Genomic DNA, 144,179 nt, shown 5'->3' on the forward strand with positions numbered 1-144,179 from the left:
TTTCAGTGACACCTGGAAGTGCACCAAGACCGCAGGTTATCCCTAAAGATCCAGTTTTCCTTAGGGAGCTTTACTTCTAACATCACTCAAATGATGAAGAACTGTGCTAACTTTGAATTTGGAATGAACTAAAGAGACGTTAAATAATATCTACAAGATTTTTAATCAGTTTTCAATGGGCAGGTTTTCCTGTGTTGAGCACTTGGGGTCAACTCCAAGTTTTGGAAAGGACTTGGATGGAATGTTGTCCATGGGTCCACCTCCCCCTTGTTACTATCACAACTGCCCATTAGCTTGCCCTCTCCTGTGGGCTCAGTCCATTCAGCTGATTGGGGATGCTAGAGTAGGGACCCCATTGCTGACTCCTGGAGCCTCTGCTGCAACATGAACCCTAGAAGGTGCCCAACAAGCCAAACACCTGATGCTGGCCTTGTAAATATTCCTAATTACTCTATGGATGCCATTCTTAAGTACTTTGTTCCTGTGTAGAAAAATGCATTAGTCGTCAAGTATTCTGCAGGGAATTTTTAAATGTGTTCTGGGAATGAACCAAAATTTTCTGTTTTGGATGCCAAACCAGCTGCATTGATCATCTTAATAAACAAGTGCTATTTTCTTCCCTCTTAAATTTTCTTACAGACTCGTACTGTCCCTCCAAACACAACAGGAAGGGAGTCAGACATCTTTTGGCTTTTTGCTGCTCATCCAGATTGCATTAGGTTTTCACAATTTTTCCATAAGAACTTCCTTCTGGAGGGGGGCAGTATTTTCCTCTCCTGTTTCTTAGAATCAACAACATGCTTGTTACCTGGAAAACAGTTTGGAAGGGCTTAAACAAGACCACAATTGTAATCATATGGTCAACCAGTGGCCTTTTAAAGAGTTCCACTGCACACCTATTTTTCTCTTTCACCAAAACTGAGTGTGGGCATTCACCAGTAAATGGCCTCTAGTTGTTGTGCCAGTGGCAACAACCGTTTTCTGCTTGATTATGCTAAATTGATGTGTTGTGAAATATTATATGTATAAATGCATGCACCATGCATAGCTGCCAAGTTTTCCCTTTTCTCGCGAGGAAGCCTATTCAGCATAAGGGAAAATCCCTTTAAAAAATGGATAACTTGGCAGCTATGGCACCATGATGAATCGGGAGCAGCAAAACCAACTCCTTTATCTGCCCCTGCTGCAATAAAACATATCTCTCCCATATTGGTTTTTACAGCCACAGCATGTGCTGTATCTCTCCAATGGTTTACTTTACCCCCAAAGGTGCACTATTTCATGGTTTCTCAAGACAGATGGATGCTAACCATTATAAATGCACTCTACATCATAAATTCACAGATTTGTTTTGAAGTGATCAAGAGCTTCTGTGATTGAAATTTAGAGTGAGGAGTGCAGGACATTGAATGACCACAGAGTTGTTTGAATGTAGGGTGCCGGCATGTAGACCATAGCTGCCAAGTTATCCCTTTTTTTAAGGGAAATTCCCTTATGCTGAATAGGCTTCCTCATGAGAAAAGGGAAAACTTGGCAGCTATGATGTAGACCCATGCTCCCTGCTATTGAGCTGACAGGCTAATTTCAGGCAAGCAACTCTATACAATCTATCACACAGAGTTGAAGAGATAAGTGATGCATTAATTTTTTGTACGCTAAAAAATTCCTCATTAGGAGTTTGGGGGCAGCAGTGGCAGATCTTAGCATCTCAGATTTCAGTGGCACCCTATGTGATGCCAAAATTTGTCTATCCATCTCTGTCCACCCACTGCCTTCCATTCAACACCATAGTTGGGGCGTCCCCTGTGGCACCCCCAAGGCTCCATGCCCAGTGTGACTGAACAGGTTGTGCTCCCTTAAATCTGCCTCTGCATACAGTTCCATAATATCTGAATCAGGAGAGGTTGAGCGTGATTTTTATACTATTGTTTGGATGCAGTGGTGGACTGAATGAGGGCCAATAAACTGAGCTTGAAGCCTGGGAAGACAGAGGCACTGTCAGTGGGTCATGTCTGTATTGAGGAGATTGGCCAGTTTGTGGTTGATTTGAAATAGCACTTGCTCCAATTTCTTTGTTCAGAAATCACTACGCCCAGCTGAGAAAGCATAACCTTGCCTCTGCAATATCTGTTTCTATTTTTTCTGAAATCTGTATATGAAAGAATAGTCTTGTGTAGGTTGAAATCTTGCAGTCAATATTTAAAGATTTGTTAGTTTACTAAAAGGTTTAATCTCATTTGTCCAATATAGGGGATTTTTTCTTTTCTTTAAAAAAAAGATTCTCACTAAATGGGATTTTCTATATTAACTGAACAGTGTCTATGGATTTATTCTACTTTTATATTGATCACAAAACATAAAGAGCAGATCCCATGATCAGGTGGGTGTTTTGCTATATTTCTCCTTCAGTACACAAAAACAAGTAGGCGGATTGCAATTAGCATCTTCCTAGCCTGACATTGCATTAATAAGTGCTGATGCAAAGTCATCATCGCATATTGATGCAATCAAATGGAAAGGAGATACAAGGACATGAAATGGAGATGGAAATAAAAGCCTCAATGCAACAGCACAAAATCAACCTCACCAGGTGCCTTATCAGCTTCTTAGGAAGCTGTTGTTGTTTAGTCGTGTCTGACTCTTCATGATCCCATGGACCAGAGTACGCCAGGCACTCCTGTCTTCCACTGCCTCCCGCAGTTTGGTCAAACTCATGTTCGTAGCTTCAAGAACACTGTCCAACCATCTCGTCCTCTGTCATCCCCTTCTCCTTGTGCCCTCAATCTTTCCCAACATCAGGTTTTTTTCCAGGGAGTCTTCTCTTCTCATGAGGTGCCGCCATACTCTCGACTGTTTCCTCTGCAGTATCTCTTTCACTCCAACCTTGCAGGGGCCAAAGGATACAAAATACAATGAGGGCCATTTAACCCACAAACCAACTCCTCCTGGGAGGTGAAGCTTATTGCATTTCAGGCCATGTCAGCCTACATAAGGCTGCAGTTGGATCCAGTCCCCTGAAGAGATAACCTCCCTTGTATGTGACTTTGCATGGACCATTGGAGTTGGCCAAGGTCCTGTAAGCTCTGTTTGACTCAGCCTCGTGTTCCAGCCTCGTGTTCCAGCTGTCTGTGTCCCATGTGAGCCTCAAGAGTCCACAGAACTAGAGAGCAGCACTCCAGCATGTGCTTTGCCATTTGCCCTTCAAAGCTTCCCCTCAAAGACATGAAGCCTTTTCCATGCATTGCTGACTGTCCTCAGTAGTGACAGATGCAGCCAGAAGATACTCTGTGCAGGCCAAACCTTCATTGGTTTCTATCAGTACCCAATGTGGCATGCAGAGCAGGAAAGGGGACATTATAGGAATACAAAGAGGACTGAAAACTCAAGTTGAAAAAACGAATTGGACACCACAGTTCATTCACTGTCAGACTTTGGGGCATCGATTGAGTGCTGGTTCTACATCTAAATTGTTTTAGTCATTAACAAACTAAGCAGGGCGATCACTTGAGGTGTGATTGTACAGTATCAGACAGTCTGAAGTAATCCCAGACCCTTCAATCAAAACCAGCTGCTCTGCCATGCTGCTGCTGTCCAGCTTCTGTTGCAATCACTAACCACTCTTATTGACTCAAGCAATGAGGAAGCAGCAATTTGAAAGCCCCGCTTAAGAAATCCTGGTTATAACTTGGGAACTTTGACACATGTAGCAGGAAAGAAATGATTAAGAAATGGTGGTGGGTTGTTTTAAGGATTTCCAAAGTGAAGAAAGAAATTAAGTCACCACCGGGAAAAGGAAAAACAGTCACGACCACCTAGTGCTGATGAAGGCCCAGACACCTGCCTTTAATTGAGTGCTTGCAGAAAAACAGTAAAAGCCTGGTCTTTAATTCGTAATGAGGTTTGACTCGCCTTGACATAAGCTGTGAGAATGGCTGTGGGGGCCATTTGTCAAAAAGGAACAAGGATGTTCTGTTCTGCAGTTTTATGCTGAAATCTGGTGTGTGGAACTAAAGGAAGGACTAACATGGCCCAGGATTTGATTTTTGACATCCTATGTCACAAACTCACAGCCATGTTGCCTCCAATGCCGCAAAGAGAACTGTACTAGCACAACCCCCAGCATACTCAGATTGGTGTTTTATAGGAAGAGTCGTCACAGATATGAATGCTACAACTAAATGATGAAGCCACAATAGCATCTCCCCCACCTGTCATTTCCAGCAAATGGTATTCAGAAGAGTTGCTGCCTCCAACTGTGAACGCAAAGTATAGGTTTGAAGGTACTGGAGTGTTTGAGTTTTTGATTATTGATGGTTTTGGGCATGATTCTGGCTCTGTTCCCCTGAATCAGAGGTTCCAGCTTCTAGTCCCCACCCAAAGACAGTTAAAACATGTTACATCATTTTAGATTTTTTTTAAAAAGGGGTTAGCCTATTTCATTTCAGGTTACTATATATTTCCATAAGGCAGTTACCCTTTTCCTATTGTTTTATTTTTCAAAAGCCACTGTTCCTCAATTTGTTTTTCAAGTTGTCGGTGCATTAAAAGCTCAAACGGGTCTTTCATCACACTTCCTATTATTCAAAATTAATCTTTATACCATGCTTCCATTGACATTATTAATATTAATGATTAAAAGCTCAGTATAAAGAGAGGTGCCTTCAAACAAGCGCCAGTGAAGCGTACAAATGAAATCTGTTTTGAAGGGCTCTTCAGAATCCTTTCATTTCATTTATCTATTTATTTGTGCAATAGTGCATGACAATTCCTGTTTTACCTTAAGTGCAATGAGGGGAGGGAAGCCTCGGAAGGAAGACAACTAGTCTCTGCCATCAGGTTGACAAAGATTGTTCATCTTGACGTATCGGGTGTGAGTTTTCAGGTTCTCTTATACCAACTATTTTTGTAGAGGCCTATTCAAAAGCTTTCAAACATTTTTTTTTTGAAATGGCGAGTGGCTTGATTCTGTTTACTTGTTCTTTTACAGCGTGGGGGGAAGTATGGTACAAAATGGGTTGGGGGTTATTTTTCTGGAGTTTTGAATGACACGTTGCGACGAAATCCTTTTCTTTCGTCTTTTTCACTTCAACCTCTATATTACTTAAAGAGCTACTAGGGAATCCTGAGGTAAAATTAACCTCCCTCTCTACCTTTCGCCTTGCTGTAAACCCTTCTACTCCCGTGGGCTTGATAGTAATGAGGTTTTTCTTCCAGCACACGCGGTCTGGTATCATTTGCACCTTTTGGACTGTTTATGAGACTTTCCCTTTTGTCCACAGTAAAGGGGTTCACTCTCCCTGAACTTCCCCCACTGCAAAAGATTACCTCTCCACTGAGGCAACACTGTGACACTTTAGGTTTGTGCTCCTATTCAGCCCCCTCAGTGAGACTCAAAGACACAAACTATCCATTCTTCTCTTGTAGGAAGTTTTGTCCTTTGCGGTGTCTCCACTTAAACAAGTGCTGATACCTTGCTGGAAAATAATACAGATGACTCTTTACTTGGCACTTAAATGATGAATATTTATTTGCTTCTGGTCATAACAAATACTTTATAGTTTCAGGCATACAAGCTTGGTTTTTGTTATTTCCCCTTTGTCAAACATTCAATGTATATACAGTGGTACCTCGGTTTATGAACACAATTGGTTCCGGAAGTCTGTTCATAAACTGAAGCGAACTTTCCCATTGAAAGTAATGGAAAGTGGATTAATCCGTTCCAGACGGGTCCGTGGCGTACTCAACCTGAAGCGTACTTAACCTGAAGCATGGGTGTAATTGGTTCCGGAAGTCTGTTCATAAACTGAAGCATTCATAAACTGAAGCGAACTTTCCCATTGAAAGTAATGGAAAGTGAATTAATCCGTTCTAGAAGGGTCCACGGCGTTTGTAAACCAAAAATTCGTAAACCGTGGTGTTCATAAACCGAGGTTCCACTGTATCTTTCCCAACCTTTACCTAAACCTATCCTAACTATAAGACCTTCTTCTTTTTCTATTAACCACACACGCTCCCATTCCCCAAAACCCTCTACTAACTGACAAACGTCTGCTCCTCCCTTTTAAACACGAGCATTCCTCCCCTACCGGTAATAGAATGTTCAGTCAGCCAGCCTTGAGTGTGGGTTAACCCTTGACAGGTCAGGTAAAACAAAAAACAACAACATCACAAATAGTGCTAACCCGTTAAACACGTCCTAGAACATTTATATACTGGATCTAGGAAGCGGCCTGCCTTGTGACATTTTGTAAACCCCTTCTGAAGTATTTTACAATCGAGTGTATAAATTTTGTGAAATAAATCACATGTCTCATGCTGTATCTGGGGCTCTAGGCATCATGGAGGACAGATTCCAAAAAAAAACAAACCCACTGCAACAAGATAAATCCATGGCCAAATAAACCATAGGTGAGTGAGAGGGACAAACAGGTATATTCATCAGCACCAGTGCCAGGGAATTTGTCTTTCAGCACCAGAGAGTGCTGGGTGTTGATGCCAGTCCTGCCTTCAGTGGCAAAAGGCATGGCATCTGGCCAGTCCTGGGTCTGAGCCATTTTGTGATGGTCCATATAGTGAACAAAGTCTCCTTCTCTGGAGAATGATTGCAAGACTGTTCACACTGCTAGACTGTTGGGATGATTAGGAGAGTTACACTTAAAATATCTGCAAAGAGGGATAAACACGTTAACAGAAATGTAAGTTTATTTGATTGAAATGTACGTAGGTTTATATTCATCCAGAGTTGAGGTCCAATTACCAAACACCACTACTCCTATTGTACGTCTAATTATCACTTTCAGCAATAAAAAGTATCGTCCTGCCCAACATGAACACCTAAAAATTATACCACGAGTTAAGGCGAAGGGAGGTTTATGACTATTGTGCCACTAGAAGAAGACAAAAGGGTTCATAAGGGTTATTTATTTAACATGAGTTTTTGCACAGATGGTGACTTCTGTCTGTATTATGTTGGATCAACTCTACAGTTATTTTTATAGAGGATTTTTTTATTACTCTCTGTTTCACCATTCAGGTCTCTTAATGAGTGTTTCCTTTTTAACTGCAAATAAAGCCCCTCTCTTTTCAGAGATTAGATTAGCATTCAGTGACCTTCCTTTGTTAGCACCATAGCACCATCTGTCGAAGAAGAAGAAGAAGAAGAAGAAGAAGAAGAAGAAGAAGAAGAAGAAGAAGAAGAAGAAGAAGAAGAAGAAGAAGAAGAAGAAGAAGAAGATGATTCTGGTAGCTTGGGCTATAAACCAAGGGAGTCACTCGGACCTTCTGACTAACCATTTACAATTGTCATTAAGCTAAGCAGCCTTTAAATCATTTTGGCATTACAGCCAGCAATTTTGGTCTTTTCTCCCCATCCAAAGGGCATTAAGCCAGGATCTGATCAAAGAACAGTTTCCAAAGCTTAAAAGACTTGAAATGAACTTCCCTTGTTACAAAACTGCCAGCAAGTAGAGAATCCCTTTATTAACAAATAAACATCAAAGGGCCGCTGAATCCATGTTGCAGCAAACAATTGATGGTAAAGCAAACTAAATATGAATTAATTGCAAGAGATTTGGGTTATACTAGCCTTTATACCACAGTCATTGCTTTCCCCAATGAATTCCCAGCACCCTTAACCAACTAAAATTCCCATGATTCTTTGGGTGCAGCTGTGCACATTAAATGTATGGTCTGGGTGTGACTGTAAAAACCAGAGAAAGGCTAAGTCTGCAATTTTATATATACCTCCTAGTGACAACTCCATTGAACTCACTGGGGCTTACTTCTGAATAGACTTGCATACAATTGCACAATTAAGCAACGATTCACTTTTCTTTTTATCGTAGCTTTCCTACTCTGAAGCACAGAAAAAAACTGTTAAAACCAACATTGAAATTATTGTGAGATAGAATCACAACAGCAAATATTCTTCATGTGGACTGTGGATACAGTTGGTGTGTGGAGGGAGATCAGAGTTGCCGCAAATCCTTTGTTGATCACATCTTGTTTGCATGTGCAAATGGATGCATGCATATAAATGTCTGTACATGATTAAAATCATTTATATCTTGCTTTTCCTCCCTAAGGAGATCAGAATAGTATGCAATGTATAATAAAAATTATAATCTGTCAGTCAAGAGATTTGCCATTGTGTGTCTGAATGTTCTTCAAATGCAACCCCATTTGGAAATATTACAGTAAGTAAAATGTTGGTGTAACTTAGGCATGACAACATCTCAATTCTCAGAAGCAGGCACAGTAGGTGCATATACTTAACCTTGACAAAAGCATTCCTGGACACAACTACTAGCTAGGAATCCAGGAACAAGGCAGAATTCAGCAACTGCCCATCTGGTTTTTCAAGGGGAATGCAACCCTGTCCAAAACACTGAGCTGGCCCAGTGTTGTGTCCACTTTGTGGCATGCATGGATCACAGCCCTTAACAGTCTCCATGTTGGAAGGTGTTGGGCTATAATACAGTATGTGTTGCAGGTGAGTTTGTGGTCTGTTGGACCACAAGCTACCAGCTAATATGCAGTGACATATATGGAGATGGAGATAATAAAGATAAAATATGATCTCCCCACTAGCAGCTCCATTTGCATTTGCAGAGGTTGTTAAGGACATGCTAGGATGTTGCTGACAAAAAGCAAACAGTTGATGATGCTTAGCTTTATCTCCACTCCTTTAAGAAATAACAGGCGAAACACAGCTCATCTGGCTTTAAAAATGAACGGCCAGCCAAATGCTCTGACATATTTCAAAATATTTTTGTTGTGCACAAAAGGCAGGAACATGGAACATCACAGTGACCAAACGTGCCAGGGAATTGTTCAGTAATTCACACACTCCTACATGATTGCATAATTCACAATTGTGTGGCTGATCCAGATGCTCTGGATGTTTAATTCTCCAAGCTCAAAAAGCAAAAACTTGTGGGGGTAGGTGGGAATCTTGGAAGCAATAAGTCTATATAGCCTTGTCCTATGAAGCCAGTAAACATTGCTGGGTCAATGACTACTTTCCATTAGCTACAGAGGGCTGCAATTACATGGAAGATCTTTTGGATGAAGTAATTCCATTTTAGGAGGTAGGGGAAATATAACATGGTTCAAAGAGCAGAATAAATGGATCATTAAAACATGACATGGGATGCCATTTTAGCACTGGCCCAAGGCATTTTGCCACCTGAGGCACAGGACTAATAATAATAATAATAAATAATAATAATAATAATAATAATAATAATAATAATTTATTTATACCCCGCCCATCTGGCCGGGTTCCCCCAGCCACTCTGGGCGGCATCCAACAAAATATTAAAATACAGAAATCCATCAAACATTAAAAGCTTCCCTAAAAAGGGCTGCCTTGAGATGCCTTCTAAAGGTCTGGTAGTTGTTGTTCTCTTTGACCTCTGGTGGGAGGGCATTCCACAGGGTGGGTGCCACTACCGAGAAGGCCCTCTGCCTGGTTCCCTGTAACTTGGCTTCTCATAGCGAGGGAACTGCCAGAGGGCCCTCGGAGCTGGACCTCAGTGTCCGGGCAGAACGATGGGGGAGGGTGCCCTAAGCCATATTCCATGTACAGCAGCTGACCAGGCAGGCAGTTGAATCATACTTAACACTGATGATAGGATTCTGCGCTGAAGCTGAAGGTATCTGGCTAGCCTGGGCAATGAAAGACAGGCCACTTCGCACACTCAGTTCTGTCTTCCAGCAGAAGAGACCAGTCACTGGTTTGTGCTGCCGGTAGTGATCAGTGATGTGATATTTCTCACCTGGTTTCCCTGCACGGAGTATAGCTGCTGATTGTCAAGAGGGATAGGGGTGAGAGGAAGAGGGGTTTGGGGGGGAGGAGCCTCAATGTTGTGCAGCCATAGTGGTGGGAGCATTCAATGGGCTCCCCTGTCACATCCACACCATGCTGAGCTCCCTGCCAGTTTGCCCCTCCCCTCTTGACAAACAGCAGCAACATTCAGCATTAGGAAGCCAGATGAGCCAAACCTCCCATCCACACTGCCCCACTGACCTCTACTGGCTGCCACCATTACCTTCCATACCTTCTTGGAATAGAACATTTGGAACAGAAGTGAGTGAAATTGGGGGGGCAATACTTCTCAAGTAGCTTGTCTTCATATTACTGGGCAATAAGCAAGACATTTTTTACTTGACTAGAAAAGGTTAACCATTCCTGCTTTATAGGGGTCAGAAGTGGTAGCTGGTGCACATTGAGGCTGGTAGGGCAGAAGACAGGAAGACTGAAATTAGGTGGTGCAAGAGCCAATGGCAGGCAGAACCAACTAATTCTAACCAACTAGTTTCTTTTGTCTTCCTGTCTTCCTTTCTGCTGAATTCTATAACGTTGACACTGAAACCAAGGAGGAGGTAGCAGGCAGCCAGAGCTACCTTCTGGAGAGGAGGGCTTGGGGGAATCAAGACTGAAGATGATGAGGGCAATACCATATTTGCCCTAATGGACTAGCCTCCACTGGGGCTCAGAGTAACACCTGCCTCATTCAAACCTATGGGAGTGAAGGGGCTGTGCTAGCTGAAAAGTGAACATTTGGCTTGAAATTCAAGTGCTCAACTTGAATTAATTAATCTACACCACTGAATTTGCATATAGTGACAGTAGGTTGAGTGGATCCATGTAGAGTTCAGTGTATGTAAAACACATGGGTGACTGGTTCCTCATGCCCCCTGCTCACAGTTCAGCCTACATTTATCACTCCATTGCTAAGCTGCTAGAAGTGAATTGGGCTATGAAACAGTAAATGTAGGTTAAGCTGAGTGAGGCATTCTGTGGTCACAGGATCATTTCCCTCAAATTATGCACAAATGCCCTAATATAGGCAGCTCGGTCTTGGCAGGTGTTGAAGCTACTGATCAGTTTCTTCCATTCCATCACCAGGATTGGGAGTACTAAATAGCATTTAGGATGAATCCTTAAAGCTTAATTCTGAAACACGATCCAGATTACTGAGTGGGGATGTTGCATAATTTCCATCTCTTCCCCTTGGAAATGTGGATATACCCACCAGATTGCAGAAGGGAGTCTTAAGGTCATAACAGAAATAAAAATAAGTTCTAACAAAGGGATATAAAAGGAATAGCACGTGTTACCTAGATTATTTCAAACACAGACATCTCAGTCCCTAGACCACGAAGCAAATGTCTCTTTTTAGATACGGATTTGAAGAGTCTGAAAATAAAGCCTTTGTTTCTTTGAGAAGAAAAGCATTCCACTGAAACTCTGTCAAACGTCTTACATTTCTGGCAGCATGTTTTGGAAAAGACAGGTGAAAAGTGAAGTGCAGTTTTTTCCATTGCACCAGAACGTTTTTACTTGATCCAATGCCCTGTGAAAAGTTTTATGAAGTTTTATCTAAGGCAAAATGACTGTTCAATTTAACACAAAAGCAATACAATATTTGATGTTCATATGCTGACTTAGTAGTTTTTGTTTTATTTGCATAGTATTAAACTGGAAAAAACACACACAAAAAACAGTTATAGCAAACTGCACAATAAAAACTGTCTGAGAGGGTGGCCTGTGCCACCACTCAAGCAGTGTTTTTGCCACTGTGGCCACCACTCTGTCCTTCCCCATACTGGTCCCAGCAAGTGCCAGCACCATGGCAGCCAGGAGGGCAGAGTAGAGCCTCACTTCACATGCTGAGACTGGTTGTCACATGCTGTGCATCTCCCAATCAACATGCAGAGATGGGAGTTTGTGGGTGGAGGCTTCTCCAGTGTGGCAGCTAAAAGCTCTATTACTGTCACTTTTCCACTGACAGTGATCGTCAGCTGGTGAGCTTAAAAACAGAGTATGTTGGGGGGGGCATGCCTAGTGGATGCATTGGATCTGCAGGATCTTGTTTTATTTTGTGGAATCAGTTTCTTTTTTTCTTTTTTTGAGGCTTGAGAATGTGTACCAGATGCTTACAGATGTGTGGCCCACAAAATGCTCTCTCAACCCTTGCCCATCATGACTTAGGTGGGCATTCAGATGCGGTGATCACTGCATTAGTTTTCCAGATTATAGAGCTAACACTTCTGTCCCTGTTTCTAAACTTCCTTTCACACTGCCCTACCTGTTCTGTTATAGAACTGTGGCTTTTTGATCAACACACTCTGCTAAATTTTAAACGATGGGAAAGAAAGGTAAGCCCCAAATTTCGCCACTTGAAATTATAATGCAAAACACCTGTGATTTTCTGATTTAAGGAGGTTGCAAATAACCAACACATCATGGACAGTGCTGTTGGGAGGGGCCCCTGCCTGAGCAAGCAGAGATGCAGCCAATCGAAGCCACCCACTCCAGCAGGTATCGCACATGTACATATGTTGGTCGGTTCATGTGGCATGTGCTTGCACCACCACTGTTGTATTGAAGTATTTGTTTGAGTGGCAAAATGGGCCAAGCAAAGCAATGAGCAAGCAGCAATGGAACAGCAGGAGGCTGAGCCATGTCTTCACTCCCTGAGCTGCCCTGCCACTCACAAATGTTATCCCCTTTCTAGTGTTGAAGTAAGGTCATTAGCCTCCATATGTGGAATGCCATAGCCTTGTCCTTCTCAGGCAGTAAAATGTCTTCGGCTGGCCTTGACTTTGGTGTGACTGTAAAAATCATGTGACCAAAGAACAGCAAAAATAGCTAAGGCAGATTTGTATTGCCATCTATTTAGTACAGAAGCAAATGCCTCATTTTATGACTGGCTGGCTGCTCCAGAATTTAGAGGGTTCACTAGAGTTCACTGAGAATCATCTCAAGCCAATGCAGGTAACCTTCTGCCATAAAGAGAATTGCTGAGCGGATCTTATATAAGATACTCCTGCTCACTCCAAAAGTCATTCCACCTGCTATCTGGCAGAGCAAATATGAGTATAATTAAAAGCAGACGTTTCAAAGAATGCTTGTACCCAGCAGGCTCTTGAATTCTGTGAGTTATAAGGGCTCCACCTCATCTAAGCAGAATACTCCTCCCTTTGGGGGCTCTGGAGAAATTAAGCAGCAACATTTGGCTAATAGTGACACTCTCTGCAAAGCAAAAGAGTATCATGAATGTCTTGTCCTGCCAGGAATATGTTATTTTAAACACACCTCCCCTCAAAAATCCTCTCTGTGCCAGCCCCATTCATTTCCAAAGGACTCACACTGCCTCAGGCACTTAAGGACCGGAATGCAAGTTAATTAAAACATTGAGGAACTTCCCAGCTTCAATCTTCTTATGCCCCAACTTCCTCTGAAGGATAATAAACTATAGTGGGAGTGTGAACATATATTACATTAACGGGAGTAACAAGTTGTGCAAGTTAGTTTGGAGAACTGGGTGCACCTCCATAAATTCATTCCAGAGATTAACTACTTGGAAGTATGACCTCAGACTAGAAACAAAGATTTATATATTCAAATATTTTCCACAGAGAGAAAAAATATGTGATGGTCTCATTTAATGTTTTTTATTCGTTATCTCTTGTATTCTCCACCCGTGTTAACATGTAAAATAAAGAACCAGACAATTGAAACAAACTTTGGATGGGGCACGTTTTGGGATTCTCAGGGTAAAATGTGAACTCTGAGGACTTTTTTAAAAAACCCATTTGTATCTTTAATGAAAAAAATTGCTGTACGTTAAATTATACCTAGATACATTCATTATTGGGGCCCATATATGGGGACCCAGGTGGCGCTGTGGGTTAATCCACAGAGTCTAGGGCTTGCTGATCAGAAGGTTGGCGGTTCGAATCCCTGCAACGGGGTGAGCTCCCGTTGTTCGGTCCCAGCTCCTGCCCACCTAGCAGTTCGAAAGCACATCAAAGTGCAAGTAGATAAATAGGGACCGCTCCGGCAGGAAGGTAAATGGCGTTTCCGTGCGCTGCTCTGGTTCACCAGAAGCAGCTTTGTCATGCTGGCCACATGACCCGCAAGCTGTCTGAGGACAAACGCCGGCTCCCTCGGCCTATAGAGTGAGATGAGCGCCGCAACCCCAGAGTCGGACACGACTGGACCTGATGGTCAGGGGCCCCTTTACCTTTACCTTTACCTTCATTATATATAATTGCATACCTGCCTGTCCTTCAAATATTAATTCTTAATCCTTAAAAATCATATTTTAAAATGTTAGTCAAAATTTTATTTTATTTTTAAAAAACAAACTGACTCTATTTAGATGTATCTGACCCATGCAACTATAAACTCTTATGAGTGAAGTTCTTTCTCCAACCCCACAACCCCAGCTATAAATAAATTGGTGAACACTTCACTTAGGGTGATATCCAACTAAGCAATCACACTAGTTCAAGAACTTTTAGTTGCACAATGAAATTTCCCCACCCACTCCTCTCCCTGCCCCCCCAACCCCTAAATCTATTCCAGAGGGTTGGGGGAACCTAATTACAGATTTATGGGCTGCTCAGAAGAACACGGAGAGAAGAGGGGGCAGGAAGAAACTGCCCAATTAAAAGTCCTTGTTGAAAGCAGAGCTGTTTAGTTGGAATAAACTCCCTTAGAAATTGATTCTTCTTTACAATAACCATATTTCCACTAATTTTTAATTTATTCAGTCTATATCAAAGCAGCAAAAGGATGTTTCAAGAAATTAATGGTCAAACCTATCTGTGAAAATCTGGCCCAACTTTCTAAAAGCCCTCATGATGTATTATAGGGTTTTTCCATATTTATTTTATCTATCTAGACTTTTATTCCACCCAACCCAAAGTCTCAGTGCAGTTCATGTCACAGAGCAGCAGTAGAACCCTGGTTTTCCTGGGTCACACATTGGTAGTATTTACACATCACAATAAACTATAGTTAATAGTTTGTCATAAACACACAGATGATTCCTGCTTTGCTCCTTTCCTGGTCCAGACTATCCCCAAGAAAGGAGTCACATGTGAACAAAATGGCACCAACTTTGCTCCTCCCTTTACTAGAGTGGAAGCAACCAGCCATCATCATCAGTACGTTTCCAAGCACAGTTCAAACTGTTGGTGCTGACCTTTAAAGCCCTAAATGGCCTTGGTCCAGTATACCTGAAGGAGCGTCTCCGCCCCCACCGTTCTGCCCGGACACTGAGATCCAGCACCGAGGGCCTTCTGGTGGTTCCCTCGTTGCGAGAAGCCAAGTTGCAGGGAACCAGGCAGAGGGCCTTCTCGGTAGTGGCGCCCGCCCTGTGGAACGCCCTCCCATCAGATGTCAAAGAGGAAAAAACTACCAGACTTTTAGAAGACATCTGAAGGCAGCTCTGTTTAGGGAGGCTTTTAATGTTTAATAGATTGTTTTATTTCATTTTTCTGTTGGAAGCCGCCCAGAGTGGCTGGGGAAACCCAGCCAGATGGGCGGGGTATAAATAAATTATTATTATTATTATTATTATTATTATTATTATTATTATTATTATTATCATCCCTGGCTGAGCACTATATCTGAACCAGGAATCATGATTTGCTTTGTGCCAGACAAATCAAGATGAACAGCCCAAGTTTATTCTTGTTTTCCCAATCATGGTCTGTCTGAGGAAAACAAATCATGACCACTGGTTCAAATGTAGTTTGTTGCTCCCAGTCCGATTAAGGGATTCATGAAATGGGAGCCATTATTTTCACCATGCAGTTCCTTTCTAGGGGACATGCTGGGCTACAATCTTTGTCTCTGACTTTCTACTTTTGCATGCATGCTCTAAAGCAGGCATCCCCAAACTTTGGCCCTCCAGATGTTTTGGACTACAACCCCCATCATCCCTGACCATTGGTCCTGTTAGCTAGGGATCATGGGAGTTGTAGGCCAAACATCTGGAGGGCCGCAGTTTGGGGATGCCTGCTCTAAAGTATATTTCCAGGAACACTTCACCGCAACAAAGATTTCTCTGCATGTGTTAGGCTCTTAGCCATCTAGGTATCTGGTAAATATTTGTCACTTAGAGACAAGGCATATAATCTATAATATACATTTAGCAAAAATTATATTTTGATTCTTTGCACTTTTTGCCTTCCTGCTTGAGAGGAAAGTGGTGGGTGGGAAGGTGGCACATGCATCTCTGGTGAAATGGCAGAAGCCAAGAAACTTCCATTTTCTTTGAAATTGTAAGCCACACGTACCAAAATGACATGTTTAGTTCTGCATGCATGAAAAAGCTAATGAAGGGAAGCTGACAGCCTTTCATCTACTACCATCAAGCTGATTTCTTTTGGAAAATATTATTTGGAAGAATTTTTAACCAGCCTCCTTGGTTTTGACTTGGCCAAGTCACCCCATGCTGATACCTAAGTAGAAGAACGGAAGCACTAATCACACTTCAGGTTTTAGCAGAAACCTGAATCCCCCTAGAAACACACATTTTGAAAACAAAATGTATTTTCTCTCAAAGCAAAGGAGCTATTTGATCTATAACCACCCACACTTTGCAACATACATGGTGTGTTGTGTGTGAGAGAGTGATGCTTGGCTCATGGACTTTTGATGTCAAAAAGAGATAGGCCATTGACTTCACCATGCCCTGGATCTAGCCCAAACACTGAATTTGTACCTTCTATGCCCTTTTAAAATGTGGCTTTCCTGGGGGGGGGAGGTGCAGTTATTCGGTTGTTGTTTTTATTTTGATTATATATATTGTGGTTTTTATGTTGATCTTTCTGTGATCTGCCCTGAGACCTCCGGGTATAGGGTGGTATATAAATTCAATAAATAATAATAATAATAATAATAATAATTTAATCAAGGATAGAATGGAATGAACATCAGGAGTAGGAAATTCCCTGGGTTGGAGGCTGTGTCTAGCATTTATATAAAATGCTTGGTGTAGCATTTTAGCCTGACCCATCACTGTGAAGATAGGTTGGTCATGGGTCCTAATTTATAGAGAAATCCACTATTTGAATGATAGAGAATAGCCCTCTGTTTGAAGGGCTGCCCTGTTTAAAGATAAACAATTATGAGAGCAGGGCTTTGAAGTTGCTCATCAACAGCTATACATATAAATAGCACGTGCAATTAATTTTTTTTTTTTTTTGCAAATCAATGTCTTCTTTTGTCCCCTGTTTTGTTGATTCATTTGCTTTCCCCCCATTAATGCACACATGACCACCCTATGTGAGAAAATGTAAAGTTTGAAGTTCGTGGCTTGCCAAGAGCCACTCTGTAACTAAATATGTGCCTATTTGAACCAGTTTCCTAAACCGAATCTGTTACTTCCCACAGCCAAGACAACATTGACTTATCTCATGTTTCCCATTGTCCATAGCTGAACAGCTGCAATAAATCACCTCTCCTGTGAATAAGACTTATCTTCTAAAAATTGAATGTGCACAATTTTTTGTGATCAATAGCATTTTTAACAGGACAATATGTGTCTACTCAGAAGAAAGTTCCATTGTGCTTGATTAGACTTGCATCCATGTAAATTATCTAATTCAGTTTAAACATTTTAGACAAATATTTGCTCAACTAACATGAGTGAAGGAAACATTACTCATGTTAAGTTTGCTAGAATGATAAAAATAAAATTGTGTCACGGAAAATGGACACATTGTGAGCACATCCTTAATTGCCACCTTTACATAGTTCTACACCTGCGGCTTCATATTTGTTTTATATTATGAAAGAAACCCAACTTTATCTTTAAAAAAGCATGCTTACATTTTAATAAAATGTCAGTAAGAGAAGCATAGCTTTAAACGGAAGTATTAAAATATTTTGACTCTCATTAAGGTTGCCCTTCCTTTCAATATTTGTTTTCTACCTGCAGATTCCAGGGGAAGAAACTGTTTCATGCAGCTCCACTTCCTGCTTGCACGCTGTTGTTAACCATGGGTGGAATCTCCAAACAACCCTTTTAAAAAAATCTGGTTCCTGAAACTTTCCATTATTATGCTGTTTTATTCTGATGCATTATTTGTTTGGTCTTAAGATTTATTACGCCATGGAACTTCTATAACAAAATGTAAGCTTCCCTTGAATATAGGCACAGGATATATACAACGTGAGAGGCAGCCTCTGTTATATGTGTTTTCTAAATTCTTCTGGATGTTTATCTCTACCAATATGTCTCCTTTGTAGCTCTCTGAACTCTCACCTGGCACTGAATTATTCAAACAAAATTGGGAGACTTAACCTTCGAACAAGAAGATAGCTCTTCCTTTACGACACAATAAATCCTACCACATATACAGCCAGCCAACTTTAGTTTGGATTATTCCCCGCCAATAGCAGAGCTGAGCAGGGAAACAGCTGAAGCCCTTGGTACATATGGTCTATAGCAGGCATTTCCAACAGGTAGATCGTGATATACCGGTAGATCACTGGACGTCTGCAGTAGATCACTGGTAGATCATTGGTTCCCCCCAAAGAAGCTGAACAACTGTGGCTCCCCTAAAAAAAGCTCAACATTTTACCTCCTCCCTGAAAAAACTCAACAACTTTGACCCAAACCCCCAAAAAGGGGGTAGATCACTGCCAGTTTTTAACTCTGTGAGTAGATCGCAGTCTCTTGGGCGTTGGCCACCCCTGGTCTATAGGGATGCCTTCCTATTTGGAGTGAGGTGCCATCAGCAATACTCAGCTCTCTCTTTCCATTCCAACTGAATCAGGAGATGCCATTGAAGTTCTGGACAAGTGCCTGGAGGTGGCAATGGGTGAGATGAAGGCCAAAAAGAAAAGAAAAGAAAAGAAAAGAAAAGAAAAGAAGAAACTGAATCTACACAGAATGAAAGTATGATGTGTTCTGGGTTTATGAGTCCAGGAAGTGACAATACAGCCTGTCTTAGATGGGATTGTACTCCTGTGTAAAAAGCAGGTCCATTCTTTGTGGATGCTCCTTAATCCAGTATTGTCCCTTGAGGCTCAGGTGGCCTCTATGGGTTAGAGTGACCACTTCTAGCTTCAGCTACATGCCTTCTTCCTGGAAAGAGATGACCTGGAGACAGTGATCTATTCTGACTGTGTTACTGAAATTCACACTATGTGGGGTTTCCCTTAGACACATTTCAGAAGCTGCAAGTAGTGCAAAAATGCAACAATTACTGTTGATCAGCACAGTCAGTAGGCCTCATAGTTCACCTGTGAGAATTGAATTGGTTTTCTCCAGACCCTAGTCAAAATTTTGGCTTTGATGTATCCATACCCGGATGGATGGATGGATGGATGGATGGATGGATGGATGGATAGTAAAAACACAAACTAAGCATGTGCCAGAGAGATCATTTCATTTTATGATTATTTCTTCTGAAGCTAGGTTGTGTCCCCCACCCCCGAAGCACTATTAAAAAATTCTGCTGGTGTACAGAAAGATTCATGTAAAACCAGAAATAGAAGGGAAATTCACATAAATAGGGAGGTGACTGACCACACTATCTCAGCCTTCAAAAAACTGGACAGTAAAATACCAGCGGATCAGAGTAAAAGAAATGGCATTACATAGACACCAACTTATTACTGATATTTTATGAAAGCTGAATGTTTGGAAACAAGAAAGCACAAAAATTCTGAGGGAAGAAGAAGAAGAAGAAGAAGAAGAAGAAGAAGAAGAAGAAGAAGAAGAAGAAGAAGAAGAAGAAGAAGAAGAAGAAGAAGAAGAGAGGAGGAAGAGGAGGAGGAGGAGGAGGAGGAGGAGGAGGAGGAGGAGGAGTTGTGGTGGTAGTAGTATAGCAGGAGGAAAACAATATACCAAAATACTGTTTTTGTTGTTGAATGTGGGGATGTGTTAATCCTAGCCTCCAAAGCAGCATTTTCTGAGTTGCTTCAGATGTGGCTAGATTTGGAAATTTATTTTGAAAACCACCATTTTGGAATTTCCCAAGTCAGTGGGATGGATCCAAAAGACCTCTATTTGAAAGAGTGCCAATGCAGCAGCTTGAGTTTCTTTCCGAAAGCAGAGTTCTGGTAAATGTTTATAACTCCAACTGCTGTATGCATCCTGTGGTCTATCGTTTCCTCCTGATTACTCTGCAATCCCACAAAGCTCAGACACCCACGGCTGGCAAGCAAAAGAGATTTCAGCCATTTGAGCTGAACAAAAACCCCATAGTCCCACCAAATGGGGCTTGCACACAATGCAATTTTACCTGCAGTAAGAGAAACACATTTCAAGAACAATGACAGGCCTCATTGGGTTTTATCAGAGCAAACACATGGTAGGTGCTCACACTACTTCCATATGTAATACCATTAGACTGCCAACTTTCTGTGGCTTTTACTACCCCAGCGGTGCCTATTTAAATTTGTTCTGGAATCTTGCCTGTGTCCCAATATAAGTCACATTTTGGGAGAAATATTGATACAGAGTATTTCAAAGATGAGTTTTAGAGCAGATATATCTTAAGCAATGCATTTATTTCCTTTCTGCAAACAGACTCGAATATCTACAGATAATGTACTAGGAGGATGGGTCCTTGTCTGCTTTACATATAACTGATTATCTTATTAAAAAGCTATGTATAACCGAGTCACCAGAGTATGTGCGACACAAAGGATGTTGAGCATGCAGATGCTGTTGGACTCCAACTCCCGATAGCTGCAAGCCAACATGGGTCAAGGGTTGATGAGAGTTGTAGCTATAGTCCAAGAATACCTGGAGGGTCACAGGCTCCCCACTGCTGCATTGCACAAGAACAAACACATAAGGGCTGATTCTGCCCAAGCACATCTGTCACCAACAAGTGCAACTACTGGCATAAGGCATGGGGGTGGGGGTGGATAAGGAATCAATGTGCAGAACGAATCTGTAAGGATTCACCACACTGTGGCAAATGGTGCAACATAGCAGTGCCCTTATGGGGACTGGGGGAAAGGGTGGCATGAAGTAGTTCTTTTTTGAAGGGGTGAAGCTACGTATGTGCTGTACTGCTACACATAGAAAGCAAGATGTCAAGGCTAGATAGAGTAGAAACTTTGTCTCTGGCACTGAAGATTCTTCGGCTTATTTTGTCTGAAGGATCATCTAATAATCTGAGCTTCACCTCCCTCCCAAGAGAAACTCTGAAGTGATATGGTTCAAGAAGTGATTTACCACCTCAGTGAGAAAACTTATACTTTGGTTTGTCTATGCTTATTCTCCCATACTCTGCCTGACTTTAAAAACAAAGGATGGGGGAGAAATTTGATTCAGATCATATGTAAAGGCAAATCTGCACAATTCATACTTTCTGAAACAACACACAAACCAAAACATAGCCATCCTTAAAAATTGCACTTCTTCAAATTTTGCAATGGAGTTCTCCAATCAAGCAGCATGTACAAAAAATGCATATACAAATGCATAAAAATGTGGGTTTTACTGCAAATAACATATAAATGTGTTATATTAGGGAGCTTTGCTGGAGTGTGTCCAATTAGAGGAGAACATTTGCTTGTACGTTCTTATCCTTTTCTGAAAAACAGAAAGCTTACCGTACATATTGATCCTTTGAAAATTGAATTCTGCATTTTAACATGTTTTGCAAGGGAAAAGCCCCAAATTGCTTTGGTATACCAATACACAATAATGGTAAAATATAAAGTCCTCCCTAGTTTTGCACTTTCACTTATATTGATTAATATAGGAAAAGTACTCTGATGATTAAAACTGGTTAGTTGTTCAGCATTTGTATATATAAAGGGATTCTCAAAACAACTGGCTTGGGAAGAGGACTTCATCAGAGATTGTAAAAGCACTCTGGGAATTGCAACTCTGTGAGTGGGATAGGGGCCTCCTAACAATTCTCAGCACCCTTAAAAAAAAAACCCGACGACACTCCCCAATATTCTTTGGTAGAAGCCATGACTCTTTGAATTGTTGTGTTACTGTTTTAAATGTATTTGTATAACATTGTTCTTGTTTATAAAACCCAGTAAAAAAATGTACAATGCAGATGGCGCCCTTTTCACAGCTGACTGTGGCCCACTACAGAAGGGTGGCAAGATCAGCACCACAGGGCACAGTATGGCATGGTTGTAACCTAGGCTTGGCAAAGCATATATTTCATCCACCCATCAACTTATTAATTGTACCATTGACGTGTCCAGGGAATAGGTCCAGATGGAATGTACCAAATATAGAGGTTGTGTCTAGACAGCAGAGGAGAGGAGATCACATGGAGTATGAAATATTAACATTAGGAGGATGGGGGAGCTGAAGGGAGCACGGAACAAATGTTGGAACTGGGTGAGTTGACAGTTAGAAGAGGGAACAGTGTAGTGGGTAGAGGAGATTATCTGGGTGGGAATGGGTTACCATTGAATAATTGTCAGTAAAGCACATGCTTGAAGGTTTGCACATGTGATGCCAATACTTACTCCCACGCAGTGCTGTTAGCACAGCAAAGCTGACTCAGAAATAGGAGTTCACATTGCATGTCGAAAGCTGTAAGACCTTCCATAATATGCTGAGTATGAACTAGCTGCCTTTCTGTTGCTGATGGTGGCCTGGTTCTTAATGAAATCTATGTCAATTATGCCTGCAATCCATTTGCAAATCACTTGCTGTCATTAATTTCTTCAGAACTGTCACAATTAGCATTACATGAAAATATGGCCTTTTAGTAGAGGAATATTATACCCCAATTGTTTCTCCCTTATTCATAAAAAAATGCTTTAAAGACTAGTTTGAGGAAGCAATCTTTGGATCTAACCTCAAGACTGTGCTGCTTGGAAATATATTGAGTAGTATTCAAATACCGGTAGGTTTTACGCAGAGAAGTTAATGGACCTAACTTAGTCATGTTTATTAATTTCAGTAGGTTGCCTCTGAGTACAACTTTGTTGAGTACCTTCCCCATTCTTACACAGTGCAATATGTTAGCATGTCTTATAGAAGTTTCGCCAGTGCTAGGTCATCAAGGGCAGGCCAGTGAAATAGATCTTTGTGTGCTAGAAAGTGCTTGGTTCACCACTTATTATTTACTGGCTGTAACTGAACAGAATTGCTATCTTCCTGCAGGAAACTGCAAAACAATTTAAGGTTCCTTCGTCCATCTTAAATGTCTTACACAGTAATGTCCTTTGAGAGTAAGTGCTGTTATTGTCTTATGTTACTTTTCAATGATAATTTATCAGGAGCAGAAGGATACAATTTCTCTCTCTCTTTCTCTCTCTCTCTTTAAGACAGGGCTTTCAGGTTAGATGAGAAAATGAGCTGCACAGGACAATAGAGGAAATGAACTGGAAGAAGTGCATGAATACACAAGGTTTCCTCTGTTCCAGCCATTCATATGGAGACACAGAATGGAATATTAGGCACAGTGCAACACCTGATCCTAAGGGAAGCTAGCGAGAATCTCAAGTTATATCAGTCTGGAGACTCCTATAAAGGATGCATTGAAAACGTCACCGCAGGATAGAAGCATCCATGTTTTGTTCCCCCCAGGTTAAAATTGCTTGGCAGGCTTAAAATAATAATAAAAGATTGAATATCCCTTCTTTTTATACTATTATTTTAGGCAAATATTAAGGATAATGCAAACTTTGCTCAGTGGCCAGCTGCTGTAATAATGTATAATCATTAGGCTGCTTGCCTTGGATGGGGTTGCTTTCCAAAATGAATATTACAGCTGTGAGGATATATGGATGTAGAACTCTAGTATTTGAAAGCCATGTCTAACACTTGTACCCTTCAAAAGTTCAAAGCACAATTATCAGGGAACCTTCTATTCTGTTCTATTGGAACAGTATCCTCCATATCTAGTAGATGAAACTACTATCAAGAGACACTTGGAGAGTGAAGAGAAATTGCAGTAGACTCTGTTTTTCACAAAAGGTATTGTATATTTGTGTAGGGTGAATTGGAGGAACCATGAATACTGATATTATTGCCATTAGGAGATAGATAGCTCATAAATATTCTTTGCAGGCAGAATATCCTGCTTAACCTCTAAAAAAATCCTTCCAGTAGCACCTTAGAGACCAACTAAGTTTGTCATAGGTATGAGCTTTTGTGTGCATGCACACGAAAGCTCATACCTATGACAAACTTAGTTGGTCTCTAAGGTGCTACTGGAAGGATTTTTTTTATTTTGTTTTGACTGCATCAGACCAACACGGCTACCTACCTGTAACTACTGCTTAACCTCTGACATCTTGAATTAAATGGATCTCAAGAGGGGCTGGAAAATGCCTCCACCTGAGTCCATGCCAGTCCGAGTAGACAAATATTGGGCTAGATCATTGGTGGTCTATTCCAGGATATCTCAGCAGCTTCACATGGACATTGCCATTGTGGGAGAAGTAGAAGATTGGAGTCAACAGGCTATGTGGAACAGAAAAGCTAAGAGTGAAGGGAGAAGAAAAATCTCCAGAAATTTTCTCAGAAAAATGCCTTGTAAGAAATTTTTGCTCAGCTCTAGAAAATGCTGGGCAAGAAGGACCAATGGCCTGCTTTGGTATAGGGCAGCTTCATATATTCATGTAGGCTGTGTGTGGAAGTTATGCTGAATGCACATGGAGGAGATGTGGTCACAGGCGCAATTCTACTTCACACCCATACATGGAGGAGATGTGGTCACAGGCGCAATTCTACTTCACACCCATTTGCACATAAACATGATCAGTCAACACCAGCAGTCATTCCACTTTTAAGGGTTAAGGCTTAACCCTTGCTGTGATGGCACTCTTGAAAGCAACACAAAAAAGTTCATGGCCATTCTGAGTTTTGAATGGCCTTTTCAAGGGCTATTTGAACTGCACTTGGGCCTAGTTACATTTGTCCTGCCTTGCTACAGATACATTAACCATTGCAGAGGTGGGCTCTTAAATGGCAGGGGAGAGATTAAAGAAACGTTTGCTTCTCCCAGAGCAAAGTCTTCTAAAGTTTTTGACCTCTGCATTTTTGTGAAGCAACAGCTGGAAACTACATTATCTATATCTCTATATAGAGATATATCTATAGATATCTTGTTTTAAAGCATATTTTTACAAGAAGTTTCATTTTCTTTAAAAAGGGGAACAGTTAACATTTTACCCTTCCCTTGATATTCTTGCTGCGGTTCTTGGAAGAAAGGGTAAGGGTCCAAAAACATCCGATACTTCCTGTAGTCAGATGCCTCCACCCAACATGTGTTTCAAACACGTTTCATATTAGGTTCAGTGGTCAAAAATTACCCATTTATTTTGCACTGTGATTTATGTGAGTTCAGCAGTTGCATTAAACCTAGAAAATGGTGTGATGTGAGGCCTCTATAAAATACACAAGACTTCATGCACTCTACACACACACACACACACACACACACACACACACACAGGCTTGTCGATTTTTTTAAAAAGCTATCTTATTTGGAAGGCGAATCAATTAAACTATTATACTGGGGATATTTGTGCCATAAAATTTCAGTATTTCCTGTTGCTGCTGATTTCTGAAGCAAACCAGAGACATGTTAGAGTGCTTGGATTTTCAACCATCTTTTTTTCCCTTTGTACCCACAATTTCATGGACTGGCTCTTCCCGATATAGCACCAGTAAAACCAATTGCCTTTCTCATGACCCAGCTTCCGCACTGACCCCCATACAGCTACTTGTCTTAAGAGAACGTATGAAGCTCATGTAGGTTTTCAGCCTGCTGAAACGGTTAGCCATACGTTACACACACACACACACACACCACTTACAAAAACACAACGGCTAAGCCAAAGGCGTTTCCTTTACTTCCCACGCTGCTCTCCTTCAGGAAGATATCACAAAGAAAAGCAAAACTTTGCTTCTTAAAGCTGCAGTGCTCCAAGCAGGGCAATAGGAAAATCCTCTTTAACATGAAGCAAAAGGAATGCACTGCATTAATTACAAGTGAATGTTTTTAGATGGGAAACTTTTCTCAACCATGCTGTGGTGTGTGTGTGCTTCAATATGGTGGAGAAGGACCCACTGCTAGGCTCTATTTGTGGGGGAGGGGGAGTATGCTGTAGAAGCCCCTGCTGTGCCTGCTGAAGGTGTGAGCTGTTCTGGAGCTATCTCTGGTGGTATTCCTGTCAGCAGCAGAGAGCACAAGCCCCTCAAATGTGGTGCTTCATGTGCAGGGCAGATCATGACTGGCCAAGGATCAATGGAGTCTAGGCTGGCCCATCTGCCTTGACTGACAGGGGTCAGCAGGGCTTCAGATAGGGCAGTACCTCTGTCTCTCCCCAAGGACAGAATTAAAATTGTTCTGCCGATCACTCTAGCATTCTAGTGGGGTGCTGCTGTGGTCTAACCCACTGAGTCTCTTGGGCTTGCTGATTGGAAGGTTGGCAGTTCGAATTCCTGCGATGGGGTGAGCTCCCGTTGCACTGTCCCAGCTCCTGCCAACCTAGCAGTTCAAAAGCACAACAGTGCAAGTATATAAAAAAATGTTGTGGTGAGAAGGTAAATTGTGTTTCCATGCGCTCTGGTTTCTGTCACAGTGGTCCATTGCACCAGAAGTGGTTTAGTCATGCTGGCCATATGACCCAGAAAGCTGGACAAACACCAGCTCCCTCAGCCTGAAAGTGAGATGATCACCGCAACCCCTAGTCACCTTTGACTGGACCTAACCATCCAGGGGTCCTTTACCTTTTACCTTCTATTTATTAAAACTGTTTTACAGCTGATCTGTAAGACAGGCTGATACGTAAGGCACATTTTCTGAGTTTGCTTGATTGCGTCAACAATTCCTTTTGTTCTGGTCACATTTCTTCATTGTGGTGTCCTAGTCAAACTATCCCATAAGACAATTCAACTTCTGAAAAGATCGAGACTGATATATCAAAGCAAAGCACATTGTCAGCTGTCCTGCACCTTATGGCACTGACAGCTTTGCAGAACCTAGGTTGCTTGGTTAGAGCAGAATACAATGCAAAAAAAAAATGGTTTTTATTCGTGTTTAGTAGAATAAGGCCTGTTTTGCAAGAATCTAAACAAAACAAAAAAAGGCAAGCTAATATTGGTCCCTATGTTACTTTCCCAGTGCTGATTTTAACCCATGTGGTGATCTAATAACAGAGAGTAACTTATACCCTTCAGCTGTCAAAAGTGCATGTAGTTCCACCAAGGCCCCAAATGATTTTTTTAAAAAAAATGTAATTCATGCAATCTCAAGCTATTCAAGGATTTGGGGCTTTGTACCTTTGAGCTGGGAAAGGTCAGCCCTGTGATTTCCAGGTCAGAACTATCTGACAAGGATTTGGTGGTGTGGTAACCTGAGAAATGTTAACAAGGGAATGCTGTTAAGACTAAAGAGGGCAAGAAGGACAAACACTGAAAAGAAACTATTATATAATGATGTATTATAGCAGGCCTTGACAAATCTCTCCACCAAAAGCTATTATTTATGACAAGGCATATTACTGAGATAGTCTCAGTAGTGCTGAAATACTGTTGTTTTGAACAGCGATCTATGTAATCATGTACAGGTCTTGCTACAAAGTTTCTGTGGGGTCGTTCATGATGGGAAATGCCATCTTTGCTACAAAGTGTTTGGCCTCTTGAAACCTCCTAATCTCTCAATAAAAGGATCTTTGTTATGACCACAGCATGTAACTGAGGTAGCCTCCTTAGTGTTGTTCTGAACATAAATCTATATAATCATGTATGGGTCTTGCCAAAGAATTTATGTTAAAGTTAGAATCTATCCGTTCTGAGTTCAGACCCAGCTACAACCTCCTCCCCTTCTGCAGCAGCATTTTAATTTACATTGGGTTTTAATTGCTGGGAACCACTCTGGCAAGCTAAAAATCAAGCAATCAGGCTTAACATTTTGTCTTTTATTTGTAAAAAAGAAAAAGAAAAAAGATGACTTCTAGAATCATACAGCTAGAATAAAATCTTTCCGGGAAACTCAAACCACTGATTCCATTCCTGATGAACTATGGCCCACTTCAGGTGCTTAAACATGCAACAATAACAAGGATGTAGGGGCTTGGATTCACTCAAGCATTCCATGTGTGCTCCCCTCCTATCTTTCTGTTTATTGCAAAAATTTGAAGGGAGCTTCCAAGCACATTTAGCTGGAGACTGGGAAGTGTAGGGGGTGGAGGCACACACCTGCCTCCCACATTTTGCTCTTGTGTGTCTAAAGAAGTCTATGGTCTGCTGTTGCAGCCCAGTTGGGTGTACTATGATTTGTACTGCAAACCAGGGCTTGCAGGGAAGGCATAAAGTACAGCTTGGCAGTTCAGATATAGACAATGAAGCAGGAAGGTAGCGAAGTGATCACAGCACAGGAGGAGAAGAGGGAGTAAGGAGCATGAAGCTTGAGCCTCAACCCACACTCATTTGCATGACTCCAAGACAGGGTTTGATACTATGTCTGAACTAAGCCAGGAGCTCCTCTTCAGCTAGGAAACAGATATAAATGGACAATCCAAAATGAAAATAGGGGAAATGCTGAATCCTTTCTTGATGCACTAGAGACTCCAGAATAATAGAGAAGACCAAGTGTAATGTTCCCAACTGCCTGTCATACGATCACAGCCCAGGTCCATCGGGACTACTCAGAGTCTCTACACTGGGCCTTGGTTTCTTTGCTGCAATCATGTGGAGCTATTTGCTCTGCTTGCACCTTTCGACAAGCTCCCTGCTTGTAGCCCAGTGTGGTCTGTGCTGGGATAGTGGCATAGTAGCCTTAGGCTGCAATCCAATGCACACTTTGCCTGAGATTAAGCCCTAATGCCTTACTGAATTCAACTGGACTTACTTATGAGTAGACACACGTATGCACAGCTTCACTGTCAACAGGCCAAGGTACCTTTTTCCTTTTTTAAAAGTGACTTGAGGTTGGGACTGCTAATTCAGAATGCCAGTCATGAATCATACATTAATTTGTTAGGAGGCAAATGTGAGGGCCTTTGAAGAAGTGCAAAGAGTTGGGGTTAGGGTCCTTTCTAAAAGTAAAATAGAATTGAAACATTGATTATCTTAGCCAATACATTGTCACATTTATGTTTTGCAGGTTTTATTTTGTACAGATGACAGTTTGGTTGATAGAGCTCGCGGCACTTAATGTCAGGGTTGTGTGTTTGAGCCCCACGTTGGGCAAAAAGATTCCTGCATTGGAGGTGGTTGGACTAGATTGTCCTTGTGGTCCTTTGCAATGCTGCAATGCTATGATTCTGTGAATAAAAATAAGCTGAAAATGGTTAACGTTAAGTATGCCTGTAGACATTATTAGGCCATCAGTACTTAGGGGTCATTATCCTTCCCAGACAAAATTCTATTCTACATAGGTGATAAGAGTCCCATCATTTATGTACATAGCCTCTGAAGCTGCGGAGATCCAACAAGCACAGCAAACACACACATACACACCACAAATAGGACCCCTTGTTTACTCCTGTGAAACTTGTCCACTTTGGTACCTCATTTGACCTTATCATCAAGCAGATTAGCAGGAATGGTGGCCTGATTCCTTTTTCACTTGTCACATCCACTTCTGTAAAGAGGCAGTTCAACCTTGGCTTCTTCCTTCGGGGCTGCAGAGAGCCAATCTGGGTGGAATAATGAAATTGGCAGTCAACTGAGACTATGTGCCCGTCTGTCAGGTCACTAGGGCAGGGGGACATGGGTTAGGCTGGGCAGAAGGTGGGAAGGCGTTTTTCCCCCCTTGTTCTCAAGACTGTGGTAAGAGTTAACTCTTCCTAACCTTTTTTGCCCTTCTCTTGGGCGTGGGAGGAAATTACAGACCTTGGAGACTAAGTGACAGTTGGCTTGGAATAATGACAGGCAGGCTTGCCGTGAGAATCCAGGCGATAAAGATAAAAGGAAGGGGAAAGGGCTCGGCTTTTTCTCCTGTTTGCACAGAAGTGGCAGCTGCTGCCCAGGGCAGGAGCTGCAGGACAGAGCAGCGCAGCGCCCCCTCAGCCTTCCTCGGTGCTGTCGCAGCTGCTGCTGCCTCTGGTGCGCTAACCATTCCCTCCTCGCCCTGCTTGCAGGACGCCAGGAAAGTGTCGCACGTGTGTTGTTGTCGTCTTCCCTGCGGGCATCTGCCGAGACGGCGGCAGAAGAAAGCAAGCAAGCAAAAGTTTCAGGAAGATCCAGCCTTTTCCTGTCCCTATAAAGTTGTCTCATCACCCGCCCAATAAAGACCTAAGTGCCATAACAGGATCAGGGGCCAACCTGGCAGGACACCGGGGGAAGAAAGCGAAAGGCTGTAGCAAGTAAACAGGGCTGGTGAAGAAATCTCAACCTTTTTACCAGGGGACGCTGTGGCTTTAAACGACTCCGAGAAGTGATCGGGTGGGTTTCCTCCCCCGCCCCGCTTGAACAAACGTCCCCTCCCTGCTCCGTCGCCTCGCTCGCTTTCTCACCTCCGCGAAGCTCCCCCGCCCCGTCCTTCTTTCTTCCTCCCCCTCCCCTTTTCAGCGGTCCTCTCGCCCTCTCCGCCCCCCCCCCCGCGCTCCGGTGTCTGATTAAACGAGAAGGAAGTGTGGGAGTGGAGGCTGCGAAGCTCTCCCTTTAAGAGGCAGCCTGCAATGACGAATTGTTGAAATTGCCATTGCAGGATGGCATTCCACTATAAATTCATTGTTCCACCTCCTCTCATCTTCACAGCTCTCGCTCTTCTCCTCTTGTTCACATCGGCGGACTGGGGATAACGCCGCTGCCACCAAACACCCATTAAACTCGGAGCGGGAGGAGGGGGAACCTTGAGAATCTGGGACCTTTCTCCCACCCCCTGACCGGCAAGGGAGGGCTTGTTTTCTCCTACCTCTCTCTCACACACACATTCACTCACTCACTCTTTCTGCCGCCCGCCTCTCCAAACCAACTCATCAACCCAAAAAACAAGGGGACGGAGGAAGCCGGCGAGATCCTCGGTGCTGTGCCAGAGCCGACCTCGCTCCCGTCGGATGACTCGGTGGCCGAGAGAGAGAGAGAGAGCGAGGCGCAAAGTCCCAACTTCTCCGATGCCTCCTGGCTGCTGCGAGAGCCTCGTCTCCCTCCTACTGATGCGCTCTTGACTCGTCCGGCAAAGACTTCTCCAGCCTTTTGTTTTCAAGCAGCCTGTCCCGTTCGCTCCCCGATCTCCCGCCCGGATCGCCGACCCGGCAATCGACTATCCGGCTGCTGCTGCGGAGCCCACCATGCTGCTGAAGTTGCCTTGCCCTCCGCTGCCGGCGCTGCTGCTGCTTGCAAGCTTGCAAGCGGCTGCCTCGGCCGCCGGAGTTTCCCCGGCAACTTCAGCACCTGCCTATGATAAAGCTGTGCAGCTTTCCAAAGCAGCAGCAGCAGCAACGCCAGGCGCCGCGCCCCCCTTCTTCGGCCCGGAGCAGCAGCAGCAGCCACGCGGGTCCACCGGCCTCGTGGAGCGCGTGGACCAGACGTACTCGGGGGGCGGCAAGGTGGGCTACGTCCTGTACGCCGGCGGGCAGCGCTTCCTGTTGGACCTGGAGAAGGACGCGCTGCTGGGCTCCGCGGAGCAGCTGCTCCAAGGCAAGGGGCGCTGCTACTACCGCGGAACAGTGGACGGCAGCGCGCAGTCCTTGGCCGTCTTCGACCTTTGCGGTGGCTTGGACGGCTACTTCGCGGTCAAGCACGCCCGCTACACTGTGAAGCCGCTGCGTCTGGCAGACGACGGCGGGGAAGGGGCTGAGGAGGAGCCCTCCCGGGAGCGCATCTACGACGGGGAGTCCGCGCGGGTGGCGCACCTCTTCTCCAAGGAGCACTTCAGCTTCCAAACGGTGCCTTCTCGGCCCAGCTGCGAGACGCGCGGCTCGCCCAAGGTGCAGTTTCTGGACCAGAAGAAGCTGGGCCTGCGGCAGGAGGAGACGGATTTCACCACCAGGGCGGCGCTGTCGGGGAACTTCTCTCCGTCCGCCGGCCCCAGAAACAGAAAGCGGCGTTCCATCTCGCGGGCTAGGCAGGTGGAGCTTCTGCTGGTGGCCGACGACTCCATGGCCAAGAAGTACGGCAAGGGTCTCCATCACTACCTGCTGACCTTGGCCACCATTGCCTCCCGCCTCTATGGGCACGCCAGTATTGAGAACCACATCCGCCTGGCGGTGGTGAAGGTGGTGGTGCTGGGGGACAAGGAGAAGGGCTTGGAGGTGAACAAGAACGCGGCCACCACCCTCAAGAACTTCTGCAAGTGGCAGCACCAGCACAACCAACTGGACGACCAGCACGAGGAACATTACGACGCTGCCATCCTCTTCACCCGTGAGGTAGGTTTGGGAGGAGGCCGTGGCTGAGGGATCCCGCTCAGGCCTCCGCCAGCCTTGCGGAGCTGGGTTCATCACCCTCAGCTTCATTCTTCTGCTTCACCGCAGGTGTGTTGGACTTGATGACCCACAAAGTCCTCTCTTGGGCTTTGTGATTGTATTGCTGCTGTCTTTTTTTTTCTTTCTTTTTAAATTCATCTCTGGTTGTAAATGTTCAAAGGTTTCCTAGCTGCTGTCTTAAAGAATCCAAAGTGCTACTGAAAACACCTGTTCGCCATTGGCTTCAATATCACTAATGCTAACTAAGGTGGTGTCACATCAGGTTTAGTGGATGCTTGAGGTTCCAGTAATAATTCCAAGCATCTGCTAGGGAGCCTGAATGAAAGGGGAGATAGATAGGTACACATGGACAGGGAAGCCCAGGCTGCTTCCACACAGCAGCTTATTGTCGACTGGCGTTGCTCCTGTGCCCAAGTTCTGCACAGCATTCATGTGATGTCCTCATGAAAAGGTAGTCCCCTGGTGTTTTCCCATTTATTGTGGGTTTACTGTTCCTGCAGAAAACTAAAGTTTTGCTTGTTTTTTTTTAAAAAAAAATCATTGCAAATAGTTGTTCTGGATTCCGTGTGGGAGGGGAGAGGATAGGTTGGCAATTTGATGAGGATCTCACATGTGCAAAAGTTGCATGCATGAGCAGTGCTGGGTCCACAATGAACTGCTGTGTGGAAGCGCCCTTGTTTCTGAACAAAATAACAAGCAATTGGGTCATGTTTCCATTTGAGATGCAGCATCCTCCTGCACTCATTTGCACTAGCCATGAGATGTTTCTTCCAAAGTAGAACCGTTGGAGCTCTGTATGCTGATGGTGAAGAACTAATGCAATTTATGTTGTAGCAAAATCAGGAAATTTAAACAGGTGTTTGTAAACACGGTTGCCAACCAGAGGTTTTTTGGAACTTATCAGGCCATTGGTCCATCTAGTTCAGTACTGTCTACACTGACTGGCAGCTTCAGGGTTTCATACAGGGGTCAATTCCCAGCCCAATAAAGAGGTGCTGGAAATTGAACCTGGGACCATTTACATGCAAAGCCTGTGCTCTAACCGCTGAGCTATGACCTATCACAGTAATTATGATCTTTTAATCCTGCCCAGTGAGCAGAAATTTGCCTTCTGGCTCTTCTGTGCTGAAGACATCCCTGACACCTGGTAGAGCAGAGAGAAAGTATGTGCGATGCTCATCTTTCAACAAGTTCTTCCAAGATTCATGTCCTCATTCCACCTGCAACCTGTTAACTTTCTCATAAGGCTGTCATGTGTCCATAATTTGCATAGTATAACCATTAGGAGATTCTTACTATAGGAGAGCAAGCTGTTAGGATTTTTTAAAAAATAAATAAAAGTAAGTTTTATTCCCATTGATGTTGCTCCTGAACAGTAATGTATATCCCTCTATTAAGATGAAGCAACACATTTCTAGCGAAACTTATACCCAGTGGTGAAGCTCAGCTGAATTTTCTGTTGGGTGGTGGTGGAAATGAATCCATTTAAGTAATAATATAAGGCACTGGTAGGCTTGCCAATCTTTCAGTCTATCTACCAGATGAGAAGAAGAACTATGAACACCTCTGGCTCAAATCCCAGTCTAACTCTATTGAGATTAGAGGGAAAGGAAAATGTGTGAGGTGGCCTCAGGGAGCTCACAACTTGCTTGCTTAGTTGCTGGTAATTTAACATGGCATTTCCAGCATGAAAAGAAAGTAGCAATAAAACCAGAGAGGCACAACATGTGTGGCTCAAGAGAGGGGAACGTAAATTCAAACCACATGTAAACATAGCTGCAGAAAAGTGGTGCACCAAGGTAGGCGAGGGGTGGGGCTCTAATGCCTCATTATCCACAGTGTGGAAATTGGTCTCCTAATCTGTTAGAATTCTGAACTGGCAAGGGTTCTCCATACAGCTTTCTGGATGAGTGCTGAGTGATAATCCAGAATCCAGAAGCATTGGCTGAACTAGTTAAGGGGAGTGGTTCCAGAGGAACATGTGACACTGTTTATGAAGCAGGACTCTTCAACATGAATGTCCCCTTCAGCATGTTCTTCCGCTTTTCCTTCTTTAATTCAGAAAAACACATAACTTTCCATTAGAGTTCCCTTCCTCCGCTACATCACTGAAGAGTGCCAGGAAAAAGAGAGGCTTGGGATCGTTTGTGGAATGAGTTACTCCAATGAAGGAGTAAGGAGAGAGACAGAAAAAGCCCTCGTATGTTTATTTATTCCTCCAAATACTTGAAATATTATGGTGTTCCTGTCGTGCTGCACTTGTCCTGTATGTTCTTTCTGTTGATGTCCAAAGCCATTTGTTTTCAACCATGAACTCGCAGGACTAGAAGGAGTCTCCTGAGTTCAACCCAGATTTTTATCAACACAAACAAAATCTTTTCTAGGCTCCTTTGAGACTAGCTCCCCTCAATCTAATTTTGCAGTTTATGTAAGCAAGTCGTTTGATGGTCCACCTGATTTTAGAAAATTGCTTTGGAGAGAACAGAGCTTGACAACTTGCATTTTTCTCAATACAGTCGCACACATATGCATGCACTAGAGTTTCCCAGAGAAATGGAGCTAGCAAGGTGGCAACCCAGTACTCTTAAGACATATTTTTAATTACTACACATCAGGGATGGCCAATGTGGTGTCCTCCTGATGCGTAGCAATAGCTTTTAGGAGCTGTCCATATTACCAAAGTGGGATGATCCACTTCAGATATATAACCAATTCAAATAGACATATAGATAGACAGCCATTATACCTTCAGAACATGAACTGGATGAACTGGTGGGATAGTCATATGAAATTGCCATCTAGAGCACAAATCCTTTGTGTATACAATAAACAAAGAGCGTTGTGGCACCTTAAAGGTTAACACATTTATTATGCCATCAGCTTTTTTTTCTTGGACTAGAATCCACTTTCTCTTCTGATGAAGTGGACTCTAGGCCATAAAATATTACATTGTAATAAATGTCTAACCCATACTCAACCTTACTAATTCTCTCACTAAATCATTTTGAAAACTTTGGAATGAGATGGTTAAGTTGCAGGTTGGAGGTACATCAAAACAATGTAGAGGAACATAATGTAGAGGAAACAAGATCCCTACATTTTGTCCATGTGAGTTTTGCCTTGTCCCATTGACATTTCTTTTGAGCATTAACAAGGGATGCAGGTTTTGCAACAAAGTTAATGGCCAAACATAGCGTTCCTTGTCTATGCTGTCCTTGGAAGGAGTAACTGAAACACGAGAACCATCACATCTTCTGCTCACTTCAGCTCCATTATCTCAGATTATATAAACTGATGTCTAAATCTGGCGTTGTCAGTTCATTGGAGATACATCTGAATTGATTTTCCTCAATTAAAACACAATCTAGGGAGAGAAAGAGAGGTATCCAGGAATGAATAAATGTGCATGGGTCTTCATCTAATGGCATTTGAAGTGAATGAGTCACTGTTCACATTTGGACTGTAAACATGAAAAAGAGTTAAAGGGTAAAAGTGTCGGAGGAGAAACATCTCACAGGGCACAGGGCTTTTTCAAGCCTACTGGTGTTTTTTGTGGAGTTTTTTTTTTTTTACCCATTTTTGTTTTTTCAACAAGACGAGAAGTAGCAGCAATTGGCATGAGTGATCAACTTTTACAACTCTGTTTTGAAAGTATGAAGTCGGTTGCTTAGCAACTAGATGCTTAGCCACACTACCATGTTTTGATGGGCTCCGAATGCTGCTCTGTTTAGTTTTTGTATACCCAGATGCCTTCTTCTAAATTGCTTGTTTTTCGGTTGTGGATCAAATGTGTGAGGTACACTTTCCATCCCTGTTTATTATTCAAGGCCACTTTGAACTTCAGTAGACTAATATTTGCATATCACCTATCAAATGAACCCACCACAATTAGAATTAGGGAGCAATTCGATTCAATTCAAGTTTAAAGGTGAATCTATCAAATGGAAAAGCAGGCATTTTTTGAAATTTGTGCTGGGTATTTGAATTTGTAGTTCTCCAACCAATGTTTAAAAAAATGCACATATTAGAGGAAAGTGTGCAGAAAATGTGTAATATAGAAATAATAATATAGGGGATTTTTTTTGCAGAAAACTGCATATAAGAGCAAGCTTATTAGGATAAATTGTCATGAAAATGCTGATGAATTTTCACAATGATGTTTTTAAATCACAAATTGCTCCAGAAATGTGGAGAACTGAATTTAAGACTGGAAAAACAAGAAACCAAGATAACCTAAATGGACAGATTGTTCCATCCCTAAATGCAATATGCAAACAATTCTTCATGCCTAACTTTATGTTCATTAAATATTCAGATTGCCATAGGATGTGCTCTCATGTTGCCAATGGTCTATAGCACGAGTGACTAACAGATTCTGCTGGAATACAACCTTCATAATTTCTGGTTATTGGGCTGTGTTGACTGGCACTGGCGGGAGCGGAAGTCCAACTATATATGGATGGCCAGAAGTTAACCATCTCAAGACTTCAGAAATTATTGTCTTGAAAGCATGCAACATTTGTCATGCTTGTTTTGAAAACATGTAACATTTGAATAATGGTGCTGGAGGAGACTCTTGAGAGTCCCATGGACTGCAAGAAGATCAAACCTATCAATTCTGAAGGAAATCAGCCCTGAGTGCTCACTGGAAGGACAGATCCTGAAGCTGAGGCTCCAATACTTTGGCCACCTCATGAGAAGAGAAGACTCCCTGGAAAAGACCCTGATGTTGGGAAAGAGGGAGGGCACTAGGAGAAGGGGACGACAGAGGATGAGATGCTTGGACAGTGATCTTGAAGCTACCAACATGAGTCTGACCAAACTGCAGGAGGCAGTGGAAGACAGGAGTGCCTGGCGTGCTCAGGTCCATAGGGTCACAAAGAGTCGGACACGACTAAATGACTAAACAACAACAACATTTGTCCGAATACAGGCTGTTTTAAAAATGGAGTTACTAGTTAAACATGTATTTATTTACTTGTTATGTAGCAACATCTTTTCTCGTGACATTTTTCACGGCGAACTTTTAAGCAGTGGTCAGAATCCCCCTCAAATTGTTGAAACTAGTTCACTGAGCCTAAAGGGGGATGTGCAGTGTGTTTGTCTCACCAAGTTCCACTTGCTCTGCAACAAATTTGCTTACAGTTGGCTTCAGACTTGACATGGATTGCCTTTGTACTGCAGAGGATCGTGCCCTGCTTTCTCCACTCACTTGGCCATCTAGACTTGAGGGGTTCTGCACTTGCTCCATAACAACAACGCATGCATGCCCAGAGCATACCCTGTAAGACTGTATTTCATGGAAAGATCTGTAATAGTAGGTATACTGACTTTCATGAAATCTTGTTTGCTGTTACCATTCTTCTTATCAAGGGACTCATGATACATTTAGGCTGCAATCCCTAATTAGGATGTAAGCATCATCAAGCACAGTGAGACTTCCTTCTGAGTAAACATACAAAGGCTTATTCTGTTAAGGGGGTTGCTTTGAACACTACTGAAAATGACTACAAAACTACTATTACTACCTCCAAAACTCAGCTTTCTAGCATTTATTTAGTATCTGTGTTTAGTAACAGGTGAAGTGTGTTTCTGAGGATGATACAAGTGTGTAGAGGACTCAGAATCCAACATTCAGTCACATATTTTGCTAATCTGTGTCTCTGCTGGAATGCTGGCCTGTAAAAATGTCCAATTTTTAGACTTTTTCTCTAGGAATTGCAGTGATTGTGGTCTTGGACCACATATATACCAAGTTTTAGCCTAATAGTTGTAGAAGTAGTAATCTAACAATTTGATGTCTCTGTGATGGAGTTAGTGAGTCAATAAGCCACATACATCTTTTATTTGCACAAATACCTGCACAATATATTATTGAAATTGGTTCTTCTTTGTGAAGTTTGGGGGGGGGGTTAAAAAGCTTATTCTGTTGCATTCATTTCAATCTTTGTTTCAGTTGATAACCTGTTCCAACTCAGTACCCTGAGACAGGTTAACAGTATTGCTGTTGGAAAAGATTTAGGAATACCTGAGGTGAGAGTCAAGTTAGAGGAATTCTTAACTGCCTTGTTGCTTATCAGTGAGATTTTTTTCATTCTCCTTCCCACTCCTGTTTGTTCTGTTTTCTTGATGTTTCCTGTTAACTTTCGCTTTATATTTGAGCTTCCACACAATGTAAAAGCCACTTCATAGAATATGGCACCAATTTAACCTACGGTAGTAGCCTTCATTGGTCCAAGTAGAGTTGTTAACAACACAGTTCAGTGGGATTGCTTCCAAATTGGTATTATAAGATTGAAGATTGATGAGACATGTAATTTATTTGGCTTGGGTGGGTATGTAGTTGGTTAAAAGCCAGATCTGTTTAAGAACTCCTGCCAAGGGTAAGATTTTCAAATGTTCATGCCCAAAGTATTCTGCATGTTAAGTCCATTTGCATTAGCCAATATGTTGAGCATCAGTCCTGTCTGCCCATGACTAATTTGGTGGTTCTGGAAACTAGTTATTTGCTGTGTTAACACTGCTTGTTGACTCAAACAATGTTCTCCAGACTGTCTGTCACAAGGCAAACACATGATGGAAGAGGGTTCCAGCTGTCTAAACCAACTCCATTCTTCTCATTACTTGAGCCTGTTTCATTGTCACTCTGTAAAATCCACCAAATCTATTTCCGTCGTCACCTGAGATCAATCGGAGCAGAAGCTCTGGGAGACAGAATACAGTAAGCAGTTTGGACTAAGTCCACTTATATTATTTCCCACTCACCCTTCCCCAAGTCATGTGACAACTGAAGGAGATGATTCTAACAAAAGACATAAAAGTAGCCAAGTCTTGAAAGCTGGGTGGTTCAAGAAGTGGGTGGTATATTCAACGATAATGTTAACACGCCTGTCTCATTAAGAAAAACCACATATCGGCCAGAGGTCATGGCTTTGCCGTTTTCCATGCAGCACTTGTTTGTGGGATCCGGTTAATTATCAAAGTGAAAGTGGTACTGAAACGTAACAGCAAGTGCTGAGTTATCCAAGTCCTATAAATGATAATTTTGTTGAGCAAAATGCATGCTTTCTTTGGCACTAGTAACTTTTCCTTAACAAACCACTATCCTGTGTTAGTATTCCAGGGGACAGGCTATAATACCAAATGCCAGCAGTTATAGCTATATGGGTTCTAAGTATTTAATGTCAATTTTAACTGAGACCCCGATTGTGCTAAAATGATTGCATTTGATCTTCCTAAAGAAACTTCTCCACTGTCATTCACGTAAATACAGGGTAGCATGCTTAAAATGTGCCATTCTACTATGGCGGTATAGGATTATTTCTACAAGAAATTATCTAGTTGTGCAATATGTGAACAAACATATACTGTAATACCCTCCTTCCATCACTACAAGTTACTGCAGGCATTGCATGGTGTACTGAAAACACTGCTTCAGTACAGATGTCATGCCAAATAAGGTAACAGGAAGATTAACTATGGTTAGCATGGCATCTGAATTGTCAAACCATGGTTCGAAGTGGATTTATAAACCATGGTTTGTGCTATGATTCAGTGTGATGCTTGAACTGACAAATAATAGTAGCTGTACCTCCAGAGACCACTGTACCATAGAAACAAAGGGCTGAAGAGACATACAGGTGAAACTCAGGAAATTTGAATATCATCAAAAAGTGCATTTATTTATTTATTTATTTAATGCAACCTATTATTTTTTATTCTTTTAATTTTTACAAATGCTTTCTTTTGGAAATGCCACAGTAATAAAACAAATAGTTACAATACTACAAAAATAATCACCACTATTCCCTTTCATTAATTTCATTTCATTTATAATTAACCCGCTTAACGACAAATAATTACAATTACAACAAATAAAGGCTTGACATATCTTGCTTTGCATGTCATGCATCTATCTCATATATTAGCTTCACCTTTTAAGTTGCATTACTAAAATAAATGCACTTTCTGATGATATTCTAATTTTCCGAGTTTCACCTGTACAAATCAGACATGTCACTCTTGGTGGTGGTTCCCTAAGCATGTGGTACCTAGCACAAAATGTTGCGGGATAGTCTGCTCAGTGTTTCAGTCCATCAGCCATGCCCTATTCTAGGAGGTTTCATTTCCTCCTCCCTAGTTTTTTAGTTTCCGTGTTCTAACAGTCAGCTAGTTCTGTGCCCACTGAGCAAGCTCAGACTTCATTGGGCTATTTGGACTTTGGTTCTTTGCCATCTTAGTCTCTGTCCCCCCCCGCCTATTTTTTCTACTTCTGCAAACATCAGGCTTCCTCTGAGCATGTTGAGGCCTCCTTTTTCTATGTGGATATTGACTTCATAAGGAAAGGCACTCAGAAAATGAGTTCGCTATGGGAAAAATACAAAATCCCTTATCTTTAATTTTGAAATGTAACTCTGCCCCACCCAAAAAATCCTGACATCTAAGAGACTGTCAAATGAGTTACAGATTTTCTGATGTCCTGCTCATTTTTTCCAAAATCAATAGTGTCAAGCCTTAAATTTCCTTATACATTGCAACCCTACATTGTACACTTCCTGTGCAGTGACTTTGTATTGATCCAGCTACTTTGGAATAATATCAGATAAGTTGAGGCCAGCTGCTGGAATCTTTCTTTTAAAATGCATGTGTGGTACAGAGGTCAAGTGGCCTAGGTAACATACCCAACTCCCCCAACCATTCTTCATAAGGCTTGGTTTCCAAACCGTTTTAATATCTTGGTTGCCCTCTTCTGCACACATTCCAGCTCGTCAATATCCTCCTTAAATTGTACCACCCAGAATTGTACACAGTACTGCAGATCCAAGGCAGAATAGAGCGGTACTATTACTTCCCTTGATTGGGACACTATACTTTTTTTGATGCAGCCTAGAAGAGCTTTAGCATTTGTTTGTTTGTTTGTTGTTTTGCTGGAGTATCACACTGTTGACTAAGACTCCTAGATCCTTTTCACATGTCCTACTGGTGTCCCCCATCTGCCTAAGTGTAGAACCTTATATTTGTCTCTGTTGAAATTCATTTTTTTAGTTTTGGCCCAGCTCTCCAATCAGTTAAGGGCATATTGAATCCCAATTCAGCCTTCTGCAGCATTGGCTACCCCTCCCATTTTGGTGCCATCTGCAAATTCCATGAGCATCCCTTCCCCCCCCACCATAGCTGCCAAGTTTTCCCTTTTCTCACGAGGAAGCCTATTCAGCATAAGGGAAAATCCCTGTAAAAAAGGGATAACTTGGCAGCTATGCCCCCCACCCCTGTTCTCCAATGTTCCAACAAATGCCAGTCTGTAGCTGAGTCTCCAGGTCCAGAACTGGCTGTTGACGCATCTAGATGTTAGTCCCACACAGGCCAGGACTTCCTCACTTAGTAGCTGCTTCTAATGTCTCTCACAGCCCAAGCCCTAGTGGCAGATGCAAGGATTGCTCACTGTATAAATGGCATCTTATATCTTTTGGCCCTTTGTCTCAGACAGCTCTTAGTTTCAAATCAATGAATGGGGGAGATACTCCAGTGTGAAGCCTTCAGTGAGAGAGGCACTGCAGTAGCAGTCATCCTTTTGCCCCTGAGCTCTATCTTTGGCCAATCCAATTGCCAGCCACCATACTGACCATTGTGGTCATACTACCAACCATAAAAAGTGGTCGTGAAATTAGCAAAGTATTCCAGCTTTCATGAAATATTTATTTCTTTTCATGAAATCCCTCCTAGCATAATCCTCTACACACCTACTCAGAAGTAAGCACCTTTCATCAAAATAAAAGAAAATAAATTTCAGCGGGAGGCCCAGTAAGTAATGTATGTGACTGTAGCCTAACTTTTATATAAATTACATTTAAAACATTATCAATATTAATAATAATAATAATATCTTTATTACGGTCATAGACCAGCAAAAAAAGAAAAAGAAAACCAATAATACATAAAAAGATAGTTCTTGAGTATCATCTTTGAATAATACTGTTTCATTTAAAACATTAAATTTGCATGGTTTGCCAAATTCCTGCAAGTTGGTGAATTAGGCAGAAGCATAGCTAATGATGTGTGTTAGTCATTAGATGGCTTTCTTCCTTAACTAGACAGAACATTTTGAATGTTTTATGAACTTGGCAATATTCTACACATTTCGTAAATCGTGCAAATTATCAAATTTAGTGGCATAGAAAAACATGCACGCACATCCATAAAGCAACAGTCGTTAAAGTAGGGTGTCTACAATGCCCTGTTGCCAGAATTTTTAGAGTAAGAGGTTAAGCACTTGTGGCTAAGAGTCACTATGGGATAGTAACAGTATAGTATGTATGCATAATTTCCATGGAAGTGGTAAATTTGTAAAAAGAATATTTGAATAAAACGGAAATTGTGGATTTGGAAAAATAAGGCATCGTGCTGATAGGTTTCTTGGGTGGTTTCTTGTAAAAACAGCAGTATTTTTATTTTTTGTATTTTACGTATGTAAAAAAATTGGAAAGCCACTTACTCAGATTGGAATTACTCCTAGGGAGCATCAGAATTGTTTTCACAGGTGCTGCTTTCAATCAAGGGTCTGCCACATTTACCTTCATATGGCCTTTTTGAGCAGTTTTGGTATCCATACATGGGCTAACCTACACCATAAACTCTGAATAATTAGAAACTCATTCATTGCAAGAAATGTGCTGCACATGCTGTAGAATTGCAGGCATAGAACATGTGTGCCTGACCAGAATCCATACTTTTTTCAATATTATTTTGTAGAATGAGCAATGGACAAAATGAGGGGCTTTAAGCAGAAACATTTCCCTTTACGTTGATGAGCATTTCAACCACATTATTTATGCTGTTAATGTGTCCAAACAACTCAGTGGCTCCATACTTTGTTAGTCACACTTAAATTCCCACTTACTTCAGTGGGATAATCCTGATAAGGGAGGGGCAGATATCACAGCTGTGGCCATGCTCTCCAGAAACACTAGTATTAGAACTTAATTGAAAAACGTTGCTTGCCAATACACATAAAGTGTTGTTTGTCATGTCACATAATCACAAATTAAAATGGTGCTTACGGAAAACTTTCATGAGCAACTCCTGAAGTTAGAACAGGATTGGAAACTTTTCAAACCCTATGTTTCTATCTATGTACACTGTCTACAAGCAAAAGCAGTGGGCCTGTCTCAATCAAATAAAGCTGGATGGTCTCCAAAGCATCGTGGGATGCGTGCTGGGGGATGGATCAACTGTATATCAGCTTTGCCAACACAGGAACCTACCGAACTAAAATATTTCAAAAGAAGCCTAGGATTAAACAATCCTGCAATATGATTTAAAATGCCAGTGCCTATCAAGGGTTTGAAGTACACAGCCATATCAAGGGCCTTATTCTTAGAACACTTCTTCAATAATGCAACAACACTGCAATGCATAAAATTGCATGTCCAGGATTTACCATTAGAGCCAGTGTGGTGTAGCGGTTAGAGTGTTGGGCTAGGATCTGGGAGGCTAGGGTTCAAATTCCCACTCGGCCATGAAGCTCGCTGGGTGACCTAAGGTCAGTTGGTATTTCTTGGCCTAACGTACCTCTCAGGGTCATTGGGAGGAGAAAATGGGGAGGAGGGGAGTAATGTATTGCCATCTTGAGCTCCAAGCATTGCCTCTCCTCAAGTGAACTGACCTGGGCCCTGCCATCACCAACTGAAGCCCTTTGTGTGCCCGCCTCCCATAGGAGGTTAGAGGTGTTGGCATACACGCTGAAGACCTGGACTCCAAGCCCCCCCCCCGTTAGCATCTGCCGGGTGTCTTCTCCGCTCCGGTAGCCAACTGGAACACGATCCAGGCTCCTCGGAGTCTGGACACGTTACCTGCAGAGCTTCATCCCAGCGTTAGTGTGGTTTGGCAGCAGCAGCAACAACAAAGAAACTCAGAAGATCTTGCATATTTACAAGTGTTTATTCTAGAAGCATATCAGAGCATGTACAGATACGTCTTCCTCCATAGCGAAAGCAAAGTAACTAACATTACAATAGCACAATAAATGGAAGTATACATCATGTGACACATTCAACATCCTCTTCCAAGCTTGTTCCTGTTTAAGGTGGAACAGAATCTACTATGAAATCCTAACAAGAGGGTGGCAAAGCAAAAATGGGCCTTTTCTGTGGTGGCTCTCCATTTGCGGAATGCTCTGCCAAGGGAGGCTCACCTGGCACCTTCATTGCATATTTTTAGCTGCCAGGCAAAAACATTCCTCTACAAGCAGACCTTTGCCTAAGTAAACTATCTGTGGCTTTTTAAACTGTGTGTGGGGTATTGTTTTTGTTTACTACTATGGTATGTAGTTTTGTGTTTCTATATTGTAAACTGCCCTGCGATCCCTGGATGAAGGGTGGTATAGATATTCAATAAATAAATGAAATCAAAGGAAAGGTGGGGTAGAAATATAATGAATAAATTTACCTGTGCACCTGTATACATCTCTAAGGGAATAAGAAACCTGAGGCAGGAATATAAAATTCAAAGTGACAGCTATGTGATAAAGGATCAGCAGTAGCAATCATTTCTTGTTCCATGGAGCTGTGAGCCACACCCATGAGAAATAACTCTGCTTTCAAAGTCACTTAATCACAGAATGAAGGAGAAGAGAGTCAGGCTGCTCTGATGTTTCCAGGTTTTGTTGTTTCTTTTTCAGAAGTTAGATTTGCTTTCTGATCACTTTAAAAACAATAGGAATTGAGGTCGGCTCAGGAGTTGATACTCCAAGCACTTCCCCATGTAAGGAACCCAAACAGATGAGCTTTGCCCTCTCAGCTACAGTAACCCTTGCCTTAAAGCAAAATTATTTTGGCAACCATCCCAGGCCTGGCAGGTCAGAAGAAAGGGGAAGAAGATTATGCCGCAACTGGGGGAAAGTCTCTGGAAAGCACTGAAAAGCTCAGGGACGGGAATAGTTGCCAAAACGGCCTTCACCACTGATAATCAGCACATTGCAGATACTCATGTCAGCCTGAGTTGGCAAAAGAGAATTGGAACGCCACCTCCCAGTCCAGCAAGGCACACACAGAGACCTGGCCCACACCGAACCCTCCGCAGCCAGCATCTGTCTTCACCTCCTTAGGAATGTCTTCCCACACTTTTAGAATGGTGTTTCTGAATAGTAAAACAGTATATATACAGTATACGAGTTAACTCAAGAGCTGCCCCCCCCCACCGCCACCCAGCTTTCTTTACAATAAATGGAAACGGTTTCCGACTGATCTTAGCAAATTGTCAGCTTGAGCTTTGAGCGAGTCTGCCGAAGAGCCCAGGGCGTTGCTCATGTTGACTTTGTCGTTGCCCTCCTGGTGTCGGCTGTTATCGTCCGCCGTGTCTTGCTGCTTGCAAAGAGCCTTCAGCTCAGAGCTGTCATTGCCTGTGGGTGCAAAACTGTACTTCAAATGCTTTCTTTTCCCTTTCCTTCCTCGGCAGGATTTATGTGGGCACCATTCATGTGATACTCTGGGAATGGCTGACGTTGGAACCATATGCTCTCCTGAGCGCAGCTGTGCAGTGATTGAAGATGACGGCCTCCATGCGGCTTTTACGGTGGCTCACGAAATTGGTATGCAGTGCCTTTTCTGTTCCCTTGCCAAATACAACACTTGTAACAGCTGCATTAGTAACCAAAATACTTTACAAGTAATTCCAGATTTCCCCCTGGTTCACATATACACTTGGGGATTAAGGCTGTGTACATAGGCACTTTGGGGTTAACTAATAGGGGATCAGAAGGCAAGTGGAGGTACACAGTAGGTGTTTCCTTTCTGACAGTGTCACTTTTAAGCAATGATCGGAATGGAAATTGGAGGGCTGCTACTGTCCATTCATGTCCCTTTCAAAGAGGGGTCCCTCCCATCAATGAAGAATTTGAGCTCACTTGGCGGGTAAACAGCTTTCTATATATGTCTGCCTACTGGGTTAAGTGGCTTGCTGTTTATATTGTACCACCACATTCCTCTGAATGGCAAGATGCAAGTTTCAAATGATGGGGTAATTGGAAATTCTGGTGAAAAGGAGCACTGTTTATCTAGGGCAGTGGTGAGACTGTAGGGGTGTAACTTTAGATAGCAGTGAGGTTCAGATAATCAAGGCTCGTCTATTGGGGATTCTACAATAATTACAAAATAGACCCAGGAACAGACACCAGGATTATTTTGGAATGTTTTCTTGGCAGGAAAAAAGAGCTGACATTAACGTTCACAAGCAAGTTCAGATTTTCAATGCCATCGCCCAAGTGTATTCATGAACTAGAGATAAGCAGTTAGTTTCCTCCTTGGTGTGTGTGTGGGGGGGGGGGGAGTTATTAAAATTTTCTCTCTCAACATTTCCTCTTCAAATAGCTAATTTTGACATTTGCAAGTTCATTCCTTTGCAGAATAGTAGTAGCTTGAACACTACTGCAATTTTTTAAAGTTGGTATTTTGGGGTATATTTAACAAAAAATATATTTGACTGGGTGGTCACATTAGCTGCCAGCTACAATAGCATCAGATATTAACAGCAAGCTTTGGTATCAAGTTTCACTTCCCCTCCCTTTTTTTGAATGGCAAAAATAATGTAAGGCTTTTCTAATGCAGATATTCCTATTTTATATTATACGTTAATTAACCACCTTTCAAAATACAATATTTTCGCAAGGCAGCTTAGAATATCTGAAACTGCCGCACAACTAAAAACATATACAATTATACTAACAATGCATCATACAACCAGGGAACAATAACATCGCACTATCCATAACAGCAATTTCATAGAATTGTAGAGTTGGAGGGAATCCCAATGGCCATCTAGTCCAGCCCCCTGCTGTCACATGGAGGATGGAGCAAGCTCATTTTCTCCTGCTCCAGATGCTGGAACCTGAACCAATGGCTTCATGTTTCAAGAAATGAGATTCCAACTAAACATCAGGAAGAACTTTCTGATGGTAACAGCTGTCCGGTATTGGAACGGTCTCCTTCAGGAGGTTGTGGACTCTCCTTCCTTGGAGATTTTTAAGCAGAGGTTGGATGGCCACCTGTCATGTATGATCTAGTTGAGATCCCTGCACTGCAGGGGGTTGGACTAGATGAACCTCAGGGACCCATTCCATGTCTACAGTTCTAAAGTGGCAAAATAGCTTTTCAAAGCCAGCAAGCTCACTGATTAGCACACCAGAACCCCTCAAGGTGCTTTGTAGTCCTGCTTTCCTGAGCCAAGCCAACCTTCCCTACTGACTGGCACCTTTGGGAAGATCAGGTCTGTTTCCAGTGTTGTTATTTGCAGTAGCAGGAACATGATTCAGGCAGCTCAAGCACTCCATGGCACATCGGGTGCCGGTGGGCTGATGTGAAGTTTCAAGTGTGCAGCACCCAAGCTGCAACCTGAGGCGTGCCCTGCACTACACGTTCTCTCAAAACATTGCCAGGGGAAGATCATTTGTAGCTTAGAGCATGGATGTTAAGGAAAGGGTTATTGCTGAGTGCCAGAATGTATGCTCTGCATGTAGAAGCCCCCCAGATTCGATTCCTGGTATCTCCAGGCAGGGCTGGAAAATACTGGTGTCTTACACCCTGGAGAGGCCTTGCCAGCCTCTGTAGATATTATTGAGCTATAGAGAGGAATGGTCCCCCTTAAATGCAAGGAAGTTTCCTGCATTCCTAAAGTGTGGGTCGGTTTCAGCGATGAACATGCACAAACACAGCAGCTGCTTTTTTCAGTGCCCAGAGAACCCAGAGCTTTTTCAGCTTTAATTCATGTAAGGAAGATGATCCATCCAGTGTTTAGCTAGAGAACAGCTGGTTGTAAATTTAAACGACAGCCTTTATTTTACTCTGAGATGTTAAGCGCAGGAGGAAGCAGGAAGAGAGGGCTGTTCCAAAATCAGCCCTCCTTTTACCAGGGGGTCTCTTGTGCCAGCTAGACATTCTGTAAGATGGAATATAGGGTGCTTCTTGCCTGAAGTAACAGCCGTGGTGAAACTCGGGGTCCCTGTTTACCAAGAGAGTAGACTTTTCAGGTCGACATTTGCCTTGCATGCTAACATAGTCACAATTGCTAGAGATGTTTTCCATGAGGAACATTAGCTGTGCAGAGGGAACACTAAATTTAAAAATGGAAAACAGTTCTCCCTCACCCCTTTACATTCTTGGAAGGGAATAACAAGGCTAAGGGAACTTTCAGAGAGTGCCAACTACAGCTTTGCCTTGTAACTTGTGCCAAACCAAAGTAAAGTTTGCTTTGGGAGTATTGCCGTGCCAGTTCAGTTTTCAAACAGCGAGCAGGTAGGATGCAAGAGTGTTGTGCTTAATATCATTTGACCCTAACATAAAGAAACGCACAAAATCTGAAATCATGGGTTTTATTAGTAGTGCTAATGTAACTACTGACACCGGACACCCTTTAGCAAAGGGGGAGCTCTAGTCTGGAAACATTTGGAAATAGATCGTAACAGTGGCATATTACTGAGGCTCGCCACCTCAGGAAACAAGCCATTTGAGGCTGCCAGGTGTCACTGAGAGCTGAAAGGACCTGTATCTCTGTGGCAGAAAGTATCAGTTGGCAAGAAGAGACCTCTGCCTGAAACTTTGGAGAGTGGCTGCCAGATAGAGTAGACCTAGGATCACCAACCTGGTGCCTGTGACTGCCATAACACCCATGAAGGCTTCCAGTGACCCCCTGGGGAGATGCTCCAGTCCTACTAGAAGTAAAGTTATTATGGGGGAAAGCATGCAGGTATCCCTAAACCAGGCATGTCCAACAGGTAGATCGTGATCTACTGGTAGATCACTGGACGTCTGTGGTAGATCACTGGTAGATCATTGGCTCCCCCCAAAGAAGCTGCACAACTGTGGCTCCCCTAAAAATAGCTCAACATTTTACATCCTCCCTGAAAAAAACTCAACAACTTTGACCTGAACCCCAAAAAGGGGGTAGATCACTGCCAGTTTTTAACTCTGTGAGTAGATTGCAGTCTCTTGGGAGTTGGCCACCCCTGCCCTAAACAATTTATCTGAAATGAGAGTGGTGTTGGTACAGTCAAACGTCAGTTCCCAAACGCCTCCATTTTGAAATGTTTTGGCTCCCGGATACCAAAAACCCGGAAGTAAGTGTTCCGGTTTTTGAACATTTTTCAGAAGTTGAAATGTAGTAGTAGACTGTATTGTTGGTCCCCCATTCATGGTGCAGCCTTCCTAGGAAGGCTCACTTGAAGCCAGCAGCACTAGCTTGAAGAGGCCAACTAACCCCTTTTTTATTTTCTGAGTCTTTTATCTTTCATACAGTTATAAAAAATTGCCAGTGTTTCTTTCTTGTCTGTTTGCGGCTTTATTTCTTGTGACATTGTAATAGTGTAGAGAGCACCCTGGATATAAATTTGTTCAAGGGCGGTATAGAAATCTGCTAAATTAATTCTATATTTGCTTCCAGCCTTCTCTTTAGGTATAATTCAAACTGCCAAATTGCTCATGTGACAACAGCAAATATCACATAAAAGGTGGTTATTTGAATTTTTTGTCATAAAGCAATTCAGTGGCTGTTAATGGGAAGGGGAAATTATTCCCACATGAAGAGGTTTTTTAATTGGATGTCTGAATCCATTCTGTAGAAATTTTATTTGCTTTTGGACTCCCTGGTTGAATAGCTTCTCTCAAATAGGTTTATGCTACTGTTATTCTTGCATAGCCAGCCCTTTCAAAAGCTGCACAGTCTCGTTACTCTATCCTACATAGGGATGAGCAAACCTTGTTGTTCTCAGTTTCTCATTTTTCCAGTCTTAGGTTCAGATAAATTATTATCACTTTAGTGCGAATTTCTCCCAATGCACACATTTGTGTACATGTTTGTGCAAGTCTATCCCCTAATATAATGCATTTTCCTCTACGTTATTTTTACTAATAGATGCATTTTCAGGCACTAGTACATTCACTTTTGTACACATTGCTTGGCTGGAGGACCGCACTGAAAAATTTGGAGGAATCTGAATGGTGTCCTCTGGGTGTCATTGAACTGCAACTCTCATCATGGCCAGTGGTCGGGGATTCATCCCATTTGAAGGGCACCACATTGGCTAACCTTGCATTAGAGTAGTAGTTTCCAGAGGTCTGGCTGTGTTAGTCTCTTGCAGAAAAAATACCCAAGTTTTATTGTTTCATGGTACCTCAAAACAAATGACATTAGCATTTGGTAGTAGACACCGCTGCTGCTGCTGCTGCTGCTGCTGCTGCTGTTGCTGTTGCTGTTGCTGTTGCTGTTGCTGTTGCTGTTGCTGTTGCTGTTGCTGTTGCTGTTGCTGTTGCTGCTGTTACAAAAGTTAACCTAGCCACACCCAGAGCTCTGAAGAATGTAGGAAACAACTTGCGGAAGTTGCAGGGAGACACTGAGATCGGGAGTGAGCTTTCTTCTCCTCCTCCTTGCTCACTTTCCTCCTTGCAGGTTAAAGATGCTGACTGAATAGGGAACTCCCATCTTTATTTGAGCACAGGATTTCCTGGCTGTATCCCTTGCATTCTGTCTACCAGACTAAGTACAGACGGGTGTGTGCAGCCTAAAGGCCCTCTCCTAAATCCACTCCAGTCTGGATAGCATTCGGGGGGTGCAAACTGAATAAGCTCTTTGTCTGGACAGTGGGCCACTCCTTCAAGAGGGGAAATTTGTTTTTTTCTAGCTACTTTCACCACTAGTCTTAACAACTTTCACTCACCAGCAGCAGCTTTCACCACCATGCAATAGTGTTAAAAGTGCTCTTTTTAAAAAATAAAAAATGGAAATGACATAGTCACATGTCATGGCCTGTATGAGGGCAGCATGAAAATTAACCATTCAGATTGATCAACTCCAAGCATTTCCTTACTACAAAGAGACTTTCTTAGAAAATGAATTAGTTTACGTTACAATTATTAACCTTGGCCAAATTGGAGATTGGAGGAAGGGCTGTAGCAATCTGGTAGAGTACCTGTTATGCATGCAAAAGATTCCGGCTTCAATTCCTGATATCTCCAAGTAAAGCAAGGGAATTCTAGAGAGCTGCTACCAGGCAATTTAGCCCAGAGGGAGGCAACTTGTTGCCCATGAACCACATACAGCCCCCAAACTCATATTATGTGGCTCCTTGTGCCTCCTGAAGCTACCCATTTTTGCATTTTAGTTCTTCTTTTCTTCCCTTCCTTCCTGTTTATTTCCTCCTATTTATCTTGTGGGGTGTTTTTTTTAAGTGCTCCCCCTCGCAATGTAATTTCATACAATGGAAGGCGCAGTATTTCATTTGATTAAAAATAAATTCATGTTTTATTATTATTATATTTTTTATTGTTTTCCCAAATACAGAAAGAAAATAATAATAAATAAAACAATTCATCTGTTACATTTCAATTATATTTAATACAGCTATTACTATACTAATCCTAGCCTCCAAAACATATTAATGTTCTGCCAAACACAACTTCCTTCCTTCTCCACTTTTGGTTTTCAGATCTTTCCTCTTATGCGCTTTCTCCCTCTTTGTCTCTGTCATTCTCTTAAATAAGTCTATCTCATTTATAGACAGAAACATCTATTGTTTCTATTGTAGGTTTTATGTTAATCCTGTCAGTGTATTCACATTTTTACAGTACTCCTTTAAATTGTCCACAAATTTACTCCAATCTTTTTGGAACTTCTGGTCTTTTTGCTCCCTTATCCTTCCAGTCATCCTGGCCAGCTCTGGATATTCCATCATCTTAACCTGCCACTCGTCAACTGTTGGAATTTCTGTTGTTTTCCATCTTTGAGCCAATACATTCTGGCGGCTCTGTTTTTTAAAATTTTTACATGCAAGCAGCGTGCCCGAACAGGACTACCAATTTTACTGATTCAGTCCTCCCCACCCTGGTGCCCTCCAGACACTGTTGGACTCCAACTCCCATCAGCCCCAGCCATCATGGCCAATGGTGAGGAGTGATAGGAGTTGTTGTCCAAAAGCATCTGGACGGCACTAAGTTGGAGATAGTTGTAGTGGTCTGTAAATAGAGGGCAGATCAGATCAGTTTTTTAAACAATAAGAATCCCTTAAACTCATAGTTCTCAAATATTAAAATGTTTTGTCCTGTTGAGCTGTAGGGGACCTGCTTGGCTGGGAAGTTTTACTGCCCCCTCTCTCTCCCCCACCCCCTTCAACCTCCACAACTTGAGTCTCCATCTGTTTTTGGACTACAACTTCCATCATCCCTAGCTAGTAAGACTAGTTGTCAGGGATGATGGGAATTGTAGTACAAAAAACAGCGGGAGACCCAAGTCCAGTGGAGTGGCCATGTTAGTCTACTACCACAGATGGAACTAGCTTCACCATCTTACAGATATTTCCATGAATAGCTGTCTTTTAAAAGCATGCCATAAGCTACATGGCCCTAGACTCAGACATATCCCCCCCCCCCCGCTCTTGGCAAAAATTACTGTTGTTACTGATGGTGTCAAGCCAGATATATCCAGAGGTCTGAACAATATAGAAGTAGAGTTGTGGAAGGAAAAGGCTGTATACCAGACAATGGTCTAAGATGTTCCAGGAAGTGGTCATGGAATGGTCATGGGACAAATCTCATGGATGCAGGAAAATAACTTCCATAAGGCTAGCTAGCCGCATGCACTGCATCTGTTTTGCATGTGGTTGACTTTTATGTATAAGTATGTGTGGGAGGAATGGAGAAGACAATAGAAGAGAAGCAAAGAGGGTTGTACTGGCTTGGGGAAAGCTTGGGCATCAACAGAGATCAGATGGGAACAAATGTTTCTACTCACGTTCTCTTCCTTCATATTTCCAACCACCAAGCGCTCAACCCCAGTTGATATTTTAAATGCAGCCAGGCTTCCTTTGTGTTACAGTAGAAGACTACGGGTGTGCAGAATGAGTTACAGTTGCAGAAATCAACAACCGCCAAACCTCCTGAGATCAATGCCTTAGTCAGTATAGATGAGGGGAGTCCTGGAACCTTATCTCAGGACAAAATATATAGGTGAGTGGAGCAATTGCAGGAGCGATGAGGTTGGGGCAGAGGCAACTTTAGGGCAGCGTGACTGGTTCCCCTGCATTGAATGCAAAGCCAAGAGGGGATTACCACAACTATGGCGCTGTGCATATGTGCAGAATGGAAGGTAGGGTGCAGCAAATTTTGGCGTTGCACAAGGTGCCACTGAAATTTGAAAGACTGAAGTCCACTCCTGATTGGGGATGCTGTGTGTCTGCGGGGAATATGAAATTATCTCTGTGTAGGCTTTATGTTCTAGCATGCTTGAAAAAGAAAGAATACTTTCTGCACAAACCTGCCATAGCTGGAAATAGGGACTCCTTGCCCCTGAGGCTACCTGGGTCTCAAGTGACAAAGCTGTATCAAGGAGCACCCCCACGTAACAGACTTGCCCTTTTCAGTGGAGTTCAGGCTCTCTCTCCCCACTTCTGGGGCTCAAGAATTTCAAATTACAGTGGCACTAATGCCCAAACTCTTTCACCTGGTTTCTGAATTTCCCAGTGGCAGGACAGTAAGGAGGGTCTTGCTGGAAGATGCCACCTTACAGGCAAGAACATAGAGAGGTACTCCCTCAAATAGTTAGGTTCCACACTGTTCAAGACTTTATATGTCATTTGTAAAAATCAGAATTCAGTCCAGAAACAAAACACCAACTAGTGCATATATTGAATAACAGGTGTAATATGGTTCCAGCTGGTGGCCCAACTCAGAAGAGGCATCACAGGAGGTAGATCTTTATTAGGTTCTGTATGAGATAAATGTCAAGGTTGGTGCAGTAGAGATGGTTCGGAGGTCTAGGCAGATGAAAATAGGAAGATGCCCTGCTGGGTCACAGGGTAGAGTGCAAAGCAAAGGCAGTCTGCCGTCAAGAGCTTTCTTTTTCCTGATGGCATTGGTGCAAGTTTTATTTTACTTTTTTATATGTAGAATGTAGCCAACTTCCACTGTAACAGGTGCATTCAAATCTGGCATGCAAATTTTGTGAGTCAGTAATTTATACACAATTCTTAACCTAATAGCAGCATGCACTGCTTTGAGCAAACACTGTGTTCCATATGGGTAGTTTGTTATTTGAAAAGTGCATGCAAAAACATTGTAAAATCCACTGTTGCTTCTTTCTTTCTTTTTTAACGCCCGTGCTGAATAGGGAGCCTTTTGAGTTGAAGGCTTGTCAGGATAGCTTAGATAAGAGCAATCCCTAGGCTAGACAGGAGCAAATCTTTTGGAGCCCTTATGGGCAAAAGAAACAATTGTGAAGGATGTCTAGCTTTCATCTTGGCCTTCCCCTGGGAGAGATAAAGTTTGGGCAAATATCCAGGTGTCTGAATCAGGCTCTGTGGCTTTTTCTAAAAACCCAGAGACTATAATTAACCCACAGCTGCTCTGCTGACATCTGTGGGAAGAAAATATTTAATGCATTCACATTGTTACTTCTTTGAAAAGTTCCCCATTTAAGCTTCTGGTGCGAGCAAAGCATTTGGGCTAAGCCCCCATAAACATGCTTACTCGGGCAAAGAGAAAAGATGAGCACTCAGCATTAAGCCTTGGTGAGAGGTGAGCGATAGGGCAGAGACTTCAACTGTTGCTTTCAGCCTTGGGCATGACCTTTGCAAAAGGTTGCTGATTAATGCCAGTTTAAACTTTGACTACAAATTCTTAGCTTGCCCAGGTCTGTTTTCATTAACTTGTAAGGGCAATAATTGTCCCACCTGCTGTACGGACATGATGGCATGAAATTTCCCCTTTCAGTGAAAGCTGTTCTGTTCTGTAATTGGCATGTCGGAAGAGAAGGAAACTCCTTTGCTTCAGAATAATGGGACTCTTCAATACTTTTTCTACTGCTGATCTTCTTGAGTGTTTTTAAAAGCCGAATCCAGTCTTGCAGTTACAGAGGCTGTGAAGTGATTTTTAATGGGAACTCAGGCATGTGAAAATCAAAGGGAACAATTCTAGCCGAGACCATGGTAGTGCTTCAGACACAACAGCATCTCCACTTGAGTTTGGCTGTGGTTAGAGTTTGTGCTGATCTCTGTGTGAATGTACCCTCTGGGGATGATTAGATTAAGAGAGGTCATGTTTTCAAAAGTTACACAGCAGAGCTCGAAACCTCAGCCAGATATCCAGAGCCAAATCTCAGTATCCCTGCCCTCCGGAAAGCAGCAGGAAAGCGAGATTGACCTCAGCTCTTGGAATCTATGTTTGAAGAGGGCCGGGGGGGGGGATGAATGTATGATAAGCATGGGTGTCAGTATCTATTATATTTTTACTGTCTATCAATGGCAAGCAGTGGCATTAGTAAACAATATGATAGTAAAGGTAAAGGTAAAGGGACCCCTGACCATTAGGTCCAGTCGTGACCGACTCTGGGGTTGCGTGCTCATCTCGCGTTATTGGCCGAGGGAGCCGGCGTACAGTTTCCAGGTCATGTGGCCAGCATGACAAAGCAGCTTCTGGCAAACCAGAGCAGCACACAGAAACGCCGTTTACCTTCCCGCTGTAGCGGTTCCTATTTATCTACTTGCACTTTGATGTGCTTTCAAACTGCTAGGTTGGCAGGGGCTGGGACCGAGCAACGGGAGCTCACCCCGTCACAGGGTTTCGAACCGCCGACCTTCTGATCAGCAAGCCCACAGCACCACCTGGGTCCCTAATATGATATTAGACTCCCATTAAATGTTAGCATCTTGATGTTGAAATTTGACCTTGAAGAAATATGACCTCTATGTGTGTGGCAGAATATAACAGGGCGGGGGGGGGGAGTTTTCTAATAAGACAAACATCTTTGTAGCTGACTGGTATTCAGGATCATACCACGTGTGTTTTAGCACTAAAGCTTTACTGTTTTAATACCTTAGCATTAAAAAAATCCTTATCTGCAAATCATTAGCTTCAGGCCAAGGCCGAAGCCAGATTTTTGGGGGGGAGGGGCAACGTGCCCTCTGATTGGCTGCCTCTCTCCCTTGATGGGCTCTGGCAGTCTTGCCTGGCCACGGTGGCAAGTAGCAGCAGTGCACCAATTCGTAAAGGTGTAACTGGACGATCCTATTTTAATTTCCCACTATGCTCCACTGTCATGTTAAATGACATGCCAGTTTGATCCGGCTGTCAGGTGCTGCTCATAGCACCAGGCCAGGAAATTTTCTTGAAGGGGGGCCCAGGGTAGGTTTTAGTGGCACCCAAAGATGTCTGATGCTGTAGCCAGCCCTGGTTACCCAAAAGGTTTGAAAACTGCAGCCTGTAACAAGCATCACTTCTTGGTGTGTATCTCGCAAGGAGCATGCCTAACGCACTGCTTTTCAAATCAGCACATTGCTGTGTATGTACAAATAAACAAGTTACGGCATAGACCCTTAGTCTTTGTGGCTGACTCAACCTGGGCAAGTAGCTTGACATCCTGCTGCCTCAGTTATGCCAGCTGGTAAGTTAGGTAAAAGTCATGGCCACAGTGAGAAACAGATGTCTCATGCGAGCTGTGATTTCCTGAGTAAATATATTGTAAGACGTGTGGCATTCTTAGCAAGCTGTGTCACTGCTTCTGTCCAGTGGTCCAGTGTAAACATAGTGACGGCAATACTCTGGTGGAATAAAATGTAGTACACCTGTGCGTAGTAATAATTCTTTTCCAAACACTTCTGTTTAACTTCATTTTCATGTCTATATGTTGAATTGGACTGTGGAATTGCACTGTTTCTCTGTTTGCAGGTCAAGGTAGTGGGAAACAAAAATATAAGCAGTTTTAGATTTGCTTTTGAATGCCATGTATTAAGAAACAAAACAAAATTCCTACATTATTTAGAGCAGAAGTACGTAAACCGTGGTCTTCAAGGTTGATTCAAGTGGCTCAGGGGAAGGCTGCAGAACAGTCATGAATGCTTTCTTTCTGACAGTGACCAAGGCCATTTTGATAGGGAATTATTGAACAGCTAACAAGGTCCTGGCCAAAGGCTCCTGATCGTCATACTATGGTGTTGGTTTTGCTTATGATGTCAGCACTGGAGAAAAAAAATGTTATTAAGAACAAGTAATGTATGTGCTTTGATTTGTAGGACAAAATAGTTTATTAGAGTTTATTAAGCTTATTAAAAAGGTTATTAAATGTTCTGCCAAGACCCCCAGCCATTTTCAAGTGGGTAAAGGAAAATTAGATTAAGGACCACTGATTTAGAGCATGCGTTTTGGAATTGTCATGGTCCTTTGATGAATGGGCAGTGCATGTCAACAGAATTCCTGTATATATGCATTCCATTTGATTCCCTTACATGTATGTATGCATTCATTCATCTGTGCAACTATTCAACACAATTATTTTCAACAAAGAACTGTGCTGACTTCTTTTTTCCACACACCTCTTTAACCATATGCTACATATGAAAGATTCAGTGAAGTAGAATTGAAATCTATGAGATTATACTGAAATGTTTGGTATCTAAGTTGCAAGCATAATATCTTAAAACAAACTTCAGAATGAAAAAAGGGCTAAATACAACAAGGCAAAATATTCTCGAACCAACAAATCAGACTCTAAAATCTGTCAGCAGATGTAAGCACCGGGAATATTCTCTTGTCCTCTTGTTGCCACTACAACCACCTTCCCTTTAAAAAGAAAAGAAGAAAAGCTTCAGAAACAATCCAGGGTTTAGACCAGGCATCCCCAAACTTCGGCCCTCCAGATGTTTTGGCCTATAACTCCCATGATCCCTAGCTAACAGGACCAATGGTTGGGGAAGATGGGAATTGTAGTCCAAAACATCTGGGGGCCAAAGTTTGGGGATGCCTGGTTTAGACAATCATTAAGCATGCAACTGCAGCAACAAAAATTCCAACCCAAATATTTTTGGTGAGGCCCCTTCAATTGTGCTATGATGTTTTCAACCTAATAAGTGAAAATATGTGGTTGCTGCAATCAGTTCCTAAAGTAGCCGAGCAGAGAGAATATCTAATCACAGACCTGCTTGTAAAACTGAAGGGCATTGCTTCAGTTGCAAGGGGGGTGAGAGGTGAGAGAAATGAACCCAAATAACGCTGCAAGTTGTAGTGGAATAAGTCCTTAATGTATAGCTTTGATTTAGCTAATGGAAAATCAACATGAACTTCACTACTTCTATAAATATGGACACACATACCCTAAAAGTTGGTCATGTAACCACTGTTCTGTTAGGTGTCAGCTGTGTAATGTTACAATCATGCTTTTCATAATAATTTTGGCACATTTCTAGACATCAAAGTAGGAATATTTAGCACAGAGGTAAAACATGTAGAATTCAAGTCTGTCTTGAACAAATACAACATGTTCAGATTCGTTACTCATTTTAACCTTCTCCCATGCAACCGAGGGCGCCTAGCCGTGTGGACCAGTGCTCACGGGGCTGTGTTTTGTGCTGAAACTTAATAGGACAGCAAACCTTTAGTGTAAAAGATGTCCCAAGTTCCAGGAAAATTCACACATACGCCTGAGATAGTATAGTATTTTAGCCAGTCAAAACGGACATATGGACCAACTGAAGGAGGTTCGGGTAGGTGTCCAAATCTACCATGTACCAATATGTCTTCCCAATGGGAATGGTTTTACTTTAACCATCTATTTGAGCCAGTGTGGCGTAGTGGTTATGAGCGGTAGACTCGCAATCTGGGGAACTGGGTTCGTGTCTCCGCTCCTCCACATGCGGCTGCTGGGTGACCTTGGGCTAGTCACACTTCTTTGAAGTCTCTCAGCCCCACCCACCTCACAGAGTGTTTGTTGTGGGGGAGGAAGGGAAAGGAGAATATTAGCCGCTTTGAGACTCCTTCGGGTAGTGATAAAGCGGGATATCAAATCCAAACTCCTCCTCCTCCTCCTCCTCTTCTTCTTCTTCTTCTTCTTCTTCTTCTTCTTCTTCTTCTTCTTCTTCTTTGTTATCATACCATTATTCTGGCACAGAAGATGGGAGTGACCTGCGAGTGGGCCTACTTTTCTTTGTGACAGGATCCCACCGGCACAGTGATACTGCTCACTGGCATAGATTTCACTCTGCCAGTATATTGTTGCATCAGTGAAATGCATGTAGTTGTGATCCTGTTGCGCTCCTCGAGCATAACTGTAGGATAGGATTGTTCCCTGGTTTTATCCCCCAGAATTTTCTTATTTTAGGACACTTATTTTTTTAAAAAAAAAAAAACTGCATCCCAGTACTTGCATCTTTGTACCACCAACAGGCTGTTCTATTTATCTGATAAGGATGTAGCAGTGTTACGTACCAATGGAACAGAAACGTAAAAACTTCCCTTAAGCACTGTTTGCTGAGGAACATTATGCCAAATCCAATTCCATTGATCAAGTAGAATTACCCATCCCAAATCTATCTTGGCTTGTTTTCATACGAGTTTTCTGTAATATATAAGCCCAATATAATTTCATTAATTTTAATTACTTTGTTTCATTTCCCTTTGTAAGAAATGTTTCAGAATCTGTTAAATGTCCAAATCTTGAAATTAAATTATGATAACACATGTTCAAACCCCAAAGTCATAGGCATCTTTCCACTGCGCTTATGTAAAGTATCGGATGCATCCCCCGTCCCAGGTGCTTATCATGATATCTACACAGTATACATATATAGGATGCTTCCAGGTAAGCTGTTCCTCTGCCTACCAACATGCCTGACAGAGAGAATTACAGGAGCAATGTATTAGCTTGGCGCTTCCAGTGCAGACACGCCTTTTTCTCAGGACACCACACTAAAACCAGCTCATTAACATGCCATTGGCTTTTTCAGAACAAGCTTGATGTCAGTTGCAAATGACTATAATAAGAGCTCAGTTACCTCAGAATTCATTGAAGTGCTGAGTGTCGCCTGCCTGCAGTGCCTTTAAAACAGTGAGGAGAGCATCCTGGTGCCACTCATTTGATGAGTTTGATGCGCACTCTGTGATAACATCAGCCAGGGAGACAGCAAAGCCAGCACTGTCTTCATGTTTCTTAAAGGCACCCTTTGTTTCAGGATGGCCTTTCAAGATTTTTTGGCACTGACAGAGAAAGAAGACTATACAGAGCCTCTGTCTTAAAATTTCTTCCAACCTGTTGGAAGTACTGTATACGAATCCACAGCTTGACAAAGGGTGCAGTCTGGCCCATGGTTACATGTCAGGTCCTTTTTGTTATTGTTTGTTTCAGGAGTCCTTGGTATACACAAGCATTGTACATGCTGAATACTGTGCTGAACGTTTTCTGGTGATTTCAGAGCATTATCTCCAAAATGGCAGTGATTTGAAAGGGGAAATTTCCCTCTGGATGTTCCCTCAGGGATAAAAAAGGGATGAGTCGAGAGAAGTGAAATTAAGCAATGTGGTAGCATGGAATGACAGCAACTAAGGGGAAACAATTTTTGTGTGTGACGCACCTTTTCGTTCGCCACCCCACCCTAGATCTTAGAAACAATCTCCCACACCTTCTAGTGTTTCCCAGTGAGTTGCGGTTGAAGCTACAAGGACGTGCCATTTGTAGGCCAGTAATAAAGTAATAAGGGACCCAGGTGGCACTGTGGTTAAACCACTGAGCCTAGGGCTTGCTGATCAGAAGGTCGGCGGTTCGAATCCCTGTGACGGGGTGAGCTCCCGTTGCTCGGTCCCAGCTCCTGCCAACCTAGCAGTTCGAAAGCACGTCAAAATGCAAGTAGATAAATAGGAACCGCTACAGCGGGAAGGTAAACGGCGTTTCCGTGTGCTGCTCTGGTTTGCCAGAAGCGGCTTTGTCATGCTGGCCACATGACCTGGAAGCTATACGCCGGCTCCCTCGGCCAATAATGCGAGATGAGCGCGCAACCCCAGAGTCGGCCATGACTGGACCTAATGGTCAGGGGTCCCTTTACCCTTTTAATAAAGTAATGCTACTTCTTCTGCCAACTGTGGGATGAAGTGCCTTCTTTAGAATGAGATGTGTTAACAAAATCTATATGCCCATTGCTGAAGTCTCAGGAGAGCTGTGTGCTTAGATCCTACAGTACTTGCTAGAAGCTTAGAAGTGGGGGCAGCACATATTCCCCTGTGGTGTATCAGTTCTTTCACTAGCTTGCATTATCAGATTTGTGTAGCAAGCATCCCTTGCTTGCACTTCAACTCCTCCTCTATAGCACATTGTAGCCAGGATCATCTGCAGCAGTATGTAGCAGTATTGAGCAGTAGACCTTGGTCTCACATTATACCGAGCCGAGCTTATGTGTGTCTCACTGATGCACATGGTGCCTTGGAACGCAACCCCTGTGTAAATGGAGAGTTGCTTGTACCTGGCAGGGGAGGTAAAAACACTATACAAACACTAAGCTATAAATATCTATACAGTAGTTTTATATCTAGAATAAAACTTACTGGTTTTCTATGTTAATATCACACTGTGATAACGAGCTAAATAGTCGTGGTCATTTCGGTGGTGCTGGTTCAGAATGGCCTTCTCAATGAAAAATGCCTCATGTTGACATTGCAATCTTTTTGATGCCAGATTAGGAGTTTCCTATTTCCCTAGATTAGATTATTTTAACTGGAACTGCTTTCTTTGGTCCTTGGTTTTATGTGTTTGCTCTACTACCTTTTTTGTGTGTTTTTGTTGAGTTATCTGTTGTTTTTGTTGGATATGTGAATAGTTTTAATCACACTTTTGTACGCTGCCCAGGAATCTCCTGCTTGAGGGTGATTAAGAAATATTTTAAATGACTAAATAAATGAAATACTGATTTTGAGGATAGCTCAGTCAGTAGAGCATGAGATTCTTAATCTCGGGGTTATGAGTTTAAGCCTCAAATTGGGCAAAAAGATTCCCGCATTGCAGGGGATTGGACCCTCGTGGTCCCTTCCAACTCTACAATTCTATTATTCAGTTTATTTAGATTATTTATATCCAACTTTATAGTCCCAATCTCATTCATTAATCTTTGCAAGTATAATCAGAAATAACATAGTGGCAGGTTTATTCGACAAGCTGCTTTTTTGTCCCCTCATTCTTAAATAAATGACTAATGAATAAATAGTTGGGTGGATATTTTAATTTAAAAGGAGTATTAAGACTGAGATGCTATTCTGTTTTCTTCCTTCAGGACATCTCCTTGGACTTTCCCATGACGACTCCAAATTCTGTGAGGAGAACTTTGGTTCCATGGAAGATAAGAGGCTTATGTCTTCTATCTTAACAAGCATTGATGCTTCTAAACCCTGGTCCAAATGCACTTCAGCAACAATAACAGAATTTCTGGATGATGGCCATGGTATGTATGGATATCTTAGTGTCCTATATCATGCTGGACATTATGTGCTGCTAGGAACTTAAAAAGAAAAAGAAAACATTTTAACTCTAATTTATAAAATATGTGTTTGTTATTCTAATTAGAATTGAAGTTACTTTCACTTTTCTCTAACGTTCTTCATGCTATTACCGTACAGTAATTGCTATCTGGTTCCTACTGTGCTAAATGCAATGAAGTACAGCCCCTGCATCTCTGCTGCCGCTACCTAAATGAGGAGGAAAAGCAGTAGTAGGAATAGTAAAAAAGAGTGAGATGTTGTATTAGTAATAAAGGTAAAGGTAAAGGAGCCCCTGACCATCAGGTCCAGTCATGTCCGACTCTGGGGTTGCAGTGCTCATCTCGCTCTATAGGCCGAGGGAGCCGGCGTTTGTCCGCAGACAGCTTCCGGGTCATGTGGCCAGCATGAAGAGCAGTGCATGGAAATGCCGTTTACCTTCCTGCCAGAGTGGTCCCTATTTATCTACTTGCACTTTGATGTGCTTTTGAACTGCTAGGTGGGCAGGAGCTGGGACCGAGCAACGGGAGCTCACCCCATTGCAGGGATTCGAACCGCAGACCTTCTGATCAGCAAGCCCTAGACTCTGTGGTTTAACCCACAGTGCCACCTGGGTCCCTTGTATTAGTAATAGGGGTAGATAAAAATAAGTAGCAGTAGCAAATAGCAAAAGGATTGCAAATAGGTAGATTATTTACAACAGTGTGAAGTAGGCCACTTTTATCACCAGTTGGCAGGTGGAGAACTAAAATTGAGCAAAGTGACTTGCCCAAGGCATCAGGGGCTAAATAGAGATTTCAACAAAGGTTTCCACGTCTTTTCAGAAGACAGCCCTGCTTCAAAAAGCTGACAGTTTGATTTATTTAGCTAATATTAGTATTTCAGTGTTCTTTCCCAGCTTCTCCTTAACAACAACAAAATGCTCTTAAAATCCTTCACTGTGCTGCTAACGCAACTGCAGCTCTTAAACAACCCTTTCAAATTCCAGAATGCTTAGATAAAAATGACCTAACTGAACGAATGGATCGAGTTGTTATGGAAACTGAAATACTTATGGATGAAAAGCATACTATATGCATGCAGGTCTTGTAAAAGGCAACATTGTGTAGGATGGTTTTGAGTGCTGTGTGCAATCGTACGTTTCATCCCATTATCAGTTGTCGATAACTGCCTCTAACCCAGCCAAATGGGCGGGGTATAAATAATAAAATTATTAGCATTATTAACTTTCTGCAATTTTAATAGGGCATTTATTAAAGATCTACAGTTGTATTTCCCATAGTATATCTACACTCCTTTAGTGTTGTCTTAAACACATTGCATTGCAGTCTTATCCAAGTTAACATTAGCTGGACAAGGATGGGATTGCTGCAAAAGTCCTTTGGCTAGTGTAGCTCCAAATCACACCAGCTTGGTAAGTTGTGATGGTATAGTCACAAGATTTAACATATGGTTAAAATCAGTGTAAGTTCTGTGCAAATGTAATTAGAATGGCATAAGGAGAAGCAAGGGATAGGGGTCTCATTCTGAGATGAATGGGTAGCTTAGTCTGATTCTTATCCTCCCCCAAGCTAGGCCCCAACTCCCCTGTTGGCATCAACAAAACAACTTATGTGAAAATAAGCACTCACAAGGGGTAGTGGAGAGCTCAGGAGAACTCCTCCCCCTCCTCCATACCCTCTTCCCACTATCACTAATGGTGGATGATGCAGAAGCCAATCATAGCACACCATCAAAAGTCCATGAGGCACACTCATACATTAAGGTGTGTGAATGTTCCAAAGAAGCAACTTGTGAGGTGGAGTCACTATGCTATTTTCCTGGCAGGTGGGACACTGTTGCTTACTGAGAAGGAGGCAGTGGGAGAGGTCAGCAAAGTGCAGACACGTTGGCAGGAGTGCCGGATTGGCTATACCCATGCATTTGCACCTCCCTGTCACTTTCTTCCCCTCCCTCCCAGCAAGCAACAGCGACCTGCCTACCAGGAAGCTAGCATAGCAGCTCCTCCGCCACCTGGCCAGCTGCTTCTGCAGCATCACCATCTATGAAACATGAGAATGCAAGTAGGAACTGTGGTGGAGGAGGATTCAGTTAAAGGCACAGTTTGCACAATCAACATGATACTTGGGGCGGGTGGGAGGATGTGTGTGACAGGAGATAACAAAAATCCTATAATGCAGGCATCCCCAAACTTCGGCCCTCCAGATGTTTTGGACTACAATTCCCACCATCCCTGACCACTGGTCCTCAGCTAGGGATCATGGGAGTTGTAGGCCAAAACTTCTGGCATCCCCAAACTTCGGCTTTGGGATCGTGATGGACACCCATGAAGTTGTAGTTCCAAGAGTTTGGCATTCCCAAACTTCGGCCCTCCAGATGTTTTGGACTACAATTCCCATCATCCCTGACCACTGGTCCTCTTACCTAGGGATCATGGGAGTTGTAGGCCAAAACTTCTGGAGGGCCACAGTTTGGGGATGCCTGCTATAATGTGTCTCCTTTCTGCTCTTACATGTGTGTGTTGAGAATAGGATTCTTGCACGCCAGCCCTGCCTTTTGTTGTCTCTTCCTTCCCCCCACCTCCAAAACACAATATTGTTGTTTTTGAGCATGTGGAGGCAGTGACTGATGCCTTCATATAAATCTGTGGTGCAATCACCCTTGGAATACGACATACATTGTTGGTTGCTGCTTCTCAAAATGAATGTTGCAGAGCTTGAAAATGTGCAGGAAAGGGCAACCAAATCAATTGAGGGGATCAAGCAACTCTTCCATTTTGGGAGGTGTGTGGCGTTCACTATTACACACATTGTCTGCATAGAAGGATGCAGCAGAACTTGAAGATCCCCACCTCCTGCCCCAGAAATCAAAATGGGCCCTGCAGCCTAGCCTCCTAACCATTGACCACGGCATGTCCTAACAGATCAGACACTGTTGTCAATGCACGGCAGACTCTATGTGCAGTTTATGCCTTCCATGTGTGCCTAATAGGGAGACACTGTTGGCAAGTGTCATCACGATTCCCATGTCAGTATAGCTGTTGTGGACTTTGTGGGTGGCTGTCGTGTTAGCTCCCCCCCTCCCCCCCGGCCGCCCCTATTGTTGCTATTGTGTTTTGGATTATTGTTCCTGGGGGAGCACATAAACCTAACTAGAACCTTCCACTACCTCTTTCGGTAGTGCCATGGACTTAATCTTGAGCAGTTCTATGTGTGGTTAATAGAGTGTTTCTCAAGCACAGCCTTCATGGTTACTTGCAGCCACCAGCTGGCTTCTGAGCAGCTGCCTCATCATAGACCACCATTGGCATTTCTCAATCCACATATAGCAAACTTGCAAAGTAGCTGACTTATTTTTCTGTTTATTGTTAGAATAAACAATGTGGTGAGTAAATATTGAGGGTCACATGCTGAGCTACCAAAAATACTGGTTTAACACATTAATTGGAACATTTAAAGCAATGAAGAAGCTTGTTTGTAGTGTCTAAATGTGTTTATCCAAGAACTGAGACAGAATGTTTTTGAGGAAAGGAACAGTTTAATCCCCAAGTTTAATCCTTATTTGACAGAGGCCCCCGATGTTAAGTTTCTGGGCATTTTGCAGCCCTTATCTATTATCCAGAAAGTTCACTTGGTGCACTTCTAGAAAACACAAAGACCAGGGGGAGGAACCTTCAGATACAACTGGAAGCTTTGAGTAAAGTCCTCATATTTATTTTTTAATACTGAAGCTATAAATGGGAATCTTGTGGGGCTTTAGCACCCACAGCTGTAAGCAGGTCAGTTTACAATATTACAGAGCCAAGACAGAAGGTTAGAAACCCTGGGCAGATTAAAAGCAAGGTGAAATTTAGAAATCTTCACTGCCTCCTGGGCCACAGTTAAGATAGACCTGAATAATACTGTTGGACCAATTGCTCTAATTAGCTATTGTGATGCACTGTAAATGTATGTGGTTTCCCCCTGACCTTTCTCATAGGACATTGTACCCAGGGACTTCTTGTGTACTAAGCCACTACTTTTCCACAGACCTATGGCCCCACAGTGCCAGATTACATGGTTTGCATTGCCATGTGCATGGCTGTGAGAAAAGGGAGTCGAACATATGTGTCATATGTTAGGCTACTTTGAGACTACAGTAATCTGAAGAGTTCAGTGTGGTTAAGACACGAGTGGGTGGTTGACCAGCTTTGGCCCAAGGGCCACAGGATTCCAGCATTTCTTCTGAGGTGGGGTGGGTCTGCCTACATGTCTTCTCCCAACCACAGGGCTATGGACTTGGCTTATATTATAGGAATGGCAGATTTTCTGTTGCTGTACAGTTCTGGCATTTTTCCCGGCAAAAGTATGCTTGTTTGAAGGAAGCTGTTAGCTGTGTGTAGATTTCCATATTAGAAACAACTCCTACTGAGATGATTGTGCTGTTGAATTTGCTGCTAGTATAGTGTAGAATCACGCCATTACTCCAGTGTTAGCTGTGCTGTATTTGGGGATCATATATAGTGGACTATATAAAGGTCGCAACTGTATATGTTGTAAATGTTTTTCATAGACTAGTAGCCTTGCATCTAGCACTGCTCAAGAATTCTAAGCCAAAAAACAGGGCCATTTTTAAATCCGTGGTTAGAATCAGTGGTTTTGAAATATTTATTCCACTGTCTTGTTTCAAAATGATGCCCAATTGTATCCAAATAGAGACAAACAAAAAACAAAACCCTGCTCGTTGATCTCAGGAACCATAATGCAAAATTTGGTTTCATCTTAAGAGGTGTCCAAATTCATAGTGAACAAGCAACTTTCCCAAATACAGTATATAGATGATAAGTTGTTTTGTCTCCTTATCCTATTCATGAGCCAAGCACAGTTCAGCATGCACAAGATAACCCAGGGTTGTTTTATTTCACAACAATGTATTATCAAGTAGCAAGGGCACATTGTTTTATTTTTAAAATGCAGTGAAATATGCCTGAGGTAAAAGTTATATCCTGCATGCTGGCTCAGGGTCATCAGAGAGCTGATAAAGTTATAAACTTGAGGAGAGAAATAAGTGATGATGCAGAAGGGCGTTTTAACTAAAATTTGAATCATGGGGGGGGGAGCAAATAACCATGGTGGTTGAGTTCTCTTGATGGCAGTGAGGCATCATTGATTTTTATTAAAAAGGAATGTTCTGAAATATAGACCTTTATCCCAATTATGTTTTCAAACTCCCTGAGGTTGGGAGGTATTTATATTCTGCATGCTTTCATCCATCATCAAGTGGAAGTTGGCACTGCTTGCAGCGAGAGACAGGTTGTGGTAATCTATTTTGGCTCAAGAGAAATGAAGTTTCGCTGAACCACAGGCACCCACACAGGACTCTTACAAGGGTTATAAACAAGACAGAAAGCTCTTCAGATTGGCTGTAATTCCCTGCATTAGCATAAGAGCCAGTTACTTCTATGAGAAAGAAAAATCCTCTAAAACTGAATTTCCAGGACCAACTACTTGATTTTGTTTTGGCTTTTTTCCCAAAGAGATGGTGCCAGGTCAATGCTTGACATCACAGATAACATAATTATGCCTTATACCATGTTCTTTTCCATTTGTATAGACATGAACTGTTTGTTCTTTGCTCTTGTGGCTCCCCTTGGGTTTAGGGGTTCCCAATGAGCACTTGCCACCAATATTGCCTTTCCTGTGCTGATTTGGCTTTTGATTTAATTAATCTCCCTCCCTTCTTACAACTTTCCCTTGGCTACAGCTGTGTGTCATGCTTTTTCTGGCTTTCCTTATTAAGAAGGCTTAGCTTTTCAACAGCATGTTCAAATGACAGCTTTGTTTATTTTGAATGTCTCTAGGTCCCATTGATATATATGGAAGACCTCACTCACAGAGTGGGTTTGAGCACACGGAAATTAAAAAGGAACGAAAACCCCTATGCCCGGTTCTGAAGCTGATAGTACCAATTATAAACTGACATGCAAGCCAGAGCAATCTTTTCTTTTTTTAATAGTAGGAAAAATACTTTTTCTATATCTGTAATTTAAAGACCAACTTACTCTGGTGGGACTACTAGAAAATAAAATAAATGGGTTATGAATTGCAGCCTGTGAAATAAAGGTTATTGTAAAAGCAGAGGTTATATAGCCACAAGCAGGTTACAGTTAGAGGTTTCCACATGATATACAAGAGTCCAACGGAGAACTGATTTGGAACAAATTCTTGATCACTTTATCTACTTTGGAAGCTTCAGAGGTATGGCAAGCATCATAGAGAGGAAGCAAATTATAAACTGGGTTGTCCTTTCAGGTAACTGTTTACTGGATCAACCACGAAAACAGATCTTGGGCCCTGAGGAGCTTCCAGGACAAACATATGATGCCATTCGTCAATGCAAGCTGGCATTTGGGTCTGAATACACAGTGTGTCCTGGAATGGATGTGTGCTCTCGTCTGTGGTGTGCGGTTGTTCGCCAAGGTCAGATGGTGTGTTTGACCAAAAAACTCCCTGCTGTGGAGGGGACGCCATGCGGAAAAGGAAGGATCTGCCTTCAGGGGAAATGTGTTGATAAAACAAAGAAAAAATATTACTCGGTATGTTGCTACTTTAATGATCAAACCATATGAAAGTGTACAAGGCCCGATCATGCTGTGTTCTGTTTTGAGTGAGAATTCAAGGGAAATTAATCATCGACAGAACAAGGTATTAGTCTAGGCACCCCACTTTTCTTTGTAGTTGATACCGGACCTCTTGCCTGCTCAGTTGGGTTAAAAAGAATTCTCGAGCTCTCTAACAGCCACAGAACATGACTTCTGCTGGTCCTGTAGTCTAGCATTTTAACAACACTTGATAGGGGCTTCTGCCTTCACTGGAACCAAACTTACTGGAATTGGAACAGTTTTTGGATACATTAGCCATGACAGTATGTTACCTGGTTGATTGATCATGGGCTGTTAGTGCACAGCCAAGTCGTTGTATCTGCACAAGAGTGGGAGCACCAGACATTGTTGCTGGTACAAAGGCTGCCCCAGGATCAAATGGGGTGTTAACTCTGAGTTCTTCCATACCTTGTAGTCCTTGGTTTTAGAAACACAAACTCCTTGTGCCCTTAGTGTTGCCTTTATCCTGCACTAGAATGCAACATCTAGAATGCAACTCACTAGAATGCAACTCACCTAGTTTGATTCTGATCCAATATGGAATATTGAACAGGTAACACGCTAAGGGCAGGAGAACACAAGAAATGCCCTGCCAGATCTGACCAATGTTCCATCTAGTATAGCATCCTATACCACACAGTGGCCAATCAGATGCCTCAAGAGAAGCCGAGAAGCAGGTCAGGAAGGCAACAGCTCTGTCCTTTTGTTGAATACCAGCTGTTGGTAATCAGTGGCATGCTGCCTCTGAACCTGGACACTGCATACCTACATCAAGATTTCTAGTTTCAGTAAAAAAGAAAAAGACGCAGAGAAAGGAATGAATGCAATTAGAAAACAGGGACACAAATGCCAGTGAATTTAGAAGTTGTGTTTCTTCTCCAAGTTTTGCTGATGAGCTTTGTTAACCTTTATCCTTTATATTTCAGGCTTCAAACCATGGGAACTGGGGTTCCTGGGGGCCATGGGGACAGTGCTCTCGCACATGTGGTGGAGGTGTTCAGTTTGCATATCGTCACTGCAATAACCCTGCACCTAGAAACAATGGCCGGTATTGCACAGGAAAGCGGGCAATCTATCGCTCGTGTAATGTCCTGCCATGTCCTGCCAATGGTATGTTTTCCACAAATCAAAGTCAATAACACTGTCAGAGACTGTGGTACTTCTTAAATGTTGTGCAAATGGTGTTTCTTACTGTACCCAGCGCAGTAGTGACATGGCTAAACACTATTGACTATTTCTGCAGAGACTCTAGGTTTAAATAATAATTGGCATTTCTGCATTCACTGCTGCTCTGGGTTGACTACATTCACTTTATGCAATTGCAAGTGGTTATCTGATCTAGTGGGTTGAAGAAAAGAAGTCCAATAAATGAAGAGTTGCCCGGAGAGATTTTGCAAGGATCTGTTAGGGCTTCACTAGATGAGTGCTAGTTGCACATTAGACCTACAGGCCATATACAGTATACCAAGGCTTTTTCCTACCTACTTTATGCTACGACAGCTGTTCCACAGGTGAAACACCATATGGTAACAGTGTGGCATACTGTTTGCTATGATGTTTTGTTTTGTTGGATAGGATCTATAAGCTTTGCATTGGCTGTCCCTTGATAAGATGGATTCTGGGTCTTCCAGTGTTGTGAATTTGTGTTTGAAAAGATTCACACCTTGTTTGTATGCTAGCATTGGGATAATATATGTACACAAATAGTAATGAATGATAATCCTTCTCCAGCTAAAGCTTTTCGCCAGGAACAATGTGAAGCAAGAAACGGTTACCAGTCCGATGCAAAAGGTGTCAAAACCTTTGTAGAATGGGTCCCCAAGTATGCAGGAGTGCTGCCGGGAGATGTTTGCAAGCTCACTTGTCGAGCCAAAGGAACTGGCTACTATGTAGTTTTCTCTCAAAAGGTAAATGTAGTTTCAATAACTGCTTCTCTCTCAGATATCAAAATATTTGTGTTATGAATAGCAAGGATGTCCAAGGTCTGTTTAAGCTGAAAGATTTTATATATCCAAATCTTAAACAGCCCCCTGGCCCAGGCTGTTGCTTCTTCTCTCTCTCTCTCCCCTGACAGATCTGGCAAGCCCCAGATAATATGCTAAGCCAAACCTTGTTTTAACTAAGCATGATGCAGTAGCAAAAAGAACCAGGGAAGAGCAAGGTGGCTGCTGGCTGCTATCTGTGAACCTGCATGATCACACAGTTTTACTAAGCCAATGTTTGGCTTAGCATGCTGTGGAAATCAGACTATATACATGGGTAAAAGACCTTCTTTGAATTCTGTGGTTTTACATATCAGGACATGATAACAATAATCTGTTCCTTAGCAGGTCTTAAAATTAGGTAAATACAACAGGTGACATAGTACACCATAATATGACTCCTTCAATCATGCTTTTTTGTTAACATTGTTTGGTTGGTGAACTGCATCACAAAATTCAGATGACTACGAATTTGAAGACACAGCTGTGCTTCATTCTTGATACCGTTTTGGAAAGTATGAATTAGACAGATTCAGCTTTAAATGCAAACTGAATTGAATTCCTGCCATCCCTGCTCTTGAGCTTCCCAAAAAAGTTAAGAATGTCCACTAAGAAATCATCCAGAAATGAATTTTAAAACTTTAGTTTTAACCAGCAGTGACTTCATCCAAACAGGTGACTGATGGAACGGAATGTAGGCCGTACAGTAATTCAGTCTGTGTCCGTGGCAAATGCGTGAGAACAGGATGTGATGGCATTATTGGATCGAAGCTGCAGTATGATAAATGTGGAATCTGTGGTGGAGACAATTCCAGCTGCACAAAAATTATGGGAACCTTTAATAAAAAAAGGTAAGAAATCTGATAACAGCTATTGTTTTGCAAGCCGAATTGTTAGTTGCAATGGTGACAGCTAATTATGTAGGGTTCAGTGAAATGCAGTGTTGAATAGCAAATTTGTATGGCAAAAATACAGCCAAGAGTAGCTCATTTTCCACTGGAAAGGTCTCACAGGTGCTGCTGCACATTCAAACATAGGGTGTGTTGCAGATGTGTAACAGAAGTCACATATAGCAGATAGCAGAGCTTCCAACACTAAGCTGATTTCCACCAATTCAACACACACACTATTAACAAAATAGAGATTTTGTTTTCACTCAAAGTTTTCTAAAGGCTGCCATATACCTACAGCGAAGGCATTTGTTATTGCCGAGTAAGTACGCCACTTGATTATGTTGGCTTGTTTGCTAGATATTCCTACCTTTCTAATAATATTTCTAATAACTGATTGGTAGTAACTACCTCGCACAACCAAGCTACTACTGCTGTCAAACTCTGTATATTATACATTATCATATTATCATCTCAGTGTTAAATGTGCTAAACAAGTCACCTGAATGCCCTGCTTCAGATAAGCACTCTGACGCTGCAGTAATGTGATGATCCTCCTCATTACTGTTTTTTGTGTGGGTCTAGAATTTAGTTGACTATCATGCTATTTCTCGTCATCACATTTGTGATACCATATTTCAACAAGTGCTGATAAAGTGAGATAAGTGGGATGCTTTCATTGGCTTCAGTGAAATTTGAATTGGCTCATCTTCTATTGGAAATTAGAAAAGACAGATACATTTAACGCTAGACCCAGTTAATTGTCAGATAAGTGAACTACTATCAATTGCTTCAATAGGTTTTGAAAGACTATCAATTTCTTCCTCACTAACATGTACTTTTCTTGCATTTCAGTAAGGGCTACACAGATATTGTGAAAATACCAGAGGGAGCAACACACATCAAAATCCGACAGTTCAAAGCAAAAGACCAGAGTAGATTCACAGCTTACTTGGCCCTGAAAAAGAAAAATGGTGAGTACCTTGTCAATGGGAAGTACATGATCTCAACCTCAGAAACCATCATTGACCTCAATGGAACTGTCATGAACTATAGCGGCTGGAGTCACAAGGACGATTTCTTGCATGCAATGGGACATACAGGCACGAAGGAGATCCTTATTGTACAGATTCTTGCAACTGACCCAACTAAACCATTGGACGTCCGTTACAGTTTTTATGTGCCAAAGAAACCAACCCAAATGACAAACTCCGTCACCAGCAACAGCAGCAGTAACAAACTGGCGACGCCACTCACCCAACCCCAGTGGGTGACTGGACCGTGGCTTTCTTGCTCTCGAACATGTGACACAGGTTGGCACACAAGAACTGTCCAGTGCAAAGACAGAAATGAAAAATTAGCTAAAGGATGTCTTCTGTCTCAAAGACCTTCAGCATTCAAGCAGTGCTTGCTCAAAAAATGTTAACCTGTGGTTCCGCTGGCTTCTTTAAAAGGAGCCTCATTAAGTCGTAGTTGACATGTTGACATAAGGTCTACCCCGGCACAGAGAAAAACCAACACTTCAATATGCTTTCATGTTGTCTCAAATTATGGGCAGAATCTGCCTATTTGGACCAAATGAAGATATGCACTGCTCTGAGTCATAGTGAGGTGATCTTGATATGTCGAAGGCACTAAACATTAGTTGCTACAAGCCCTTTGTATCTGCAAATAAGAAGAGGATAAACCAGTGAATCATCTCCCTTATCTCACCTACCTCTAACCCAGTATGTCCTTAGACAACTTGTCATACTTACCCACGATACCACAATAGCTTTTTTATACTATTTGTAAATATCTCTGCTTTGGTATGTCACTTTATAATCACTTGATCATCTTGTGGAAGAACAAAGGCCTTTCTATACGACACAAGTGATTGACCAAAGTATGTCTGCAGCCATTGAGGACTCCACCTTTTCAAAAATGGCTGTGGATATTTTACTGGAACGTTAAAGAGCTTGCTGCTTTATTTAAAAAAAATTAATTTTTGACAAAAGGAAATGCATTTCCATCCTAGGAATTTCCTGACAAGACTTTAGTTCTGTATTAATGCCTTTCTAACCAGATATTCTCATACAAGTGGACCTCTGCAGCAAAAAAAGAGAGAGAAAGAGAGCTGCTAGTATGTATCTTGAAAATGTAAAGGGGGGGCATACTTAATTCTGTTTTAGCAAGTGAGAGGGTCATGATCCAGTCCCATATGTGCATCCTTCCATGTGCAGGGAGACATTGTGAAGGAATTCTGCATGTGGGAGCAGCACATACAAGAAGAGATGTTCACATCTTTCTTTTATTAGTTTCACTGTGGCTTCTACTGGAAATCTAACAATGTAGTGAATTTGTTATCTACTGAAGAAGCTATGAAGAAATCAAAATACATAGCAAGTGGTTTCTTGCATGTAGCAATGTATTGTCTAATACTTCTAATTTTGGGATGCATTTTTACCACTCGTACAAGCCCAAGCCCAATCCACAGGCTCAGTTATGAACCAATATATATTGTGCACAAACTGTCCCATTGTTGCGATGGAGCATGTGCAATCTTCTGCACATGTGGCTTGGGCCACTCCATTGAATTTTTTCAGGTGCACCTCAACACTCCCATACAATTGGGGGTGCCCATGCACAATTTGTTTTAATTAGTTAATTTTAAAACAAAAAACAAAACAAAACTATAAAATATATTTATTTTTTGCAACATTGCATATTTTTGTAGATTAAGGCTGCAATCCTATACCCACTTACTTGGGAGTAAGTTCCATTGAGTATCATGGGACTAGCTTCTGAGAAAATATGTACAGCAAGGGCCACAAGAAGTGATAGCTATAGTCAGTGCTTTTTTCGGGGTGGTGGTGGTGCAGGGGTACGCATACCCCTAAACATTTTGTGAATATAAGTTTAGCCTCATTGGGGGCAGTATTTCAATATGAGTAGGAAAGTGAGAGTACCCCTAAACATTTTTTTGTAGAAAAAAAAGCACTCACTATAGTCAATATTTTGAAGAGTATTTCTACAAATAAAAGGGTGCAATTTTTTCCAGGGCATAGGCAAATAAATTTCCCATTTTAGAAAGGTAACATAAATACCTCGATCTGAAGTGTGATGAAATTAATTGACTTTTGGATCATCTTTATATAATATGGAATATATCTATATGGGTATAAAATCTCAGTAAAAGAAGATTGCCCCTCTGCTCCTAGTGCCTTCCACAAATATTGCAAGTATGGACAATTCTTGATTTTCCATTGCAATTTAGTTTTAGATTTCAGGGGAATCGGGACCCAAGTTTAATTTTGATCTAAAGTATTTGCACTCCAGCACCAGTTCTGATGTTGTTCTGGAACAGTGGTTAGAATGCACCATTCTAAGCATTTATTTTCTAATGTAGGGCGTTTTAGGGTGAATAGATTGTTAAACCACTCCCATTTATATAGATAGGCCAGGAGTAGGAAACCTGTGGCCTTCTAGAAAACGATGTGTTTGCATTCCTGTTGGCACTCCAGAACCTGTGGCACTTCAGACATCTCTCATCATCCCTGATCATTGGACATATGAACTAGGGCTGATCAGGTTTGGAGTCCAACAACATTGGGAGGGCTATAGGTTGCCAACACCTGATACAAGTCCTGTTTACAGCTATTTCATTGGAGTGCAGGAGTACTCCCATTTATAAGTAATAGCCTGACGTGATAAGATATGATCATCAATGATGATTGACCACTGCACTTTCACATCCAGGTCAGACTGATGCCCATTAGGACTAGTAGTGCAGAAGGCAGGGAGACCAACAGTAGACAGAGACAGAGACAATGACCAGTGGAGCCAATGAATTCTCGGTATGTCTCTAGTCTCTTCTCTGTTGCATTATAAATTGGCAACACCAAGACTAACAAGGAGGAAGCTGACAGCAGCAGCACCCGCTGGACTGATTGTAAGAAGGCAGGCATTGTCCTAATTGCCCTAACAGACCAGCCGAACAGATAGGGGTTTGAAGAATGTAGGTGCATTTACTAGGTATATAATATGGCGATCCAAACAAACAGGCGTTTCCAGAAAACACATTGATTGAGCAAAACAGCTGTTCTCCAACACTGTTGTAGCATATGTAATTACACATAGCTAGTTGTGACAGAATATGGATAGGGTTGTGCATCCAGAGGTGGATCAAAAAGTGCATCCCATCTATAGCACTGCAAGGTGAATTAGCAACATCCACATTCAAATGCACATCTCCTTTTTATACCTGTGATTCCTGTCCAGAGAAAGAGTGCCACATATGAAATACACTTCTGCAGAATGCTTCCACCTGTGACTATAGGACTGGGAGAGATATCAGTTTAGTACATTCTTTGACCCACTTTCTGTTCCAAATTAGAGGTTCCCTGACTTTAAACAGTTTTCATGCCATTAAACAAATTCTGATCTTATGTGCATAATCAAGGAGATTGAGCTTTCTACCTATAAAAGATGCAGCTCTTTCTTCAGCGATCTTGGGATCTGATCGGTTTTTTTAACTGAAAGAAAGGGCATTGCAAATATTTTTTAAAAAAAACCAGGAAATGAACTTCAAGCTGGTGCCAATCTTCAACATTTAATCTTTTTATATTAACTGAAGAATCAATCATATTTGGCACCATGTCCAGGATCACCTTTCAGTATTTGCCTAAATTCTTTATGAGCAGAGGCCTGAGGTGCGTGAACATTATGGGTTATATCCGGGGCTTTTTTTTTTCAGCTGGAACTTGCCGGAACTCAGTTCCGGCACCTCTCAGGTGGGTGCCATTGCCATTATAAGGAGACGTTCATGGCGAGTTCCAGCACCTCTTTTTCTAGGAAAAAAAGAACTGGCTAGATCAGTGAATCAATATTCTAGGGTTGGTGAACCTGTAGCCATCCAGATGTTGTTGGACTTCAGATCCCATCAGCCCCAACTAGCATAGCCAATGGTCAGGGATGATGGAAGTGATAGCCCAACAATGTGTAGGGCCACAGGTTCCCCGTCCCTGCCCTACACTCTAGTTTTCCCAAGCAATAGTATTGGAAACTTTTAACTGAAAGTAGTCCCTTCAAGAACAGGAAAGGGAAAACTCAAAAGAAGCAACTGAACACAGTAAGCTAAATGCAGAGATGGTGTACATACAGTGTAATCCTATACATGTATACTCAGAAGTATGTGCTATTGAGTTCCATGGAACCAACTTCCTTGTAAGCGTGTTTAGGGCCACTGCCATCATGGTCTAAGTTACATGAGCACATGTAAGTTACTCAAACTCAGGTAAAAGCATGGAAAGAAAGTGAATTTTAGTTTCCTTATTGTAGCGTGATCCTAGGACACATGTGACATATGGTAAGCACAGTACACTTGGGCAAGAAATAAAAAAGGCAAAATTAAGGAGAACTGTGTGTTTGCCCTTTTCCTGCACCCTCCCCACATCTCTTGCTCTCTTCTGCATTGCTTTCTGCACTCATTAATGTGAAACTGGTGCCAATTGTGTCACTTTATAGTTTCTATGTTTGAAGCAGGTCAGTGCCAGAGACTCTAATCTAGTCACCACCTGATGTACTGTTTGGTTATTCAGATTTTCTCTGAGAATTCTACTAGCTTGAATGGGAGCGTATCCACTGCTAAAATCACAACTGGTGCCATGATTCAGTGCAACTCTGTACAGTGAAGGCTAACTTTCCAAATAATCCTCTACACTAGAAAGTTGAAATCCTCAAACCACGTGCTGTCACTGTATGAAACCTATTGGGTGGTTTAAAGATTGAATAAGGCTGGATGGAGCAACTTTTCCATGGAAATGGTTTATCCTCTGGGGACGGAGTGGGGAAAGATGTTGGTAACTGATCACAGATGTAAAAAGAAAGAAAATTTAAAAAACAAAAAAGTAAAAAAGCAACATAGCACTGAAAAATAAATAATTTATTGTTTTTACAAATTGGTATGTGAATGGCTGTAATGAATTTATTTATTCTTATTTAACATGAAATGCCAATTGTGAAAATTCTTCTATATTTAAATTGTTTTGCTATCACTTCTTTGTCTGTCTTTCCCTCTTTTTTCCTTTAATTTATGCCTTATATTTGAATGGAAAGTACTATGTGAATTTATCAGCGTGCAGCACTGGTTGCTTTTATATTGTTTTTATTTGATTTATCTGGAACGCTTGTGTATGTGAATGTGGTGCATGCATGTGAGAGTATGGTTAATAGTACGAATAAATATACTTGGGTGAATGGCTGTGTGGGTATTACCACATATATAAACATACAGAATGCACATGCATCCATACAGATATGTGTCTGTATATGTATACTGATATATTTTGTAACCACAGCTCCCCCCATAGCTGCCAAGTTATCCCTTTTTTAAAGGGATTTTCCCTTATGCTGAATAGGCTTCCTCGTGAGAAAAGGGAAAACTTGGCAGCTATGGCTTCCCCCCCCCTTGCATTGCATTATTTTCAAAGCTTGTAGTTGCAGGGTGCAGTCACAGGTTTAAGTATTGTATAGGAACCTTCTCCCATCACGTCATTCTTGTACATCCATCTATCCAAGGCCTGATTTCAAACATTATTTCTGTAGCTTCCTTTGGGATGTCATGGGGAAATTGTTTGTGCGAAATAACTCTCTTGTGGTTCCCCTTTAACCATACCTGCAACTTCTTTGAAAAAGATGGGCTTTGGTCTTTTGACATTAGTGGGCCCCTTACCACAAATGGCTTCCCATGTAGGTGGTATCTAGGCAGTTCCCCATTTAATTTGTAGTTGTGCTACAAAAAATAATGTCTGGGTTTGTCTTGCAAGCTCACTTTGATCTGTTTGCACTAGTGGTATGACAAAGTAATCACACAAACCCTTTTCCACGGGTAGAAGGCTGCCAGAGAAAAAGCATAGTTACCACAGAGATGGCAATCGGTCTCATTCATTTGATATCTCATCTTACGGGCAGCCAAGAGCTTCAAAATCAATTGGGCCTAAGCATATATCCATCATTGTAATACATGTTTATTTCAGTGGGACTTTAAGTAAATAGCTGGTGGTTCTAAAATGCACAGCCAGGCATCTGATTTAATGTTCTTTGCATTTTGAGCTGAACATGCATATACCCTAAAATACATTGTTCATAATCTAGTGTGCAAAAGGTATGATGGGGGCACCTGAGGTTTTCTGGAGACTCCACAGTACCAAAACCCAGAAACAAATGGGTTTCTCTCATCCATCCACTTTTCCACTGCTTCTAGTGAAGATACACAAGAGCTGTTTCTCTTTCTTCCTGCAAAGAGCTTCAGGTAACCTGAAGATTGGGGAAAACAATACTAGCTCAGCTCCAGAGAAGCAATTACTAGAATCATAGAATCATAGAGTTGGAAGAGACCACAAGGGCCATCCAGTCCAACCCCCTGCCAAGCAGGAAACACCATCAAAGCATTCCTGACAGATGGCTGTCAAGCCTCCGCTTAAAGACCTCCAAAGAAGGAGACTCCACCACACTCCTTTTGCATGTCTTCAGTGGAAGCAGAAGCCTGAGGGTGAAGAAAACATACTGGGTCATGTTTCTGGATGTGAAAGTACCAATGCATTGAGAATGCAAAAGCAGCTAAATAAATCTATATTACTGGGGCAACTGGCTTGTGAAACCAAGTTTTCATAAACCATACTGTAAATCCTATTTAACTCAATGGGACTTCTAGGTAGGAATGTATAGATTACACTGTCAGTCTGGAGCAGGCATCCCCAAACTTCGGCCCTCCAGATGTTTTGGACTATAATTCCCATCTTCCCCGACCACTGGCCCTGTTAGCTAGGGATCATGGGAGTTGTAGGCCAAAACATCTGGATGGCCACAGTTTGGGGATGCCTGGTCTGGAGTAATCTTGGAACCACCTTACTTGTTTAAAGGCCCCTTCAGTGGTGCATATAAAAAACACAAAACAAAAATTACACCAACCATATTAGTGATTCTGAAACATTTAATCTATTCAGGTTGGAAGCCATTGCCTTTTGCCAACTAGTAACAGATGGTTGTTCCATCCAAATGGTTCCAACATATTACTGGTGCATCCAGCTACAACGTCTGAAACATTTTTAATGGCCAAAAGTCCTAGGAACTACCACTATTACACATATATAATAACAGGTGCATTTTGTGAAGTAGCTGAAGAAACCAGATGGCTTCACTAGATGCACAACAGAAAAGTTCAGAAACTTATTTAATACTATGAATAATTCCACACTGATCATTTTGCTGACAGTGCTTTCAAAACAAGTTTTGACATTTTATGTTGTTTTCCAAGACTGCTACACAGTCCAGTTTCACAATTCAGTTGTTTTAGCACTAGTGAATGACTTCTGATGTTCAGGTTTCACCACAATACTGGCCCATTTATTACTTTTATCCTTGAATGTGTAAACTCAGTTGCTTTAGAATGTGAAAAACATTCAGTGGCAGGCACTCTCAATTCTCAGTACTTCTAATTCAATAACAAATTGGGAAATAAATGTTCAAGCCTGTTACACTGGATTCAGTGAAGCAATCTAAGCAGGTGTGGTGTTGTCTATTGTAACAGGTGACGGTTACAGATTAACACCCCCAAAATACCAGATATTTTGCTAGTAACTTGTAGTCAGAAATCACTTAGCCTAATGCTCCTGCTCCTTGAACTCTTAATTCAAAGCCGAGATGTAACAAACGAATGCCGGAAAATGTGTTTTCATGCCAGCTGAAGACATTTATGTACAACTAAATAATTAGGTGTGTGTGTGTGTGTGTGCGTGCGTGTGCGTGTGCAAATTCATGTACGGTGTCTGTATAAAATACGTGCTGTATATGGATGAGGAAGGAGATCAACATCAGCCTTCACCAGCTTGGAACCCTTCAGCTGTTTTCAACTACAACTCCCATCAGTCCCAGTCATCCCAGCCAATGGGACAGGAGTTGTAGTCCAAAACATCTGAACATTTGGCACAAAGTTGCCAAAGGCTGACCTATTTAATTAATGAATACATAGTGTGCATTTATTACTTCCACTACATCAGTCTATGGCCAGAATAACTTCACCAGAGTTAACCATTTACATCATTATATATGTGAATTTAACACAAAATTTTATATTTTATCAGAGCCTAGGGCTTGCCAATCAGAAGGTCGGCGGTTCGAATCCCCGCGCCAGGGTGAGCTCACATTGCTTGGTCCCAGCTACTGCCAACCTAGCAGTTTGACAGCACGTCAAAGTGCAAGTAGATAAATAGGTACCACTACAGCGGGAAGGTAAACGGCATTTCCGTGCACTGCTCTGCTTCGCCAGAAGCGGCTTTGCCATGCTGGCCACGTGACCTGGAAGCTGTACGCCTGCTCCCTCAGGCCAATAACGTGAGATGAGTGCCGCAACCCCAGAGTCGGTCACGACTGGACCTAATAGTCAGGGGTCCCTTTACCTTTACCTTTACTATAAAACATAATGGCACTTCACAGCAAAACCCATTCAAAACATATGGTAAACTGCCCCATCGAATACTATACTAAACTTCCGTGTTTGGTTCAAGCAATTTTAACCTTGCTACAGGTAAACAAACATTGGGGTGGGAAAGTGAACAAACATGTAAAAGAGAAAAGGCTGAGCTACACTAGGACTAATAATAATAATAATAATAATAATAATAATAATAATAATAAACTAGCAAAGATCTTGCTGTTGGAAGATGACTTAAAAGCCAGTAGGTTCGGTCTGGCTGTACCAACAGAACACATTGCACTAAAATACAGGCAGCCAGTCTATGGCTTGTGTGCTCCATGGCCCTGCTTGACACGATTTCTGGCACACATGCCAAGAAAGTTGGCCATCACGGCACTAAAGCACCACAGCTTTTTTTTTTCTTCAAAGTTGCTGATGAAGGAAAACTCCACAACTGCTCTGAGCAATGAATTCCACAGGCCAACTGTCCTTTACTTATAAAACCTTGTTGCATACTGATTTCTCTTTACCCTTGCCTCCCTGTAGTGTTTTCTGTATACTAAACATGTATTTTGACAGTGCAGTGACCATAGCTGGACAGTAACTCCAGCTGAGAACCAATACTGCTAACTATAATGGTGCTATAAACTCCTGGGTCTTTCATATGAATCTGCTGTTAATGCCAACCAAAATGATTTTTATTTTTATTTTTTTGCATTTCCTGGCCTTATATTAAACACCTCCTTATTGAATGTTAGTGTGGCCGTTGTGTTCTGTAATACCTTGCACTAGATGTTTTAGACATTATTGATAATGTAAGTACATCTTAGGAAACTGATGTGTGTGTTGCCAGCTTTTTGTCTTTCGTTGGGAAAATGCCTTACCATAGTGAATTAACACTGGAGAACACTGCAGTGTCAGCCATTGTACAAGATTTGTACTGTATTATGAAACATTAAAGGCCAGCGCCTTGAAGCTATACAACTATGATGACCAATGTATAAGAGACCAGTTGTGATCTTAACTGATTTTGTGGCTTCAGTTGAAGTAATAAACTGTGTCATGGGCTTGACTAGTTCCTGCAGATTTTGTCTTTCCATTCCCCCAACCATCAGCCTTAACCAGAGACTGGGTTATTTCTTTTCTGCAAGGTTCAGTGAGGTGGCTGTTCATGTATATACATAGATGTGCATTTAAAAAACAGCTGCTTTTTACTTATAGAAGGAGTGGAGGGAGGGGCACCTAAGTTCTACCCAGTGAAAATGTTTATCAATATAACTTTCCTTAGTGATAGTAAAGGGGGTAAGGGAACTCAAAAATATTTGAAACCTTCACTCACCACCCCTGAATTCAGAATGCTGTTATTCTTCAAGAGGTTTTTAGCAGACTTCTCAATGAGAAGCTTACAAATTCAATGAAAATTAATGAGAAAAGCCAAAAAATTACCTCCCCCCTCAAAGGCTATCTCTCTCCATTCTGGAATGTTGTGTTGTTCTTCAACAGATTTCATATTTGGGGGGGGTATATATTATAGTCAGAAAATAGCAAAGTAAATGTGTTTTTCCCCCCCCTTGAATCTGCCTACATAGTTTTTAATACAGCTGTCCATATGCAGCTACTTTGAGCTATAGTGTGATGGCACAAGAGAGACACAGATAGCCTACCAAACAATGATTTTCTTCCACACAGCACTGAAAGCTTTGATTTGTCCAGGAAAGTAGCCCGTAGAGAATATTTTACTGTGCTGTAATATTTTTCCCAAAAATAACAGGGCTACACCTATGCAATGTGGGTTGAGTAAAAATTCTTTCCCAAGTCCCAGTTCTATTTATGTGGCAAATTGAGAACTGCTACCCGTCCAGTTGCTTTCAAGCCAGCATCTCATTTGAAGTCAGTGTTGTCCTTTTTAGTTACAGCCCTGTTCATTCCTTATAATAAGGGGGAAATGGAAAGAAGAACAGCTGCCTAGGGTCTTGTTGCAATCGCCACATATTATCTATACCTGTGGATACAGCTTCCTTTGATAGGAATCTAAGCTATGAAAAGATTTTGAGAGAAAATGCCAGGAGGACATTGCATTCCAATACACAGAGCTATAAATCTGGCCTCCCCTCTTCAACAGAAAAAAGGGAAATCTTGGATGGTGTTTTTCTTTTTATTATTATTATTATTATTATTTGTAAACCTCAGTCTCTTGAAATCAGTAATCAGATGTCAGTGTGGGTTTTTCTTTCCCTTGAAATACTAAATGCTTTTGGAGTTAGTTCATTTTCTATACCTAAATGTTTGCCTCAAACGTAACTGAAAGTTACAAGCAAATGTGTTTTAACAATACCCCAGTGGTGTTCTTTTAAAAGACAGGTGGGTAGCTGCTTTGGGATGGAAAAAATTAAGAGGGAAGGGAAAGGAGGTATTTAATCCTTCCTGCATGCCAAATCTCACCCACAAAGACATCCCTCCTCCCTCTCATACACCTGTTTCTAAACATTAGTGAAAAGGATACATGTGTGTTTCTAGAATGTGCGCTGGGGTGGTTTGATGTTGATGGGGAAAAGGTTTTTTAAAAGGCTTGGGTGGGAACCCTTTCTTCTGAATTTGTCTAGTGTTTTTGTCCAGGCCTTCACATCTCTAATAACAAATAAATTGCAATGCAGTATTGCCAATGTAATAATACCACCTACACATAGCTGCCAAGTTTTCCCTTTTCTCGCGAGGAAGCCTATTCAGCATAATGGAATTTCCCTTAAAAAAGGGATAACTTGGCAGCTATGCACCTACAAAATATATACATTATTTTAGAGAGCTGTCTAAAAGGCTGTGGACATGGAAACAAAGTGCTCCAGGGAGTTCTGCTTCTGCTTCTACACTTTGGTCATCCCTCTCCTCCAACAGCCTAATGGGTAGCTGCTGCTACCAGTTCTGCTCACATTACAGACGAGATTAGAAGTAATGGCTTCCAGAGTATTGATTCCCCCAGCTGATCGTGCAAATCATTGTCATTTATTTACAAACCACTATTTCATTTAAGAAAGACCCACAAAGTGCTGGACAACGTTAAAAGATAATGCAATAAAAATACAAGATGCAATACTGAGACCCTAGACACAAGTGTGTGTTTATTATTTACTAAATTTCTATATCACCCTTCATCTGAGGATCCCAGGATGGTTTATATTATAAAACCACAAAAATACCATAGTAACAAACAAAAGCAATTACCACCACCCACCCACAGTTTAAAAGGCAATACAGTAGATGGTTTAATTACCCAAAGGCCTGGGAGACTATATTTTCTTGAAGTATAGTCACTTAACTTGCTGCATATACAGCTGGATGCCTGCCTGCTCACCTTTTTGGCCAAACTCCTGAATGTGGGTGTTCTGTTGTCACATGGTACTGTTTGTTATCTCTGCATCATCATCATTTTTGCCCCTTCAAATAAAGGTTTGTTTGTTTTTTATATTAAAAAAAACCCAGTTATGTGCTGATGTGTACATAAAATAGCACTATGATTTGATTTCTTGACCTGCAACAATATGCAGCAGATCTAATTCCCGAGACACATCAAATGGAAGCAAAATGGCTGAATAACTCAAATCACATGACGACCTACTTTCAACCACTAATTGGCTGGAATGTTTTCATAAAACTTAGGAATTTTCCTTTAGAACTGTCTTAATATACACACATTCAAATACTAAGTAGCAAAAGGTTTTCCTGTCACTATTTAGAAACATTCGCCTCATCAACTTATGCCAGCATCCCTATTTATTAACAGGTTCCTCATTCTGTTAACTCAAGTGCATTCTCCCCAATGAAAGCTCATCTCCCTTGGCACGCTCTTTCCAAGTTGTCTGCTAATCCAAAAAAAAAAAAAAGGACCAACCACCTACACTCCACTTCAAAATGACTTTTGTGCAACATCCTCAGATGTTGTTACCCCCAGCTAGAAAGGACCTCTCTCCCCACCCACATTTTCAAGGGCCAGGTTTGTGTATGCTATGCCTTGTGGATTTTCCAAGGCTGTGGCTCACAGGACTGGGCAAGTCTGAAATATTTTATTTAACAATAACAGTGGCTGCAGCTATTTCAGTTTTATCACCCAACCCAAATACCATTACTATTTGGAATTACTGTCCAGTTACATATCCAGTTATCAGCCAAGGCAACTTGTTGCAAAATAGGCTAATTTGAACTAGCAGTCATAATAGTTAAACAAATTTCTCTAGAAGGCAGTAACACTTACTTTTCATATTTGTAGAAATGTCAAGCTTTCAACACTATAGCAAACTGAGGGATCAAAGCCAAACTTAATTGTTGTTGTTGTTGTTTAGTTGTTTAGTCGTGTCCAACTCTTCGTGACCCCATGGACCATAGCACGCCAGGCACTCCTGTCTTCCACTGCCTCCTGCAGTTTGGTCAAACTCATGTTTGTAGCTTCGAGAACACTGTCCAACCATCTTGTCCTCTGTCGTCCCCTTCTCCTAGTGCCCTCAATCTTTCCCAACATCAGGGTCTTTTCCAAGGATTCTTCTCTTCTCATGAGGTGGCCAAAGTATTGGAGCCTCAGCTTCACGATCTGTCCTTCCAGTGAGCACTCAGGCATACAGTTGATGCACAAGAAACACACATTTCCCCGAAGTTCCCTGGAACTGCACTTTGTTAATGGTGCTGGGAATTGTTACTCGATGGAGAGCAAGCTACAGTTCCCAAGATTCTTTGGTGGGCACCATGTTTATATTAAACATATGGTGTGCACCAGTAAAAGCAGAATACTTTTCTACAATTATATTTCATGAACTAAGCCACTAAGTCAGGAAGGGTGCAGGCTCTTCATGCTGGCTAGATTCAACGTGTTCCCCTCTATGGAGATAGAATGAAGATATCTAGCTCTCCCAAAAGCCGAACATTTAGGAGCTAGGACCAGGGGATGCTAATTGAAAATTGATATATCGTTTTAAAATATTAATTTAATTAATATGTATTTTATTTCATGAAGTCTATAACGTGAATGTTTTATCCATAATTTTGTTCTGAAGCTCCTGAACTTGTCATGCCTAATAAAGGTTATTGATTGATTGAACTAAGCCACTGTTTTTACTATTTTAAAATCTGCTCTCCATGATCTTGTTTTATTTTGCATTTGCCTAAAAGCATACAGGGGACCCAGGTGGCGCTGTGGTTAAACCACTGAGCCTAGGGCTTGCTGATCAGAAGGTCGGCGGTTCGAATCCCTGTGACGGGATGAGCTCCCATTGCTTGGTCCCAGCTCCTGCCAACCTAGCAGTTCGAAAGCACGTCAAAATGCAAGTAGATAAATAGGAACCGCTACAGCGGGAAGGTAAACGGCGTTTCCATGTGCTGCTCTGGTTTGCCAGAAGCGGCTTTGTCATGCTGGCCACATGACCTGGAAGCTATACGCCGGCTCCCTCGGCCAATAATGCGAGATGAGCGCGCAACCCCAGAGTCGGTCACGACTGGACCTAATGGTCAGGGGTCACTTTACCTTTACCTAAAAGCATACAATAAGAACATTATTTTTGGAAAGTCTTGAAAAGTCCATTAATAAAATTCTTAGTTAAATATATAATCAGACCAAGTTTTTGTCTTTTTTTTAAACAAAAAAACCCCTTGTTTATACTTTTTAGGCTATTTTAGCACAGCTGTTTATTCATGACATCAACATGAAAGCTAAAAATGTATGTACATTTGTAAAGTAGATGTTTGCTAAATGCCTTTGGATGTTTCTGTTCACAATGTTTAGCACATCTGATTAGAATCTGCACATGCAACAGTATCAGGGCAATCCAAACCCTCCTTGGGCCAGTTCTGGCAACTTAACCAGCCTCCTCCTGGGCTTCTCATTTCATCCTAATGCAAGCATTACTCCACCAGTGTAGAATTGCCCCTTCTGCCTTATCAACACAGCTGGCAATGTAAGGCCCCAAAACAGGAAGATAAGAAGAAAGTGAGGGGCTGAGCCAGCAGGCCATCTGATGGATTTCAATCTGGGCCTGATCGCTATGCCAGCTCCCACCTGCTGCAGTGACCATCCTGCCCATCTCCCGCACCTTCTACCCCAGCCACTGGACTATGGGTACAGCAGTTGCTCTGCCACTCCATAAAGCCCTGTCGGTCAGTGCCAAGTATTTAGATTGCCCCCTAAAACAGAAAGGGCAAATGCCCACTCTGCATTTTATATACCAAAGCCTATAGGATTCTAAGAGCTGAAGAAATATAATAGAGGAGGTAAAGCAAAGCCATAGTACAGTGGTATCTTGGTTTACAAACACAATTGGTTCTGGAATCTGTACTTAACCTGAAGCGTACTTAACCTGAAACGAACTTTCCCACTGAAAGGAATGGAAAGTGGATTAATCCGTTCCAGACGGTCCGTGGAGTATTCAACCTGAAGCGTACTTAACCTGAGGTATGAGTGTAATTGGTTCCGGAAGTCCGTACTTAACCTGAAGCAAACTTTCCCATTGAAAGTAATGGAAAGTGGATCAATCTGTTCCAGACAGGTCTGCAGAGTACTTAAACTGAAAATACTCAAACCGAGGCAGACTTAAACCGAGGTATGACTGTGTCTGAAAATAGCTGAATGTTCCTACTGCAGAAATTATTTAAGACCACATAGATTTCTTTTCTCCTTTTACAATAGAAGGCACCTCCTTCCTCAGCAAACCCACTTTAGTGTGGCAAATGGAACCACAGCAACTTGCTAGGTGTCATTTTATTTTAATTCCAGCTTATCACAAGCCATTTATCAGACACCCTAGGATCCCTCTCTCTTTGCAATTTAGTGAAAGCCATCTAGGGGTACAGGGCTAGCACCACCATGAACCAGTCCCATACCAATGCTGCAGAAACATTAGTCCCCTTTTCAGATATGGTGTAATGGCACTTAACAAGACTACTGTTCAGGACAAAATAGAGCAGGGGGTAATTAATCTAGCCTAAAGGCAAACACCAATCCAGTTGTGCTGATATAAATCTATACATCTTATATTTAGTCTTCCCAATGAGCCTTTTCAAAGGACTGCAAAGGCAGCACAGAATGATGAACCGGAGATATTTACCATGCATACAAGATAATGCTAATGGCTGTGCATCTGTAGGGTGGATGCCTGCACACATCGCCATAGCAGACCACTGAAAATTTGAAATTAGTTAATGTTCAAAAGCAATTTTGAAGATAAATTTATTATGTATTATAAATATGTGTGTGTGTGTGTGTGTGTGTGTGTGTGTGTACCCCACTTTTAGACTGATTTTAATGAATAATGGGTCGCCTAAATAAATGAATAAACCAAGAGGAGGATAAATGGCTCAATTCAAGGTAGCAGTTTAAAGCAATGCATAGGACTGAGTTCAACACTCTCGTTGCTGATGTAGCTGCATATTCATGGCATTACATCTGGAGAAGTTACTTCAGAATCAACTATATTATACTACATTGTGTTGCAGGTTGCAGCCATCAACACATGGAAAAGAGTCAATCCGAGCATTGAGCCACACTAACAATTGTTTATATTTTTTCTCTCTCCAAGTTGCCTGGTGAAAGGCTGATGATGTAAGCTAAGATATATTGAGGTAAATTTATATTTCTTATCTTCATTGAAAATATAATTCATTTTGTTCTCCCACAATGTAGTTATTCTTTAGAGTATCAATTACTTCTGTATTAGACCTATTGCAAAGGACCACATGAGCAAATACATGCAATTCTCGTTATGGGAAAGGATAAAAGGAAAATTGAAGCTATTTCCCTTACTGAAATTAGTGGGAGAGTCTAAGGTTCATCAAAATTAGGCATAGGCAAACTCAGCCCTCCAGATGTTTTGGGACTACAATTCCCATCATTCCTGACCACTGGTCCTGTTAGCTAGGGATCATGGGAGCTGTAGTACCAAAACATCTGGAAGGCTGAGTTTGCCTATGCCTAATCAAAATCTTCACTCCTAGAAAGTAGCACATGCATTTCCAAACCTGTCATTTTCCAAGAGGACTGTTTAAATTGTATAGGTTTACTACCTGACAGCTGAGACTGTGATTAGAAAGGTTAATTCTAAACTGGACTTTCCAACAGAACTAAAAATTGTCTCATTTGCTGAAGAAGTTCAGAATGGATAAATGACAGGTAACTGATACCTTCCCCTCTTCTTAGGATTGCCGTACTTCAGGAAAATTCTTGATATGTGCCGGTTTTCAGGTGTAAAATGGCGCCAGGGAGGAATTTTGCCAAATCTACAAAATGTCAGGGAAAACCCGAATGTATGGCAACACGGTGGAAAAAGCAGTGGAAACAGCTCAAAATTCATAAAATCACTATTTTGCAGGTGTCAGGAATTTTACTTTTTGAAATATGGCAATCCTACCTCTACTGAAAGCCTGGCCATTTTCCTTAGCACCCTTCCAGAAAAGCCAAAACAAATAGTGTTTTCCAAGCAACAAAACCTGCAGGTGGAGTGCAATAAAAATGTGACAATCCTCAAGCAGAAGCACAGAACTGAAAACAAGAACTTCTAGATCCCTCACCCAAGGACAAAAGAACAGCTATGGTTGCAATCCTCACCCCACTGAGAACTCACTTGAGAGAACCCCATCAACTACAGCGGACCCTACTTCTGAGTAAACACGAGATTTCAAGGTACAACAGGTGTCTTACAATCACAAACATACACACATCACATCATCTCTAAAGGCTATTCGATCCATTATCTACCAAAAGGGTACAGGGCAGGTTCCAGGAACAGTCAAGCAACTGGGCTTTCCAGTTGCTGCTGATTAACATCCATCTCACTAGCCCCCTACACATCATACTACACTACCCAGCTGTTTTGTCTGTGGTACATAGGCTGTAGTATAAAGCAATTTAGGACACATAGTGGAGCCCTCCGCATGCAATATGCACACAAAGACCAGGAAGGCAGGCTGCCCTGCTATACCCAAACCATCTATGGATTAATGTCACTGATTAAAAATCACTTTAAACAAGGATTGAAATCTGAAGTTCATTCAGTCCTAGTGTGAACATATTCCCGATAGTCAAAATATTAAGCATGCCTGGAGGAAGTGATGTCCACATGACAAAAGGAGAACTCTCATATTACCAGACATTAATCTTCAGACAAATGCTACGGCTAAGAATGCAAGCTTAGAGGCTCATCAAAGGAGGTAATGCATCAACATTATAGTATCTGTTAGCAGAACAATCTCTATTGATGGATCTGAGTCACTGTGTAAATAGATGAAGGACAGCTGACCAGGGTCCACAGGACCAAGCAACTGTTAGTGTTAATTTTTTCCAAGCATCCATGATCTAATAAAAGACTTACATAAGGTAGAGTGTTGCATGATTATATGCTTTGAAAAATCCTTAAGCTAATAGAATTTATAACAGGATCATTCTAAAGCTGAAAGACAAACTGAAATTAAAGTTCATTAATTAAGGCTAATGGGCTATCTACTAACGTGTGCGTCCTGCAAAGTTTATCAGAGAAAAATAGGGTATTAGCTTCAGGGAAATAGACAGCTACCTGATACTAGAGCAGTCTATTGGCTCATCTAGCTGAATATTGCCTATTTTGACTAGCTGTAAGCTCTCCAGGATTTCAGACCTGGGTCTCTCGCAGCTCCACCAGTGAATGTTAGGGACTGAACCTGGGACTTTCTGCTCTCTGCTGAACTAAAGAATCAGAATATAAGATATCTTATAATGAGGCAATAAACTAAATGAACAAGTTCACCTATCTGATGAAAAGTCTTACCTCAAACAAACAGTAGTAGCCAGAGGAACACTTTATAGCTAAAATTGGCAGGAGAGGGAAAATATTAAAACTTCTCCTATCCACGCAATGTGCTCATGAACTGGATTGGACCCCTGCACAGCTGCTTTGTCTTGAAAAAGAACATGACCGAGATTTAGCATGCTTAACATAACATTGTTTCCTATTTATTTCCCTAATGCAACACTTGCAGCTAAATTTTCAACTACTACCTAACTTCCAAAGCATTAAATCAATATTAACATCCAACAAAGCTAATACCCTATCAAAATGCACACCCCTGTTTTCAAACCCATGGGCATGCATGAATGGCAAATAGCCACATCTACAGAACTGGTAAATCGACTCAAATATTTTGGAATATTTCCTCATCAAAATGAGCTGTTGCCTGATCTAAGTGAGCCATCTGGTGGTGTGTATTCTCATTTATATTCTCTCTCCTTTTTTCAAAAATAAGCTAAAGGGGTAGGCACATTTCTAAATGGGTATACATCAAGTAAATAGAATGCCACAACCACCACTTTAGACACAATTGCCTACACATTTGTCCGCTGTGGTTTCAGACTCAAACACTTTGGACATGCAATAATTCCACATGGAAAATGTACTAAGCTTCAACTTGACACCTGAATGTCTTGTGAGATCTCACATTCTGCTTACACCAAGTAACTCCACAAACTGTACAGATACAAAGTTGGTTTATAAAACCATTTTTGAGGTGGGAAAAGCTCGCACTCCAATTTCCCACTCACTATCCATATGACAGTATCAGAGAAATTTTGGATGGAGCAAAATAGTCTCATAAAAGATGCCAGTTCAGCTACCAGGCCTGAGTAAATAAGAATGCCCTGGCATGACACCTGAAAAAATGATAATGATGGCACCAGGCATTCCTCAAAGTGGGGGGGGGGCACTACTGAAAAGGCCTGTTCTCATGTGGTTGCCCTCCACATCTTCCTTGGGTGTGCAGAAGCGTTGGTTCATACAGAGAGATTTGGGTTAGCTAAACTACTTCAGGCAAAAGGCTACACTGAGCCATGGCCAACCCTCCAAAAGCCCCATGGAAAAAAGGGGGGCCTGGCCAAAGTGAATTTTTTTTGACATGAAGCAGAAGATGAATACCATTTTAATTAAATGCTGAATGCATACATTAACTTATGCCCTTAGTTCACCCTCTTCCTTCATTGGTCAATTAATGATTAGCCCATTAGCCCCCTTAAAACTTTATTTTTATCCAAGTCGCTCTATTCCCATCTTTAATCCTTCCAAAATCATTCTATTTGTATTTTATTTTACTTTTATTTATTTTAACTGATTATTTTAATTATTCTGTATCCCATCCAAAGTGAGCTGGTCCATTCTTTAATCCCCTGCCTCAAGACTCCATTAAGTGAATTAGGGAGCAGCCCCCCCCCCCCCGGCAGCTGCTCCAGTGCACCAAGGATTTGCTGAGCAGTGGGGCCATCAGCCACATCCACAGCTGGGCTCTAACACTGACTAAGGTGGGAGGCAGGGTGATCACTGTGTGAGCCTGGAGCTGAACTCAAAGCTGTCACATGACAGGATCAGAAACAATCCAGCCCAGGGCCCAAGAAGCCCCACTGTGGAGTGTTCTATTAACTGCTGTTGGCAGGGATCTCACTAGCAGTGGGACTGAAAGTCAACCCCGCTCCCAGCCAGGTGCAAAGGGGCAGAGAAGGTGGACTGTTCTGCCTGATCCAGACTAAACTAATTGAACTTAGTAAGCTGTATGTGCAGGCCTATGTATGTCTACTTGAATGTCCCGCTGTGATGAATGGGTTGACTCCCAAGCAAGTAGAGACAGAATTTCAACCTAAACATGGAATCCCATACTCACTTACTTTGGAGAAACCCCCACTGAACACAGTGGGAATTTCTTCAGATTACACATGTAAAAGACCTGAAAGAACACTCCTTCAGTAGCAGTGGGACTAAGGGCTGATCTTCCTCTTGTCTTCACTCAGACCCATGCCTAGAAAGTGTGAGTCAAGCAGAAAAACCACTTGGACCCGTAATTTTTGGCACGACACAAGCAGAAGTGTGAATGAGCCCTAAATTCCAACAGTACATTTTAAAAGTGAAATATAATCCTGAGATCTTTTTATAACAACCATCTTCTTTGTTACAGGTAGGTAGCCGTGTTGGTCTGAGTCGAAGCAAAATAAAAAAATTCCTTCAGTAGCACCTTAAAGACCAACTAAGTTTATATTTTGGTATGAGCTTTCATGTGCATGTGTATCTGAAGAAGTGTGCATGCACACGAAAGCTCATACCAAAATATAAACTTAGTTGGTCTTTAAGGTGCTACTGAAGGAATTTTTTTATTTAACCATCTTCTTTATTGGACAGGTAAAACACTTGTCTGCTAGTATGAACTTTACCCAATTGCTTGACTAACAAAATGCAAGGTTTTGTATTGCATGTCCCAATGGCATGTTTTTCTCCAATTTACAGCACAATCTTATGCATGTCTTCTCAGAAGTACCCATCGATTTCAATGGGATTTCAATTTGCTATTCAGCCTTAAGGGACCCAGGTGGCGCTGTGGTTAAACCACTGAGCCTAGGGCTTGCTGATCAGAAGGTCGGTGGTTCGAATCCCTGTGACGGGATGAGCTCCCGTTGCTCGGTCCCAGCTCCTGCCAACCTAGCAGTTCGAAAGCACGTCAAAATGCAAGTAGATAAATAGGAACCGCTACAGCGGGAAGGTAAACGGCGTTTCCATGTGCTGCTCTGGTTTGCCAGAAGCAGCTTTGTCATGCTGGCCACATGACCTGGAAGCTATACGCCGGTTCCCTTGGCCAATAATGTGAGATGAGCGCGCAACCCCAGAGTCGGTCATGACTGGACCCCCTGACCATTAGGTCCAGTCGTGACCGACTCTGGGGTTGCGTGCTCATCTCGCATTATTGGCCGAGGGAGCCGGCGTATAGCTTCCGCCTTCCAGGTCATGTGGCCAGCATGACAAAGCGGTTCCTATTTATCTACTTGCATTTTGACATGCTTTCAAACTGCTAGGTTGGCAGGACCTTTTATTCAGCCTTAAAACACCAAGCAGAAAAAGAAAACGGCCTCTTAAGTGTGTCTACATTGCTAAAATTATTCATCGTATACTATACAGTGTGACAGCGTTAAACAAACTGTTGTAATAAAATACTGAGTACATAGAACAAAATGTTAATGGTCCCACTAACTTCAGTTCAGCATCTATTGCAGCAAACACTATTAGAAAGTAATCTTTGATAGCAGAGTGCCACCTGGTGGAGAAACTGATAGCTTTTTAATGTCAAAATGTTTAAGGTGGTCTGTATCTTTCACACCAGTCTCCAACACACACAGGCTTTCGTGCATGTGCGCACAGACACACAAATAGTGTTGAACTTATACAAGATAGCATTAAAGTCACCTATGTAAATTAAGCTTAACGAGTGGAGGGGTGCCTTTTCATACAGAAGGGCTTAAATTACCATTACAACTTAAAAATAGTTGCTGCTGCAGCTAATTCGTTACAATAGCAATCTAATAATTCTAAAAGTATAGATAATGCTGTCTTTTACATGATGTAATTCATTGTTCTGCTTTAACAAGAGAGAGTACATTTCTTAGAATACTACAAAAGCTTATCTTACCATAATTAATTTGATATACAGTAATGTTGTAAAATACACATCTGAAACAAACCCTGAAAGTTGTATAACTACCTGAAGCAGCACTGTAGTATGAATACATATACATGTAGGATACTATGTATCCCACATAATGAATATACAACTCACGTGACCTGATATACTTTGCTGGCACTGCCTTTGGATCTAGGGAGCAAAGCCCTTGATTTAGAATGATTGTGTTGAAATGTCATTGTGCAAAGGCCAAATGAAGGAAGGAAACTCTCTGAAGTTTAACCTAATGTGTAGTGTGCATGTGATGCAATGGAGAACTTTGGATTCAGAACTATTAGCAGCTGAGCAATAACCACACTACCGGTACTTCTCTTCATTCCAGACATGTCCCTGATTGTTCTTTGCCCTGAGTCTTAAGAAGAGGCCTCCCTTAACTGGGGTGAGGGAGGAAGGAAACAAGCAGTCAAAATACTGGACATCTCAAGCATGTTGTATATAAATAATTAAGTGGATTAGCTGTACTTCTAGAGTTTAGCTGGGATTTCAAGATAAGTTTATTGGCTGTTGCACATACACAAATGTGCCTGCTCAAGTGGTTTTAAAAATAATACAAACTTCTCAGAAGTACAGGTGTACAACAGACTGTAGCTGTCATGAGAGCTGTGCAAGAACAGGAAGCTATAGGTAAAATCATCACTCTCACAACCATCACATTCATGAGGCTCTCTTTAGGACATGCTGTTCCTGCCCTGTAATTGGAGACTTTTTCATCATACCCTTAGTTCTCCTTTTCCAAAGGAGCCCTGATCTGAGAATAAGAAAATAAATTTCTCAGGGTCAAATGAACAACATCCACCCACACACACTGCCCATTTCAAGGAGGGGAAACAGAAGATTTAGCTCTAGTGTGTTTTGTTCACCTAACCCTTTCTCCTCTGGTTTAGTGAGTGTTGTACAATTTTAAAAAAGCTAGTAAAAATGCAGCATGTTGATTAAACGGAGTTTTACACATCCAGCGCCTACAAATTAACCTGTTCCAAGCTGGACTGGACAGATGACAGCGTGGGCCACTGTCACCTCGCTTTAGAAAGGATCTCACAGCAGGTGAGTGGCAGACGCCTTTGGAGAAATGATCCTTGGATCAAACAAGACGCCTGCTATAATCTTACACACAAACACACGACTGCCTCGTGTGCTAAAACGACGTGTGCTCTCTCTGTCCTCCTAAAATTGCCTTGGCTGGGACTAGAGAGAGCGAGTGGGAAGCAAAAAGAGCTGGCAGGGTCGTCGGAGATCTTCATGGGTGGAGGAGATTCAAGGAAACCTCTGCCCTCGGCGTCCTCCTCCTCCAATTCTCCCTTCCCTGGAACACCGAGCGACCGCAGCAGGCGCCTCCTACGTGGAAAACCTGAGCTGCTGGCAAAGCGTCGAGAGAGCGGCGGCGGGGAGGGGAAGGGCGCGCGGCCTCGGGGCTGCTTTGCTCGACCAGGCAGCTTGAGCGGGGGGGAGCCACCGTGCTCGGAGCAGGTATCTCCCCCTCGGCCCCGGCCCGTCTCCCTTCCCCGCCGCCCTCCTCCTCCTCCTCGCTGAGGGTGTGGCGGCCGGCCAGGGCTGGAGGCAGGCGTCCAGCGAGGAGCTGCAGCGGCAGCCACGAGTTACGCACGCAGTGAGCTCAAAGCTGGTCTACGGGGGTCCCGCCTCCTCGACTAGGGGGAGGGGGGCTCCCCCGAGCGCATCCCATAAAGGGCAGGGCGGGCTGCCGAGGCGCTCGCATTCAAGGCGAACAGCCGAGGCGCTCGCGAAGCCGGCACCCGCCTCGTTTGCTTCCCTCAGCGGACTCCCGAGAGTTCACTTGACGAGGCGAGCCCGGCGGCACCCCTTCCCGCCTCAAGAGTCGTCCCGAGAGGTGCGCCGGAGCTTCGAAGCTGCTGCTGAGGCGCTTGGACTGCCCGAGTCCACGCCCGCCTTCGGGGCGCGCCTTCGCTTGCCCTCCCCTCGGTCCCTTCTCTCCTCCACAAGTTACCTCAGCACAGCATGGAGAGGGCTGCAGCACGCCTGGCGCTGAGCGCGCTGTTGCTCTGCCTGGCCGCTCGGGGCAGCCCGCGGCAGCCCGACGAGGAGGAGAAGGCGCTAGTGATGCCCGTGAGGCTGGATTTCGCCGGGCAGCAGCAGCAGCGCTTCTACCGCCTGGACGCCTTTGGCGAGCGCCTCAGCTTGGAGCTGCAGCCCGACAGCAGCTTTTTGGCGCCGGACCTGACGCTGCAGTACGTGGGCAGCCGGCCCCGGAGCGAAGAGGAAGAGGCTTCCGAGCAGCCCGGCGCCTTAGCCGGCTGCTTCTACTCCGGCACTGTCAACGGCGACGCGCACTCCGCCGCCGCCCTCAGCCTGTGCGGAGGGCTCCGCGGGGCTTTCTACCTGCGCGGCGTCGAGTACCTCATTCAACCGGCCAATGCCTCCCTCCCGCAAGGAAGAGCCGAGCCACTTCGGCTGCACGTCCTGCGGCGCCGGCTGCGGAGGAGCCCCCGGCAAGACGGCGGAGCGAAGTGCGGAGTGACGGACTCCGATTTCCCCTCGGCTGCGGAAGGGCAGCCGCAGCAGCATGGGGAGAAAGAGGCGGCGGTTGCAGCAGGAGCAGCAGCAACGGAACACGCGGCTCACGCAGGTATTAACCTCCCTGCACTTGGCTGTCCTTGGCGGGGAAGCCGCTGAACTTCCAAGCCAAGGGAGTTCAGGCTCTGTGGGAACGTCAGCGGGATGCGGCGTGGCACGCATGCGCCCAGGCGGCCGCACTTTTTTGCCAAAGCGCCCGGAGTGGTCCAAAGTCTGCAGTCGACTTCCTCCGATTGGCCACTCTAAAAAATGGGGGTGGGTGCAAAGAGAGAGAGAGAGAGATTTATAACAAAGCTAGCTTGTGCTTAGTGTAGTTTCTAGAGTTTGCATTCCGTCGCCTTTAAGAATCCTTGCAACAATTGTATGACTGAATAAGCTCTTCAGAAATGTCCTTATTTTAGACCCTAAGAGTATTTGTTTTTAAGTTCCACTGACTGCAACAGGCACCATTTCCAAGCAGTTTAAATCCTATGCAAGTGGAGTGAGTAGTGTTGGACGCAGTGGGACTGGCTTCCCCATAAACATGCACAGGATTGCATCGCCCAATAATGACATACATTTATTGTCCACATGGAGGTCTTTATTTGGGACTGCTCTGGAGTAAATTTGGTGCGTGGATCCATCATTCCAGTGTTAGACATTACAGGATACCAGGTGCCAAGTTGTGCCCACCTATTCTAGAATAACCCCCCCCCCCCAACTGGGTCACAGTGCTTACTACCCTGCCCCTCTACCATTTAAAATTAGAAGCTTCTAAAAAGTAAATAGTTTGTAGTCCATCTGATGAGGGAAGTTTACCCTAACCTTTTAAAAAAGATCGTTGTAAGGGGGTCCAAAATAAATGAAAAGGGCAGGTCCATCATAATCTGCAAACCTCTTATTTTAGCATAAACTCATAGGAGTCAGGGGTAGTACTGTGACATTTACTAGTTCGAGGGGACCACTTTAGCAGGATATGAATTGAAATCAATGAACGCACAACGTGATCCTATGTTGCTTGGAAATAAATTCTACTGAGTTAAATGGGGTCATCCTGCACATCAAGCATGTGTAGGAGTGCTTGAGTAGGAATGTACAATGTTCAGGCTAAGGGTTGAAGTGCAATTCATTAGAGCCTGGGTTAAAGTCCCAAACACAATTACTGAGAATGAGTTTCTGAGTAAACGACTACATTGAACATACCCTAAATGCAGTGTGATTTGGTTTCCCTTCAATTCAAACAAGGCAGAACCTTGCAATTAACAGTGCTGCAATCCTATATATATTGGCTAAGAAGCAGCTATCCAGCAAATTACATTGTAACTCATAAATAAACATATCTACATCAAAGTCCATTGATCGTACTCTTGAGTCCTAAATATGTAAATCTGTGCTCTCTGAACAACAAAGCATACGTTCTATTGAAATTAGAGATTGCACTCTGATCCTAGGTTCCTCAGTTTGCAAATCCCAGTGACATAGCAGCTAATCCCAAGTAAGTGTGCATAGGAATGCAGCCTAAACCTATGCAGAATTATTCAGAAATAAGTAATCTAACAACCATTGCTAGTCCCAAAATGTGAATGAGAGGAGGTAGTTCAGGTATAATTTCCATCTACATCACTGAATCTTTATGGATGACACAGACACAAAACACTTGTTGGTTTTCTGAAGCTTGAGCACCAATCCCAGCAGTAAATGCTTGTTGAATATACTTTCCTATCTTGTACCTTTCCTCATCTTAAATCAGTCACTCCTTTCCAAAGCTGCTTTTAGCTCCATGGGCAGGAAAGGGCACCCCCCGTAGCTAAATGAACAACTTAAAACTGTTGCTGCTTCCACTCATTTACATGGCCTTTATGATTAGGAAATTTCCACTGCAAATTACACGGGGCAAGGGGAAGGAATGAATAGTGAATTGAGCTCACTGTATCCTCAAGTATATGCTCATGGGGGGGGGGAGAAGGCAGATCTTTATTGACACAAAAGTATCCTAAAATTGTGGTAATTGCTGTACAGTATGATCATTCACAGCCATGCCTTTGGACACAGGTGTAGCAAATGGGAGGTTCCAGTCCAATAAGGGCTTGTGAATGAAGACCATTTAATATGACTCATGCAGCCAATGAGAAAGTAGAGGAAAAGGCACTAGGAGTAAGACAAGGGCACAGTGTCTGGAGCATAGAAAGTGATGCAGTGAGGTCACAAGAACTGGGTCACAGTAGCAATTGGCTGCTTGGCACAAACTTCTATTCCTGCACTCTGCTTTCCACGTGGAGCCCCACAATCTTAGTCAAGGCTTTTGATTTCCAGTGCCAGCATGACATAATCCTAAGGTTTTATTACCGGAAGGGGGAGGGGCACTTCTTCCAAGCATGCTTCCAGTCGTTTTAATCCTACTGCAAATTAATTGTATGTTCATTCCTGGTTCAGTACACACCCTTTGCTTTTATTTAAGTACAAATTTTATTTTTAATAGAATTACAGCTGTTCCACATGGAAATCACACTCCAGTTTAAAACTGAGGGCTGAATGGGCAATGCAAAAAAGGATAAAGCTTTTCCTCAGTTGATGTGAGCTGGGCTTCCACATACTGTAGCCTACCATTTGATCAACAAGACGACAAACTTCTATTCTGTTTAAGAGGCTCAGCAATTGTGTCTGTCTGCAGCACACTTAACTTAAAGCAGTAGGAAGGTGGGGCATCTTTCTGCCTGACTATAACAGCAGGGAGATCAATGGAGACTTGAGGCATTACCCATTTGCAGAGGGAATATGATCCCTTGCTTCTCTACTGGCAGTAATAGGGGGACAATTTCCCTTTCTTAGAGGAATAACTCCTCCTACAGGCAGGCAAGGAATTTTGTTTCCAAACCAAGAAAGCAGATGTCATCAGCAAGGAGATGTGCCATTTCCAAGAAAAGTGGGGAAACCCCACTCCTAGTATTTTGCCAAGCACAAAAACGTGGGCATGTGTAACATGCATGGCTCCATGATGAGTCTTTGGACCTGATCCTGAGAGTCAGCCTCTCATTTCTAGAGGCTGAATCTTGGCATAGGTTGCTTGTGAAGAATGATTCACAGCAGCAAGGGAGATTTATATTTTTACCTGTGGTGGAAATATTGCCTAGATTGAAACAGAATTCGCTTTTAAGTAGAAGAAGAAGAAGCATCTTTGCTACTTTAAACTGTCGAAAATGTTTACTGTTCAAGCTCTATGTATAAAACAAGCCCTCAGTCAGCTATTTATAAGTATTTTTCTTTTCTAAAATACAGGACATAGAAGTACAAGGAAGAAAAGATTTGTGTCAAGCCATCGCTATGTGGAAACCTTGCTTGTAGCTGACCAATCTATGGCAGAGTTCCATGGCAATGGGCTGAAACATTATCTTCTGACACTCCTGTCTGTGGCTGCCAAATTGTATAAACATCCCAGCATCCGGAACTCTGTCAGTCTGGTGGTAGTGAAAATAATGGTCATCTATGAGGAGCAGAAGGGGCCTGATGTGTCCTCAAACGCTGCGCTTACCTTAAAAAATTTCTGCAACTGGCAAAAGCAACACAATCCTCCTAGTGACCGGCATCCTGAGCATTATGACACTGCAATTCTTTTCACTAGACAGGTAAGGAGAAAAGAATAAAAAAGGAATGGGTTTGTTTGGCAGATTCCCGAGTATGGTCTGGAAGTACATAGGCTAAGCTGAGGCTAAGCAGATCTGAGCTGGATAGTGTTTGGATGGGTGACTAGCTGGGAACCACTTTGGGTTCCATGATGGGAAAAGGCAGGATTTAAAAGTAAAAAAGTAAATAAAATACATTTATTTACTTATCACAAGACTTTGGAACCAATGCATCCAGAAACTTTTTATTTGATTTTTTTTAAGAAATATTGTTCCAAAGATCCAGTCACTGAAGAAATATGTTAATGCACCAGTTTTAACTTGCTATACTTTTTGTAATTTCACCCATTTGGAAACTACAGAAAGTAAGTAGTTCAGCATACACACTGCTGAGAATTTGATTTGTGAGATTTGTTGGCTCCTGCTTGAACGGCAAATCCACCTGGAACTCTTTCACAAGAAGTTCTAGGTAAATTTCCATTGCCACACAACTGCATAAAGTAGGTGGGGAAAACTCATACATTATAGTGTGGGATAATTACCCAAACAGTTTATTTTAGAAAACCTCCATAGGAAACTTACACTGTTGACTTAAAATATATTTCTTTGCAGCATGACTACCACAATTAGCATAGCAAAGTTTTGTGCAGGTCCTTCCAAGAGAGAATTATCTTTATACCTGTTGAAATTCTGAGTATTAATGCTCTTTCCAGAAGGAAAGGCAAACTGCCAAAGTAAGACTCTTCATGCCAAGGTTAAGCTCCTGACCTAATTAATAATGAAACTGGCTCTTCTTCTCCTTGTATAGGATCTCTGTGGTGCCAAGACATGCGATACACTTGGGATGGCTGATGTGGGAACTGCTTGTGATCCAAACCGCAGTTGCTCTGTCATAGAAGATGATGGCTTGCAAGCTGCTTTTACCGCCACTCATGAATTAGGTAATTGAGATTCAAGAGAGATCTGTGGCAGCCTTGATTTATTTTAAAACATACATTATGCATTTTAGTCTGCATTTAAGCTATTAAAGCAGCATGATTCCCTGTTACTGTGGTCTAGTTCTCAATGAGGTGGTAAACCTTTGCCTGGGTTGTCCGTCTTCACACTACAGGTGGGGGGGGGCGTGCATTATTGAGTGTTCATCCAACAACAACAAAATATCAATTTACACAGAAAACTAGATCTTAAGGAGGATAGGTCAGAACCCTTCTCTCTGATTTCCCCGCCTCCCTAGAGAAGCATTCAATTATGTGAGCCTCCACTTGTAATCTGAAGAAACAAGACCATAGGTAGCATCCCCATGTGTGTGTGGTCTGAAGCGATAGAGCCACCTTACTGAGAATCTGCATAAAGTTGGGCAGCATTTGGAGAGCAATCACAGGAAACAAGGGCCTTTTAATTAGTGCTGTATCAAAGTGTTTTGCCAAAGCTTTTTTTTCTTTTTCTTTTTTCTTTTTTTTTGGCATTTCAGCAAAGTGGAGGAAATACAATGAGCTCTATCCCCAAGCTTGATCTTCAGGGGTGGGGAAGAAAACTCTTTCAAATAACATTTTGGAAGGGCAGCTTTCTTGCGATTCCAAACAAGATGGCTGAGGGTTTACTCTCCCTGCTCTCAAAATATACATGTCAAAAAAGTTTTGTTGCCATGAGAAACAGTGCCAGAACTGCTTGATCAGTCCAATCTGCACTATTTTCAAAATTCTCCAATGCTGCATTATGCAGCCTTATTCCATGGGGCATTATTGCGGGTCCATTGGCCAAATGTGAATTACCAAAGGAAGTAAGAGAGGGTCTTCTGTTCAAAGTTTGCTTATACTCTGAATTGCAGCTTTTGGCTGCTTGCAACCCTGGCAGATGGCCTTGCAACCCTGACGCAAAACTTGCTGTGTTATCATTTTGTCCTTGGGAGTCCTAAACTTCTTTTCTCCAGTAGTACACATCAAAATTACATCCATGCAGATGTGTAATACTTAGTGTAACAGAAGGTAATTTTAAAGAGTCATTATGTATATAGGAGATTTTATGATGCTATCTTTTTTTTCAGGCCATGTGTTCAGTATGCCCCATGACGATGCAAAGCAATGTGCTGGTATTAATGGTATAAGCAGGGACTCCCATATGATGGCATCTATGCTTTCCAACTTGGATCGAAGCCAGCCGTGGTCTCCGTGCAGTGCTTATATGATTACTACATTTTTGGATAATGGCCATGGTAAGTCGTGGTTTCAATTTATCTCTGTAATGCTAGGGTTCATATACTGCTTACATTTAACGCTTTAATTTCCAACTTGCTGAAACAATTCTGCTGCTTTCTAATATAAGTCTGCTGTTAATTGCCCTTTAGACCACTTACACACACCTGGGGGATTATTTAAAGGTTACATGGCTCTTTCCCACAGAAGTGGCACCATTCCAGAAGGGGTGGCTGCATAAGAAAACCCCACACAATTGGCTCATTCAGCCATGTGGGTGGGTTATCTAAGCGAAACAGGAAATGCTTGTGTGTAAGTGACATCCATACTGTTGTGACAATGTCAAGAACAAATTTTACTTGCTCTTCAGCTGTATCAGACAGCTATTAGTCATAGTAATACAAATGCAGTCCCTGTGCTCGTGTCCGGCATGCTCCTGAGTATTAGGGAGAGAGGGCCAATAGAGCAGGACTAGTGCTTTCGAAACCTCAACACACATTTCCTAGAGGCCTCTCTACTTGGTTGTTACTGGAAACTAGCCAGATCGCAGGGGTGTTCCTAAGTTCAATGGGCAACTTCCATTTTATGGTTGAAAATATGTTGTCAAATATTGACAGATTCACTTCAACTGTCTAAAACATTCCCTTTTTCAGTCATTTTTATAGCATTTGTAGTGTGCAAAGATGGACACATTTTCCTGCAGAAAGTTCCAGTCTCAATCGCCAGCATCTTGCCCCAGTGGGGCAAGGAAAAGGCCATCATTTCTGAAACCCCAGCAAGCCACTGCCAATCCATTTATACCAGGGATGAGGAACCTGCCATCCAGCAGATGGTGTTTGCCTCCAAATCCCATCAGCCCTAGTAAGCATGGCTACTAAGCTGCATGGGCCCAGTGGCCTTAAGACTGCTACCTATGTTCCTCAGAGCTTTTGAATCATTATTTTGATCACTTTCCTGCAATTGTTCAACAGATCTCTGTTGAACCTGCTTAGACGTATTTTGTTGCAGTACATTTTGTAAAATAAATCTTAGTGAGTGCATGCCTCAGATCAGAAATCTCTCAGATCTCTTTCTGATACTATCCTATTTACAGGAAAAGCCACCCAACTTTTTAACAAAAGTTTCCCATCACTCTTTTTTTTCCCCCTTTCTCCAGGCGAATGCTTGCTGGACAAGCCGCACAAGCCTATCCAACTCCCTTCTGATCTGCCTGGCAGACAGTATGATGTGAATAGGCAGTGCCAGTTCACATTTGGAGAAGATTCCAAACACTGTCCTGATGTAGCCAGCACATGTACAACTTTGTGGTGTACTGGCATGTCTGGTGGATTGCTTGTGTGCCAAACCAAACATTTCCCTTGGGCAGACGGCACCACTTGTGGAGAGGGAAAGTGGTGCATGAATGGCAAGTGCATTGAGAAGACAGACAGGAAGCATTATGATGTAAGTATGGTGATTTAAAACGAAAGAAAACAAAATATGTATTTAATCAAGAGTGATGATGTGCAGTGTAATTATTTTTAGCTGCCTTGAGTCCCAGAATGGGGAAATGGTGGAATATAAATAATAATAATTAATAGTAAAAATGATGATGCTGATTTGATTTGCTACCTGCCCTTCACCTCAAGATCCTATGCACAACAATTTAAAATGCAGCATGAAGATATGGCTAAACAAATTAGGAATATTCTGGGCCACTCAAGTTTTTAGTTCCGATAAATCTAAATATTTTAGCTTAGTATAGTGATCCTGTGTGTGTTAAGTGAGAAGTAAGGGGGCAGTCCAAACATCCGACTGGCAGCAGTATGGCCTAATGGGGCAGCATAGCCCCCACCACAGCCACACCACTCATGCCAACTAGGGCAGGGGCAACAGAGGAAAATGACACTCTATTAGGCTAGCTGCCAGGCTGGTATAACAAATTGCCTGGCTGCTATCACATGACCTGGTAGTATAGCAGATCCTGTGCCAATGCAATCCTATGCATGTCTACTCAGAAGTAAGTGGGTCTTACTTGAGTAGGATTTACTCCCAGGTAAGCATGCATAGGGTCACAGCCTCAGTCACTAGAAAGTAGGCACAGAGTTGCAGCCTAAAATATGTTTCGAATGATTAATGCTTTCCCCCAAAGCATTTAACATGTGGGCTTATTTCTGTGTCTTGAAATGTAGACCCCTCTTCATGGTGCCTGGGGATCATGGAGCTCCTGGGGAGAGTGTTCCAGGACGTGCGGTGGTGGAGTGCAGTACTCTGTGCGAGAGTGCGACAACCCAGTTCCCAAGAACGGCGGGAAATACTGTGAGGGAAAGCGGGTGCAGTACCGGTCGTGCAACATTGAAGACTGTCCAGACAACAATGGTAAGTTACAATCAGGTTTTTTTCAAATAGAAAAGAAATGTAGTTGTGACATCTTCAAAACGCCTAATAAATGTATTTTCTGTACACAGGCAAAACCTTCAGGGAGGAACAGTGTGAGACTCACAATGACATTTCCAAGTCTCCTTTTGGAACTGGGCCTGTTGTGGAATGGACACCCAAGTTTGCTGGAGTCACTCCCAAAGACAGATGCAAGCTTACCTGCCTTGCAAAAGGCACTGGCTATTTCTTTGTCCTTCAGCCAAAGGTGGGTGTGGGTGTCAGTGTCGGTGCGTATTACTTATAGGCAAAGTTTTATATGTGCCATTAAATTTTATTGCTCCTAATAATTGCTTAGAGAAGCACACCCTTATATGGAAACTAACACTTTATTCAAATAGCTTCACTCCCCTTGCTTCACTGCAATCCAATCTTCCCACCATTCGATTTAGTTTCAGTTTCGAAGCTATTAGTCAGAAAAACTCATCCCCCCAAAGCTTAAAGTAAGGTATAGTCATATTCTTCATAATGAAATATTACTTGGCTATATGCTGACTTCCTGATCCTTGAAGAAATTAATTAGGCTCCTGCTGACACAAGTGCTGGAAGATCAAAGTCTGTTTGTTGCTGTTACAGAATATAAATTTATAACTTTTGATCTAGAGAGACAGGCAAGGAGCAGTGAGCTGTCTTTGTGATGCTATGAACTGCCCAAGAAAGGACTTAATATTATCAGTTCTGACCACCAATGTCAGAGATTTGGGGAGGCTTAAAGTCTGAGAGGGAAGAGGAGATTGTACTTGCTCACTCTGCTACATTCCCTACCAACCCCCCAAAATCCTCACAGATGCCTAGCTTCTGTTCAGTTTTATACAGACACAGTTCCTAATGATCACGAACCATGTGCACAACCCCAAGTGCTGGATATAGAAATCCAGGAAGCAGTTAGGCAGTACCTTTCTATGCATGTAGTCCATAATCCAGCCAGTCATGTGTTTATGGAAACCCACTTCTACACATGCATCACACTCACTGAACAAGGACAATAAAATTAGTTTTATTATGACGCCCACTGTTGATTTTTGGTGGGGAACATTGAATATCTCCTCCGTTGAAACCATTGTGATTTAAAAGTGTTTAACTCTGGGTGGATTGTACCTGGTGCCAAAAATGTTTAGTGTTAGTACAAACACATGTGTGCCCTTCTAATCATGGCTTCTTTGCTTTCTTTAAAGGTGCCTTCTAATCATGGCTTCTTTGCTTTCTTTAAAGGTGGTGGATGGAACCTTGTGTAGCCCAGAGTCCACTTCAGTCTGTGTCCAGGGGCAATGTGTAAAAGCTGGCTGTGATCGCATCATAGGCTCCAGTAAGAAGTTTGATAAATGTGGCGTCTGTGGAGGAAATGGATCTACTTGCAAGAAAGTGTCTGGAACACTTTCTAGTTCCAGGTATTTGGGGTTTTATCCTTAACTCTTCCTAATAGCTTACAGATATGTCTTATCCACTAGGATTGTAGAGCAGTTATATTATTCAGCTGAGGTACCAAACTTTCATCTTTTAAAATCAAAAGCTTACCTAAAGCTTGCGTTAATGTACAGGAACGTCAACTTTTGAAGCTGCAAATATCTAGCTAATCATAAGTTTCTGTACTTAATGTGATCCTTGAGTAAATAAGGATATACTGAAGACTCAACTGCTGTCCTCTTTTTCTTACCTCTAGACCTGGTTATCATGATGTTGTTGTGATCCCTGCTGGGGCAACGAACATAGAAGTTAAACAACGGAATCACAGAGGTATCAGGCAGGACGGCAGCTTCCTTGCTATTAAAGCTGCAGACGGCACCTACATTCTCAATGGTGACTATACACTATCAACTGTGGAGCAAGACATCACCCATAAAGGCAGTGTGTTGACATACAGTGGCTCCTCAGCTCCTCTGGAAAGAATCCGCAGCTTCAGCCCACTGAAGGAACCTTTAACAATACAGGTCCTTACTGTGGGTGATTCGTTTCGACTTAAGATCAAATACACCTATTTTGTGAAGAAAGCAGGTTCCGAGAAACCTCCCAGCAAAAAGACTGATTCTTTCAATGCAATTCAGGAGACGATCTTATCTGAATGGATTTTTGAAGAATGGGGAGAATGTTCTAAGTCCTGCGGTACTGGTTGGCAGAGGAGATCTGTAGAGTGCAGAGACCTTAATGGACAGCCTGCCACAGACTGTGCAAAAGAACTCAAGCCAAGCGATGTCCGGCCGTGTGCAGACACACCATGCCCACAGTGGCAGCTGGGAGGCTGGTCACCGTGCTCTAAGACATGCGGGAAAGGCTTCAAAAAGAGATTGTTAAGATGCATGTCCTTTGGTGGTGCCACATTGTCCAACGAAAGCTGTGACATTTCAAAGAAACCTAAACATTTAATAGACTTCTGCAATGTTACAAACTGCAGCTAAACCTTAACAGGTTGGGGGAAGCTAAAGTTGATTGTTTTCTTTTCCCCTTCAGACCAAAGCACTGAAAATGAACTATTGAGAGGTAGCAATTGTAATTCGCATGGAAAATTCACAGGGAATCCACTGAGATGGAACAGTGCAAATAATGTTAGATAGTATACTGAAATGTAAAAAAAAAAAACATGTCAACTGAAAATCTGGAAGAAGAAAAATCTTAGTTGCTAGCTGTTTCATCTTCAGCAGGTAAAATTCCCGAGGCATTACAATTTCCTCTTTTAAGCCTGTTACAAATTAAACAAAACATAGACAGTGGCCAAAGAAGTTTAAACAAACATTTCAACGTTTTAGTGAGAGTTGATTTTTTTGTTAAAACTTAAGGAATTTGTTTTGTGGTACTGATAAAATCCCTCTCTTAATCCAAGTTGGAGGGGGAAGTCCATTTTCCTCTAAGCTTAATTATTGGTCAGCTCTTGCCTACCTCACAAAAGCAAGAAACATAACAGTATTTTGGGGGGGAAACTATATTGTTCATGGCTGCTATCAATAGTTTTATATAACAGTAGAGTGATATTCTCCACCAGGAAGCAAACATTTACAATGATGTTTGCTTGTAAAATCTCCTGATAACTAGAATGTAGTGCTCTTAAAACCTTTTAATGAGATCCTTTTTCTTCATTGTAGCTGGTATGCTCAGCCTGCCGAGTTAGAATGGTAGCAGTTCGAGAACCGCACACTGTTCTCACTGCCCTGGATTGATTGATCGCTCGTGTGTGTGTGTGTGTGTGTGTGTGTGTGTGTGTTCTTCATGCCCACAATTGTTCCACAGGACTCCAACAAAACACAAATTTAGCTTTGGAGCACAATGTTTTCACCATGAAAACATACTCCTAAATTGTTAGAATTTGAGTTATCTAACAGCCACTATTTTGTTCAGATACAGCTCTCCACCTCATCAAAAGTAATATTCTTGTGTTTTCTACAAAGAGTAAATGGAATTTTATTGATAAAAAAATCGCTTAATACATGGCACCCCACAAATTTGCATTGTTCGAATCACTTGTAAGGCAGGGAAGATTGCTGCAGGATAGCAGGTCCATCCACAGCAGTATGCCAGTCCCTGCATATTTAAAAAGGATGTGCTAGTTCATAGACTATGAGAGAATATAGCTCTCCATATGTATATAGTAAAATATATTGCTATAGAGGATGCGTACTTTATAAGTATTTATATTCTTTCCCTTCTGAGAAGGGTTATAATTGGTAATAAAATGCATATAATGAACCTATTTATTTTTATATTTCTTGGCTAATATGATCTCCTAAGTTATCACTTTTTTAAAAAAGAAAAAAGACATATAACAAGGATAGAGTATTTATGCAATATAATATGATACTAGAGATAATAAACACTATGAATTTTGGATACTGTGTGAGGGTTTTTATTTCATTGATGTTCACATTACTGTGTTAAAAAGAAAACTGTTGTGAAAGTTAATGAAGGACATTACAAGACACAATCCAGCCTAGCGCATGCATTATGTTCTATGCAGATATCACCCTAGGACTCGAGAGGATCCTGTTTACCCTCCACATGCATGCTCCACTTCACCTGGTTTGCAACTGAGAGAGGAAGAGCTACGATTCCTGTCACAATCCCACCTTAGCTCTTACCTGGGTGTAGAGATACACAAGCTTGGCTCAACACAGTCCTAATCGCATTTATGCTCCTTTCGCTGGATATAGGTGTTAGGCCTGATTCATACATGGAAACCATGATACTTTAACCACCTGAAATGCCACTGCGCACACAAGATTATTCGGGTAAAGCAGCTTGGGACATGAATCCATTTGCTTTCACTGCACCACTGTAATCTGAAAGTCTTGCAGTAGAATAGTGAAAATGTTGCATCCGCATGAACTACTTCATTGGAATGACTTCATGTAAAATGCTGCCTCTACACAGTTGCATTTCCATCTGCCATTGTGCTGCTGTTCAAAAATAGCAGCTGCAAGCAGACTTCCCTGATAGATGTTTCTGTGGGAACAAAGATCAATGTTTTCCCCCTCACACATTGCAACAGAATCAGTTTACAGAATTAAAAGATCAATTCATATTACAATTATTTCACTTTTGTGTTCTTCGTCTCACACATTCAATATGCACATACAAAAACAACACTGAGGGAATATTTGTGCAAACTTCAGAGAATGTGTTCGTTGTGATGTTTGGTTTACATAGCTCTTGTAGAAACAGATTTAATAACAGATTTGACCCAGGCTTCTAGTTGATAAACAATGATTCATCCAAACTGGCTTACATCTGCCAATGGTATTAAAGAAAGAGGGGGATGGCAAATTCTAGGCTTTAGGGGCCATAAAGATGAGAGCATTGTAGTACATAAGAAATGTCAGAAACCGTGTACTTTCTTAAAGAGGGCACGTGTTGCGGTGAGACCTGGCAACCAAACCCTGTGTTGTGGGTGGGTATGATTGGATAGCCACAACACCCAATTGGTAGGTCCCTTGATGCAGGGTTCAATCAGGCCAATGGGACGCAGGCTAAATGGATTGAGGGACCTATATATACCTATGCAGAGCTTTCCAGAGCTTTCTCTCTTGGTCAGTGCATCGGAACACCCGCCCACCTCTCCCTACATTTAGGGCTTGTGCCATGCCGTCGTGTGTCGTCTGTCGTTGGGACGGGCATGGCAGGAATTTTTCCCACTGGGCTCATTAGCTGGTGCCATTTGGGTTTCACCTGCCGCATAGCAAATCATCACAACTTGTAATGTTGTGGATAGGCTCTGGTTCAGGTGATAGGGATGGGAGAACGCTCTCGCTACCCCTATGTGAAGGGTATTCCGTTAAAGGAATTCAGGGACTCAATGGTTTGGTCAACCCTGTGAGGGGGTTGTGCCTGTGCCTGAGTCCAGGGGGACATCTGGGTGGTGGACATAGCCTGTTCCTGGCTTTCTGCCATTCCAGGTGTTCACCCTTGGCTGACCTATGCTGGTGCCCTGGGCCAGAGCTACCTGCAACAAAGCATGGAGCTAATTGAACCAGAGCCTATGCAACCACTCACTTTCTGTAATCAATAAAGTTGTGGCCTAAATTCTGCCAAAAACCAAACCAAAATTATGAGTCTTGTGTGAATTTATTTAAGGGGGAGGTTTAAAGGTCTGAACACGCAAAACCTTTTTGTGTACTTCCCATTTAAGTAAATGAGAGCTCTGCTAGAGCACAGCAGTTTTAATATTTACACAAGAGAACTTCCCACTGGGTTGTGTTAATTGGACCGCTGTGCCAACTATGCTACCCAGTGTGGGGTGTTTTGCCCTTTCCTTCCTGCTATCTCCATCCCACCTTAAAACACTTACTTATGGGTCTTTTGTCAGGGGAAAATAGTTGTACTTGTAAATGTACTTACCAGCACATACCCCGTGCTTCATAACCTGATCTTGCTTTTGTAGAAGCTGGTCAAAATGTTCAGTGCAAGTGTCTTTCAAATGTGTATATTTAAGATGACAGTGAGAACGGGGGACAGGACACAGACACTTTCTTGCACATAATTGTGCAAATATGATTGTGTGCCACATGTCCTATGCAAAAACAATATGCCTAATTTTTCATGGGTAGTCAGTGTTCCATGATCCTGAGCATGCCGGCTCCCCAATCCTAAACATATTTACTTGGAATTTATTTCCATAGTATCAGTGGGATTTAATTCCAAATGAGTTAGTGTGGTGAGCAGTGCAGTGTGACTTCAGTGGCTGGCTTCTCCTCCTCCTGCTGCTGCTGCTGCTGTGAAGGGGAAGGAGGGGGAAGCAGCCCCCAACTAGTAGAGGCAGCAGGAGGGGCTAATGGTAATTGAATCTGCACTGCCGCTGTGTTTGGCTCTGCCCCCTGGTTCCTCTGACATCCTGACATGATGTTGGGACATCACATGCATGATGTCACACACAACATGTCCGTCCGTCCCCCAATGCCTCTGGTGTATAGATACATCTGGCTTTTACATGACTGGATTGTAATCTACTATATAGAGGTAGAAAAGTCGGATCCATTGCTCTGCCCACATTTACCTCTTGCTACCCCCAAAAGGTGGTGCATACCGTGGGGGAATGCACCCCTCAGTCTGAAAAGGGTTACTCGCTTTCTGCTCTTACGTGATGGCAATAGTTCTGCGTGATCGAATGCGGAAAAATAAAGAATTGCTCCCTACATTGATCCCACACGCTAGCAATGTATCGCCTTGATTGGAAGAGTAAACTGGCACACCACCACCTGACAACCTCAATAAATGTATGCAGGAAGTTCATAAGGAATCTTACACTTCACTTGGGTGGTCTTACACCATGAGCACCCCCCTCACACCCACATGCCAAAAACACACTAGGATAGTGTAGGGTGCTCAGCAAACTAGGGAATATTGTTGCTATGATGCCAGTTTGTCCAAGGCATAAAATCCTCCTGGACTGTTCAGGAGATAGCAGTTTTGCATTGCAATATTTATGAGAGATTTTTTAATGATAATATATGTAAATATGTTGTATTTTGATATATTTTGATATATTTTGCTGTCTATGGATCCTTTGTTTCCTTCCGTAGGGAAGTGAGCAATACTCTGCATTAAGACACAAGAGGGACCTTTAGGGCTGCTCTCCCCGCAAGCCCCTCTCCACACAGGTTTCCTCTCAGGCTTTTAATGCAGCTTTATTTATTTGTAATAAGAATCAGCATAATACTTTGTGTCAGCAGGAAGGAACGTCCTTGCAGTATTGTTTGCCCATAGCTCCAGCTGAACCTCATCCAAGAAAAGATTCTCAGTCACCACTTGGCAACAAAGAAGGTAGGCACGAAAAAAACCTGCATATAATATTGTGGAATTCAAGCCTGTCATGGTCATGCACTTTACAATTCCGTGTGTGTGTGTGTGTGTGTGTGTGTGTGTGTGTGTCTGTGTGTGTGTGGTTTCTTAATGAGGCTGTATTTTGTATAGCCTGTGTCAGCAACTGGCCAGCTCTGGTGCCACATGAGGACAATTATTAAGGTTACTGAAGTCTGTTGTTTACTCTTTCTGTAGCAGCACTTGTATTCCACTCCTTTGGCGCTGTCTTCTTAGAATAATATATAGTTTCTACTAACTGTGGGCCTGTGCCATAGGTATTGCTGCTGAATGTATTTCACCCATACACAGACCCTCCAAGTGTCCCTATTTTTCAGGGACAACCCCAGATTTACAGAAGCCATCCTGGTTTCTGATTTGATCCTGGAATGTCCCGCTTTTCCGTAGGATGTCCCTATTTTTATTGGAGAAATGTTGGAGGGTATGGAGTTATGTGACCCCCCCCCCTAAGCCAAGGAGATAAGTACCTGTCTTTAGAAGACAGTTTTTTTTATTAAAAAAGTTAATGTTTTATTACCGGTATGTTTTTTTATATGTTGTAAGCCGCCCAGAGTGGCTGTGGCAACCCAATCAGATGGGCGGGGTATAAATAATAAACATGACACGCACCAGTATCACAACTAGATCACCTCTGTTCACACTGAAAGAAAGAAATGGAAAACTACCGGTATTTTAGTTAAGAACACTAGATGAGCATGTTAGATCATGCCATAGGTCAGGCATAAGCAAACTCCGGATGTTTGGGACTACAATTCCCATCATCCCTGACCACTGGTCCTGTTAGCTAGGGCATAGCTGCCAAGTTTTCCCTTTTCTCGCGAGGAAGCCTATTCAGCATAAGGGAAAATCCCTTAAAAAAGGGATAACTTGGCAGCTATGAAAATGATGTATGTATAAAAAGTGTATCACCAACATGAAAAGTTTGGAAAGCTCTGCTCTATGAGATTACATGAAGGAGAAGTTTATATAACAATACTGTTTCATAAGACTTTCTCATGCTGCTGTAGTTATCTGCAATATAATATAATATAATATAATATAATAATAATATCGGACATAGGAAGAAGGCTACCTTGGCAAACATCCCAACTTAGTTTAATGAGGACAATCCTTGTCCAAAGGCCTTTCATTGGTTACATTTTGATTTCACTCTTCCGCTATGGAGCTCAGGAATATATGAATTCCCACTCATCCCTGCATCACTTCTTCGTGTGCCTCCTCCATGAGAGGTCCGGAGGGTGGCAACACAAGAACGGGCCTTTTCTGCAGTGGCTCCCCGTTTGTGGAATGCTCTCCCCAGGGAGGTTCACCTGGCGCCTTCATTATACACCTTTAGGCACCAGGCAAAAACATTCCTCTTTTACCAGGCCTTTGACTGGCTGACATTCAATGCCCTTATAAAACGTGTTAGGGAAGGGGTGTTGTTTTTATTTTGATTATGTATTCTGTGTTTTTCTATTGTGATTTTATCCTGTGAACCGCCCTGAGACCTGCAGGTATGGGGCAGTATACAAATGTTAATAATAAAATGGTGATGGTGGTGGTGGTGGTGATGATGATGATGATAAGAAATCCCTAAATGTCCCAATGCCAGCTGAAAAATGATTTACTAGATGGCTGAGGCTTTTCCCAGCAAGGTTTGCTTTGCTGTTTCTTGCACACAAGGTGTGGTAAGCCTGTCACAGGCCAGGCGTGTTGGGGACTGCCAAAACATGAAAGATGACATAACCACAGGACAAGGTTTTTGAGATAAAACAGCCCACAGCTTTATTGATTACAGCTACCAGTAGGTTGTGGTGTAGGCATTAGAAGTGTATCCAGAAACATCCCGCCCAACTGTTGAATGATTGATTGGCAGGGTCGATCCAAGGTTAAGGATCACCCTGTCAGGTTTCAGGGAATTGGATCCCTCCCCCAGTGACAGTAAAGAAGTAGATCAAACGAAAGGAGCATTCTTACCAGTTAGTTTCTTTAATAATCACAGCGAGAAACAAAGGAATGCATCTCTCTCTAGAAATGGTGTTGCTCCCAGTAAAGGTGCTCCCCTCTGTCCCTATTAATCTACGTCACTCCTACATCGGGTAATCTGAGCTTGTTGCCTCTAAGCTCTCTGATCTATCACTCTCAAAGCCCATCTATTCTTAGGCAAAGGGGGGGGAGAGGTCAGGAATGCTGTCCAAGGACACCGAATCTGCCAAATGTCTCTTTCCTGGTGTTTCCTCTTCTAGCTGTTCCTCACACAGTATTTCCCAGCTTTTCCCCTCTGGACTATGCCCCTCTGCAAACCACTGTTCTAAATCTATACTGTTCTCCTGGCCTTGGGAAGGTTCAGAAGACTTTCCTACTTGCCCTCATGCAGGGCATGTCGAACTAGTTATTAGACATCCCAGAGGAACAAGGCTAGATAGCAAACAAAGCCTTGGGCAGGGATGGAAAACTTGTGGCATTTCAGGTGGACTCCAGCTCCCAGTCAGCATAGCCAGGAATGATGGCAGTTGCAGTTCAGCAACATCTGGGCAGCACCTTTTTGGGTACCCTGCACTATATGTTCCTGTTTGGTTTCTAAATGCTTCCGGGGTCACTGTCATACATGTTAGAAATAAATAGTTAGCGAGGGAACCAAATTCATCAACTTACTTATTCTTTGCTTGGCAAAAGTGGTACAAAAGAGCTAACTCAGGAAGTAAGATTTGACCTGAGGCTCTATAAAGCAAGGGGCATTTTCATCAAGAGAGCTGCTCACACCAGTAGCTCTTATTAAGTTGAATTGTAAAGTAACCTTTCATGTATAACTAATTCAATTTTTCAAGGTACAGCTCAATATTATCCCCTGCTCCCACATCTTCCTAGAAACTTTCTATTTCTAGCTGCATATACAGAAATAAAGCAGGACAGTCGTCAAAGGCTCCCTAGCCTACAGTCTCTACTAATATCTGTGCGTATGGCTTCACTCATTGGTAAGATAGGTAGAAGACATTAAAGTCAGAAAAAAGGACTGGGGCTAGAACAAGACACAGAATAGTACAGTATATTAGATGCTGAAACTTTTCATGCTGTGAAAGTCTTGTTAGAATAAAGGTATAAACTCAAACAAAAGCCAGTCCCTGGTGGGGCCCCGCGGCTGGCTTAGACCTCCAAGGCAAGGAGCAAGTGTATCCGGCTGCCCCCCACCATGGATAGAGACCCTTATAGGTAGACCCATATAGGAAGACACAGATAGGATGGCACTGCATGATATTCAGATACAGTAGCTTCATAATCTCACTATTGCTATCTTTGTTCAGAAAAGAATTACTGGATAGATGCTGGGCCCTAAACCTGATGTGAGATCTTATATTTTGCTCTCTGTTCTTCAGATAATATTTGCTAACTGCTAAAGTTTTAGGGCAGGAACAAGAAAACATCAAGAAAAGAAGACAAAAGTGTGTGTGTGTGTGTGTGTGTGTGTGTGTGAATCAATTCAACATTTGTAGATGTAAATCTGAGTCGGGAGAGGTGCCATTTATCTGTTAAAGAGGAAACTCACCACCATTTCACACAACGGTTCTGCCTTTGCCACATGATTGCTCTCTTTTGACAAAGAACTGTGTATTTACACAAAATAAAAGCATATTGGTTCCATCTTCTCCAGACAGTTTCTTTTCAAAGTCTCCACTCCATTTCCTGTTTCCCCCTCTAATGCTCCGATGTTTGCATACAAAGAACTTAGCAATGTTGGCCTGGCATCTTCTAAATCATTTCAAGTTGTCTGGGGAAGTAAAAAAGAAGTATGCTTTTGCTACGAAGGAAGATTAAGCAACAAGTATGATTAAGAGTCGCTTCATACGTCGTGTTTTTCCTACATAGGGGAAATGCATGTGCTTTTCCATCTGTACCACGTATTTGTGGCAGAAAAAGTACTCATGCCATACTTTGTATTCATACAAGATGGAATCATTTATTCCTCCCCATTTAGATGCTGCCTTATGGCCCACCCAGGACACTCAAGATAGATTTCAATATGAATTCTGTTTAAAACAAACTATTCAACATCTCAAGGGAAGCAAGATTATTATTATTTTTAAAAAAAGCAGAACAAGAGTAGATATTCTCTTTTTGGCGATCACTGAAGTAAGATTGTCTTCCATCCCTAAAAGGGTTAAGCAAGAATGCCTGGTACTCTTCCTTGGTAGAAAATACCAGAAATTGTGGGTCACCACCCAAAAAATATCCCGGTTCTATGTATACACCAGTTTCATTTCCAAAGATCAGAGAATTCAGAGGACGTCCTCATGGACAAGAGGGTACTCATGAGAAAGGCATTTCCTTCCATACACTTTGCTATTTGGAAGTTATCAATTTACATATATATGCACAGCATTTCCTGTGTTGTGATTTTGCAGGAAGGTGATCAGGGAGGGAGAACCTGAGGCCCTCCAGATGTTGTTGGACTACAACTCTATCAACCCTGACTACTGGCTGGGGCTGATGGGACTTGGAGTCCAACAATATAGAGAGAGCCACAAATTCCACATCCCAAGGTTAAATCACTGTGTGTGTGTGTGTGTGTGTGTGTGTGTGTGTGTGTGTGTTGTCCCCATCTTCCCCATCTGCCTCACCAACGTACAAAGAGGGATTTGGTGTCAACGACTTCCTCTTTCCCATTTCTCTTCTGTTCATTCTCTCTTGGGCTGCCTGGATCTTTCTCCTTGGCCCTTCCCCTTTTGTCCTTTCCTTGCTGCCTCTTCCCACAACACATTCCTTGGTTGCCTGAAGAGCTCTAAAGTAAGAACACTTTGTGAGAAGGTAAGAAAATGACATATTTGTGTGTCCCAGAACAAGAATATGGGGTCCTTTTAATAACCTGCTATCATGTTGCATCTCATAAATGACTACGGCTCATAAATAAGGAACCATCCTTTCAAATATGGCCCCTCAACTTCCTTGTCTATTACATGTGCCCTACATAGCTGCCAAGTCTCCCATTTTTTTGTGGGAAACCCCCAGATTTTAATCTGTTTCCCGCTGTTATCCCGAATAGAAAGAAATCCTGTAAATCCCCCGATTTCCTACTTGCCAGGGAGGCTCCTTCTGCGCATGTCTGGACATGCGCAGAACCAATTTCGGGTGCTGCTCTGCCCATGTCTGGGCACCGGAAATCAGGCAGAGTGGCACCGGAAGTCACTTTTATGCATGTCATGTGTAGAAGCGACTTCCGGTGCCGTGCTACCAATGTATGGGCACCGGAAATCGGGCAGCACCGGCACCAGAAGTTGCTTCTACACATGTCCAGACATGCGTAGAAGCGACTTCTGGTGCCACGCCACTGCTGATCCCGGATTTTTCAACGGGAGACTTGGCAGCTATGGTGCCCTATAAGGTTTAGAGGGGGGGGACTTTATTCACCTCAAGGGCTGTAGTCCTTTGTGGTCAACCTTCTGGGGGCCACATGCCAGTGGTTAGAGCCAAGAAGTGGGCAAAGCACAGTAGGCTATGTATTCCAGCCACAGAAGTCATAGGTTTCACCACACACACAAACACACCTCCATCCAGATAAGCAAGAAGTATTAGCATTGTTCAAGGACACTTTCCAGGAAGGCAAAGGCACCTGAGGAGGGCATGGAGTGGGGCTGAGAAAAGGCATGGCTGGAGCACTCCATTGTTGCCCCATCTGGGTGCCACCTGTCTCAATCTGCCCTCAGATATCCCCCACCTGTCTGCCTTCTTACCAATCCAGCAAGTGCCACTGTCTGTCAGCTTCCTCCTCCCTGATCTCAGTGCTGCCCTCGTAGAATGGCACAGAGAAGAGGATGGGGACAAAACTAGAATGAGTTGGCTGTAGCTCTCATCAGCTCTGTCTCCAACCTACAGTTGGTCCCCCTGCCTTCCACTCTGCCAGCTGCAATGGGCACCAGCCATCACTGGTCCTGCGGCCCAGATAGAGAGTTTCCGTGGGCTGCATGCAGCCCCCAAGACAAAGGTTCTATAACACTAGCTTTGAGTCATAGTTTTGCCATCAAGGGCATGGCTGCTTCTTGGAATTGTCTGGTGCTGACAACAGTTGCTCTACTCTAGAACATGCTGAATTTGGGCTGTCCTTTGGTTCCATTCATTGTTTCCACCTGTTGATAAGGCCCCACCCCATAAAAATCTATTTACACATAATGGTTTGTGGTCTCGGACAATCTTATAAACGTATTTCCTTGATTGAAGCCATTTCTTTTCATAGCTCAAAACTGTTGTTATACACTATGAATTCTGCACCATGCACAAAGCAAATGAAAACAGATGTGTATAAAGCGGTGTGTTTTGTGTGTTTTTTTAAAAAAAACTTATTAAACTGATCTTATAAAACCTGTTGATATTCACTTCCTTTCCCCCCTTAAAAGGTATCAGAATTTACAATTGCAAGTGTTTGCATCAGGGCAGTTACACAATTTCCCCTTTGCCAATGCCTGTAAGAAATTTTAGTTATTTTCGTCACACTCTGCATTCCCTGGGTTGCCAGTGCATTCAGTTTCAATTAAGTGCTGTTGCTTTGCAGTATAATAAACCAATTCTTAGAATCAGTGGAAAAGATTAGTAAAGTCCAGGGCTGCCACGTTTATTTATTAAAGTTTTATTCACTTGAATAAAATGAGAAGAGGGGAATCATCATTTCCACAGATTTAGAGCTAAACTAGATGTGATGTGGAAGACCCCTTGCGAATCTCCCTCTCCGTGTCTGTTTTCCACCGTACTGCATTCTCGGGAAGAGGTGTATTTGACTGGAGCAGTGGATCCCATGCCCAATATGAAGGCATCAGCCAAGGCTAGCCCTACTATTCCATAAAGTAAGTTGACCATCTAAGTTAGCTGATGCTGGGAGGGCAGCTGTTTCTCCTAAGCCCCCCAGCCATTTACTTCTGTTGGAGAGCAGATCTGTTTCAGCTACACAGCTTGTCCTGACCACCTAAAGTAGCCTGCAGTTTCAGGTGCCTTGGAGAATGCTCCTCCCCTTTTCAACACTTTCAGCTGCCAAATCTAGTTGGCTTCTGCATATGGAATGGGGAGGGTGTGCCATATTGAGGGTGTGCCACACCAGGCAGCAAAATCCATTAGAAATTGATATTTTGACTTCAGTGCACCAGAAGCAGAGAGCAAGGGCAACCATAGATCGATGTTTCTCAAACGTGGGTCCCCAGCTACTGTTGGACTCCCATCATCCCTAGCTAGCAGAATCGGTGGCTGGGGATGGTGGGAGTTACAGTCCACCAACCGCTGGGGATCCAAGTTTGAGAAACACTGCCATAGACAGTGTGTTCAGAGCTAGCTGCAGAACAATAAACACAATACAAATGACCCAGTCAAGCTTTGCCATGTGCTAAAATGGGAAGCCTACACCATCATCAGCCAGTGAAATTAGTACATTTTCATTATGGCTCTGTTTACATTTCCAGCATGCCTCTGTTCCAGCACCCTTACATTCAAGTGATTCCTCTTTGGTAAACTCCATCTTGCAGCCTTCACCACCACCTAGAAGTAGCAATGGATGTCCAAGAACCTTGCCAACACTGCCAGACTGTGCAGATCAGGGAGGGCTAGAGCAATATTTTTTGGATCCTTCACTGACTTTTCCAAGAGTGATTGAGCAATGCACTTTCCTGCAGCATTATCCCAAAGCTAATCCAGCTTCTGAGCAGTGCTGGAGCAATTCCTCCATGTACATCCTTTGGAGGCCGGCATGACACTCCCTTGTAATTAGTCTAGGATCCTTCTACCTTGGCTTCCATTCTGGGCTCCTGACTCTTGAACCCACTTCTTGTCTGAGATATCTGAATTTGCCAACTTCCTGAACTGAAGGAACTTTCTATGGCCTTAATGTCCTAATGTTCAGTGGCTCTTTTCAGGGCCAGCTCCAGAATTTGGGGGAAGAGCCCTGCCGATGCTGTCCTTGATGCCTTCTAATACCTACTCTGACTTTGTCCCTCTGGTGGTGCTCCTTCAGCTGCCAGTCTTGGCCTCTCCCTTATATGCAGGTGGACTTACCCAGCACAGCACATTACAACACAGCTGCCTTCAGGGAAAGTCACTTGTGTGACGGGGTGGGGTAACCAGCAACCTCCCCTTCACACTCACAAATGGGTTTACCCTACCATGGGAGTAGCATAATGGGCCAGTGAGTCCATTGATTGCTTAATTCCTGCACATTCTTAACTTACTGCACAGTCACCCTAAGCTACAGTTTGGGGATACCCATCAGCCATCATAGCTTGAGCTGTGGAAAGTAAAAACTGCTATTTTGTGTTGTCATGCACACTGTTACAACATCCCTTGGTGACCCTGATCAGTTTTGTGGCCTGCAGCCCTTCTTATTAACAACAACAACAACAACAACAACAACAGAATTCTGCCCCCATACCCATTTTCTCGTCTTGTCTCTCTATTGATACCAATGGCTGGGAAAAGTAAAACCACTTTAGTCTCAGATACTCCTCCCAACCTCAGCTGGGATGTGGCAGAGTAAGTGGTTTAAGGCTTACGGCCTATGGCTACCCACCATCTAAAGGGCAATACCACTAATATTATCAAGGTAAATGGGCTATGGCTTCCAGCTCTCTGTCTGTGTGATGGTGAACCTCAGCAATAACAAGCAGCAACCATAGAATGTAACTTCAATCGAAGATGTCAGGGATAAAAAGGTTGTGGCAACTGGAAAAAACACACACATCCTAATTAATTTTCCATTTTTCATCTTTAGCATTCTTTAAATTGCAGATAAAGCCCACTGAGGAAGTTAATTAATTAAAATCAATGATGGACTTCCTAGATTCAAGAAGCATCCTGGATGTTCTAATAATAAAAGCTATTGAAAATGTGGTGATGCCTATTAGTCAAGCTGTAAATTGCAGAGAGTCATTCAAAGCCACAAACACAACTTCCAATGTCTTTCAGATATATTGCAAGGCAAAGATAGAAAGACAGCAATTAATCCAACTCTGCTACAATTAATTATAAAGTTCATGGTCCTGCTGCCATAATGAAAAGACACTTCTCATGTTTTATTATGTAGATAGGGGCAGAAAGTGTAATCTCTTGTTAAGTGGTCATTACGTAGTAGATACATTTTTTCTGGATATATGACATCAAGTGTTATGAATGCCTTATCCCTCTGCTCATTGCTGTTTCCTATTATATAAATGGCTATGTGAAAGTAAAGATATTGAAGTTCACTTGCTGGCTGAAGTAAAGTGGTTTACTAGAGAAGTCAAAGCACAACAGAAGGCACCAGCACTGATTAAATATGGAATACTGCTGATGTATCAATGTGCCATATGTATTTTCTTTACAACATGAAAGGCTGATACAATGGGCACCTCCAGACCGTTGCTATTTGGGGATGGGATTCAATCACATGCCAACAAATTCAAGTTGCACAATTCAAGTTGGCCGGTGCTGTTGCGCAAGAAACCCCCTCTCCTCCCCCATCAGACATTTTGCGACAAAGAGTGACAGGAAAATGCCCTGTACAGAATGGGATAGCAATTGCTTCACACAACATCAGATAACTTCCCCCAAAACAAATCAGGATGAATGCTCAAGTTCCCCACAGCCCAGTTCCATAGCTGGCCAGGTGGGGCTCAGGTGATTCCTCAGCTGGAGGAGGCTTGGAACAGGTGAGGGTCACATGTCTCATCAAGTCCAGATGCTGCAATCAGCATGTAAAGTGTGAAAGGGAAGCAGAGCTGAGATGCTGTGTTTACTCAACTGCCCGTGTTGATGGACCTTGGCTTGGCTGCTCCTGGACCTCTATGGGACTGAGCTTCAGGTTTGACTCTGGACTGTATCCTGACAGCTGGACTTCAGACTTGGCTTGCTTGGACTGACCCTGGACTGTGTTTCCTGACCTTTGGACTTTGCTTGCATGGATTGACCCCCAGACCTTGAACTTGATGTACTGACTCACTGCCAGGTAGGCCAGGGGCCCCACAGTCTTTGCGTAAATAAATCCAAAAGCAGCCAGTACAAAAAAGCACTGGCATGTGTTAAACTTTAAATAATGCCTTTTTGGCTATAATCCTGTAGTATGGTGGATATATTATTATAATATAGAAATGTAAATATTGCCGATATGTCAAATAGTGCTACTCTTACTACTGAATGCATTATTGAATTAAGCATGGCAGGAAACACTGGAAAGACCCAGCCCTAGCACAGCAAAATTAGAATCGAGACACATGGGACAGTCCCTGAGCCAACCATCAGCTCCAGTTTCCAACCCAGAGCAAACACATGGCACTGGAAATTAGCAGGAGACCATATTTGGTGTTAAGGTCTTGGTTGTGCCTAGGGCTGCCCTGAGTCACTTTACACACAAAACAATCTGAGCAAGGAGCATTATTCTAATGATGAAGTCGAGCAGGTGCAAAGTGCCTACAACTTACAATGGCAATGAATGAAGTTGAAAACCTGTTACAGTACTTTAAAAGTGAGTGCTTGAATTTAGTTAATGCATAAATGGCCAGAAGGAACAGGCATCTTTCTACCCCAAGAATGCTTTTGGGAAAGCTCCCGAGAATAGGGTTGCCATATTTCAAAAAGTGAAAATTCGGACACAAAAGTTGTTGAGCTTTTTATGATAAAGTTGTTGAGCCCGGACGCTGTTGCTGACTGCTGTATTCCAGTGATGTCCAGGAAACTCCAGGTGGATGGTAGCCCTACAATGTAGCTGTCACTTAGAGCAGCAGTTAGGCTTTTCTGTGTGTCTAAAAAAACAAACAGAAAAACTTCTATTTAGAGCAGGCATTAGGAAGCTCAGTCTAATCCCAGCCATAGGCACCACTACAGGCCACACCTTTTAACAGTCCTGCCTTATACCCTCCTTGAGTTGTTGGGTTTTTATTGCCTACATGGAATACATCCTTGTTTTTCTTGCATTTCAGTGAAATAAAGAGAGGGATGTACAACAGGTGTAGAAACTAGTCTATGGTACGAATGTAAAATCCACATTTGTTCTGCCGACTTTTGTCTCTTGGAAGGTTGCCCAGAAGGGAATGTGCCCTTCAGGCTGAAAAATATTTTTTCCCCTCCCCACTTTAGAAGTGCAGCCACCACTGAACATTCATAGAATTCACCCACTCTTTCAAAAATGCCCACCACACCCACTTTTGCAGGGCACAAATAGCCCTGTGAAAGTGAGAGGGGGATATTCAGCCCAGCTTTAGACTAAATCAGCTTTACATTCAGTATGCTGAAAGCCTGGACTGAAGTCAGTACATTGAGCTCCGCATATTGCATTTGTTGCTTCTTTAGATATGGTATGTGTCAAACATGAGCTCAGCACATGGTGTTATAAACAAGTCTATTAAAAAGGGTAGAAATCCCTGTGGATCAATGCAGTTAATGGAAATACAATGCAATTACAAACGGGGAGGTGGTGTTTCTGGATGGAGGAGATACTAGCACTCCCTGCTAAAGAAAGTTCTATTGAACTGTGATGTGTAAATGTAAACCTTTCCAAGGTTTGTCTGAGGTCAGGTTTTTAAAAGTTTGGAAGCCCATGTAATTTTCCAGATTAGGAGCTGGGATACGATGGCAGAGCTGGTCTCTTGCACAGTACTTCCTGGATACAGCCAAGTTAGAAATATCACAAAAATATTCCTTCTCTCTACCCTGCTTCCTGTAGTTCAATACATCTGTTTCTGATCTTAGTAAAATCAGGAAGTGAAGGCTCACAGGAAAATTAAATTAGAGAAAGAGGAAAGAAACATTTTATATGACTTAGCTAACTCATGAAAACAGCTGATTGATGCTGTGAGCATGGAGGTGGCGATCTTCCAGTTAAGTTAAAGATGAGGGATCTTTGTCTCTCCAGATGTTGTTGGATCATCTGTGACCATGCTGCCTGGAGCTGATGTCAGCTGAAGTCGAAAAACATAAGGAGAGTCATAAGTTTCTTACCTCCGATTTTAATTCACCTATTATCACTACCATGTGGAGGTTGACTGAAACAGCCTCCATTTGATAACTCTCAATTTAGAGTGGATCACTCCTATTATGTGGAGAGCCTGATGAAAGCAGTAAAGGATAAAGCAGAGATTCAAACATAGAGATTCAAAAAAATTCGGTCAAGTCCTATTCTGACCAAGGAGAGTCAACTGGGATCCTTCTGAGGCTAGAAATGGCTTCCAGTTCACTGTTTTGCAGTTCCTGTTTCCCAAAAAAAGGACATGATTTTATGGGTGAACATTGAAATAGGCTTTGGACTACTGCAGATAATGTCTGCACATGACTGAGATTAGCCTCTGGTATATGTTTTATTATTTCTACAATTCATATACCACTGAATCACAATCATCTTTAAGTAGTGTACAAGAGACCCAATGCAATAGGACTAGGAATGAGTTAAAACTGTAAAATCAGAGTTCAGTTTTAAACCTGCTGTAGTAAGCAAAACAAAAATGATCTGCAAGCTGATGTATGCTGCTGCCCAACCCCAAAGTCCATTTGTGCACAATTTACTGCCATATGGGCAGACCCTGTCCTTCACATTAAAATTACAAATGCAAATAAGGGACCAGGATATAACCCAGGACCCAACAAATAACCAAAACACAGCCACAGCATGGTTCTCTCCTATACACTATCATAAAAGTATTTGATCCTGTGGCCCTCCAGATGCTGTTGGACTCCTAACTCCCATCAGTCCTAGCCAGCAGGGCCAATAATCGGAAGGGCCACAGATTGCCCATCCCTGCTCAAGAGGGCAACCAAACACTGGGATGACATGCAGGATTGATTTCCTGAATCAGACAATGTAAGATGTGAATTGGCCTTGATGGGAGGAAGGACATGATCTAATCATGAAATTGCAATGTTCAAAAATGGGATCAAAGGGAAAACAGCTGTTAGATAAGAAAATTGCAAGAGGCAATGATAGCAACCATTTTCATAAATGTGAACATGTTAAACAGAAAAGCCATAAATCCTAACTAGCATTTGCCTATTAACCAGATGGTTGGTCGTTTGGAGAACAGAGACACTAGGAGTCTCTCAGCTGGAGTCTCTCCAAACACTATGAATCACAGATGAGGCCTGAGCTTCTGAGCACACATAACACTGCCAGGTGAAACCAAAGAATGTAATCTCTGGATATAAACATATCTTTGAGTTCAGCGATCGGAATTTGGTGCTTTAGCAGAACAACAATTCCTGTGTTATATGCTGAAAAAACAAACCTGCCCTATTCTGATTGCAATCTGCATGCATAACTTCCACTCATACATAGCTTCTTTTATATTCAACATCTGTGGGAAAGGCTGCTTCCCAAGCTGGCCTCATGCCTGCCAAATAAAACCTAGAGGAAATTGGCCAAGCTGCTCGAACACCATTGTGAGAGAGGTCAAGATTTAAGGATGACCTTTGATCCCATGACCTTTGATTCTGCATCTGAACTCCTTGAATTGCAGGAGCACAAGGGGGTAAGAGAATGACCTGGGGAGACCCTAAAAGGCTGGTTGCTTCATTTTCATAAATGGCTGCATGGCTATTAATAGCTTTGCCAGCTATTCCTGGAAAGTATTATCATTTGAGGTTTTAGGAAGTGGTTAAGATGGCCAAGAAGATAGCACTAAAATATTCTTTGTTTTTTCAAATGCTCCCATAATAACCTTAAGTAAGAACATAAGGCAAGCAGGGGAAGACAACTCCAAACGATCAACCTCAGCTGAAATAGTATTACAGAAATAACAGTTTTCCAGTTGTGTACAGTTCATTTCAGAGTCTGGATGTAATCTAATAGGTAGGACTAGGAGACCAGGCATTTCCAGGACTTCCCATGTGTCCTTGAGCAAGTTGCTACCTATGCCTCATTTCCCTATCTATAAAATATTATGCTACACAACCATAGAAGTCAACTCCAAGGGGCTGAGGTCCCTTTGATGCCTTCAATAAAATATTTGAGGGGCATTGCCATTCAGATGGGGTGTGTGTGTCTGTTGTGTATTATGATCAATTGTGTAGAGTGAGGCCTACCTCCCCACCCAGTATTTTATTCAAGTTGGCACCCGTGAACTGTCTGCTTTTAGTTTCAGCTTAAATGATGATGATGATGATGATGATAAATTATACCCCGCCCATCTGGCTGGGCTTCCCCAGCCACTCTGGGTGGCTTCCAACAAAATATTAAAATACTATAGTCTGTTAAACATTAAAAGCTTCCCTAAACAGGGCTGCCTTCAGATGTCTTCTAAAAGTCTGGTAGTTCTTTTTCTCTTTGACATCTGGTGGGAGGGCGTTCCACAGGGCAGGTGCCACTACCAAGAAGGCCCTCTGTCTGGTTCCCTGTAACTTGGCTTCTCGCAGCGATGGAACCACCAGAAGGCCTCAGTGTCCGGGCAGAACGATGTGGGTGTAGATGCTCCTTCAGGTTTATACACATAAGATATACTAAGCAAAAAAAATAGAAGAGTACATTGTGGAACCTATGTGTTCTTAGACCTGTTCAAGAGACAATCAGTGCATACTCTGGCGCATGAATGTAAACAGGGAGGGAAGTGGAATTTCAAGGGCAAGAGCATCCCTAACCTACGTGTAGAGCAGGTTGGTCATGTGAACAGCATGCATGTATGCATATAGGATTGTTCCGATGATCCAACGCCGTGCTTTTTTGCAGGTTTCCTGGCTACAATACAGAGTGCACTGCTCGCACACATGAAAAGCATGTTCACACGTCCAAGTGAACATGTGTAGGCCAGGCCTGGGAACTGGCACTACAGTCTGACTCCCAACACCTGCTGCGCATGCTCCCTGCTATTGCATGACATGTGCGGGTTTCGTTGATCTACAGTCATCTGTGCATCAAATGTCATTTCCTCAAATAGAATTTCACTTCTCCAAATGTTGCATTGCAGTTCTCCAACCAACAATGCATACAAAAATGCATATATTGGGGGGGGGGGTTTGCATAAAACACATATATTGGTGAAAATGACATACAGAAATGCACTATATTATTGAAGATTGCTTGGGGGCGGGGAGTGATTATGCAAAATGTGTGCTGACAATTTGGAAACTGGAAATGTGCAGAACTGAACTTACAAGTGGAAAAATGGAGGGAATCTAAAAGTGGCAGATTCTTCCATCCCTGCAATGAATCAGACCAGCTCAGTGCTATGCATTGTTTCCATAGCAGCAGCTGTCCAAGGTCTTAGCTGAAGTCCCCCCGCCCCCAATTCTTTTAATCAGAGGTGGCAAGAACTGAACATAGGACCTTTCTGCATATAAAACATGTGTTCTATCACTGAGCTAAGGTTTCTTCCAGTTTTGGAGAGAATAAGCTAAGTGTTACTCAGACCAATAGAAGTCAATGAGCATGACTAAGTTAGGTCCATTAATTTCAATGGGTTTACTCTGAACAAGAGTTAGTTGGCTACCACCCATAGTTGCCTGTAACAACGTGTACTGGTGACCAGTAGCGGCCAATGTGGTGGGGCAGAGCCACCCTCCTGACACCTTTGTCACTGCAGCACACCTGGCTGGGGCAGGGTGACAGTGAGATTGGTACTCCATCTGGTGGTACTCCATCTGGTGCATCCATGCAGCCACGATCTTGCTGCCACCCTGTTCCCTTTTCATCCAGCTAAACTGAGCAGTGCTGGGAAAACAGCTCCACAGCTTTCTCCCCACCACACTGGCCACTACTGCTGCTCTCAGTGACACCATGAGAGTGTTGGTGTTGATTCCTCTGATGTACTGAAGAAGAGGCACTTATTGCCAATGATACAGAAGGTTCAATGTAGTTGGCATCTTTCCTGACAAAATACTGTAGATATTGTCAGCTGTTGATTTGCCACACAGGGATGCTGGCGTGGCTGATACCACCATTGAAACCTTTTTTGCCTTCTTTCTTGGCCTTGTTCGCTGACCCCTGGATGCCAATTACCTTACACTGTAACTAACACAGCTCTATGTGTCCACAAACCCAGACTTCTTGCATACTGGGAAGGAGAGCTGGCTAAAAAGCTGGCTGGCTGCTGAGTCACTGCTTATATAATACAAGTGGACCAGGCCTCACTTCCTAGGCAGTGAAAGATGAGGTGTTTCTGCTGTTTTACAGAAAGAAGATATGTGATTTCAGAAGGAAAGCAGGCATTGTCTGAGTGCAAGCTGCTGGCCTTCATTTTATCACTGCAGTTTTGCAGATATGCTTGCCAAACATTTACCTAAGGAGGTCAATGAAGGAGATGAGCGAGACCTTGTCTATTTTGTTTTCTTTTTAAATCCATCAAAGCTGCAGGCAAGCCACCAGCTCCCTGCTTTTCACTCTCCCATGCTGCAGGACCCTATCATTACCTGTCTTTTCTCAACAGGTGTCTGCCTTTTCTCAAGGCCAAGTATTGGTGCTGCAAAACATCTTTTTTTTCAACAGGAAGCATCTTTGGAATTTTCTTCTTCGGAGCAGAGATGCTCTCTGATTGCACTCTTCCAGCTGGTTCAGCTTTGGCTATGACCACCACTTCAATATACCCTGATTTATTAAGAGCCTGGCATGGCAGCAGAATAAGCACCTGGCATTCATAAAGCAATGACTCACTACTTTTCCCTTCTGTGATCTTAGTCTTGTCCTTTGCCCCAAAGGCCTTCACACTGTTTCTTCTGAAATTCCTAACCTCAAATGACCAAAGAAGCCCTAAGACCGCCAGAGAACAAGTGGCTCACTGCCTACTGCAAGAGGGATGCAAGCATAGTGCACATTTCTACCACAAGGAAAAGGTCAAGCCAAGGTTTTTTAGCTGAGCAGATTATTATGTCTCACAGGGGGAACAGGATGAGACAGCAAAGGAGGTTCTGGCGTGCAAAATTTTGTGGTTGCAAATATATAACTTTAGAGAGATGTAGACTGACAGACATAGAGACACTATGGGTTGCTTCAGTGCTTTTACATTAAGTGCCACACTTTTTAACAGCAAAAAGGTGCCAGTACCACATTCCCTTGAGTACCCCCTGAAAAAAGCATTGGGTTGCATCCAACTAAGAGCCTTCCTGTACTTCCTGCATTTATATAGTGGTATAGTTGACAGATTTTCCCCTTCTCTCTCTCTCTCTCTCTCTCTCTCTCTCTCTCTCTCTCTCTCCATTGTAACCACATGAGATGGTCATTATTCAGCTTGGATTCCAGAATAACATACTCAAATCTCCACTTTTCCTCCTACCAGGAAAAACAAATCAAACTTTTGTGAAAGATCCAGAATTTGTGTGGCATGCTGTAAAGGTGGTGTCTCCCCTTCACATTAACACCCCGGCACAGTCAGCTTGATATTTACAGTCTTTATTATTATTATTATTTTATTATTATTATTTATTACAAGAAACAGCTACAGTTCAGGATTATGCATCTGAACCCCTTGAGTCAGATTCGGGGAGTGGCTTCCTTCGATTCCTGCGGCAACAAAGTAGGCGGGGGAATCGCGTGAGACGTCTTTGACCCTTACATTTCATTTCCCTCCTTGTCTGTGCTGATTTGAAAGCCCCCTCCCTTCCAGAGTCTGCGCTTCCCGGACCTCTGGGTGGTTGAAGGGCTCTGCGACATCCCTGAGCCCTTCCTCCTCGTGGCTAATCTCCACCCGCTCTTCCGCTTCCTCTGCCTCTGGGCGATTGAAGGGCTCCACAGCATCCCTGAGCCCCTGCTCCACCTCTTCTGTCACTTGCTCCTTCGAATTCTCCCTGACACATGCTTACGAGCACCATCCCCATTTCTGTGTTGAGGGGTTAGGGGCTAGTGGGCATAGTCTGGCAGGTGTCTGTTTCACCCCATTCCCCTCTGACAAGTGACAGTTCAGAAGAGCTCAGTTCAGAAGAGAGTTGTGATAGAGAGAGGATGATGGTTCTGAGTCATTCCCCCCCCCCTCAATGGCCACATAAATATGCCAGCCCTGGAGCTGGCATAGTTAATTTCCACTCACTGAAGTCAATGGAATGAAAATTAATAAAACTTTCTCCAGCTTCAAAGGGGGGGTGGAGAGCCATTCCCTCTCACCTTCTGCCCTGGCCAGAATGATCTCAGCAAGGCTTAAGTTGTGGCAGCTTCTTGGCCTGCAACTCTTCCCACCACCCTCTTCAAACCTCCATAGGAATACTCCATTCCAATAAGCCAGACCAAGACAGATAACTTAAAGTAGCTGCACTGCCTAAAAGACCTTGGTAAGAAGAGTCTTAACCTGATGCCTACATGATAGTAAAGAAGGCTCCAGCTTGGACTTCCCTGGAAAGGCAGCTCCACAAACAAAATGCCACTCTCAGAAATGCCCTCTCTGGTCTTTCTTTTGACGCAGGACAACCTAGGTTATACATATATTTTCTTGGGTTTGCTTTTCAGGCATAGGAAGTAAGGGGTAGGGCACAGTCCTCCTTTCTTTTCTTTGGCATTTTAAGAAAATGCCATATATGTATAAGATGGTTCAATAATAGCCTGGAAAATTAAGAGATGGCTCAGTTTCTAAAAAAAAATAATCACTGAAATCCCATGCACTTCCAGGGGGCAACCCTCTGCAAGGATCTCACGTAGATTTTTTTTTTTAATCACAAGAAGCACTTTTGCTGTTTCAGCAAATGGAAGCACCATGCATGATCCATAAGTCTGAAATCCCAGAGGCAAAGCAATGACCAAGGTGTTATAAAGAAGGTCCAGGCAATAGAGGAGCTGGACAATAAATCCAAGGATTCAAACTCTAATGGATGTGCGGATCATTTTAATATTTAATCTGCAATATCAATATTCCCAAAGTCTAGATCCCAGCCTCAGTAGTCAAACATTTTGTATTCAATTTCTTATTTGTAGGCTGCAGTGGAGGTATTTAAACTGCCTCTTGTCACATCGATTTAAAACAAGATCTAGTCTTATCACAATTGTCACCTTATGTCTCCCAAAAGTGGGGCTCATGGGAGGCCTTTAGATAATGGTGACTGATACATGAAGGGTACAATACAATACAATGAAGAAGCTGTTGGATGGATGAGCTGGAGGAATACTTGAAAAAGCACATTGTTCTTTATTGAAATTCCTCTCATTATGCATCTGAACAGTTGATCATGACAAAGACTCTTTATGAATATAAAGTACATGATAAGTAAGGCAGATGTTCAGGTCCTATTGTACTCTAATAGTTAGACTGGTTCACTATCTAGTTTAGATAATCATTTAGAATGCGTAAGCATTCTCCAAGATCCCAAGCGGAGTTGCCAGACCCAAATAAGGAGTTATGTTCAATGGCTGTCTGATTCATGAAAATAGCTGTATTTTCAATTACTAAATCAACAGGTATTAACTTCAATTTTTTTCTGATGTGAATCGAAGTGTAAGGTAGCCAAGGTGACAGTTACAGAATACAGAGGATGGACTATTCGGAATGTCACATTTACTGTAAATAGGTGTAAATAGGATGTATGGTTTCTGAAATGTGTGTAGACCATGTTGTGGTTTTACCCATATATAAAGCATGACATAAATAAAGGGGATGCAGGTGGGGCTGTGGGTTAAACCACTGAGCCTAGGGCTTGCTGATCAGAAGGTCGGGGGTTCGAATCTCTGCGACGGGGTGAGCTCCCGTTACTCGGTCCCAGCTCCTGCCAACCTAGCAGTTCGAAAGCACATCAAAGTGCAAGTAGATAAATAGGGACCGCTCCAAGAGGGAAGGTAAACGGCATTTCCGTGCGCTGTTCTGGTTCGCCAGAAGCGGCTTAGTCATGCTGCGAGATGAGCGCCGCAACCCCAGAGTCGGTCACGACTGGACCTAATGGTCAGGGGTCACTTTACCTTTACCTAAAGCATGACAACCTGGGTGTTTGCACTTGTTGATGTAAGTTACAGTACATAACTGGAAATGATCCATTCCCATGGTTGCAGTGCTTTTGAAGTAACTGTCCCCCAGAGATAAATACAGGTGATAGAACATTTGGATTCACAAGGATGTTATCCTGAATTGTAGATTGCTGGTTTAAGTACAGCTCTCACTAGTAATCTGTGTAGATTTTGAGGATGGTAGAATACCATAACAGGGTAAAAAGGTAAAAGTAAAGTACCCCTGACAGTTAAGTGCAGTGTCCCTTTTGTTTGATTATTATATCTATGTATGTGTTGATATGGGGTGGCAAGTTTTGCATTTGTATATATTTACTTATATGCTGTTTAACTCTATTAAAAAAAAACATGACAAGAATAAGATGTATAGTTCACAAGCCTTCAACTGGTGGGTGAGGACCCTCTAGTGAGTTGCAAGCTGGTGCGAGTTGAGTTGCAAAGGGGATGCTACCACCATGAAAATATATAGTAAATGACTAAGAAATGGGTCCCCAAATACATGTTTGGATTAAAAGTGGGTACTGGGTCTGAAAAGGTTGAAGATACTTGATATAGTTTCAACAACTATGAAGAACAGTAAGTGTGTGTGTGTGTGTGTGTGTGTGTTGGAGGCAGAGTAGGATAGCTGACAGCCAAAATACTGGTAGCTTAGAGATTACATATTGTGTGACAATGGGAAGCAACTTTTACAATATGCAGGCTTTGTGAAATGGTCTTAACTATAGCTAAATTATTAAAAGCTGCACTGACACTCATCTCCGTTAGGTGGCATTCTGTACTCAGATTCATGTCCCTAAATCAGTTACTGGAAATGATTAGTCTTAGCAGTGGCACCTTTATGGTGTGTATAATATGTGTTAGATCTTAGTGTGAATTTGAAGGCTAGCGTTACACTCTAAAAACTTAATTTTAAATCACATTTCATTTGTCAAATAGGAGTTGCATTTCACATGCTTCTAAAATCCAGAATGCAAGCTAATGGTTAATAACCAGAGGATTCTGCAGATTGACAGAAGGACTGCTTATGTCGGGTGTCAACTTTTTCATCAGCCCACCAATATTATATAAACGTTTATTTACACGTAGTAGTTTAGTCACTCAAAGCAGACTGTGAGTAAAAATATATGGTTAATCGTTACAAGTGTGGGTGGGGGAGAAACTTGGTTCAGTTCACCTTTAAATGCAAATCTATCATATGTACACGTCCTGAAACACTCTGGGAGCCAAAGCATGGATACCACTTGAAATTCTCACATATTCAGATTTTTGCAATGCAGTTCTCGAACCAAATAATGTTTACAACAATTTATCTGCCAGGAGAAAATGTGGATAAAAATGAATGTGTTGGTGAAAGTAACATACAGTACAAAGTCCATTATATTCAGAGAAATTCCTAAAATTGTGCACATTACTCAAAATTGCATACAAGAAAATGTGTTTCTTGGGAGAAATTCATGCAAAATACTGACAAATTTTCATGAAGTGTTGTTATAAAAATAATCATGGATTGCTGTAGAAATGTGGGGAAGTGAATTTCAGCTTTGAAAAGATTTGAAAATTGAGAACTGAAAATTGATAAATACTTCTGTCCCTAATTACAAGTCGCAGACTAGTCAAACCTACATTTCCTGACCATAAATTCAAACCGTTCGTGCAGAAATACAGACAGGCAAAAAGATACCCTTACATAGAATGAAGGCAGGTACTAGGAAATCACTCAGAACAGCAGCAGAGGCCTAAATGCACAGCAGAAAAGCTTGAATACAAATGAGGCAGGGTTGTACCATCACAAGAGTTCTGAAACAGTGAGATTAGGGAAATGAGAAAGGTAGAGCAAGGAAGGAGAGGTGAGATGTTAATAATTATCTGTCCTCAGGGAAGGGGTGTAAAGAGAAGAAGGTCTCCTGAATTTCATTGTGATCTGCAGGTGCACAGTCATAGCTAGGCCCAAGGTTCCTAGTAGAGGCCATATTGTTTATTTTGATGGGGGGACCCTTGACAGTTAAGCAGAGCCAATTAATCTGTGTCTGCTTCCTCCAGGGCAATCCAACCATCCTTCCACTTTCCTCTGACAAGGCTTACCCAAAGGAGCAGGCTTACGAAGCCATGTCCAATTCATTAGGGTTACATGATCCATTATGTATCTTGGTTATTGTGGTGAAATCTCCCTAGGCAACAGCTACCGAGGAGAGGATATTTGGCAGGAGCCATTAGGACTCCCCACGGTGGGAGGATATGTTGTTTGGGCTACCATAATTTTCTGTGATTCCTTGCAATAGCTGCTCAAAGCAAAGTAAAAATAAACACAGTCTTAGGGCACATGCAGAGTTTCAGTTGAACTATGTTCCTTTGTAACTTTCCCTTTTCTGCAAAAATAATCTCCCTGAGTGATTTGATTTTTTATCTTTAGGTGAGAGAGAATTTGGAATTTTGTAATATGCATTTGCATGTGATGTTCAATCTGGCCCTTTCAGACTTGCGCAATATTAAAGCGACTTTCCAGTACATGAGGTTCTTATATAAACATCCATTGATAGCATTGAAAACAAGGCTTCCAATATTGTGTTGTGTACATGAGAAAAGCATGCTGGATCAGGCCAATGCCCAACTAGACCAGCATCCTGTTGGCCACCCAGATGCCTGTGGGACTCGCAAGCAGGACAAGAGCACTCTTTTGTTGTTTCCAGCAACTAGTATTCAGACGCATTACTGCCTCTGACCATAGAAGCAGAGCATAGACTTGTCCTCCATGTATTTGCCCAATCCTGTCTTACAGCCATCCAAGTCGGTGGCCCTCAGTGTCTTCTGTGGGAGTAAGTTTCTTTTTCTGGTTGGCCTTAATTGTTGAATAAATAATATTATTTTTGTGTTACAAACATGATTTCAGTAGCTGGCAAGTATCCTGTTGCTGCCGCTGTGACATGGCAAGAAGTGTGAGGAGTGATCAGGAGGAAATTCAGTGTGGCAAAGAAAGGCCACATTCTGATAGGTGAGCAGATGAGATTATTGCAATCACACTACAGCCTGCACCCAGCTGCCACCGAGGAGCTCCCAACCCCCTGCTCAGAGTCACCAGGCTCTCCAATCTGTCCGGAGTGCTTATTGTCACATACAATTTTCCTGGGAAAGAAACTCTCATTAGGAAACGTCTCAGAGGAAGGCTGACCCTTGACCGTAATAATTGTGTGTGTGGTAGAGCATGTTTTCAAACTCATTTTGCTGCAGTATTTTCAAGCTAGTTTGGAAACACTGAAGGTGTGATTAAAGTAGATGCACACTTCTGCACTCCCATCAGAGTTTCTGAGGACCAATCCGCCTCTTTCATACCAAAACATCATATGCTCTTTAAAAAACAGCTCCTGAAAATCAGGGACTAGGCTGGGGTAGCTTCAGGCAAACATCTCAATCTTTGACGTTCAAGCCAAGTAATATTTCCCCTTTAAATTTTGGTGAGCACCAAAAAAGGAGAACACAATACAGTATCTATCAAGGGTGAAACCCAAGATTTCTTATTGTCCAGAAGGTCCCTTCAGAGTGGCATACCCTTTCCTAGGTTTATTCATCCTGCTGTACTATTGAGCAGTGCTCATACCTAATTCATGTGGAAAATGAGGAATTGGTTTCCATATGAAGGTCAGAATATTCAAACTTGAATGAATCCCTGGACGTACAAACTTAAAATGAGATTTGTTACTCTATTAGTAATCGATAGAGCATTAAATATCACCAGTAAATGTCAAATAGCTACTGTACTGAGCTTATAATGCTTACTGGTACACAGCCTGACTAGTAAATAATGTCTAATGATGTATTTGCCATTAAAAAAAAATACAAGAATTTAAGCAGGGAGAGGCTTGCAGACAAAAAACAGGAATGTTGTATGTGGGAAAGATAATCACCCTGGACAGAAGATCCTGTATTTGTGATGGAAGCAGCGAACAGTGGGAGTCTTCAGCTATTACTAGCAAAAGCAACTAATGCAGTACATTTGCACCTTGACTATATCTGCCTCAGCACTTGAAACAACTTGCCTTGTGACGTGAATTGATTCAGAGGCCACTTCTCCCCAGTCCAAGCATAGCTGTATGAAAGCAGAGTAAAAAAAATGTGTGTGTGTGTGTGTTTTAATAAAAGAAAAACAGTGCTCTGTATAACCAATAGTCAAGTTAGTAAAGGGGACTCTAACCTTTCTGGGCCCAGAGGCACATTTGGAAATATAAGAAACTGTCATGGAAACCACAAAATGCCCATTTAAGTAGTTAAGCTCAGGGGCCCCCTAAAATAAAAAACCAGATAAAACACTTTCACAAATAACCACAGGCAAAAAATAAAACAGGCAACCTCAAAGCTCATTCTTAATTTAAGAAAAACTAGAGGGGTGGGGTGCCTTACCAAGAGTGTGTTTCTATGGTGCCATGGTGCCAGCTGGTGCCACATTGGCAGGGGCACACTTCAGTCTTTCAACATTCAATGGCACCCTGTGTGAGGCCAAATTTGGCACCCCCTACCTCTCACCATCCATTCTGCTCAATTCAGTACATCATAGTTGTGATGTCCTGTGGCATCCCTAGGCTCAGCGCCTAGTGTATCAGAACTGGTTGTGCTGCCCTAAATCCACCTCTTCCATTGGGGGCTCCAGTATTAGACACCTCCTGTATCTGATCTCAGTGCAATAGACCTAACCACTCATTTAACTTTTCCCGTCAAATCAATGAAACTTAAATATGGTTACCTTTAGCTAAATCATGCCCATCGCTACATATTTTGGAAAGTCTTTTGCAAATCTCTTAAAACTGCATAATCAAATTTTGCATGATAGTTCCTGCGATCAAGGAGCAGTTTTTCATCCATGTTTGGTTGCAATGATGGACTCTTTTGAATCATAGTGGTGGACTGAACTTTTCAAAATTGCACTGTTTTTTTAGTTTCTTAGAAATCCTAAGCAACGCTGGGTAAGAAGAGAACAGAGAGCATTTCATGGATCTGGAGTTCACCCTACAGTAGCATTCAGGTTAATTCTACTGCTGGTTAGGGTTGCCAGGTCAGGAACATCCCAGACTTAAGATTTCAAGGGCCAGACTTGAGACCTAGTGGCAGCCCTGGTGATGTCATGCGACCAGGACCTCGAGATGGAAGTAAATTGGGAGAGGAGAGAAGGGCAGACCCCTACAAAATATATGTGCTATAAATTGCAGTCAACACACACTGGGCTGAAGTTTGCAAACTACATACACAGTCTTCCTACTAATGTGTTGTTGTTTTTAAGGCACTCTTGCCCACCTGGAAATTCAAGCTCACCACCTGCCACCTGGGAGCCAGGAAAGCCTGGAGATTTCAGGTCAGACCTTGAGGTCCAGCAATCCTGCTGATGGCTAAGATAAGAGACAATTACTGCAGTTGCGGTCATTCTGTGGGACAAAAGAAGTGAGTTTGTGTCAAAAACTGTCAGTCATATAATCTAAACATACGCTATTCATTATGAGGAAATAGATAGCCTACTTTCAAAATATTCTCCACATTGGCAAAGCAGGGAGGAATCTGGATTAATAGATTGGATTGCCCATTTCCAGAGTACCTCTCTCATATTGACTTGGATGTCATTAGGAAATTAGAAAACAAGAATAAATGTGGAACTTCAGCTGGGAGACAAGAACGCATCCCTCCTCTCCTATTCATAAGTGGAACATGAGTTCTGGGGTTCAACAGGAAATTAGGCAATACAATGGAGACGCAAAGCTTGTTCAAGATTTTACTGAACTTACTCTTTTTTAAAATAAATGTTTGTCACTAACACTACAGTTGGCGAGCTAAGATTCATTTGAATGTCCTGATAGGCCTTGTTTTTAAAAGCTTACGGTGAAAATGTAGGCCAACAAGGAGATGTGAGAACAATATCAAAGTAATTATTAATCCATTTCTGGGAGATGGAACAAAAAGATTGCACAGGAATAAATACTGCCCTAGCATCTTACCAAAGCTGCTGTAATTAGTTATGGATATGGAGGCTAATTAACCTTTGAATAGAGCAAGGCATAAAATATACTGTATATTACAAAAAAAGAGGCTTCACAGTGTAGAAATAACTTAGTATCTAAGGAGTGCGAATGTGACTTCATGTCCCTTCATTTCAAAGCTGAAACATAGAACCAACTAAAAGACTGACATGGACTGTTTTGTGGATTTTGCAAATATTTTGTACTTTTCATTTCAAGTGGGGAAGGGGATGGGGTCTTGCAAGACTGAACCCTCCAGGTTTTTAAAGCTTTGCCTCCTGAAGAGGAGGAGGAGGAACTTTCATCAAGAAAAATATATACGAGGGTGGATATTAACTGAATATTCAAATGCAGTAGCAGAAGGTATGATGGGGTAGCATCAAGTCTCCTGACAGCTAAGTCACTACTGCTTACAAGGAAGAAGAGGAAGAGGCAGAGTTGGCACAGTGCAAACACACCAGCAGGGCCACCAGATTGACTTTGCTGGCATGTTTGCACTGCGCTGACCTCCCCAGCACCTTGCCCCCACCCCCCTCAGTAAGCAGCAGTTACTCAGCTATCAGGTCAGGTGAGCACAGCCATCCCGTCATGCTGTCCACTACTCTTTGAATGCATCCCAATCCAAAATTATTCGCCTCCCTGAGCTACAATTCCCACAGTTCCTTGTGTAAAGGGATTGCTTGTTAAACCAACGAGAGGAGAAAGGGGTCTCCTAACAGCACTCGGCCCTGTTAACAAACTGCAGCTCCCAGAATGCATAAAGTGGTTTGATTCTGTGTAGTGTTTTTGGTGTGAATTTGGCCTTTGTTCGGGATTTTTCCTAATCATATTGGGATTGGGTGGTTGCAGGGATGTTGGATACAATCCTGCTACTCTCTCCACTCTTTCAGTGAATGCATGGAGGGAAAAGACTTGTTCGCACATTACACTGAGCAGAGGTACAAGCTGTCTCTACACATATACAAGTTTTGTGTGAAGGAGTGTACATTTGCTGATTTGTACTATTCTGTATGTAGATGGTACACTCACTGAATGTTTGCACATGGATTGTTTTACTTATGTACAGCACAACTCTTTATGTAGCCAGGTATACAGATTGTTCACTCACTCAACAGAACATGTGACCAAGGGAACAAGATTAATGTGAATTCAGGCAGGAAATCTGCCACATGTGAATGCTTAGATGGTGCAGTCCATAGCTGCCAAGTTTTCCCTTTTCTCGCGAGGAAGCCTATTCAGCATAAGGGAATTTCCCTTAAAAAAAGGGAGAACTTGGCAGCTATGGTGCAGTCTTTCCAGGGTTGCATCAGGCAGCCTTTCTGAAAGGCTGATCTGATTCTTTGTGGAGGAGAGCAGAATCATTTCTCTGTTTGTGTCATCAGAGCTGTATAATGCATTTATAAGTACAAAGAGCGGGGAATTAAATCAACAGCAGTAGTCTGACTAGTATTCGGATTAACTTTAGTGAAGATTGATGGTTGTTAAATACTGAGGGGATGAAGAGCACTAGGAAAACACAGAAGGTCCATAATATGTTCCCAACTCAGAAGGATCAACTCCATCTTAGTACTCTTTCAAGACTGTGAAAGTCTTATTAGTTTACTGTACCCTGATGTACGCAAAGCTCTGTAAAACAATGACTGTGTTACTATTTCCTGCAAGTTGAAAAAAATCGAAGAAAGTACATTAATAATAATGTTAGCAGTGCTCATTTATATAGGCATACAAAAACTCCAGCTGCATGGAGGGTTTACATTGGGGACTGAAAAGAAAAAAACGTATTTGGATTGGAAAAGCTCGGCTTTGTTAGAAAAACATATCTCTAGCTCATGTGGCCACAGAGAAAATCTTTACAAATGTGGCTATTGTGTGTGCCCAAAGCAACAATTCTGAAATGTAAGCAATCTGGACACTCTTGTCAGGGACTGGTTGGCCACAGAGGAATGATGGGGGGGGGGACCAGCTGAGGAAGAAAGGTTCAGAGCCCAAGGAGTGGTGGTGGAATGAGGAGAGGAGGAAGAAGACTGGGAAGAGGAGGTGTTGGAAGCTGGAGAGGTGACAGGGCTTAGTGAGCTGGGAGAGTCTGTGGCAGAGAGAAGCCCAGAATCAGAGGTAGAAGCTGAAGTGGAAGGAGGAAGACCAGGAGGTAGATGAGTCAGGCTGATGAAGTGTCTCCCCCTCTTGCTGCGGCAAGTTCCCCCCCCCTCCACACTTGTCTCCCAGAACCAGAAGAGGCATGTAAAGGGTGGAGAAGAGGTTGGCTTCATGCAGTTTTGAATTACTGTACTAATGGTTGCTTTGTTTTTATGTTTTTATGTTCTTTACTTTGTTAAATTGCCTGGAAACTGCCTTGTATAAGGCAAGTAACAAAAGGAATAAATAACAGTAGTTCTTTTTGCTGGTTATTTGGTGACAGGTAAGATGGCTATAAGTGCATTTATGTAGAGGAATATATGTATATTAAGTTCAATATTGCTTTCCTATCAATACAAAATCTGAACTACATTGCATGTAGGAACAGAGGCTTTAACTAAAATAAGTACCAAAGTCCTGGCACCCTTATTAACAGCAGCTGATTGTGAAAATGGGAATATACTTTAAAGATCAATGAAGGGTAAAGTTATTCTCATTGACCCGAAAGGGGAAGTGAAAATGAAGTGGGTATATTTACTCCTGTGGGGGGGGGGGAGATGATGGGATTGCAGCTAAGAACATTGGAAGCTATCTTCTGCTGTCAGACCACTGGTTTGTCTACTAAGTATTGGTTACACTGAGTGGCTTTCCAGAATTTCAGATGGGAACATCTCCAAGCCCTACCTGGAAGTGCCAGAAATTAAAACTAGGACCTTCTGAATGTAAGGTAGATTCTCTACCAGTGACCTACATCCTTTCATCTGTGAGGAACAGCAGAAATGCTGTCTTCACAGTTGTGCAGCAGACACGACAGTGTCACAACCCCACAGAGTGTGAAACAAGATCCTTGGAATTAAATCATGTCTACTGCTTTTTAGACTGCATTTAAACTTCCACCTGCCACAAAAAACATAACCCTCACTTCAGCACTTCCAGATTTACATGAATATGGCACTTATATGCCTATCATTAATTTTGATAGCAGCCTTGCCAGATTAATCAGAGAAAGTGGTTAATAACTCTTGAACCATATCACAAAATGGGAATTTGTGTTTCCGTCTTTGAACAGAATGTGGCTTTTCTACTTGGCATACCTCTTTATGCATCATGGGATTTGCCTTGAAGCATCACATTTTTGAAGGAAGCCCTTTAAAAAAGCTCATTTCAAGGTGTGCAAATCAGCCGCTGTGCTATTTAAAGCATCCAAACCAAATTTCAAATACAGAACAGTAACTAGCCACTGGGAGCTGTAAAGTAATATTTTATGCCTAGAAAGCAGCCTTATACCAAGAATCTTGGGTTACATCCACACCAAGCATGTAAAGCACCCTTAGACCTCTTTGGCTTTCCCCAAAAAACCCTGGGAGCTGCAATTTGTTAAGGGTCCTGAGAGATGTTAGGAAACCTGTCCCAGAGCTACACTTCCCAGCTTCCTTGACAAATGACAGATCCTAGGATTCTCTAGGGGAAGCCATGCTGTTAAAGTGGCAAAAGAGCGCTTTAAATGCAAATAGTATGGGTGTGACCTTGATCCATCTCGCCCACTAGTGTTTAGTGCAGGACTGGAGAACCTGGGACCCACAATTGAGCTACCAGACTAGCAGCAGCCAATGCTAGGCCAAGACAATGTGTTGCTTAAAGGGAAAGACCCCTTCATGGCTAGAACAAATATTTGTTGCACCATTCAGACACCAATCCCTATCCCCATCTATTGCTTTCACGGTGCTCCTTAAAGCAGGTTGCTCCAGGCCAAGGCCTTTCACATCACCTGCTACCTGAACCTCAAAAAAGGGCAGGGGGGGGGTTGAACCTCAGGTCTTCTGCTTACACAGCAAATACTCTACAATGGAGCTTGTACCCTTGCCTCAAACCCTGTGTCAAGCTGTATACCTTAAATTCATGGAGGATCCATCTATCAATAGCTACAAACCACAATAGCTTTGCTCTGCCTCCAGAGTTAGTATTCTTCTGATGGAAACTGCAGGAGGGGAGAGTGCCCTTGCACTTGGGTCTTGCTAGTGGGTCTCCCCCAGGCCTCTAGTTGGCCACTGTGAGAACAGACCCTCCAAGTGTCCTTATTTTCCAGGGACGCCCCTGATTTAGAGAATCTGTCCCAGTTTCTGATTTGATCTTGGGATGTCCCACTTTACCTTAGGACGTCCCTATTTTCACTGGAGAAATGTTGGAGGGTATGGAGTTATCTGACCCCTGAGCCGTCTGAGGGAAATCCTGTAAAGGGAAGTTTTTTTAATTTTTAATTATGTTTTTATATATGTTGGAAGCTGCCCAGAGTAGCTGGGGCAACCCAGTAAGGTGTGTGGGGTATAAATAGTAAAATTATCATTATGGAATGGGACGTCCCTATTTTCATTGGAGAAATGATGGAGGGTTTGTGAGATGCTGGGCAAGATGGGCTATTGGCCTGATTGAGTAGGCTTTTATTATGTTCATTATTTTCATGAGCAGGATGAAAAAAATCTTACCCATCCACTCAAAAATGAATGCGCCCACGTGCTCACTCTTGCCACTTCACTGACAGCACCTGCTTTAAAAAGTCCAGTGTCCTAATCCAAAAGCAGATCTCTTTCCCACACAAGGAAAAATCCTATGCACATTTACTCAGGAGAAAATGCAGTGGCACCATTAGAAAATGGAAGGGGGAAGAAAAGGGTCAGATGACATTTCAAAGAGAGAGCGTTGTCCCTCATGTTAAGATTTCTAAAGAGGAAATAAAGGTATATTTCACATTTATTCTCCTTTCCCCACATTGCCTCTGAGGTAAATCATATTTATTTTGGCATTAATTTACAAGTGAGCATGCTTTGGATGTTCAGCATATGTGTTGGTTGTAAGTTATATTTGTAAAGGGCCTTTCCTCTCAGTAGGGATAGAATTTTGTGAAAATCTTGATGCCGAGCTACTCCACTTTTTTTTTTTACAATTTTAATCAGGGTTTGCCTGCTTCACAGCTCTCACTCTTTAGCACAGCAATAACAAATCTTCCCTGCTTATCTTGAGCAGGATCACAGAACAGAAAGCCATTCATAATACCTTTTAATGTGCCTTGTGAAACAAATACCAAACATTGTTACACTTTGCACAAACACTTAAATTTCCTATCTCCCAGAGTTTTGCATCACCTACTTTCTTTTTGTACTGATTCTGCACATGCACTTAAAAAACAAAGATAGTAAATCTCATCTTTCAGCACAAAAGGTGACAGATTTGTAGAACAATTTATTGTCCAGTGAATAGTCCGGCTCAGCAGTCTTGGTTTTTGCACACAGTGACCTCTCTAGAAATCAAACAGAAGGAATTTTGCTTTTAT

General features: G+C 42.4%; 2 protein-coding genes across 2 annotated transcripts; both read left to right on the forward strand.

Annotated features, from left to right (window-relative positions):
• The first annotated feature begins 30,321 nt into the window (after positions 1 to 30,321).
• Positions 30,322 to 82,447, forward strand: ADAMTS5 (ADAM metallopeptidase with thrombospondin type 1 motif 5). The gene is made up of 8 exons (XM_035115079.2): positions 30,322 to 32,080; positions 45,590 to 45,722; positions 62,196 to 62,363; positions 68,688 to 68,971; positions 69,964 to 70,147; positions 70,769 to 70,944; positions 71,695 to 71,870; positions 72,765 to 82,447. Exons 1-8 carry the CDS (start codon positions 31,001 to 31,003, stop codon positions 73,333 to 73,335), a joined length of 2,772 nt encoding a protein of 923 aa, XP_034970970.1. The 5' UTR covers positions 30,322 to 31,000; the 3' UTR covers positions 73,336 to 82,447.
• Positions 82,448 to 96,453: 14,006 nt separating this feature from the next.
• Positions 96,454 to 108,255, forward strand: ADAMTS1 (ADAM metallopeptidase with thrombospondin type 1 motif 1). Its single transcript, XM_035115889.2, has 9 exons — positions 96,454 to 97,456; positions 100,660 to 101,006; positions 101,812 to 101,944; positions 103,048 to 103,215; positions 104,352 to 104,638; positions 105,367 to 105,553; positions 105,643 to 105,818; positions 106,823 to 106,998; positions 107,271 to 108,255. Exons 1-9 carry the CDS (start codon positions 96,829 to 96,831, stop codon positions 108,001 to 108,003), a joined length of 2,835 nt encoding a protein of 944 aa, XP_034971780.1. The 5' UTR covers positions 96,454 to 96,828; the 3' UTR covers positions 108,004 to 108,255.
• The last annotated feature ends 35,924 nt before the right edge of the window (positions 108,256 to 144,179 follow it).

This window comes from Zootoca vivipara, chromosome 4 (assembly GCF_963506605.1).
Source record: "Zootoca vivipara chromosome 4, rZooViv1.1, whole genome shotgun sequence".
Taxonomy (NCBI): domain Eukaryota; kingdom Metazoa; phylum Chordata; class Lepidosauria; order Squamata; family Lacertidae; genus Zootoca; species Zootoca vivipara.

Coding starts and splice junctions, on each gene's coding strand:
- ADAMTS5 (XM_035115079.2), top strand. CDS start 31,001: ATGCTGCTGAAGTTGCCTTGCCCTCCGCTGCCGGCGCTGCTGCTGCTT. Junction 45,723..62,195: donor TACGGTGGCTCACGAAATTG/GTATGCAGTGCC, acceptor TTCTTCCTTCAG/GACATCTCCTTGGACTTTCC. Junction 71,871..72,764: donor GGAACCTTTAATAAAAAAAG/GTAAGAAATCTG, acceptor CTTGCATTTCAG/TAAGGGCTACACAGATATTG.
- ADAMTS1 (XM_035115889.2), top strand. CDS start 96,829: ATGGAGAGGGCTGCAGCACGCCTGGCGCTGAGCGCGCTGTTGCTCTGC. Junction 101,007..101,811: donor CAATTCTTTTCACTAGACAG/GTAAGGAGAAAA, acceptor CTCCTTGTATAG/GATCTCTGTGGTGCCAAGAC. Junction 105,819..106,822: donor TCTTTGTCCTTCAGCCAAAG/GTGGGTGTGGGT, acceptor CTTTCTTTAAAG/GTGGTGGATGGAACCTTGTG.